This window comes from Mustela lutreola, chromosome 10 (assembly GCF_030435805.1).
Source record: "Mustela lutreola isolate mMusLut2 chromosome 10, mMusLut2.pri, whole genome shotgun sequence".
NCBI classification, from domain to species: domain Eukaryota; kingdom Metazoa; phylum Chordata; class Mammalia; order Carnivora; family Mustelidae; genus Mustela; species Mustela lutreola.
The window spans coordinates 80,145,833-80,290,011 of NC_081299.1; the positions used below are offsets into that span (position 1 = coordinate 80,145,833).

Sequence of the window (144,179 nt, forward strand, 5' to 3'; positions counted from 1 at the left end):
TTAAACCTCCTTGTTTCTTTACACATTAATGTGTTCTTATGTATTGTGGCTCATCATCATCTGGAGCTAAGGTAGCAAACTAAAAACAAACAAAATAGCCTTCAAAGCAGAATCACGGAAGCTGATTACTAATATCCTGGTATGCATTACAGATAACAAGCAATTCTGTCCAGAAGGGCCTTTCTGCCTTCTGTGATTACTAAAATTATTCTCTTAATTTCAATCTCACACACAACATCATTTCTTCCAAGAAGCCTTTTCATTCCCTTCAGAGAAAATAAATCATCCCTCTACTTTCCTATAGGACATTGAATATACTTTTCTTGGGTAACCCAATATATTATGCCTTGGCCCCCATCAATTTATAATTTCCTATGAAAGCTTCCACAGGACCCTGGTCTAATCTACAGTGGGATGAAACTGATGTATTTGGGTGACTGCTGAATGAATCACCAATGGCACTGGAATGCAAACCCTTCCAGCAGGACTTCTGGGTGTGAGCTTTGTTCAACATAGTGCTCACTCCTGGGACCAACAGTGGTTGTAGAAGCCCACATTCCTAGGTCAAGGGCTTCAACAGCTGGGAAGTGAAGGCACCGATAATATAGGTGGATGTTCTATTTTAGGCAGCTGGGAAGAGTGGGAAAGACCAGCCACCACAGATTTGCTGTACAGTGCTGTCTCCATCTCAGCCAAAGTTCTATTTCCTACAGATTTGGGGACTGAAACGTTTTCTACCCAGGCCTACTTTACTTTCCTCCAAGTTCACTCTCAAATACCTCTCAGAATCAGGAGACCAGAGCTATTCATACAATAAAGTTAATGAATTTTAGGCGTCAGGGCTCTTCACTTGCACTGTTCCTACAATCAGGGAGCATTTTTTAATTATGCATTTCTGGCAAACTGCTTAAAGAAATCTCTGAAGAAAGGAATCTAAATCTCCAAGATTCTCAGTCAGAGAAGTTGTTCTGACTTCTTTACTCATGAATTCTTTTTCCTGAAGAGAAAACCCCTTTCACAAACGGAATGAAGATACAAAGGTAATTCTCACTAAAAGAGGAAAGGAAAAGAGAAATGAGAAACAAAAGCTCGATGGCAATTTTGGCTCCATCACGGTCTTGGAAATTTCACCAAACACTTAACTATCCCCAAATATCCAACATTAGAAGACTGAGGACATCAAAAAATCCCCAAACCCCAATGTATAAAGGGGTAGTGGTAAAAATAATAATAATAATAATAAAAATAAATAAATAAACCAAAAAACGCCTCACCCTTATCTGTAAAGAGTGGTTGTGGTGAAAAAGCGAGATAGACCTTGTACGAAGGGGGTGGTGGTGAAGGGACAGTTATTATGGGGAAAAGAGGAGTAGGGAGAAGGGAGCGGTGTGGAGAGTGACAGAGAAGCAGGAGTAGGGGCACTCAGAAAGAGAAAGTGTTTTTCTACCTACAGTTCTTCCCCCACCTCTCCAAATAATAAACAGCCTGGGCCTAGGTGACATAAGTGTGATAAGAAAAGGTAGATATGGAATACGAGATGTCTGTTATTTTATCTCACCTTTGCGATTTGTCAGACTGAAATTTCAGAAACCGCCACCAAACTTCCAAAAAGATCCCCAAGCGAGGAAGACGAACGTGAAGTCCCAGTGAAGAAAACCAATAGGTTAAGAAGTAAAGGAACCCCGAACTTCGCACGGAGGCGATAAGGGCACAAAAGGAAGAAGGGCTGCAGGACGCTCCTGGGTGGGGGGCGCGAGGCGGGGGTGGGGGGGAGCCTGGGACGCGATTTAAGTCTGTCCCGCGAGCCTCTCTGCGGCGGCCGCGCAGCTTCGCGTAACTCAGAACACCCATCCGGGGTCCGAAGTGTCCGCGCAGCGACTGCTTGCGCCCTTCCCGGTTCCTCCACTCCTGCCGCACCCCAGGTGCCGTTCGCCCCGTCGGACCCCTCCCGGACGACCAGGAGCACCGAGGACAAGAGTCCGACCCCCAGCGCAGCCCGCCGCCCCCCAGGCTCGGGGTCGCCGCATGGGCCACCCACACCCTAGACGGTAACCCGCCCGCCGCACCGCGGACCACTCCTGCCCCGAGCCCCAAACCGCGAGCCCCGAGCCCCAGCCGCCGCGGCCGGACCTAGCGCCGCAGCCCCACACTCACCGCGGCGCTCCATCCTGCGTCCCGGACGCGGACGCCCGCCCAACACTCACGGCCGCCGCCGCCTCCGCCGAGGGCTGGAGCTCGCCGCCCCCATCCCCCACGACCCGCGGACGCCGGGCCAAGCTGCCACCGCCGCCGCCCCAGCAGCTTCGGCCACCACCGCGCCGCCGCGCTCGCCCCGCCCCGTTCGCTCCGCCCCCCGGGCCTCGCACCTCCCGCCCGGCCGCGGCCCGCCCCCTGGGGCCCAGCCCATTGGCGCGCTCGCCCGAGCGGGGCGGGGCTCCGGCGTCAGGAGGCGGGGTTACTGGGAGGCGGCTGCCGGCTCCCGCATGCGGAGCGCGGGTTAGAGGCACCCCAGCGGGCAGGCTGTCCCCAACATTGCAGGACGTGTTAGCCACAGTGTGGGGCTGGAGGCACGACAGGCGGAGCGAACCTCAGGCACGAGTCACCTTTTGTATCGTCCAGCAGGTAGCAGATACTCTGTCCTTGTTTAAGTAGACATTTCTTTGGTGGGCACTGAATTTCTCCCAGTGGATAATCTGATATTCAACTTGCTTTATCTGCCTTCTTCCCACACCTGCCTTCTCCTTTTCAGAACAAAAATAAATGTATGCTGAACTTTAAAACTCACCTACTTTCTTCTATCTTCTACTGTTTGTCATTTTCAGAAAACTAAACTACACATAACATTATATTTTATATAAAGTACCCGGCTCAGTAAATACTAGTTGAATGTATGTGCCCTGACTATGCTCCTTGCTTCTTAACCACCAAATGCTCCTTGAGTAATATGACTCATCCACGCTGTTGGGGGAAACGAACAACCAAAATTAAAGCCTTAACTAGATGTTGGATTACACATCATATATGAAAAAAAGGGAGGGCATTTCTATTGAATAGTTACAGTATAAATTAGTAACACTTAATAGCTCTGCCAGGAATCCTCTTTCTGTCCTCTAGGCTGACACAAAGCAGGTGGTTCATGAATACTTGCTGAATAAATGGGCAAAATTGTAGGAATGGAATTTGAAAAAAAAAAGTCTCAATCTCATCCTCCCTTTAAATCTTTCTCAAATATACACCTGTCATAGTCTCCACTTTTCATCATTATTCAGGAGAAACATGATACTTGAAAGCATTCTTAGAGAAAGATGGTAATTCATTTCTGCAATAAAATAAATACAATTATTAACTGAGAAAGAATGAACATCAAAAATCTGTCATCTGGGACAGATCTCTCATGTGTGCAGTAAAGAAAAGAAGGAAAAATACCTCCACCAAAGACTATGAAAGTGTCCCAGCTCATGGTCTTAGAAACTGACTTGTTCTTACCTGTGTTTCTTGGTTCAAGTAGCTCAGAGTCACAGTTTTGGGACACAAGGAATCACAGACAAAAATTCAGAGACATATTTGGATGCTGGATTAATAATGAAACTTTCTGACAGGTGGTATAATATTGCTATTATTCTATTACTGCTAATATTCTAGTATTTACTAATCACAAATAATCACTCTGCTGATTGAAATGTTCTTCATTCTTTCCATGATAAAGAGAATACCACCTCTTCTCTTGAAGCTTTCCTGTTTCTCTTCACTGAAAATCAATCCTCCCATTTGACATTATATGGTACATAGAATTCTATTTTTGTGCCACTTGTGATTTTTATGAAGTATTTTATTTGGTTGTATACAGGTCTACAGTGTTATGTTACTTTAGTCAATGTTCAATACGGTAGGGACACCTACTAAGTATTTTCTAGAGAAATGTTGAGGGAATGACCAGTGAGGCCAGAAATAAAAATCTTTCCAGGATATCTTTTCCTTCCTTCTTTCTTTCCTTTTTTCTTTCTTTTCTCCCTCCGTCCCTCCCTTCCTTTCTTCCCTCCTTCTATTCCTACCTCCCTCCCCCTTTCTTCCCTTCCTTCCTTCCCTTCTCCCCTTTCTTTCTTTTCTTTTCTTTCTTTCTCTCTCCATAAGCTCTTCTCAATCTCTTAAAACTAGGGAAACCAAGTGCAATGGCCACTTTTTAAAAGTAAAGCCTGCCCCAGGTTCCCTGTGTCTTGAGTTGAAGAGCCTGATAATGTAGGCAGATACTCCATGTGGCAGGAGAAGATGGGACTCCAGCTCCACAGGATAGTACAGTAGACAGGTGCTCTACCTCTCAGTCATGCTTCAGTGACAGTCTCTTTAGGAGAGTGCACCATGGTCCACTGGACCTATCATATGTTTAATTATTCCTCAAATACTTATTGAGCACCCCAATATGCCAGGCATTGTTCTAAGGACAGGAGTTTTATTAGTGAACTTTAAATCTACTTCCAGACTCTCCTCAACCATGATTAAATCCCTGGGAGAAGAGAAGAAATAATGGAAGCAGGTAGGGATGGCCCAAAGTCAGGCAGGTTCCCTGTCTTTGCTGTTGTCCTTGACCTTCACTGCAGGAGCATTTAGAAAGAACCACAGAGAGCCAGAAAGGCCACAATGAGTACAAAGTCTCCAGATTCCAAAGTGTACAAAACTCACCGAGCAGGTTATTAATCTTGATTCCATGATGGTTGTAATTGAGAAACAAGGAATCAATTCAGACCACATGCTGCAAATGAATGTGAAAGAGATTGCAAACATCCAAGTATTCTGTGTTGCCATCAAGAGAGTAAACTAAGATTGACTGAAAAAAATAAAGAAAAACTCCATTGAGTATATGCATATAACATATTCATTTTATGTCTAAATTAACATATTAAATTTCATACCCCAGTTCTTTTCAGTGTATTTTAAGTTCTCTGTAAGACATTTGATGACATGAACCTCTGCACTTGAGTCATCACATACCATGACCTTACCTAATGTTCTAAGAACATGTGTAAGGAAACTCACCCAATAATTAATGGTTGACACAAAATAATACTATTGGCTTAAAAAATTGATTTATTGATGTTGTGAATAAAGAGATGATGATAACAGTAATAAAAACTAGCCTTCCATGGTCTACTCAGTGGTAGATGCCATCTTAATTATTCTTTATATTTAGTAAGTCATTTAGTTCTCACAAGCCTATGAGGTACCATTATCATCCCCAGTTTACAAATGAAACACTGAGGCACAAAACAAAAGAAGTTCAATAAAGAGTTTCTGCTGGACTTGAGTGCCTGAGTGGCTCAGTCAGGTAAGTGTCCGACTCTTGGTTTTGAATCAGGTCGTGATCTTGGGGTCCTAGGATTGAGTCCTGCCTCAAGTCAGGCTATGTGTTCAGTAGGAAATCTGCTTGAGATTCTCTCCCTCTGCACCCCCCACCCGGGCTTGTGGATGCGCTCTCTCTTTCTCTCAAATAAATGAATGAATGAATGAATACATAAATAAATAAATAAATAAAGTCCTTTTTTTTTTTTTTTTCTGTACTTAAAGTTTTTGCTGGACTTAAAGTCAATGTTAAGGTGACGGTAAGTTACTCTTTCCTTGGATTTCCTTGGGAATCATTCCTTTTATTCTTACTCAACCACTGTGGTCTTCTTGCTGTTTCCAGATACCCCAAGGTCCCTCTTGCATAGAGCTTTCGCCTTTGCTGTTCCCTCTACCTGGACTGTATCCACATGACTTCCTCTTTGTTCCCTCCAGTCTCCTGTTGTTCCCTATCATTGACGTATTCTCTGGCCAGTCCAAAGAAAACAGTATTTCCCTTCTTTGATACTCCTCTATCTTTCTTACTTTGTTTTAAATATTACTATGTCACTTATCCCTCTACTGATTTGGTATAGTTATTAGTATGTATTTTTATTTTCCCTTACGAATGTCGGAAGTTAAGCTCCCTGGTGGCAGTGACTGCCTGTTTTGTTCACCATTGTATCCCCAGACCCTGGAAAAGTATTTGAAATTAATTAACAATGAACAAGTTTAAAGAAAGTAACATATACCTAAATACTAAATTAATCTTTTGAAAAGATTAGTTTGTTAATATTTTGAAAATTTTCATCAGATAAGAGAACCATATTGCTTTGTTTGTCAAAGATTTTACATTAGTTGTTCAGAACCAACATATTAACACATGACAAATTTAATTACTTCACCCAATCTCTATCTGAAAGAGCCACAAATAACTCTAGAATCTAAAATTATTTCCTTCCTTCTCTAAGTGGAGGGGCAAATATTTTATACTATTGTTTTTCTTTCATTTATTCTGCCAAATCCTGATTTAAGAAAGCAAATACAGTTACTCCTCACCTGTGAATTCTATTCCATGGTCAACATGGATGCTTTGGAGTACATCCTGGCATTTAATCTCACCAAAACATTTTGAGATAGGAAGATGAGATCTATTTTCACCAAGAGCATATCATAAATTTTTGGAATCCGAGTGATATTAGAGCTCATCTTCTCCATTCTCCTTTATTTTGTAAGGTAAGCCCAGCCCAGCTTTCCCAAATATCATATGGTTAATCGTTGCCTTAATTCAGTTGGAACCAAGACGAGAGCTCTTTCTACACTAACTGATAGATTAAGCCCTTAGACAGTCTGTAAGTCTATGAAATGAGATTAGAGCACGCACCCAACTCATTTTTACTTTCACGTGTAAATATTTAAGCTATACTGACATGTTTAAATAAGAAATTTGTTCTACAGATTTACTCCTATTATTTTGGAAGTCTGACTTATTAAGTTACTAAAATTAATGTCCTAAAAAAAATGAATAACTTAGCATGTACCCAATGAGGTGTTTGGTTTGTCCTTGAAGCAGAAAGTTGTCCTAAGACATTCTGGAACACACACACCCACACACACAGACACAGACACACACACACACACACACACACAAGACTGCCATGCTCCTAAGGAGAGGGCTGGCTGGCTTTAGGAAGGAGTAAAGCCCAATGGAAACATTGCTAATCTCTTTCTTTATCTACTTACTGAACAAATATTGCTGAACCCTGAGAAACAATGCTACCACTAGGGACTTTAATGAGTGTTTATCTTTCTAACTGCATATTTATATAGGGGTAGCTGCCTATGGCATGCTTGCCAGAGGATTGGGAAGTGGCTGCTTGTAAAAGTTGAAAAATATTTAGTTTTACAAACCTGTTTCAGCAAAGTCTCATTTTAAGTTTATTCAAGAGGAGGTTGCATTCTATAGCATCAGAAGAACTGTTATTATCTCATCATTTAGGTACCTGGACTTAATCTATTTTTTTTTTTTTTCCTGAAACACCTGTGTAGCTAGCTCAGTTGGCTAAGCATCTGCCTTTGGCTCAAGTCATGGGCCCAGGGTCCTGGGATCAAGCCCCGCATCAGGCTCCCTGCTTAGTGAGAAATCTGCTTCTCCCCCTGCCTGCTCTTCCCCCTGCTTGTGCTCTCTCTCTCTGACAAATAAAAATCTTTTTAAAAAATTTAAAAAACAAACTATTTTATTCTGAAATTATCTTAGTAGCTGGGGCTTAAATTAGAAGGAAGAAAATACAAGGGAAAAAACTAGTCCTGTGAGTTAATAATCCTATTAACTCTTATTGGTGTCTGGAAATGTCTATAAAGCCTTTTGTTTCAAAAACCTTGGAAAATATTAATTGATTATCACTGATGGACTGGTGTTTTTTGTCAATGATAGATTTGACATTGTTATTATGCTTGATGACATATTCATTTTAGGATGCTCGTCAGTGTAATTAAATTTTGTCTGGGAGCTACATGGTCCTGGAGTATCTGAGGTCACAAACATAGCCATATATGTCACTAGCCAGAAAGCTGATGAAATCCCTGTTATGTAACATCACTGAAACCATCAGCTTAGTATATTCAGGGTGGAGAACAAATGGAGTGGCAAACAAGCATCAAGACTGTAAGTTGGCTTACTTAGGAGTTAGCCTGAGTCGCGCTACAAGGTTTGAAACATGCATCTCTTGTGTGAATAGATGAAGACAAATATGCTTAGTTGGAAGAACAATATCAAGCCCACTTCTAATGACTTCCTTCTGGGTAATGACTAAGAATCAAGGGGGGGGGGAGGAATTCCATTCTGGAAGAATGACTAAAAGATAAAACAAGCTTATCAAGAAACCAGAATCTAAGGAAATGAGTAGACCAGTAGACAAGAAGTCTTGATATAGACCTTGGAATTACTTAGATACTAAAATAAGTAGAAGCATAGAATGTGGGTCAAGGAAGAGTGGCTTCTAGAAAGACTTTTTGAAGATGTTTCATGAAGAACTGGTATTTTAATCTACACAAGCTTTTTTTGAACACCATGTCAGTGAAATGGAGCTGCCAATGTCAGTAGTGATGTTATATTCATGAAATAGTGTTTGAAGTGCTATGAAACTGAAGGGTCTAGGTGGTTTTGGTAGTGGGGGTGGGACAAGACTAGAGGGAGAAGGAAAAGATAAAGGACATAGCACAGGGAAAATTTCTTGAGAACAAAGTTCACTGATTTATCTTATAAGGTATTATGGACAGAATTGCATTCCCTCAAAATTCATATGTTGAGGTTCTAACCCCTCATACCTCAAAAGGTGACTATATTTGGAGATAAGGTCTTTAAAAATGTACTAAGTTAAAAATGAGGCCATTAGTGTGGGCCCTAATACAATATGACTGATACTCCTAGAAGAAGAGAAGATTAGAGGATGTCTGGGTGGCTCAGTTGGTTAAGTGGCCAACTCTTGATTTCAGCTCAGGTCATGATCTCAGGGTCCTGGGCTCAAGCCCTGCATCAGGCTCCAACTCAGAGGGGAGTCTGCCTCAGGATTCTTTCTCTCCCTCTCCCCCTCACCCCATTCTCACATGCTCACTCTCTCTCTCTCTCAAATAAGTAAGTCTTAAAAAAAAAAAAAAAAAAAGGAAGAGAAGATCAGGACATAGAAACACACAGACCATGTAAATACACCCAGTGAGACCATGTGAAGACACAGGGAGAAGACAGCTATCTACAAGCTGAAAGAAGCCTCAGAAGAAACCAGCTACACTTGGTCTACACCAAGACCTCAATCTTAAACTTTTAACTTCCAGAATTGTGAAAAAATAAATTTCTGTTAAACCACCCAGTCTGTGGCACTTAGTTATGGCATCTGCAGCAAACCAACACACAATACTATGTAAGTTCTAGGAATCAAATAATAATACCATTAATAGGTTCTAGTTCGACCCAAGACCATTTCCTCCCCCTGACCCATAAAAATATGAAGTCCAAGTTTGGCTGAATGTTGCCATTATCTAACTCTTTAAGAAGGTATTTCTCCTTCATAATATTCGCAATGAGTCAATATCACTCCTACTCTGGGGTGTAGGCCAGGATGTGGCCTCATCTCCATTGTAATATTGTCATTAAAATCAGAAGGCAGGATGTTTACAAGCCTGCTGTTCAGTGAGTATTTTCAGTAGGAGGAGACTGGTTTCTGCTTAGAGTGGAAGAGATGATCTGGTCTTTTCATTTGTATCTAACAAGAGGAAGATTTAGAGGGGCAATTGCAATGATACCACTGCTGCCACTGTAATTAGTATTGGTAGCTAGTTAATTATTTCTTCATTCATAATAAGAGCTTAAAAGATGTTCATTCACTTTTCTATTTATTCTTTCACAGCATTTCACAGCGTACGAAGCTGTATCACATAGGTTACCTCAATTTATCTTCAAAACAAGTCTGTGAAATATAAATTATTTTTATCATTCTTATTCAGATTTCTGATAAGAAAGCTGTATCTCAGTGAGGGTAAGCTATTTTACCCAAAGTTGCACAATCAGTTAATAGCAGAGATTGAACTCAAAACAAGGTTGCCTATCTCTTCAAGCAGGATGCTTTCCAACTCACCCACCAGCTCTAAATAATTCTATCCCATACCGTAAGTTTCAAATAATCTACTTTGATCAAGGAATGACATTTTTTCTATATTTCTGTATTATGTTTATTTCTATACATCAAATATTCTAGGTAATAGAGAACTTTGACATTTATTATATGTATTATGCTTATTTTACAAATGCTACATGAATAAACATTTTGCACATATAAATGAGCAGAAGAGAAACCATCTCAATAAATTATTTCTCCCACCACTGGCCTTGATTCAGAATTTCTAAAGAGTGAGTACTTACAAATTAAAAAAAAAAAAGAATTATTAGAAGATACTTCCTCTTACATACAGAATTCAAACTACCAATACCCAGGGATAGATTAGTATCCAGTACTAATCTTTAGATACACTACAGTGTATTTATTTTATAATATATATAATTCATTTTACTTGGGGTGTAGAAAGGTGACAGCATTATTTTATAAGAATATGTCTTTTGATTCTTTTTTTTTTTTTAAAGATTTTATTTATTTTTTCGACAGAGAGAGATCACAAGTAGGCAGAGAGGAAGGCAGAGAGAGAGGAGGAAGCAGGCTCCCTGCTGAGCAGAGACCGATGCGGGACTCGATCCCAGGACCCTGAGATCATGACCTGAGCCGAAGGCAGCGGCTTAACCCACTGAGCCACCCAGGCGCCCTGTCTTTTGATTCTTTATGCTAAACTTACAAGCAAACTTTTGGAACATAATCCAGTCATTGGATGGGGACTTCTTAAAAATTCAGAATTTTCAAAGAATTAGTTTGTGTTCCTCTTAAACCAATCCTTTTATGATTCAGAGGGCACTTCAAGAATCTTATAATGTAAAAAAAAAAAAAAAAAAAGAATTTTACAATGTCTGTAAATTATTGTGACATATATGACATAACCCAATGATATATGACCTATAGATGCAGAGAAGGACTAATTAACAAGACATTGGATGTTGACAAAGTATTAATGACATTACATAGGTGTTACTATGCTGTTGGAAATTCTATAAGAATCCCTGATAGCTCGTGAATGAAGTCCAGCATATGCATTGATTGATGACTCATTCCATACTCCTTCCTTCTTAGAGAAGGAAGATGATAGAAGCCCAGATCAGGGATGTTTGATTGTGGTGACAAAGGGCCTATTACTGGGTATGATATACAAAGGTATTAAAATGGAGGTTGAAAATTCAAAACCTTAGAGGTGGGGGCTAACTGAGAGAGCCAGAAGGCAGGCATTCATTCCTACTTAGCTCCAGAACACTGGGGTAATGGGTAAGGGGACCAACCATTATCCCTATTTGCCTCAAGCAGTTTCACTTAAAGCCTGTTGTTCAGGCACAAGTATTATCAGAACCTCCTCTCACTCTCAAAAGTGCTCCAGTTTGTAAAATATGGTATATAGACGCTCTATTCGTGGGAAGATTAAGGCATAATATTGCCTGGTATTCTGATTTTTCAACTCAGAAATTTGGATTTTTAAAGAACATCTTTGGATTTTTAACACAACAAATTCTAAATTTTTAAAAATATTGTCAAGATCAATGAAAACTCATGAGGCACAGAATCCGGCATGGAATCCACCAGTTTGTAACTTCTAGGTTAATATGTCTGGCTGATATGAGACTGCTCTTTGGTTTGCCCTGTGGAGAATTTGTCCTTCATGTGGCTCGTGAGAAAAGGTCTTTGGATACTTCCTACGTGGGAGGGCATTCTTGCTCTTGGAAGTTCCAGTAGAAATCGGTGTGGGCTTTATGAGTTAAAAGGCCTAATATGAACAATTTGGGCCAGTTGTTGTAGCTTTTAGTAATGATTATAGCTAGCACTTCACATGTACTAAATGTATTACATAGATGATCTCATTTACTGTTCACCATAGTTCTGGGAAGATATTAATTATCTCCGTTGTCCTAATGAGGAAACTGAGACTTAAAAGATAACCTACCCTGAAAAATGTCCTCCAACAAGTAGGTGGCAAAATCAGAATCTGAACTCATGTCAAAGTTGACTCCAAAGCCCATATCTTTATCCTCAGTGTCTGTGGCTTCCTGAGGGAGAGAGATCAACTTTTTTCCCCTTGGGACACTTTTTCATTTGAATGAATCCTTTTTGATCTCTTGTCACTATGGAAAGCTATAATCTTGACTTTGGAATCTTTAAGAAGACATTTTGTTGCTTTTATTCGGGGCTTTAGACCAGAGGCCCAGTGGTTCAATGTTTCAAATCTTAGAATGGGGTAGGGGGGTTCCTTGGAAGTTTAGAGCCAAAATTTCAGTTAGTTATAAGCAGTGTCCATTTGCCAGATGTCCCTTCTGCTCAGATTGCTTGAGAATCTATGGTGATGATAGGCAGTTGGTTAAAGATTCAAGGTTTCATGATCTTAGTCATCTCTGCATCGTGTATCCATTTTAGAAATATAAATAAGAAATAGACCTCACCCAATGGAGACTAAGAAAAGCATAGGATTTTCTTTCCATTATTTACTTGACCAAAAATTGGGGAATATTTAACATATGTTATACTGGGTTGGATTGTGTGGCCCCAAAACTCATGTCTGCCTGGAACTTCAGAATATGACTTTCATTGGAAAAGGGGTCTTTGCAGATGTAATTTGTTAAAATGAGGTCACACTGGATTAGGGTGAGCCCTAATCTGATGACTAGAATTTGTATAAGAAGAGAGAAGATGGCCATATAAAGAGATGAGTAGATTAGAGAAATGCAACTGTAAACCAAGGAGCACCAAGGACTGCTGGCAACCATCAGGAGCTAAGAAGAAGCAAGAGTATTCTTTTCTAAAGCCTTCAGAGGAAGCATGGTCCTACCAATGTCTTGATTTGGGACTTCAAGCCTCTAGGACTGTAAGAGAATAAATTTCTATTATTGTTGTTGTTGTTGTTTTAAGATTTCATTTACTTATTTTAGAGAGAGAGAGCACAAGCGGGAGCAGAGGGAGAGAGAGAAGCAGACTCCCTCCTAGCAGGGATCTCGATGCATGGCTCAATCCCAGGACCCTGGGATCATGATCTGAGCCAAAGGCAGATGCTCAAGTGGCTGAGCCACCCAGCTGCCCCACAATTCTATTGTTTTTAACCATCCAAATTTGTGGTAATTTGTTACAGCAGCCACAGGAAACCAGTTCTCATGTTAAAGAAAAAAATTTAAATACTGTGATGCCCATTCAGAATAAAATGGAGGAATTTGTATTGACTATTTAAATTCAGGATCCCAAACTCAAAAGTTCAGAAAGTATTTCCTAACACCCTGTTAGATAAAGAATATACTCTTCAAGGAGGCAAAATTTCCTCCCTAGATATGGGGAAAGCATCTGTGGAATTTCAACAGAAGACCAGAGGCATCCAGTGTGTTCGTTCAAAATGGCTCAGTTCTAAACTAATCTTGACCAAGACTGGTTGAGATACAAAGCTCATTAACCAATCTACTGTTCCAAGTCTGAAATCCAATATGGCTGGGATGAGCCATAGACATTGAAGTGTGCATTATGTGATAGTCTTTTCCCATTTTCTGCCATGTGTGCCCTGTCTGGCATCTGACTCAATTTCTCTTATGGGACTATGATTCCCAGAACTTCGCCAGCTTTCATTTCTCTAAGGACAGATCCCTGTCTTACTCTAAGCTTTGGCTAGGGTCTGTCTCAAATTGGATGGACTCCATGTGATAAGGGAGGAATCTCTTATACTTTCAATTCTTAGAATGCCCGTTGTCCATTCTGAGAAAAACTAGCCACAGTTTCCACCTCCTGCACCCAGCTGATTCTACCACATTTGCCTGTCTCATCCAAGAGCAACCCATTTTGGGCCTATCAATGTTCTATGAAGTAATCAGGCAGGAGAGCCCTACCCAATGAGGAAAAAGGTAAGCAACAGCACAAATAAGACCTTCTATGTTAGAGAGTCTAAGTCTCTGGAGAGCCCCTGCTGTTGGTAGCAGGGACAGAAGTTGGAAAGACACAGGAAGTAGAAACGATGAAGGCAACAGATGGCATTAATGAGCAGAAGCCATGAAACAAAAAGAACACATGAAGTTGGCAGTAAACTGCAGGAACAGTGGAAACACAGGCTAAGTGTAAAAGAGACAGGGCATTACAGTCAGGTTGATGGGTGCTCAGGATCTCATTGGACCCCTCAAGCTGCATTGTATTCTAAAGCAGCTTCTAGTTTTTAAATGCTGTTCTGTCTTTGTGAGGCACAGTTGTACAGCCATTACATCTTTCATGCCTGTAACACCATCTTATCCATCTGACTCTTGCCATTAACTAAGGTAAATACCTCTCGATTCTCGAAATATTAAAAAACTGGTCTATGAAACCACCATGTGCCAATGCCAAGTTCCATCAGATTAGAGTTCTTGGATACCCTCACAGTGATCCCGAGTATCCAGTCCCCCGTTGGATAACACTTAGTCTGCTCATTACCATAGCTTGGCTAGTCCTTTTTACCCCAGTTCTGCTCTTTCCCCTTTCCCAATCAACTTGCTGTAGAAGTTCTGGCATGCCTTATAAATCAAGAGACATGGGTTATAATACTGGTTCCATTCAGCAATGTAGTAATAAATATTTGCATTGGTTTCAACAAAGTTCGATCTCACTTGTCTTTACTGTGTTCTACAAATGGGTCAAATGTAGCTACATCTTAACAGAATTAAAGATTTCAGTAATTTAGAAGTCAAAGATTTGGGGTCCTCTGTGTCCAGCTTATCTGCAATCAGAACCCACAGTGCTCTAAAGGTGTTAGAAGACTTGCAGACCGTGTGTTCATGCGTTACTTTGTGGTATGATTACGAAGTGTCAAACAAGGAAGCAGAACTCCTCAACATAATGAATTTCTCCCCATGCCCTAATTCTGCTCAGGTATTATATGGTAGGTTTCTGTTTTCTGTTTATAATAACACAGGTTAATTTTTAAAAATTGGTGAGAATTTTAACACAATCTATAACATCCCTACTCAAGACAATGATTATTAATGCCTTAGTATTCCTCATTTTAGTTTTGTGCATTTGAACATATATATAAATTTTTTCACAAGACTGAAATTTTCCTATGTATACCACTTTCTACTTCTGTTTGTTTTGTTTTATTTTGCTTTTGCTTTCCCACATAGCATTTTACAACATAAGCATTTCCCAATGCCACTTAGGGTTCTTTACAGGCGTGATTTAGTGTGGTCATATAGTGGTTCATTTTCCAGAAGTTCCTTACATTAGCCCACCATTGAATGTTTATATTACTTCTTTTTTTTTTAATTTTTTTATTTTAATTTTTTATTTTTTATAAACATATATTTTTATCCCCAGGGGTACATGTCTGTGAATCACCAGGTTTACACACTTCACAGCACTCACCAAAGCACATACCCTCCCCAATGTCCATAATCCCACCCCCTTCTCCCAAACCCCCTCCCCCCAGCAACCCTCAATTTGTTTTGTGAGATTAAGAGTCACTTATGGTTTGTCTCCCTCCCAATCCCATCTTGTTTCCTTTATTCTTCTCCTACCCACTTAAGCCCCCATGTTGCATCACCACTTCCTCATATCAGGGAGATCATATGATAGTTGTCTTTCTCTGCTTGACTTATTTCGCTAAGCATGATACGCTCTAGTTCCATCCATGTTGTCGCAAATGGCAAGATTTCATTTCTTTTGATGGCTGCATAGTATTCCATTGTGTATATATACCACATCTTCTTGATCCATTCATCTGTTGATGGACATCTAGGGTGTTTATATTACTTCTAATTTTCCTTAGCATGAATAACAAGATGGTGAGCTTTCTTGTACATAGAGCTGAGTTTGTATCAATCCTTATTTTCTTAGATTAGATCCCTAGAGGTGGAAGTTTTGTTCAAAGGCTAGGCATATTTTTATGGATCTTTTGACATATGGCCAAAGTGGTCCCTGGAAAGAATGTACCTCTTTACAGTCTTAGCAGTGGCATATGAGAATGGCATCTGAATACAGCATTTGATTTCTTGCCCCCAGGAGGTAGGTTAAGTCCCACTGAGCCTTGGAGTTTTTGCTGGCTCCTCCCCGAGTCCTTCTTTGTTAAGTTCCATACTGGCTCTCTTCTCAACCCCACTGTTCATAATTAGCATCCAGATGTTCAAAGCCTGCCTCTTCCATCCCAAGACTGAAAAGGCTTTTGTTAGCAAGAACATGAATAACATTGCCCTACTGGTCAGTGCAAGTCTGGAAATGGTCTTTGGTTCTCAGACTGAAAGAAGAGTCAGGTGCTTCGACATATTTAGGCAATCATTCTCCCTGTATGCCCCTAGGTGCCCCACTATAGCTCTCTTCTACTTGCTTCTCTTGCACCTTTGTTTTTTTTTTTTTAGATTTTATTATTTATTTGAGAGAGAGAGAGCGCACACACATGCGAGCACACAAGCTGGGGGATGGACAGAAGGAGAAAACAGACTCTCTGCTGATCAGGGAGCCTGACTTGGGGCTTGATTCCAGCACCCTGGGATCATGACTTGAGCCAAAGGCAGATGTATAACCAACTGAGCCACCCAGGTTCCCCTCTCTTGGGGTTTTGAGTTCACTCAGGGGAGTCCCACCTTATACCCCACAATCAAGCTGGTACCTGCTTTCCCTGCATCTCTTAGCCTGCCCCATTTCCTGGGGCTGAGCTATCTCTTGCTCTTCCCCACCCCCTATTGGATATATTTCCTTGAATAATTTAGCTTTATATTTCACAATCCCACATTGCAACAATCTTCCATCCCACCACTCCTGGTCTCTGCCAGAGTTCAATGAGACCATTTCCTTTAGCTCTTCCTCTATGTTAGTTGCCTCTTTGACCTTGACATCCATGAAATGGGCCAGTATTTCCTATACCATTGCTTGGTCTTGGTCTCTTACTGCCACCCTCTCCTCTAGGAAGCCAACTCTGTCCTAGCTTTGCCCTTGACTCTGGCTGGTTCAGAGTTGCTTCTCTGTTACCAGAATGCCCTGGCACATGTGCTACAAGTCCAGTGGGAAGCTGACAGCTCAAGGCCTTGCTTCAGGATATTAAGGGAGTGTACTAAATGAACACTGAAGGGCTGTGGCATCTTGCCAGTTTCATCTTAATAAATTCTGTTCTACTCCCCAGGCTTATCCCCTCCCTGCTCAATATCCATTTGGTCCTTCCTATCTCCCATTTATTTAGGCTCCATCTCTGGCATCAGCACCTTGGTTGACCTTCCCTCTGGCCTTTGGCCCCCCATGCGATACCTCTATTCCCCACTTGGCTCTTTCCTCCTACCTTGGCATTACTGGCCTGGTCTGGTTTCCCTCTGAGCTGTGTCCATAAGCTGTCCTAGCAGGGATGTCCTGGCATTCCTAAGGGCCCTGCCTCCTCTTGGGCTTGGCCCTGCTCCAGAAGCTGTAGAGCCAGGATATTTTAACCCCTCCAATCGCGGTTTTCTTTTGAGAAGATAAGGCATAATAGTTGAATATGGGTAGCTCAGGCTCAGACCATCCCTTCCCAGCAAATCTTTTCCAGGGACATACTTTGGGAAGAAGGAATGTGGAGAATAGGAGCAGCCACTTAGATCTGAAGGAGAAAACAGAAAGAAACAAACCATTAGTTATTGTCTAGAATGTCCTGATCCTCTCCCTATGAGATGTTCTTAGCCAATTCCAGAACGTCAATTGATTGGGAACTCCCACAGTGCTTTCATCACACAAATGGGATCTCCTCTCCTTGCTGTTGCTGCCTGCTCCTGGAAGCCCTGGTAACTTTTTCCTTAGAAAAAAATCCACCTGCTTCAAGGGTGGAGGTGGTTTGTTGCCCTAGTGAGTGCCACAGGGCCAGGGGCTATTCACTAATGGGGGGCAAGAAACCAAGAAAGTGAAGAGATGTCTCTTGGTTTGTGAAGACAAAATCCAAAAACCCAGAAGGGTCTGGTGCCTTTCCACCCTGGCAACTGTGACAGACCTGGCACGGCACCAGGAATGCAGATGTAGGGAGATTGGGAAGAAACACTCTTCTTGTTTCTGGTCTATTTCATGAGCCAGCAGGCAAGGCTCATGGTGGTATTCTTTCTGATCAAGCTGCTTTTGATTAAAAGAAACTGAAACCCCCTCAGAGTTCAGGCAAATGGAATGAGAGGAAAGGCTAGCCCTTCTAAGGGAAAGCTAGCAGGAAAGTAAAGGATTACAGGCTTAACTGACATGGCCAGAGCAGTGGGTCAGCCAAGGCTCAAATGCCAGGCACTAAATGGACACTGGTCACTGTCATTGGCCTCCTTCTGTAATGCTTATTCCCAGGTTCCCTCCTGCTTCAATGAAGACTAGGAACTCCCAAAGCTTGTGCTACTCCAGAAACAGCCCTCAACAGTCAATATTCCCTCAGCTCCAAACTATGCTGAGGAATCAGCTTTGAATGGGATTCTGAATCTCTCTCACTTAGACAGGGACTAACTTTTCCTGAATGTTGTGTTTATTGTATAGATCTAAGAGCTAATAATATCTTTGCTCTCCTACTCTCTTCTCCCTAGTTCAGGAACTGGGCCCTTAGTGCTATGGCTGTTGCTTCTCTTCATCTGCACTGTGGTGGTGTACAGAGCGTAGAACACAGAAGAATGTTGGGAGAACAAACTTATTCTGATAACTCTGGTTCTAAAAGAGGTCCATGGAGTTCCTGTTAGCCTGTCCTTACTAAATTTATGATAGCTTACTTCTCAGTATTCATTATCTCCCCAGCATTGGAGTTTCCTATTCTCAGCTTTCTGAATCAAATTTTCAGGTTCCAAAGACAGATATACAAATAAATTATTTATGACAACCTATCATTAGCTCCTAAAGGAAAGATACCCATTGTCATTCTTTAATCTTTACAGCACTGGGCCTCTTATGCATGAGGAAACCAAGGCTCATAGGGGTGAAGTGACTTGCCCAAGGTCACATGAGTTAATGGTAGAGGCAGGACAGAAACTCAGATCTTCTGTCTTCTGTCCAGGAATCTTCCCGTTATCCCATCATGCCATCCTTAGCATTTGGTTCACTTTGGCTTATGCAACCCTGTCTCTTGAGTTGAAATGACTTCTGTAGCTCAGAAATAGTCCAGTTGCCTCTATATATATTTCTAAAACCTTGGTTTCCAAAGGCAATAGTGTCACAAGATTTGAATGTGGCTATGACCATAAGGTCCTTATCTCACCATTTCTTATGTTCTGGGACCAAGTAACAGTGCAGTGTGATCATCACATCCTACTTACATTTCTCTTCTGTTCTTGTGAAGATTTAACTCACCTACATTTTATCTCCCATGATAGACACAAATATAATAATAAAATGTAGTAGGGGCCACCATCAAGAGTGAGATGGTGGGTTGTGACATCAAACAAATCTGAGATCATATCCTGACCATTTTATGATTATTGCAGTCCTTTGAACTACCTCCGTCTTCATTATATAACAGGAAACCTTGATACTCAAGCTACTAGATGATATAACTGCATTTCTTTGGCCTCCTGGCAATGTTAATATTTGTTCTGTTGACTTTTCTCTCTTTCTCTAGCTCTCTTAGTTGTTTTTACCCTGTATAAGTTTTAGGTAAACATAGGCTTCTTTTGACAAACAGAAGAGAATGATGAGTAAATTTCATTAATTATAGTTCTGTTTCATATTCTGATTTTTAAATGAATTATGTCTATCTTAATTCAGATAGTCATTTTAATTATAACCATTGAAATTCTGAGTTTAATTAAAATATCTGTGATATATTGCAAGACCTATAGACAATTTAGATATGTTATTTTCAAAGATACCCACTTTACTCATTCCCTCTCATTTAAGTTTTTGTTCAAATCTCACCTAGTTAATGAGGTTTAATCTGGTCATCCCATTTAATTCTCCACCTTCCCACGCTCCTGCCACCACCTCCACGACCTCCACTGGCACTCCTGAATCATTTTATCTTGCTTAATTTTTTTCCATAGCACTTATCACCACTTAACATACTATGTAATTTTGTTATGTTTAATGTGTGTTTACACATGGAGAGAATTTATTTTCTCTTCCCTCTCCCCTGCTCTTTCTCTCTCTCCCCCTCCCTGCCTCTCTCTCTTTCTCATTAATAGTTCTCAAGTGCCTACAATAGTGCCTAAGACATAGATATCCAATGAATATGGTAAATATTAATGTTTGTTAAATGAATACACTGGCATATATGTCCTTAAGCAGGTCTATTTAGAACTACCAAATGACTATCCTCCATAGTAAAAATATAGGCAAATCTCTGAGCCATTGTTTGTCTTTTCTTATTTTCCTGCTAAGCTAAGCTAGACTTCAGTAATAACTATTTATCTATATCTGCATGTGTATATATGTGTACACACCTGCACATATATAATATGCATATAAATGCACATACATACACGTATGTAAGAAGACCAGGTTTTTGCATAGTGCAATCAATAACTTTTAAGCCTGTCAACAGAGTGTAATCCTTTCTTATTTTGAGGCAATGAATGTTTACTTTTAAAGACATGGATGTTTTATCACATACCCCTGGGGTGAATGCCCGGGTGAAAGTCCAGAAAAGGTTCCTTTTCAAAACCCCCAGAGTTGAGTCCAGGTTTGGCCCTGATCCAGTTAGACATCTGGCTCATTCTCCACATTGGCGCTTGAATATGGAGTATCATTTCAGAGGGAAGCTCAGAAAGAATCTGTTTTTATCTAAAGTTAAGTTGTTATTTGCTGTTTAGCCCTGGCAGGCTGACTTAATACATGTTCACAAACATTCATTTAATCGATTTATTTATTTCCCATTCTTTGTCAGGCATTGGGCTAGGTCCTGGTTATATGCAGTGGAAGGACAAAGTTCCTCCCTGCAAGGAATTCAATCTAGAACAGTAATGGACAAGTGAAAAGACAATTATAATGCAATGTAAATGTCTCTTTACAGCTGACAACAGGATGTTAAAGGAACACAAGGGGTTAGTATATATTCCTGGTCTCTAAGTAATGCAAACCACTGCCAAGTTCACCCTTTGATAACCAGATTTTTGAGATTGGATCAGCCCTTTTGACTGCTCTGAAGTAGCAATTGCTCATGGCCAGGAAAAGAGGGAGCAAAATTCATTATTATTATTATTATTATTATTATTATACTTAATGATAATGATGACAGTGAGGGAAAGAATTTATAGAACAAGGAAAACAATCCTACTCATAACTAAAACAACTCAAATTAAAATAATAATGCAATCGATTTGTTAAATATTGAGCACCTAGTAGGTGCCAGAGCTGTGGAAAGTGCAGGAGGTACAGCAGAGACGAAAACCTACAGAGCTGTGGCTCTCAAGGAGCTTATATTCTAGTAGAGGAGACATAAAAAATGAGTAAATAATAGGTAGGTGCATGAGCTTATAATTAGAGTCCTGGATAGAGTCCAATTGCAGTGGGTCCATTGGGCCCATGGATCCACATGGGGGTCATTTCCCTGTTCTCAAGTGTATAATTGAGATTAACAGACTTGAAAGTTGGAGATGGAGAAAGCCAAGGGATAAAAAAAATTACAGTTTTGCTCCAGGGTTATGATAATTATCCCACTTATCACAATATAGTCTGAAAGAGAGAGCTGGACTTCTCTCAGAACATTATTACATCGATAACATCATGCTGATCAGGCAAAAGAAACAAGAGGTATTTAGCATACTGGAGACCTGGATGAGATGTATGCATGCCCCAGCAGATGGGAAAGAAGCCCTATAAAGATTCAGAGATCTGCCACTTCAATACAGTTTCCAGGGCCCAGTAGTAGGAGAGAGGGTGGGGTGCTGGGATATGCCTCCAAAGAGGTATAATACTGCATCTTATATCCTCTCCTACAAGGCAGGAAGCACTGTGATTGATAACACTTTGGGGTTCTGGAAGCAACAGATCCTACACCTAAATACTGTGCCAGTCCATATGCTGGCATCCTGGAAGACTACCAGCTTTGAGTGGGGCCCAGAATAGAAAAGAGCTTTATACCCAGTACAATCTAAGTGACTGCGCTGCTTGGGCCATAAGCTCCAGCAGATCTGTGATGGTCAAGTTGTCAGTGGTGGAAAGTGGAGTTTAGGGTCAGTCTCAATGGGAGAATCATAAGGGAGGCTTTTGGAGTTTTGGATCATGGTCATGCCATCTATAGCTAAACAGAGTTCTTGATATGCTACTGAGCCCTATAGACATGAATATTTGACCTGGGAAGACCAGGTACCTAAACCTACCTATGATTAGTTGGGTTATTTTGGTGCCATTAAGTTATAAAGTCAAATAGATCCAGAAGTGGTCCATTAAAAGATGGAACTAGTACATCCAGGATTGAACCCAAGCAACACCAGGAGGCACAAGATAGCTTTGTGAGCAGGTAGTCCAGGCCCCCATGTCACCCACAACAATTACAAAAGCATTTCTCATTCAATTTGTATCTCGTTATGCTATATGGAGGTCCCTGTATGACCGGCTTAAACAGAAGGACAAAATCTAAGTCTGAGTTCTGGGTGGGTTGACTTTGGAAATGGAAGCAAGCCAGAAATGGACAGCAGTTCCATGACAGCCATTTTCAGGGTGGAATTGAGAGAAAGTGAAGAAAGAAAATCCTTCCAATGCACAGAGCTGCAAGCAGCATGCCTTCTTTTTTGTGAAGAAGGAGAAATATTCCAAGATAGGAAAGTGTATTTCTTATCTATCACTACATTTCAAATTACCTTAGCAGCTTAAAATGACACATATCTCCCAGCCTTTGTGGGTTGGAAATCCGAGTGTGGTTTGGCTGGACCCTCTGGCTCAGGGTTTCCCACAAAGATTCAAGAAAGACATCAGTCAAAGTGCAGTAATCTCCAGGCTCCACTGAGGGAGGATCTGTGATCAAGCTCACTCACGTAGTTGTTTTCAGGATTCGATTTCTCACAGGATGCTACTCTGAGGGCCTTGGCTCCTTACTACCTTTTATTTTATTTTATTTTTTGTTAATTATTTTTATTAACATGTAATGCATTTGCCCCAGGGATGCAGGTCTGTGAATCGTCTGGCTTACACATTTCACAGCACTCACCATTTCACATACCCTCGCCAATGTCCATAACCCAACCACCCTCTCCATATCCACCCACCCCTCCAGCAACCCTCAGTTTGCTTCGTGAGATTAAGAGTCTCTTATGGTTTGTCTCCCTCCTGATCCCATCTTGTTTTATTTTTTCCTTCCCTACCCACTAAACCCTCCACTCTGCCTCTCAAATTCTTTGTATCAGGGAGATCATATGATAGTTGTTTTTCTCTGCTTGACTTATTTAGCTCAGCATAATACCCTCTAGTTCCATCCATGTCACCACAAATGGAAAGATTTTATTTCTTTTGATGGCTGCAAACTATTCCATTGTGTGTGTGTTTTATATATATATATATGTTTTAGGGTAGCTCTATCTTCAACTTTTTGAGGAACCTCCATGCTGTTTTCCAGAGTGGCTGCACCAGCTTGCATTCCCACCAACAGTGTAGGAGGGTTCCCCTTTCTCCGCATTTTATTCATTCTGACTGGTCTGAGGTGGTACATCATTGTGGTTTTGATTTGTATTTCCCTGATGCCGAGTGATGTGAGCATTTTTTCGTGTCTGTGGGCCATCTGGATGTCTTCCTAGCAGAAATGTCTGTTCATGTCCTCTGCCCATTTCTTGACTAGATTATTTGTTCTTTGGGTGTTGAGTTTGATAAGTTCTTTATAGATTTTGGATACTAGCCCTTTATCTAATATGTCATATGCAAATATCTTCTCCCATTCTGTCAGTTGTCTTTTGGTTTTGTTAACTGTTTCCTTTGCTGTGCAAAAACTTTTGATCTTGATGAAGTCCCAATAGTTCATTTTGCCCTTGCTTCCCTTGCCTTTGGCGATGATTCTAAGAAGAAGTTGCTGTGGCTGAGGCCGAAGAGATTTCTCAAGGATTTTGATGGAGTCCTGCCTCACAATGAGGTCTTTCATGAATTTTGAGTCTACTTTTGTGTGTGGTGTAGGAAATGGTCCAGTTTCATTATTCTGCATGTGGCTGTCCAATTTCCCCAACACCATTTGTTGAAGAGATTGTCCTTTTTCTTTCTTTCTTTTTTTTTTTTTTTTTTTTTTTAATTTTTTATTTTTTATTTTTTATAAACATATATTTTTTATATACATATATTTTTATCCCCAGGTCTGTGAATCACCAGGTTTACACACTTCACAGCACTCACCAAATCACATACCCTCCCCAATGTCCATAATCCCACCCTCTTCTCCCCAACCCCCTCACCCCGGCAACCCTCAGTTTGTTTTGTGAGATTAAGAGTCACTTATGGTTTGTCTCCCTCCCAATCCCATCTTGTTTCATTTATTCTTCTACCCACTTAAGCCTCCATGTTGCATCACCACTTCCTCATATCAGGGAGATCATATGATAGTTGTCTTTCTCTGCTTGACTTATTTCGCTAAGCATGATACGCTCTAGTTCCATCCATGTTGTTGCAAATGGCAAGATTTCATTTCTTTTGATGGCTGCATAGTATTCCATTGTGTATATATACCACATCTTCTTGATCCCTTCATCTGTTGATGGACATCTAGGTTCTTTCCATAGTTTGGCTATTGTGGACATTGCTGCTATAAACATTCGGGTGCATGTGTCCCTTTGGATCACTACATTTGTATCTTTAGGGTAAATACCCAATAGTGCAATTGCTGGGTCATAGGGCAGTTCTATTTTCAACATTTTGAGGAACCTCCATGCTGTTTTCCAGAGTGGCTGCACCAGCTTGCATTCCCACCAACAGTGTAGGAGGGTTCCCCTTTCTCCGCATCCTCGCCAGCATCTGTCATTTCCTGACTTGTTGATTTTAGCCATTCTGACTGGTGTGAGGTGATATCTCATTGTGGTTTTGATTTGTATTTCCCTGATGCCGAGTGATATGGAGCACTTTTTCATGTGTCTGTTCGCCATCTGGATGTCTTCTTTGCAGAAATGTCTGTTCATGTCTTCTGCCCATTTCTTGATTGGATTATTTGTTCTTTGGGTGTTGAGTTTGCTAAGTTCTTTATAGATTCTGGACACTAGTCCTTTATCTGATATGTCGTTTGCAAATATCTTCTCCCATTCTGTCAGTTGTCTTTTGATTTTGTTAACTGTTTCCTTTGCTGTGCAAAAGCTTTTGATCTTGATGAAATCCCAGTAGTTCATTTTTTCCCTTGCTTCCCTTGCCTTTTGCGTTGTTCCTAGGAAGATGTTGCTGCGGCAGAGGTCGAAGAGGTTGCTGCCCGTGTTCTCCTCAAGGATTTTGATGGATTCCTTTCGTACATTGAGGTCCTTCATCCATTTTGAGTCTATTTTTGTGTGTGGTGTAAGGAAATGGTCCAATTTCATTTTTCTGCATGTGGCTGTCCAATTTTCCCAGCACCATTTATTGAAAAGGCTGTCTTTTTTCCATTGGACATTCTTTCCTGCTTTGTCGAAGATTAGTTGACCATAGAGTTGAGGGTCTATTTCTGGGCTCTCTATTCTGTTCCATTGATCTATGTGTCTGTTTTTGTGCCAGTACCATGCTGTCTTGATGATGACAGCTTTGTAATAGAGCTTGAAGTCCGGAATTGTGATGCCACCAACGTTGGCTTTCTTTTTCAATATCCCTTTGGCTATTCGAGGTCTTTTCTGGTTCCATATAAATTTTAGAATTATTTGTTCCATTTCTTTGAAAAAGATGGATGGTACTTTGATAGGAATTGCATTAAATGTGTAGATTGCTTTAGGTAGCATAGACATTTTCACAATATTTATTCTTCCAATCCAGGAGCATGGAACATTTTTCCATTTCTTTGTGTCTTCCTCAATTTCTTTCATGAGTACTTTATAGTTTTCTGAGTATAGATTCTGTGTCTCTTTGGTTAGGTTTATTCCTAGGTATCTTATGGTTTTGGATGCAATTGTAAATGGGATTGACTCCTTAATATCTCTTTCTTCTGTCTTGCTGTTGGTGTAGAGAAATGCAACTGATTTCTGTGCATTGATTTTATATCCTGACACTTTACTGAATTCCTGTATAAGTTCTAGCAGTTTTGGAGTGGAGTCTTTTGGGTTTTCCACATATAGTATCATATCATCTGCGAAGAGTGATAATTTGACTTCTTCTTTGCCGATTTGGATGCCTTTAATTTCCTTTTGTTGTCTGATTGCTGAGGCTAGGACCTCTAGTACGATGTTGAATAGCAGTGGTGATAATGGACATCCCTGCCGTGTTCCTGACCTTAGCGGAAAAGCTTTCAGTTTTTCTCCATTGAGAATGATATTTGCGGTGGGTTTTTCATAGATGGCTTTGATGATATTGAGGTATGTGCCCTCTATCCCTACACTTTGAAGAGTTTTGATCAGGAAGGGATGTTGTACTTTGTCAAATGCTTTTTCAGCATCTATTGAGAGTATCATATGGTTCTTGTTCTTACTTTTATTGATGTGTTGTATCACATTGACTGATTTGCGGATGTTGAACCAACCTTGCAGCCCTGGAATAAATCCCACTTGGTCGTGGTGAATAATCTTTTTAATGTACTGTTGAATCCGATTGGCTAGTATTTTGTTGAGTATTTTCGCATCTGTGTTCATCAAGGATATCGGTCTATAGCTCTCTTTTTTGGTGGGATCCTTGTCTGGTTTTGGGATCAAGGTGATGCTGGCCTCATAAAATGAGTTTGGAAGTTTTCCTTCCATTTCTATTTTTTGGAACAGTTTCAGGAGAATAGGAATTAGTTCTTCTTTAAATGTTTGGTAGAATTCCCCCGGGAAGCCGTCTGGCCCTGGGCTTTTGTTTGTTTGGATATTTTTAATGACTGTTTCAATCTCCTTACTGGTTATGGGTCTGTTCAGGCTTTCTATTTCTTCATGGTTCAGTTGTGGTAGTTTATATGTTTCTAGGAATGCATCCATTTCTTCCAGATTGTCAAATTTGTTGGAGTAGAGTTGCTCATAGTATGTTCTTATAATAGTTTGTATTTCCTTGGTGTTAGTTGTGATCTCTCCTCTTTCATTCATGATTTTATTTATTTGGGTCCTTTCTCTTTTCTTTTTGATAAGTCGGGCCAGGGGTTTATCAATTTTATTAATTCTTTCAAAGAACCAGCTCCTAGTTTCGTTGATTTGTTCTATTGTTTTTTTGGTTTCTATTTCATTGATTTCTGCTCTGATCTTTATGATTTCTCTTCTCCTGCTGGGCTTAGGGTTTCTTTCTTGTTCTTTCTCCAGCTCCTTTAGGTGTAGGGTTAGGTTGTGTACCTGAGACCTTTCTTGTTTCTTGAGAAAGGCTTGTACCGCTATATATTTTCCTCTCAGGACTGCCTTTGTTGTGTCCCACAGAATTTGAACCGTTGTATTTTCATTATCATTTGTTTCCATGATTTTTTTCAATTCTTCTTTAATTTCCCGGTTGACCCATTCATTCTTTAGAAGGATACTGTTTAGTCTCCATGTATTTGGGTTCTTTCCAAACTTCCTTTTGTGGTTGAGTTCTAGCTTTAGAGCATTGTGGTCTGAAAATATGCAGGGAATGATCCCAATCTTTTGATACCGGTTGAGTCCTGATTTAGGACCGAGGATGTGATCTATTCTGGAGAATGTTCCATGTGCACCAGAGAAGAATGTGTATTCTGTTGCTTTGGGATGAAATATTCTGAATATATCTGTGATGTCCATCTGGTCCAGTGTGTCATTTAAGGCCTTTATTTCCTTGCTGATCTTTTGCTTGGATGACCTGTCCATTTCAGTGAGGGGAATGTTAAAGTCCCCTACTATTATTGTATTGTTGTTTATGTGTTTCTTTGATTTTGTTATTAATTGGTTTATATAGTTGGCTGCTCCCACGTTGGGGGCATAGATATTTAAAATTGTTAAATCTTCTTGTTGGACAGACCCTTTGAGTATGATATAGTGTCCTTCCTCATCTCTTATTACAGTCTTTGGCTTAAAATCTAATTGATCTGATATAAGGATTGCCACTCCTGCTTTCTTCTGATGTCCATTAGCATGGTAAATTCTTTTCCACCCCCTCACTTTAAATCTGGAGGTGTCTTCGGGCTTAAAATGTGTTTCTTGGAGGCAACATATAGATGGGTTTTGTTTTTTTATCCATTCTGATACCCTGTGTCTTTTGACAGGGGCATTTAGCCCATTCACATTCAGGGTAACTATTGAGAGATATGAATTTAGTGCCATTGTATTGCCTGTAAGGTGACTGTTACTGTATATGGTCTCTGTTCCTTTCTGATCTACCACTTGTAGGCTCTCTCTTTGCTTAGAGGACCCCTTTCAATATTTCCTGTAGAGCTGGTTTGGTATTTGCAAATTCTTTCAGTTGTTGTTTGTCCTGGAAGCTTTTAATCTCTCCTTCTATTTTCAATGATAGCCTAGCTGGATATAGTATTCTTGGCTGCATGTTTTTCTCGTTTAGTGCTCTGAAAATATCATGCCAGCTCTTTCTGGCCTGCCAGGTCTCTGTGGATAAGTCAGCTGCCAATCTAATATTTTTACCATTGTATGTTACAGACTTCTTTTCCCGGGCTGCTTTCAGGATTTTCTCTTTGTCATTGAGACTTGTAAATTTTACTATTATGTGACGGGGTGTGGGCCTATTCTTATTTATTTTGAGGGGCATTCTCTGAACCTCCTGAATTTTGATGCTTGTTCCCTTTGCCATATTGGGGAAATTCTCCCCAATAATTCTCTCCAGTATACCTTCTGCTCCCCTCTCACTTTCTTCTTCTTCTGGAATCCCAATTATTCTAATGTTGTTTCGTCTTATGGTGTCACTTATTTCTCGAATTCTCCCCTCGTGGTCCAGTAGCTGTTTGTCCCTCTTTTGATCAGCTTCTTTATTCTCTGTCATTTGGTCTTCTATATCACTAATTCTTTCTTCTGCCTCATTTATCCTAGCAGTGAGAGCCTCCATTTTTGATTGCACCTCATTAATAGCTTTTTTGATTTCAACTTGGTTAGATTTTAGTTCTTTTATTTCTCCAGAAAGGGCTTTTATATCTCTCGAGAGGGTTTCTCTAATATCTTCCATGCCTTTTTCGAGCCCGGCTAGAACCTTGAGAATTGTCATTCTGAACTCTAGATCTGACATATTACCGATGTCTGTATTGATTAGGTCCCTAGCCTTCGGTACTGCCTCTTGTTCTTTTTTTTGTGGTGAATTTTTACGTCTTGTCATTTTGTCCAGAGAAGAGTAAATGAAGGGGCAAGTAAAATACTAAAAGGGTGGCAACAACCCCAGGAAAATATGCTTTAGCCAAATTAGAAGAGATCCAAAATCGTGAGTGGGGAGAAAGGGGATAAAAAGAGGTTCAAAAAGGAAGAAAGAAAAAAGAAAAAAAAAAAAAAAAAAAGAAAAGAATTTTTTTTAAAAAAAGAAAACACCTAAGAAAAATGTAAAAAAATATATATATATATTAGATAAACTAGTAAAAAATCGTTAAAAAATAAAAAGGTAACAGTTAAAAAAAAAAAAAATTTTACCCGAAGGCGAGAAAAAAAAAAAAAATGAAAAAGAAAAAATTAAATTAACTGCAAGACTAAAAAAAATCACAGGAAAAAAGCCATGAGTTCCGTGCTTGGCTTTCTCCTCCTCTGGAATTCTGCTGCTCTCCTTGGTATTGAAACCGCACTCCTTGGTAGGTGAACTTGGTCTCGGCTGGATTTCTTGTTGATCTTCTGGGGGAGGGGCCTGTTGTAGTGATTCTCAAGTGTCTTTGCCCCAGGCGGAATTACACCGCCCTTACCCGGGGCCGGGGTGAGTAATCCGCTCGGGTTTGCTTTCAGGAGCTTTTGTTCCCTGAGCGCTTTCCGTAGAGTTCCAGAGGACGGGAATACAAATGGCGGCCTCCTGGTCTCCGGCCCGGAGGAGCCGAGAGCCCAGGGCCCCACTCCTCAGTGCGCCCTCAGAGAACAGCGCCCAGTTACTCCCGTCTGCCTGACCTCCGGCCGCGCTCCGAGCTCACCGAGCCTGCGACCGGTTCAAGGTAACACGGAGCTGCGAGCTTACTGTCGGCTCTGTCTCTGTAGCCGGCTTTCCCGTTCCAATACCCGCAAGCTCTGCGACACTCAGACACCCCCGATCCTTCTGTGACCCTGCGGGACCTGAGGCCACGCTGACCCCGCATGGGCTTCGCCCCGGTTTAGCCTCTGGAGCGATGTCCCTCAGCGGAACAGACTTTTAAAAGTCCTGATTTTGTGCGCGGTTGCTCCGCCGCTTGCCGGGAGCCGGCCCCTCCCCCCGGGGTCTATCTTCCCGTCGCTTTGGATTCACTTCTCCGCCAGTCCTACCTTTCAGAAAGTGGTTGTTTTTCTGTTTCCAGAATTGCTGTTCTTCTTCTCTTCGATCTGCCGATGGATTTTCAGGTGTTTGCAATCTTTAGATAAGCTATCTAGCTGATCTCCGGCTAGCTGAAGCAGTCTCAGCTTGCTACTTCTCCGCCATCTTGACTCCTCCCCCTCATCCCTTTCTTTCTTTTTTAAAAAAAGATTTTATTTATTTATTTATTTGACAGACAGAGATCACAACTAGGCAGAGAGGCAGGCAGAGGGTGAGGGGGAAGCGGGCTCCCCACTGAGCAGAGAGCCTGATGCAAGGCTCGATTTCAGTACCTTGAGATCCTAACCTGCGCCAAAGGCAGAGGTTTAGCCCACTGAGCCACCCAGGCACCCAGAGACTCTCTGGTTTCCACTGGACATTCTTTCCTGCTGTGTTGAGGATTAGTTGACCATAGAGTTGAGGGTCTCTTTCTGAGCTCTCTATTCTGTTCCATTGATCTATGTGTCTGTTTTTGTGCCAGGACCATACTGTCTTGATGATTACAGCTTTGTAATAGAGCTTGAAGTCTGGAATTATAATGCCACCAACTTTGGCTTTATTTTTCAACATTTGTCTGGCTATTCAGGGTCTTTTCTGGTTCCATATAAATTTTAGGATTATTTGCTCCATTTCCTTGAAAAATTGATGGTATTTTGATAAAGATTGCATTAAATGTGTAGATTGCCTTAGGTAGCATAGACATTTTCGCAATATTTGTTCTTCCAATTCATAAGAATGGGATGCTTTTCCACTTCTTTGTGTCTTCCTCAATCTCTTCCATGAGTACATTATAGTTTTCTGAGTATAGATTCTTTGCCTTTTTTGGTTAGGTTTATTCCTGGGTATCTAATGGTTTTGGGTGCAATTGTAAATGGGATTGACTCCTTAATTTCTCTTTCTTCTGTCTTGCTGTTTGTGTATAGAAATGCAACTGATTTCTGTGCATTGGTTTTATATCTTGACACTTTACTGAATTCATGTACAAGTTCTAGCAGTTTTGGAGTAGAATCTTTTGGGTTTTCCACATAAACTATCATATCATCTGCAAAGAGTAAGAGTTTGACTTCTTTGCTGATTTGGATGCCTTTAATTTCTTTTTGTTGTCTGATTGCTGAGGCTAGGACTTCTAGTACTACGTTGAATAGCAGTGGTGATAGTGAACAGCCTTACTGTGTTCCTGACCTTAGGGGAAATGCTCGCTGTGTGTTTTTCATAGATGGCTCTGATGATATTGAGGTATGTACCCTCTGTGCCCACACTGTGAAGAGTTTTGATTAAGAAAGGAGTCTGTACTTTGTCAAATGCTTTTTCAGCTTCTATATGGTTCTTGTTCTTTCTTTTATTTATGTATTGCATCACATTGATTGATTTGCAGATGTGAACCGACCTTGCAGTCCAGGAATAAATCCCACTTGGTCGTGGTGAATAATCCTTTTAATGTACTGTTGGATCCTACTGGCTAGTATTTTGGTAAGAGTTTTTGCATCTGTGTTCATCAGGCTATTGGCCTGTAATTCTCCTTTTTGATGGGGTCTTTTTCTTGTTTTGGGGTCAAGGTAATGCTGGCCTCCTAAAATGAGTTTAGAAGTTTTCTTTACATTTCAATTTTTTTTTTTTTTTTTGGCACAGTTTCAGGAGAATAGGAATTAATTCTTCTTTAAATGTTTGGTAGAATTCCCCTGGGAAGCCATCTGGCCCTGGGCTCTTGTTTGTTGGGAAACTTTGATGAGTGCTTCAATCTCCTTACTGGTTATGGGTCTGTTCAGGTTTTCTATTTCTTCCTGGTTCAATTGTGGTAGTTTATACGTCTCTAGGAATGCATCCATTTCTTCCAGATTGTCAGATTTGCTGGTGTATAGTTGCTCATAATATGTTCTTATAATTGTTTGTATTTCTTTGGTGTTGGTTGTGATCTCTCCTCTTTCATTCATGATTTCATTTATTTGAGTCCTTTTTCTTTTCTTTTTGATAAGTCTGGTCAGGAGTTTATCAATTTTATTAATTCTTTCAAAGAATCAGCTCCTAGTTTTGTTGATTTGTTCTATCGTTTTGTTTGTTTGTTTGTTTCTGTTTCATTGATTTCTGCTCTGATCTTTGTTATTTCTCTTCTCATGATGGGTTTAGGCCTTCTTTGCTGTTTCTTCTCTAGCTCCTTTAGGTGTAGGGTTAGGTTGTACATTTGAGTCCTTTCTTGTTTCTTGAAAAAGGTTTGTATTGCTATATATTTTCCTCTCAGGACTGCCTTTGCTGTGTCCCACAGATTTTGAACACTTGTGTTTTCATTATCATTTTTTTCCATGAATTTTCTCAATTTTTCTTTAATTTCCTGGTTGACCCATTCATTCTTTAGTAGGATGCTCTTTAGCCTCCCTGTATTTGAATTCTTTCCAAATTTCCTCTTGTGATTGAGTTCTAGCTTCACAGCATTGTGGTTTGAAAATGTGCGGGCAATGATCCCAACCTTTTGGTACCAGTTGAGACCTGATTTGTGACCCAGAATGTGATCTATTCTGGAAAATTTTCCATGTGCACTGAAGAAGAATGTGTATTCTGTTGCTTTGGGATGGAATGTTCTGAATATATCTGTGATGTCCATCTGTGTCATTTAAGGCCTTTATTTCCTTGTTAATCTTTTGCTTGGATAATCTGTCCACTTCAGTGAGGCAGGTGTTAAAGTCCCCTACCATTATTGTATTATTGTCAGTGTGTTTCTTTGACTTTGTTATTAATTGGTTTATATAGTTGGCTGCTCCCATGTTAGGGGCATAGATTTTTAAAATTGTTAGCTCTTCTTGTTGTACAGAGCCTTTGAGTGTGATATAGTGTCCTTCCTCATCTCTTATTATAGTCTTTGGCTTAAAATCTAATTGATCTGATGTAAGGATTGCCACCCCAGCTTTCTTTTGATGTCCATTAGATTGGTAAATTGTTTATCACCCCCTCACTTTAAATCTGAGGGTGTATTTTGGTCTAAAATGAGTTTATTGTAGACCGCATATTGATGGGTTTTGGTTTTTTATCCATTCTGATACCCTGTGTCTTTTGATTGGGGCATTTAGATCATTTACATTCAGGGTAACTATTGAAAGATATGAATTTAGTGCCATTGGATTGCCTCTAAGGTGACTATTATTGTATATTGAATCTGTTCCTTCCTGGTCTACTACTTTTAGGCTCTCTCTTTGCTTAGAGAACCCCTTTCAATATTTCCTGTAGGGCTGGTTTGGTATTTGCAAATTCTTTTAAATTTTGTTTGTACTAGAAGCTTTTTATCTCTTCTTCTATTTTCAATGATAGTCTAGCTGGATATAGTATTCCTGGCTGCATGTTTTTCTCATTTAGTGCTCTGAATATATCATGCCAGTTCTTTCTGGCATGCTAGTTCTCTGTGGATAAGTCTGATGCCAGTCTAATATTTCTACCATTGTATGTTACAAGACTTCTTGTCCCGAGCTGCTTTCAGGATTTTCTTTTTGTCACTAAGACTAGTAAGTCTTACTTTTAGATGATGGGGGGGGGTGTGGACCTATTTTTATTGATTTTGAGGGGGATTCTCTGTGTCTCCTGGATTTTGATGTTAGTTTCCTTTGCCATATTCGGGAAATTCCCTATTATAATTTGCTCCAATATACCTTCTGCCCCTCTCTTTCTTCTTCTTCTGGGATCCCAATTATTCTAATATTGTTTCATCTTGTGGTATCACTTATCTCTTGAATTCTCCCCTCATGGTCCAGTAGTTGTTTGTCTTTCTTGCTCAGCTTCTTTATTTCCTGTCATTTAGTCTTCTATATCATTAATTCTCTATTCTGCTTCATTTATCCTAACAGTAAGAACATCCACTCTTGATTGCACCTCATTAATAGGTTTTTAAAATTTCAACTTGGTTAGATTTTAGTTCTTTTATTTCTCCAGACAGGGTTTCTCTGATATCTTCCATGCCTTCTTCGAGTCCAGCTAGCACGTTGAGAATTGTCATTCTGAATTCTAGATCTGACATATTATCAATGTCTGTATTTATTAGGTCCCTAGTCATCAGTACTGCCGTACTGCCTCTTGTTCTTTTTTTTTTTTTTTTTTTTTTGTGGTGAGTTTTTCCACCTTGTCATTTTATCCAGGTAAGAATATATGAATGAAAGAATAATATACTAAAAGGGTGGCAAAGACCCCAGAAAAATGTATGCTAACCAAATCAGAAGAGACCCCAAGCCAGGAGGAGAAGAAAGGGGGTAAAAATTTAAAAAAATACACACACACACACATATATGTATGTATGTATATATATAGATATCTATCTATCTATTTATCTATCTATATGTATTAGATTGGTGAATAGACCAGAGCCACCCACTTGATTTTGGATGGATTTTGGTCTCTTAGAAGAAACTACCTCTCAAAATTTTAAAGAGAGAAAAACATATACATACACACACACACAAGGGTAAACATGATGAAGGGTAGGAATATGACTGTAAAGATGAAAATTTTAAAAAAATTCTAAAAATGGAATTAATAAGGTAAGTTGGTTGGAAAAAGAAAGAAGAAGGACAAAAAAAAAAAAAAAAAAAAGGAGACAGTAGAGAATGTGCTCAGGCTAGAGACTAGAACAAATCCCTGTGCTAGATTTAGGGTATATTTTGATCTATTAGAAGAAATTGTATCCCAAAATTTTTTGGAAAAAAAAAAAACCCATATGTATACAAAAAAGTAAGCTTAAATACAAGGAAGGATAAAATATAACTATAATAATGAAGGTTTAAAAAGATTTTTAAAAGAAAGGTATTGTTAAGATAAACTACTTAAAAAACATTAAAAGAGAAAAGAGGAAAAATTTTAAAAGTTAGAAAAAGAAAAAAAAATTAAAAATAATTTAATTTAACTTTGCAAGAGTAAAGGATCATGGGGAGAAAGCCATAAATTCCATGTTTTGCTTTCCCCTCCTCTGGAGTTAAACTGTTCTTGATCAGTGAGCTTGGTCTTGGCTGGATGTTCTTGCTGACCTTCTGGGGAAAGGGCCTGTTGTAGTGATTCTCAAAGGTCTTTGCCAAAGGCAGAATTGCACCCCTCTTGCCAAGGGCTGGGCTAAGAAATCTGTTTGAGTTTACTCTCGGGAGTTTTTGTTCCCTGAACGCTTTCCGTAGAGCTCTAGAGGACAGGAATGAAGATGAAAGCCTCCCAATCTCTGGCCTGGAAGATTTAAGAGCTCGGGGCCCCATTCCTCAGTGCAACCTTGGAGAAAAGCGCTCAATCACTCCCATCTCCCTGGTCTCTGCTCGCACTCTGGGCTCACCTGACCTGTGACCGAGTGTTTCTGTCTCTGGCGCACAGCCCTGTTTGGAGTCTCCAAACCCAGCAGATTCCTGCCTCCAGAGGAGGAAGCTGAGTCTCCCTGGACTTGCCACTTGTGGGATCCCTGTTCAAAGAACAGTGGTCTGACTGTGCTATGGATCACAGTTTAAGGTAACCCTGAGCTGAGCGCTCACTCCTCACCTCCATCTTTCCAGCTGGCTTTCTGTGGGAGCTCTGCCACACTCAGACACCCCCATCCTTCTGTGACCCCATGGGACCTGAGACCACACTGTCCCCATGAGGATTCCACCCTGGCTTAGCATCTGGAGTGATGCCCCTCAGTGGAGCAGACCTCTAAAAGTTCAGATTTTGTGCTCCACTGCTCTACCGCTTGTCAGGAGCCTGCCCCTCCCCCAACAGTCTATCTTTCCGTCGCTTCGGATTCACTTCTCTGCAGGTCCTACCTTTCAGAAAGTAGTCAGTTTTCTGTTCCTAGAATTGCTGCACTTCTTCTCTTCAATCTCCTGTTGAGTTTGTAGGTGTTCAGAATGGCTTGATAACTATCTAGCTGAACTCCTGCAGGCTGATGTCATTTCAGTCGGCTACTCCTCCACCATCTTGCCCAGCCTCCTCCGTTTTGTATTGTTTTGCCTTGCTTTTATTAGTTTCTCTGTTCATTGCCACATCAGCCTCTATAGGATAACTTCCAACATGGCAGCTGGCTTTCATGAGAGTGAGCAAGTAAGAGACTAAGAGAGGGTGAGCATGATGGAATCTAATCCTTTTTAAATTAATTTATGAAGGGATACCCCATTACTTTTGCTGTGTTTGATTTGTGGGAAGTAAGTCACTGGGTCCAGCCGCATTCCAGGGGAGAGAGTTGTACAACTAGGTGGGGATCATTGGGAGCCATTGTAGAAACTGCCTATCACAATACAGATTTCCAGGCAATGGCTATTAAAGCACTGGAATGGCCTAGTGGAGATATAGCTGAGGTGCCAATTTGGTGGCAATAACTACAGGATGGAGGGCCATCCTTCAGGACACAGTATCTTCTAGAGACCCCTTTATGAGACTATATCCCCTTGAAGAATAATATTAAGGATGGAAGCAGAAGTAGTCTTGCCATTATTTCCAGTGACATCCTGGTAATTATGAGATGTGCACAGTTAGAAGTCCTCATCCCCAAAGGAAGTGCCCACATGCCTGAAACAGAGCAGGATGTCCCACTGAATTACAAGGTACACCTGCCACCTGGTTACTTCAAAAGCTTTGTGTCCAGAGACCAGCTGACAAAGAGTAAAATCAGGAACAATTAACCTGATCCGTAAGAGAGATAGGGCTGCTTTTACACAATGGGGGCAGGAATGAATACAAGTACTTGCATACCTCCTGGTAATCTGTTACCCAGCTGTAACTGTGAGTGGGCACATACAGTGACCCCAGTGAAGGAAGAAGATGAAGATGCCTCAGGAATGAGGGTTTAGGTTCAACCACCCAGGAGAGCCACCAACACTTGTGGAAGTGAAGGTAGAGGATGAGGGAGATTTGGAATGGATAGTAGAGGAGGGAGAAGATGAATACCAGTTTTGACTCAAAAACTAACCAGAGGTGGGACAATAGCTTGTCTCACTAGCCTCCTTTTTCTAAATTTTTCTAAATTTCTCCTCAGAAAGAAGGGACTATGGGAACCATGGATGAGCTGCTCTTTGAACTCATCTGAAGTGGATGCCATTAGCTACCCCATTATCCAATAGGGTTGGATAATGGTGACCACAGAAGTATGTTGCTCAGTTCTCCCTTCAAGAGAACCAGATGTAAGGCCAGCTTTTGCACCTTTGGTTACATTCCAGTGCTCACCCTGAGACCAGTCATCCCAGGCTCGTTCCAGCCAACACCTGAGATGGGGGACTCTAGAGCCAAGCCAATTCTGCCAAACAAGAGATGTCTCCAGTAGACTGTCTCAGCTCAGAGTAGTGCTACTGTGCAGTTCTCCTTCCCCTTCTCTCTTCACATACATTAGACCTACATCACAACTGGAAGACTCTTCTGTCTCTTCCCCCTCTTTAGTCCCCTATATCCTCGCAGTAAACTGTGAGGTGACTGCCTTTTGGAGGACCTGAACTGGCACGAGAGCTGAGTGAGTTTATCCCTGGGAGTTCAGGGTAAAATTCCAAGAGAAATCTAAATCTATTCTAACCTAACACAGGAATCTCCTAACTATACAAATCCACACTACAGTCCCACTTACAAAGCATAGATTTGTACATTAACAAAAACTGTAAAGTCCAGTTGCTCTGGGCAGTTAGCCACCATGCCCATGCAGGAAATCCCACAGATGGATAGAAGAGTCTGAAAGAAGTCAAAGTAGAAGTTGCCTACTGCTGCAAATTCCTGTAGGGCAGAGTCTTGGTCAATGCCAAGACTTTGGCAATCTTGAATGCTAAAGGAAAAACTGAAATTCCACTTCAGCTCTACAATCAGAAAAAGAAATTAATAAATAAGATGTTAGGTGAGTCAGAGAACTGTCCTCCTTTGCATGAACTACAGTCCACTCAGTGGGACATCTGTCTGATGAAAGAACTTTAACAGGAGTGATCAGCTGGCTTTCCAGAAATGAGGGCTCCAAGTTAAGTAAAAGATGCCTTTAGAGATTCTTGGCTTGGTTTCCTGTCTATCACTCAGACCTTTTCGCTACAAAAACCATTCCATGTATTTAGTGCTCCATCCCCCACCTCTGCACTTTTTCAAGATATTTAATAGAAGAGCTATAGGTGTCTGATTTTAGAGGCAATGGAATAATATGTAAAGCAGATACCAAGCTGGGGGATAGATGGGTGTGAGGTCAAGCCCCTCTTCTGGCTCTTATGATTGAAGCTTGTGAGAAAGCAAGCATCTCATAGCAAAGCATGTTTATTAAATACCCAAAGATCTTGTCTTGGAATTTTTTAAAATATAAATAAAGACTTATTTAGAGTCTTTGTTCTAAGGATGGGGGCAGTTTATCATTAGAGTGGTTGAACCCAAAGTTCTTTCAAATGGCAATGCTTTTAAAGCTAAAGAATGCTCTGGTTTTATTTTTATTAACATTTTTTAAAGTTGATGAGGAATAGCTGAAAAAAGACAAGAGGGAACATAGGCAAGTTTTCAAAGTAATAAATATAATGGCTAATATTTGCTGAACACCTAGTATGTTCAGGTTTACAAGGATTATCCCATTTATTCCAAGCAAAACCCTGTAAAATAGACACCATTATTATCCCCATTATCCAGATGAGAAAACCAAAATTCAGAAAAGTTGAGCATTGTGTCCAATGTCACACAGGTCTTCCCACCTCTAGGGCAGGAGTTGGCAAACCCTTGTGTAAAAAGCCAGATCATAAATATCTGGGGCTTTTTGTGGACCATACAGCCTCTGTCTCTCTGCAGCAACTACTCAGTCCTGCAGTTGCTGCGTGAAAGCAGCTATAAATGATAAGGTAAATGAACGGGTGTAACCGTGTTCCAACAAGACTGTTATTTACAAAATCAGGCCACCTGGACTTGGCAGGTGGGCCTAACCTCTGTGAATGTTGTTTGTTTGCTGTTCTCAGGTGGGACGGTGTTTTAAATTGTGAAGCACGTGGGATGCTTTTCAAAATAATTGTGTTTGGAATCCCGCAGAGAAAATTCTAAAGAAGTTGGAGCCATCTAAAATACAAACTTGCTCATTCAGCAAACACTGGGTGAGTACTTAATGCTGGGGTACCGACAATGGAGTGATAGCAGACACCTTAGTTTGCAGTAGAGTTTACAGTGGAAAAAAGTCATGTAAATAGCTAGTTATTGTATGAGTATACTGTATAAGGGCTATATGATAGAAGCAGCGATTGGGTTTCAAGGGGAAAAAGAGGAAGGGCAACTATCTGACCTGAGGAATCAGGGGGCTTCTGGCAGAATGAGCCAGTGACCCAGTGTCAACCCTATGCTCCTACCACTTAGCTTACTGCTCCACTTAGGAGCAGAGATTATTTGTGTTTTTGTTGTGTTGCTTTTCTTTTGTTGTTAAAGATCATATTTCCAAGTAATCTCTGCACCCAAGGTAGGGCTTGAACTCACAACCCTGAGATCAAGCGTCCCATGCTCTCCCAGTCAGGTGCCCGCACAAAGGTTATTTGAATAATAGCAGCTGGAGAGTGGCTTGAACTTGCTGTTCAGTCCCCATTTGTGTGACACTCAGGCTCTTTACAGTGGAAATTTCTCATGGCCAGGGCTTGACGATGTCAACTGGAGGTCTGTTCCCCCCAAAATTACCAGTTTATTTTTAGGGATTTTAGTTTCTCCGACTTTGCTTTGAATCCTTACCCTAAGAAATATTGACCTTACTTTCTCTGTGGCTGCTGCTCCCCCAGAAAACAGCAAATAGAGTCCGTGGGGAACTGTGGACCCGTCTAGCAGTAGTTCTGAAACCTGGCTGGATATGAGATACTTGCTTGAAATAACATTCTAGGGCCCTGATCCTAAAGATTGTAATTTAGAAGGTCTTGGTTAAGCATCTGAGAATCCAAGGTTTTTAATAAGCACCACAAGTGATTTTGATGTGCATGAACTATGTTTAGAAACTGCTGGTAAGGAGGATTTCTGAAGTTGCTTTTAACCTTTCCAGCCAGCTATTCTGTTTATTGCCATGACTACATTTACAAATATCCTACCAAGAGGGAAGGAAAAATCTAACTGGTTTTAGGGATGTTTACCATGGTTACTACCTTCCCATCATTCCCATATAGGGCCAATGATTTGTTTGATAGGCTGTCGTGCGGAAGTCCACTTTGTTGCCCTAATATGCTGAAGAATGGTCAGGAGTTCCTCCTTGTTAGGCAACAGAATAAAAATGAGAATCTTGGAGGGGTCATGCCTGCATGCTTTCTTCAGGCATGCTTTACATAGCAGAAGAGAAGCACCTGTGTATAAATAAAGCCTAGTGAAGCACAGGCAAGACTCTTCCTGCCTCCAGGTTCTTGGCAGACGGGTTGGCGGTCTTCTCAGCCCCCGCTTTGGTTTGAACTAATGTCCAGTAGGGTCACTGAGTGCCAGCTGGCAAAACTTACAAGCTGGGAAAGCAAAAAGTTAAAGGAGTAGAAACATACAAGAGAGGGAGTTTTAGAAGGCAGTGAGAAAGAAAAGAAATATGGGAGTGGCAGAAGGTTTCCATTGTCCTGATTCTGCTTTAAAATTGGTTGGGGGGGGGGGGCGGTCCCTGGGTGGCTCAGTGGGTTAAAGCCTCTGCCTTTGGCTCAGGTCATGATCCCAGGGTCCTGGGATGGAGTCCTGCAGCAGGCTCTCTGCTTAGCAGGGGGCCTGCTTCCCTTCCTCTCTCTCTTTCTGCCTGCCTTTCTACCTACTTGTGATCTCTGTCAAATAAATAAAATCTTAAAAAAAAAAAAATTGGTCCAGGGGTGCCTGGGTACTTAGTTAAGCATATGACTGTTGATCTCAGCTCAGGTCCTGATCTCAGGGCCATGAGTTCAAGCCCCACATCAAACTTAAAAAACAAATAACAACAAAAACACACAAAAAACTCCGCAAACAACCAAAAAACTAGCCCAGTTATTGGGTTTTTCATTCTCTGGCAACCAAAACCCAGGATTTTCATCTTTTATTCCACCTTAGGGCATTTGAGTAGAAGCAGAGCCATGAGCACAGCAAGAGGATTTTCAACCTAAAAAATAGTTCTGGACACCACTCTGGATATTATTTCATGTGTCTCTTCAGAGCATGTAGGGAAAAGGGTGTCTTATTAGGCTATAGAAATATGAGTGAGATGATTTCATAGGGACAACCTGATAAAGACATCAAATGATCCCATTAAGCTATAACTGTTCATACATAGAATTGATCTTTAGAGTTTTTTTTTAAAGATATAAGTATTAGAAATTCCCAAGTCCCAATTTTCTTTTGTTATTGTAGTTCCTATTATTGATATATTGGGGGAAAATACTCTGTACATTTCTCATTTTCTTTTTTGTAGTATTTGTCACCTCGTTCCTGAGTAGTATAGATGGCCAACTAACTTTAATGATTATTATGAGTCTAGTCACTAACCAGCCAGTGGGTTTAACTCCCATAGCTATGACCCCCAAAATTGTTAGTAAGGCCTTTATGAATACTAAAAATGAAGACAGGCAATGCTTTCAACTGGTTTTGACGCAGCAGGAAATTTCCCAAACAGCCAACTCTTAATTTTCCACGCTTTAGAGCAGAGTGCACTTTTTCATCTTGCTTTGGAATGTGTTTTTATTCTAACTTTTGAATATGGGTGTTTCTAGAATTCTGGAAATTCAATGGACTTTAAATAAAATAATGTTGCTATTTAGGGAAGATCCAGCTCTGAAGAAATGGGAGAGCAAGCCAACTTCTCATTCTTAAAGATGAGTTAAATATGCAGGGGGAGGGAGTCATGTCACAAAGAAACTGAAAGGCAGATTTGTCATGGATTTGGATAATCAACGTTTGGCTATGCTGAATGAGACAGTTCAGACCTTGTTTTTCCTCAGATCCTGTTCCCCTAAATTACTGCTCAAGGTGAAAGCAAATGTTCATTTGACTAGGATTTTAAACAAATTATAAAATAGTTATTTTTTTTAAGTACAATTTATTTTTGTAGGTGCTGGGTAGATTGGCTTCTTATTTTATTCTACCTTGTGCGTGCGTGCATGTGTTTGTGTAAGACTGTACTCTCCAAATCTATGGGCGAAGAAGGACCATTCCACTGTAGCCATAAAATAATTAGTATTTTAGTTTTTCTCTTTCCCTTTCTTAGGAATTCTCTCCTCCTTCCCCCATCAAGGTGAGTATCCCACAGTGTGATCTGCTAGACAGCAGAGAGGAGAAGGAAGACAAAAGAGCAGGCTGGTGATTTGCTTTTCCCTAAAATCCCTACTGGAGAGTTGGTTAGAGCTATTCTTCTCCAACTCCAAGATGTAGCACATGAAGGGAGAACAACTCAAGCTCTTGGGAGCAGAAGGGTTAAGTCGTTTGGAGGAAAATAAACACATCTTGGTAACTCCAAATTGTCTCCAAATTTTATGTTTATTGGCCAATAAAATCCTTAAAGGAATTTTTCTGTACATGGATAATATCCCCATTCCTAATTCTGCTACTTGCACAAAGCCACAAGCTTATTTGAGATTCATACACACACACACACACACACACACACACACACACACACACACAGAGTATATTTTGTACAGTTTAGGATTCTCTGCTTCCCTTAAAGGGGAAGTACGGAGAACAGCCATTCTGCTGTGGAATTACTAAAGGTAAGAATTGGGAGGGAGCTTTTCCTTTATAGATAAATTACTCAGCTAATACCTGGTATATCAAAGCCTCAAATCCATCTTTGGGGTGCATGTGTGCATGTGTGTGTTTCTCACCACATCTGGGGAAGAAACGTCTTGAGAGGCATTCTGAAACTCATTAAAAAATTAATCTAATGGAGGTTGAAATTGAGGGTGTCTTAATTAGTTATTAAATTTATTAAACCCAACTTTGCTCTGGACCCTCAGGGAACAGTCACATTAAAATATTTTAAGTCATATAAAAACCTCACTGTAATTACTAAGTAGGCATGCCAGCCTGGAAAGATGGGTTTGGGACCAGCCTGACCGTCAATAAATGGGGGCAAATAACTCAAGCCTTCACAGCATTAGGCTGCTCACCTGGGAGAACTGCTGCCTTCCCTCGCCATGGGCCCTAGAGGAAGTGGAGCAATGAGACTCTATTCAGGCTTATGGGATAAAGGCACAAATGGGACCATTAGCAAAAATATTACCTTCTGATGTGCAGGAGATAAGATGGTAATAATATTTCAATTTGCATTTGTGAGGAACTAACGTAGTCTAATTACTATGTATATTTGTAATGCACCAAGTTGACTCACCACTTATTTTTAATCTGGCTGGCATTCATAGGAGTGTCGGACAGCAGTGTCCTACTTTCCAGCTTCCTTGACCATTTGGCCACACTCACTGTTTCTCATGGTTTCCTTTTGCCCATTAATACTGTGGTTCTCAAAGAGCAGCTGTGAGGGTCCTCCAGATGGTTAATCTCTAGCAGTCTGAATATCTCTGTGTAGATTAGTGAGCAGCTGCTTATGGTATGAAGCAATACTTCACACGCCGTGTGATTTCATGCCCCTCTTTGTCTCTGCTGGCCTCTCAGCCTGGAACGCTGGGCCTCTCCTCTACAACTGATGCGTTTCTACATTATGCTTCAAAGAGGAGGTTCGAACGTCACTTGTATGTGAGGTTTCTCCCTGACCCCACAGGGGTGGCCCCAGTCTCTCCTTTTACTGTATGCCATTTCACTTAGCACATAACCTCTGTTACCACACTTTCAGAGCCAATCCAAATCACAAATTTACCGGTCTTTCAAAGTAGGAGGGAGGCCATGATGGAAGTGACCATCAGAGCCAGCTCTGTGGCAGTAGGGACTGCCTGAGTAGGACTTTCATTCATGTTTGTCAAATGCATGCTGCTGCTTCATTGTTTTATGACTCACTGAATAAGTATCTTCATAGAATCTCCTCTCTGGTCTGAGGTTTCTCTTAATTCTTGAACTACATGCCCCCCCCCCCTTCCACCCACATTCCCACCCACGTCCTGAGGCCTTCTCTTAAGAGTGGGGTTGACTTGGACTTTCACTGTAGCTATAGTCTTTCCCTTAGGGCCTTTCTTTCCATTTATTCTGATGGGAAATTGGTGAAAATTTCTCTTTGGGGCCAAGGTTTTCCCTAATATAATCCTTCCTTTCTCTCCTATCATCTTTTTCTTTTAAGATTTTATTTTTTAAATTTTGTTTTAGAGATTTTATTTATTTGACAGAGAGAAAGACAGTGAGAGAGGGAACACAAGTAAGAGAAGAGTGAGAGGGAGAAGCAGGCTTCCTGCTGATCAGGGAGCCTGATGCAGGGCTCGATCCCAGGATCCTGGATCATGCCCTGAGCCGAAGGCAGACGCTTAACCGAATGAGCCACCCAGGTGTCCCTAAGATTTTATTTTAAAAATAATCTTTATACCTATCAACATGGGGCTCAAACTTACAACCCCAAGATCAATAGTCGCTCTACATACTGAGCCAGCCAAACTTCTGTCTCCTATCCTCTTGCTACTACTCCCCACCATACACACTGACCATATCCAGCTATCATTACACACCATTCATCCCAGTCTCCTTATGCTTTCAGTTCCCAGCCTGTGCTCAGATTTGGCTCTCATTCATTTATTTATTCCCATTTGCATTTCATTCATTTATTTGATAACTACTGAGCACCTACTCTATGTCAAACACTGTTCTTTCCTGTGTTCTGCTAGAACCACCCTTCTCTTCCCTGAGAAATTTTATTCGACTCCTATTCTCCCCCAGTTAGTCCTAATTCATCCTTCTTCTACTTGTTCTTCTGCCTTTTAGCACTTGGCTGTTTTGTTTTGTGTTTACATTATATTTTGTTTGATGATTAGTTTTTCGGTCTGGTTTTCTTCTCCAGCAGATGAGGTGTCCTTGGGGAACAGGAGGGGGTCTGCAATGTTGTATCTCCCATCCAACCTGGCATAGCCTTTTACAGGTAAACCTCCTGCAGTAGAAGTTCCTTGCATTGAAAAGTGAGCAAACTATTGAGAAACTTGTAGAGGAAGATGGAAAGGTTAGAGGCTTCTAAGGTTTTTACTTGTATACTCTTGCTTAATCTCCCCCCAGAAGCCACATAAACCAGCTACAATCAGCATGGTGAACTCACGGAATTCACCATTAAGTAGAGAAATCCAATGCAACTGGATTGTATATTTACAAATGTTAAAATGACAAATATTATGTTATTTATATGTTACCTTAGTTTAAAAAAAAAAAAAAGAAGAAGAAGGTTTTGCCCTGACTTAGGAAAATTAAAAAAAAATTTAAAAAAGACAACAATTTAGGTACACCATTAAGAAGGGAATTTGTTTCAGGAATGAAGAAAGAATGTCTATAGCTTATCCTGATTCCTTTCTGCAAACTGCAATCCGATCTTCTAGCTATTGCATTCCTCTTCCATAACGGGGAGGAGGGGGTGGATTTGTCAAATTATCTTACAGAGGGAACGGTGATGGGAGAAGCAGAGAAACTGGTGTTTCCACCCCATTCTCCAGTGCCACATCCACCACCAGTCTTGACTTTTTCTGGGTGTCACTTCCAAACCTTGAATAATGACTTCCAGTGACAGAGAAGGGTAACCAATTCAAGGATTATAGCTCCACATGGGGTACCTGGCTAGCTCAATGCATAAAGAATGAGACTCTTTATCTCTGGGTCATAAGTTTCAAGCCCCACGAGCCTCCTTAAAAATATTATATCTCCAAGATAACAACTGTGCTCTATTATGATTATTAGATATCAAAATGGTCCTAATATTGCTCTTTGAGATACAAGAAACACTAGCAAACGTGTCATATAGTACATTGGTATACACATGCACCCTAAGATCACACCTATGCATACACATAACTGCATCTCTGAACCTAGAAAATATTCACATAGATATATACATACCCACATTTTAACTCCCTTTCTAAAGTAAGTATCTGAACTTTTCTAAAATTACACTAAATCCTTAGGTTTGCCAAGCGGGACAGCATGATAAGGAAGGAATTGGAGCCCTTGTGCTATCATATCTCACTAGGCAAGCACCAGGTGGGAGGTGTGCTAGAAGCTGCTCTTTCTTGAAAACACCCCAGCACTTAAAGCTAACCCTGAGTTCAACACAATCAGTGAGACAAGTTACAGGACTTCATGGCAGTGCATCACAGAAACTCAGGAACGTATCAGAGCATCCGTCACTCTGGTGGCAGGAAATGAGCTGAAAGAATGTGGAGAATTACGATCACATGTAATAGTGTTATCATTGGAAACCGTAGAACTTGGATTATGCGCACATGGGCTTCTCCTTTTATTTTCTTAAAGACTTTGTTTATTTGAGAGAGAAGCACAAGAGGAAGGAGGGCTAGAGGGAGAAGGAGAAGGAGCGTGAGAAGCAGACTCCCTGCTGAGCAGAGCCTGACCCAGGACCTGGAGATCATAACCTGAGCTGAGTCAGACACTTAACCGACTGAGCCTCCCAGGAGCCCCTAGGCTTCCCCTTTCCTTCCTTCCTTTTTTCCTTCCTTCCTTCGTTCCTCCTCCCTCCCTCCCTCCATCTTTCTTTTAAGATTTTTTAAACTTATTTTTTAACTTATTTTAACTTATTTAAGTTTTTTTAAACTTATATGAGAGAGAGAGAGAGAGAGAGAGCACAGGAACTAGCAAGGGGAGTGGCAGAGGGAGAGCAAGAAACAGACTCTCTGCTGAGCAGGGAGCCTGAGGCAGGGCTTGATTCCAGGACCCCAAGATCATGACCTGAGCCAAAGGCAGACACTTAACCACTTAACTGGCTGAGCCGCTCAGCAGCCCCTAAGCTTCTCCTTTTAAATGAGTTCCTCTCGTAGGTTCTATTATAAACACTCAAGGGATAGGGGGTTCTGGATAAAATCAAGTAGGGACCAGCTACCCCCAGGTGGGCAGATGATATAACAGTGTGAATAGTAGGTGAGAAGCAGCTAACGTGGGTGAAAAATCAAATCTGAGTGATAAGCACAGCCTTGGCAATTCTGTTGGGGGATTTTTTCCCCTGGGGATGTAATGGCCTAAGACTGTTTGTTAGGTTGACAGACATGCAATCATGGAGGCCCCTGCATGGAATAGTCTCTGGTCCATAGCTTTGGGCTCCTCAGCATCTGCAACAGCATGGCGTATGTGTGAGAGAGCTTTGGCTCTAGCCAGATCTCTCTAATTGCCAAAATGATTCAAGCCCAGGTACAACCTCTTTTACCAAAGGTAGAGACCGAGGAGGGGTGGATTTGTCAAATCATCTTACAGAAGGAACGGTGGTGGGAGAAGCAGAGAAACAGCCTTGCAATCCTCTCAACACTTCCCAACGTTGGCAGATAATCAGAATCACAGAACTCTTAAAAAACACAATTCCTAGGCTTTACTACCCAAAGAACCTGATTCAGGAGATCTGTGCTGGAGTCCAGAAGTCTATCTTTTTAAAAATACTTCCATGGGTGGTCCTGTGATCCAACAGGCTAAGGAACCAGTGGTTTAAGTGGTAGTCTATTTTTGCTAATGGTTGGTTAAAAATAAATAAATAAATAAAGAGATGAGAACAAGAAAGATGACAGAATGGGGTTTGAGAGCTCCTTACCATCCCTCAGGATTTTCAATGCTCTTTTCTACAGTGGGAGTGTCCACACCCTGAAGGTTTTTACTGGAAGATGAGAGGGGAAGCCTTGTAACCTGGAGAGCTGTGAACTACCTCATGCTGATGGATAAGAAAGGGTCAGACTATGTGTAAGCTGATTAGGATGATTTCCCTCACTGTGTGTTTCGTCCCCAGGCAACAATTAAGACGGAACACCTGAGTGACTCTAAATTACTTGGGTCTAGTTCAAATCAGTATTTCTCCCTCTGTGGGTAAGAGAGGATATATTCACTCCCTTTTTGTGGACCTGGTTCTTCACTTCTCCCTTCCTTGGCAGTCTAGGCCATAGTATTTAGAACTCCAGAAATACCAAGTTAAAAACTTTGGCAAAGACACCGACCAGCTGTCAGCAACCTTTCTTTAAGCTTATGAAAAAAAAAAATGCATGAAAGTCTTATTCTAATCCCCAGTGCCAACCCTATGAAATTCCTATTGTTATTGAGCGTATTTTGGTGAGATTACAAACTTGCTGGTCTCTGTATTTGTTTTATTTTTATTTTTGTTTTTTTAATTATTTTATTAGCATATAATGTATTATTTGCCCCAGGGGTACAGGTCTGTGAATCATTATTCTTACACATTTCACATACACATTCACCATAGCACACACCCTCCCCAATGTCCATAACCCAACAATCCTTTCCCTACCCCTTCTCTCTCCAGCAACCCTCAGTTTGTTTTGTGAGATTAAAAGTCTCTTATGGTTTGTTTCCCACCCAATCCCATCTTGTTTCACTTTTTCCTTCCCTAACCCCCCTACAACCCCCACCCTGACTCTCAAATTCCTCATATCAGAGAGATCATATGATAATTGTCTTCGTTATACCAAATAGGTAGCCATTAGTTTGAATGGCAGCCTGGGTACCATTGCTCGTATCTTCAAAGCAATGGCTTGTCCCAAAGGTATTCCTCACAAGGTGACATGGATGAGGGATAGTCTGGTGGCCAAGCACACACAGTTCACAGGGCCATGCAGTTTAGAGAAGCCTCCAAAGGTGCCACCCATGTGACTTCCAAGCATCAAGCCTGTCCCTCACATCAAAAGAGATTTCTTAAGAGGTTAAATAAGGAGATACAGAATTTACTTCAAAGTCTCCTTTTGGAATGCCTCCAAGTACATATTACTTTTTAAATCACATTTGCTGGTTCACATGATTACCAAATTTCTAAAAGAACTAGAATCACTTACTTCATGGGAAGAAATTTCAACTCTGCCTATATAGAATTTCTTTCAGTCATGCTAGGAAGAGTAATGAAAAAGTGGTAACTTGTTGTTCTACTTGTTTTCAATGGGTGAATCCAGAAAGTGATTCTACCAGCATTTGTGTAACTCGACCTATATACGTCAAATTGGACCACCCTGCTCTTTGCACTGACATCATTCCATAGAAAATGCTGTGTAAATGTAATAAATAAGAGGCTTTAAAAAATAAATATCTCGATGGGGCACCTGGGTGGCTCAGTGGGTTAAGGCTCAGGTCATGATCCCAGGGTTCTGGGGTTGAGCCCCACATCCAGCTCTCTGCTCAGCAGGGAGCCTGATTCCCTTCCCCTCTCTCTCTGCCTGCCTCTCTGCCTACTTGTGATCTCTGTCAAATAAATAAATAAAAGCTTTAAAAAAAATAAATATCTCGGGTGGTTGGTTTATGGACATTGGGGAGGGTATGTGCTATGGTGAGTGCTATGAAGTATGTAAACCTGGTGATTCATGGACCTGTACCCCTGGGGCTAATAATATATTATATGTTAATAAAAAATAAAAAAATAAATATCTCAAAATGTAACTGTAAATTTAAATCAGTAGATACTGGAAATGATAATATAAAGTTCTAATTTCATTTGCAAACATTTTTATCAGCAGAAAGAAATGCCCTGGATGGGGAATTCTGCTAGTTTCTAGTGATATAAAAGGTATGAGACATGGCCCCATCTCAGTTGCTTATGATCCTGTTTGGAAAACAGACTTTGAACCTGAAAAAATGAATAATAAATCACAGAATTTTTATCCAATATATTTCTCCACAGATCATCTTGATTCTGGCAAGAATCATTTGATGGAAAAAACATCAAGCCAGGGCTGGAAACATAGTTCAGATACTTTAAGCAGAGTCTTTAAAAAAAAAAAATTAAAAGAAAAGCAAATTAATTTACTTTATTCTGAAGTACTTGAAGAGCTTCACTTACAGTAATTTCTTAAGCTGAATATCAGGGTTTGTAAACTTTTTTTTTTGAAGATTTTATTTATTTGACAGGGAGAGAACAAGAGGGAACAAGTAGGGGGAGCAGCAGAGGGAAAGGAGGAAGCAGGCTTCCCACTGAGGAGGAAGTCCAAGGAGGAGCTCAGTCCCAGGACCCTGAGGTCACGACCCAAGCTGAAGCCAGATCTTTAACTGACTGAGCCACCCAGGTGCCCCTGTAAACTTTTAAAGCAACATAGCTAGCATTTCCTTACAGACTTCAATGTATCAAACATTTTATACTCTCACCTCTATCTTCAATGCAGAGATGATAATGATGATGATGATGATTTTACAAATGACAAAACAGAGACTTGAACAGGTTAGGACAGATCCTATGGTAGATCATATTACTGTTCACCCCTCTTTGGTCTTCTGTGTATGAATCCACATGTGGTCATATGAAGCTTCGACCAATAAAATGTGAGCAGAAATGACTTATATCACTTCTGACAAAAGCTTTAAGAGCCAATGCCTGATTCACCATACTTCTCTTGTTCCATGGAGCCCCGAATGGAGGCCGGCAGGTCCTGGAGTGAAGACCATCTGGAGTAGAGCCATAGTCAGTCAGTGGGGGACATGCAGCATGAATGAAAAACAAACCTGGGATGTGATAAGCTACTGATATTTTGGGGTTGATTGTTTCTGCACCAAAACCTAGCCTATCCTGACCATTTTACATAATAAATGACAGAATTAGGATTCAAACCTAAGTCTGTTTAATTTCCAAGCCCAGGTGCTTGGCACAAAGTAGGCACTCTATAAACATGTGCTGAAGGAAGGAATACATAGCTGTTGCCCAGAATCAAATGCAAAATTTCAGATGTAACCTGATCCACATAAGAACCATTAGGAGTACAAACACTACTTTTCTGCGCTGAACATTTATGAGTAAGGCTTAGAGTGTGTTAGCTTTGTTTTTTGTCAAATATACTCACTTTTTAAACAAAAATGTATTGTCTGTCTAACATGTACAAGTACAGAATGAGATACTATGGGTTATAATAGCATAAAAGGTAAAAATAATTGTCTTCTAGCTTTTCATAATCTCATGAGAGTCACACATTCATAACCGCCTGTGTCACAAGATAATGCATAGAGGGTTGGAGAGAGTATGTTGTTGAGTGCAGACCGAGAATGGAACCAGGCAGCCATGAATTTCAGTCATTCATTCAATGAGTTGGGTGTTATGTTTGCTGCTGCAGATACAGATTAAAAAGAATACCAGCCACTGATCCCAAAGATCTCACAAAGCAGTAAGAGAGACTGATTCATTAACAGGGAATTATAATAACAGCTGTAATAAAGTCAAGTTCAAGAAACTGTGGTACAGAGGAAGAGTATGAAATTGGCCTGGAAGAACTAAAGAAGACTTTCTGGAGGAAGTGATCCTTGAGTTGATTCTTAACAGATGAGTGAGTTTTTGCAAGATGAAGAAGGGAAGGGGGTGTACTGGTGAAGAGAAGAAGTTAATTCAAATCCCAGTGAAAAGGCCAGGCAGTTCACAAAAACAAGATCGTCTGAAAGAGCATGACTTGTTTTGAGAAACAGCAAGTGGCACACTGTCTTAACTGCTTGGGCTACCATAACAAACTAGCATAGACTCAGTGACTTAAACAGTCATTTATTTTCTCATAGATTGACAGTGGAGATTACGGCTTCAACATATGAATTTTGAGGATACATAGTTGGATTGACCCAGGATTGGAATTACTCCAGGTTGGTATGTAGAAGAGCAAGAAGACATGCAATTGAGAGTATTAAGCAAGAAAGAGATTGAAAGAAAAATGTATCCTTGTTTTCAAACTGTCTGGAGAAGGGAACAAGGACAAGAGGAGACTGAGATTGGTGGTGGGGTGTAGGAGTCAAGGGCTTTAGTGCTTTTGATGCAATTATGAAATACACATTGGTAAGGTTAGGAGATGATGCTCAGATACTGGAGTTTAAGATTTCAGAGATGGAGCAATTCCAGTTGATGACGAGATCTGGGATGTGATCAAGAGTGTAAGATAGAAAAAGTAGATAAGAGGTAAAGATGAAAGATCTGTGAGGCTAGGCTGCTGGAGCATGTTTATATATTGATGAAAATTCATTAGAGAGGGAGAGTGTGAGATTTAGCTTGTGTCAGTCAGCAGGAAATAGATAAAATACTTTGGGATCATTTTAGGAAGAGACTATGTACAATGGTGTAGTTACAATATAGGGAACCTGCAAGGGATTGTAAGGTATCCTTGGGAAAGAAGCAGCAGAACAATGGCCTAAGATTTATTTAAAGGGATGAGGGAAGGGAGAAATTACCAGAACCCAGAAGGAGACAGCTAACTTGAGAGGACAATAACTTTGCTCAAAAGAAACAGCCAACCCAAGAAGACTTTGAGGTGAAGATGTCGGAAAAATACATGCTCCTATCTCAGGTTCCTCCCACCCTCAGATCTCCTGCTGGGACTTTCCATTGGCCAGCCCTCACTCCTCAAGAGGACAAAAGGCAAAATCACCTGCTGATAGAGTTCATACAGACTTCACCCCCCCAGCAAAGACAGGGTAGAGAAGGATAAGAAGGGGCTCTGGAGAGGCAAACAGAGATATCTTGCCTAGCAAGGTTAGAGATACAGGCTAGGGAAAGGCCAATTGATAGTGCAGATTTTTGGCAAGATGGGTGGGGATGAGATCCAAGTCTCAGATAGATGAGTGGGGCTTAAAATAGGAAAGATAACTCTTTTTATTATGTGAAGAGAATTAATAGAGGATGGGTTCCATTTTGCCTGTGACGCAAAGGCTGTCAATTGAAATTGAGTGGGGAAGAGATGATACCATTAGAGAACATAAGAGAAAACCAACCAGAGAATTGCTGACCATCCTGGAATCCATATGACATCTAGTCATGAAATTGGGGTGAAATCAACCTTTCCTTTGTGTGATTTTTTTCTCTACTGATATTTAATTGCTCATATTCAGGCATGGAGAAAACAGATAGTTAGACTCCATGGATTGAATTTTTGCCAGATGGAGGCCAGGGAGTTTTTGAAATAGTGAACCATAAATCTAAGTTACAAAGGAAGGAAAGCGAATGCAGGAGGGGACTAAGGCATATGGAGAGAGTGGAGGAGTTGGTAGAAGACTGGGTGCCCTGAAATGGCGTCCTTGAACGAACTTGCAGGAAAGGTGACAAGTTGTACAAAAGAGTGTGATGCTTGAACTTGGTGAAGTTTGTGTCAGTCTGCACCTCTTCGGTTATAAGTAGCAGAAACTAAACTCAATGTAGCTTAAAATAAAAAGGAATTTATCGATCATTTAACTGAGGGGTACAAAGGCAGAGAGGGCTCTAAACATACCTAATTCATGGGATTAGGGGATACTACTAGGACTCTCTTTTTTCAATTCTGAGTTTTCTTACAGGTTTCTATTCCTTATTCTCTCTTGCAACAGACATTCGACACAGGCTCCATATGGAAAGATGGCTACCAGCAGCTTTAAGCTTGCCTCCTGTCATCTCATGATCCTTTAGGAAACAGCCCTTCCAGTGTTTATACACCAATTTTTCTGAAAGGACTGAGAATTACCTTGCTTGCATCTCAGCCCATCCCGTGAGTGCCCTGGGCACTTTATAAACACTCTTGTACCCACAGTACTATTTAGACTTCATGACAAATTCCACGGAATACTGAACTTGACGGTCCCTGGTTGCCTCTTCAGTATCCATTCCCCCTTGCCTTTTCCTTTGTAGGACCCAGATTTTCTTTGGGGATATAGGAGCTCTCCCATTCTTTGCAAAATTGTTAAAGAATGACAGATACCATTCTCAGTCCAGTGATAGTCCCTGACTGGTTAAACCGAGTCAGAGTCACCCAGCTACCTGCGCTTTCATGGGGATTTATTAGTATTTATTAGAGGATTTATTAGGAGTTCTTTTAACTCATATACATATACTTTCTTCATACTGCCCAAGTATGAAGAAGTAAAATTACTTTTAAAATAACATGGATTTTCTTTCTAGTATAAAACTATGTCCACTGTAGAAAACATAAATGGTAAGTTATTTACAGTTGGGACTAAGAGTTTATGGTCATTTCTACAAAGATTGAGCATGGATCTTTGACCAGAAAAAAGAAAAAAGACTTCCTTATTTGTTACTCCTTAGACAAATCACCTTAACTTTGGTCATTTTCCACTTATAACGCCTGATTTGGGAACACCAGTCACGATGAAAATGAGGATGATGTGTACTAAAGCAGTCTCTCATTCTCTTTCTGTTTCTTTCTCACATTCTCTCCTCAACCTTGTGTTTATTTGCATTCATTGGCTTTACATAAAACAAGTTCAGCATAGCTCTTAAGGATTGTTTTTGGGTTTTGGCCTACAATGTGTTAATAAAAACATTTACTAAAGAGCAACAAAATAAGCGTTCTCAGAGTCAAGAACTTGTAATACTATTTGCCACAAAAGTAGATGGAGGCATAGAAGAGTAGATACGCATATAATGAATTCATTTGTAGGGTCTCACATCTTCAGTCTTGCAAACCCAACTCGTGACAATACGTTTATGAAAACAAAACATTAAAAAACCTTGGAAAGTCATAATAAACACTGCTGCTGAAACTCTGCTCTGCCACATCCCCGGTTCTGGTTTGGATGTAACACAAGTGTTTTAAATTGCACTGGGTGGAGGCCCTGGCAGGAAGGAAGCATCGGATATTGCTGGAACATATCTTTGTTTGAGCAACAGCTAATGAGAAAGGTCACCATTATGCTTTGCTTTCAAACACTGTGTCTGTTTTGAAATGAGTCCTGAACATTTCATCACAAATGCTGATTTATAATCATTGAAGTACACAATCCTGTAGTATTAACTTGTTTTCTCCTAAGTGGAGAATAGAAACCAAAGCCTATGCTCTCACCACTGTTTTGTTCGGAATATGTCAGTAAAAGAGAAAATGACTTCCTATTTATGGGCTCAGGGCTTTTAGCTTTTTACAAAATTCCAATAGTGGATTTAAAGACAAGGATAATTTTTTCCCCTCCCCTGGAGTTTTGTTTTGTGTTTTTTTTGTTTTTTGTTTTTTGTTTTTTTAATTCTTGTTAAACTCACTGCCAGTATTGGAGATGTAAGATTTTCTGGATTTCATTTCCTAACATTTTTTTACATTTATTTAGTGGATCAAGTCAGGGGCATTGAGGTCCTAAGAAAGATTAATTTTTTCTGTGAAAGTGTTTACTGACAAATGCAATAAACTTCAGAAGGTCTCCTTCCAGGATGGGCTGACTTAAATCAGAGACGGTAAAAGCAGTAATGTTAGCAATAACAGTAAAAGCAGATATTTTGGCTACAACTTTGGGAGGGGGGCAGAATCTCTTAAATCTCTCCGTTTATATTTTTGGTTTTCCCCGTTGGCCAGGCTGCTGTATTCCCATGTCCACAGCACGTTCCACTGTGGGAGCCTGGAGCTCTCAGAATAAACTTTGGGAAAGGCTGGTCCCACCCTCTGGGGATAAGGGAGCCAGAGGGAGGAAGGGGAGGAGGTAAAGGAAAAGGCAAGGGGACGGCTGTCTTCCTGTGTTTGGATGACCTTTCCTTATGTTTATCTGGCGGGCCTGGGCAGCTCTGCTGGGCTCTGTGTCAGGCTGCCATGTTGGCCCCATGTGATCTCTTTCTTAGCTTCGTGTAGGTAAGGCTCGGCTTCTGCTGGAAGGACTAGATTTAAATCTCTGAGAAAACAAAAGTATATGGGTCTGGGAAGGTTGAGTGCCTGGAGAAAGAAGGCTTAGCAAATATACACATATGCCTGTGTCTAATGGGTTCCCGAGGGAACACTCTGGGTGTCTCTTGGAGCCCTATGAGGCAGGACCCACCTGTGCTTCTGCCCTTCAGCTGGGCACGAGGCTAGAGATCTTCCTTCTCCTGAATGCTCAGCGTTTAGCACAATGCTCCCCACCTGCGGGTCCTCCATAAATATTTCATAGATGAGTAAATAAAGGAATGAATGAATGAGCAGGCATTGAGCAGTGACTGGGCAACAAGCAGTGGGTCATACAATACTTAATGTATTCTCCAGTCTTTGCACCTAGGGCCCTGGGAAGGAGCTCCACTTCAAAGCAACCATTTTCAAACCTCCCTGCCTCACATTCCTAATGCCTGAATCACTTGTTTCTTCCGGGTGGCTGAGACTAACTCCTCACTTGTTTCTTCCGGGTGGCTGAGACTAATTTTTTTTGGTGTTGACCTCTCCTCCTGGCCTGGCCTTAGCTTTAACGTTACTCCCCAGAGAAGCCATCCCTTAATGCCCTCACCCTTCTCTATCTAAATTAGGGGTCCCTAATAAACTTCTTATGAAACTCTGTTTTCTTCATAGTTTGTAAGACAACTCCAATTATATTCATTTGTGTGACAGGCCATGCTTGTCTGTCTTCTCCACTAGACTATAGATTCCTTAAAGACATGGAGCCAGATCTCTTTTCTCATCACTCTGTCCTCAGCACCTAGCACAGTAGTTGACATAGAGTAGGCACTCAGCAAGTATGTGTTCCGTGGATGAATGAGCCAATCACAGAATGGATTATATTTGAAAGGAGAATTCATACTAGATTACAAAGTGGAGGTGGAAGATAAAAGGCAGAGTCCAAAAGCTCTATCCTGGTCAGACCTTGGACATTTCATAAGTCTGAGATTCTAGAAGGAGGACAAAGTGGTTAACAGATATAAGTAATGTTGTGCATTTAGCTCTGGAAGCTAGCTAGCACTCGGGGTTCCTGGGAGTACCAGCAACTTTCTCTTTCATACCCGGCCTGGCAACTTCTTCCACTTTTTCAGTAACAGAAGGGTTTTCTTGGTTACCAGGTATCCAAACCTCAGAAGGACTCTTGACTTTTCCCTTTTCCTCATACCATGCAGCTTTATAATACTTCTTGTTAGTTTCAACCTTCCCGTTCTACTGAGGAACATTCAATCCAGTGTACTAGTCAAGTTTCTTTCTCTTGCAAGTTATAGAAATTCAACTCCAGTTAGCTTAAAACTAGGAATGTATTGGATCATGTATCTGGGAATTTGATTGGGGCAGTTGGCTTTAAATGTGTCTAATCTAGGGGTCAGATGATTACTCAGAACTCCACCTCTCTTGCCATCTTCCTGCTTAGGTTAAAATGGGCAGCTATGACCCCCGGCTCACGATCTCCTTAGAGCACCAGAGAGAACTCTGTCTCCACCCATAAGACTACTCCTGAATCAGTCCCTTTGGGGGAAGGGGCAAGACTCCAATTGTCCTGGCTTGGGTAACATGCTTACTCTTGTGGCTCTTTTAGGGGAGAAGTGCTGGAATCACAGAAAGAGTTCCTTAAGGAAAAGACGGATTATGTTACCAGGATGAGTTGAGGAAGTGGTGCTAAATAATCAAGAACAATAGAATGTCTTCCTGCACAAGCAACCCTGTACCAGTAGCAGGAGGACCTTAACATACATGAGGCAGAATGTACAGGGGAGATGGGGATGTACTATGGAACCAGATGGCTTCAGTCTAAACCCTACCTCTTCCTCTTATTAGGCATGTTATTTTGGGCAGATTAACTTAAGTCCAGTTTTCTCAGGATGAAATAGTGATAGAAGACATTCAAAAGAATATTATCCAGCCTTGAAAGTGAAGGGAATTCTGACCCATGCCACAACATTGATGAACTTTGAAGACATTATACCAGGAGAAATAAGCCTGCACAAAGGGAAAAATGCTATGTGAGTCTACTTTTACGAAGTACCTAAAATAGTTGAATACATAAAGACAGAGAGTGGAAAGCAAAGGCCTGGGGGCTGGGAATAGGGAGTTACTTTTTAATGGGTATGGACTTTCACCTTGGGAAGATGAAAACAGTTCTTGAGATGGATGGTGGCAGTGATTGCTCAATAGTATGAATGTTCTTAACACCACTGAATCTTAAAAAGAGCTAAAATGATCAATTTCTGTTATGTATATTTTACCAGAACAAAATAAAATGGTGATATAAAGAGTAAATGAGACAACAGACATACATGTGAAACATTAATTCCCATAATAACCCTTAGAATGAGGTATTATTATCTCTTTTTTTTAATCACTAAATGGAGACTTGGAGGTTAAGCAAGTTCAAGGTTACCCAGCTCAAAAGTGGCAGAGCCAGACTCAAAACCAGTATGTGACCCCTGAGTCCTGTTTTTTCCATTATACCACATTTCTCCCCCACACACTGTTTCCTAGCTACTATTGCCTGATTAATATTTAAAATGCTGCTTTGATTACATCAAGCCCCTGCCTAACAAAAACTTAAGGGATCTACCCCTGATCTAAAGCCCAAATGCTTCTTTGGGTGCACTCCTTGCAGTCTGACTACAGTTATTTTTCTAGCTTCACCTCAAGGTCAAGGCCGGGCTCTACCCTGCCCTGTGTTATCTATGTCCATAGCATATACTAGTTCTCTTGCTGGGACGATGGTGAAACTCTACCCGCCTTTCCATGCTCAGGTCAAGACCCAACACCTCCAGAAAGCCTTACCTAAATGAAAGAAAGACATTGTCACTCCTTCCCCTTACCTGCCTCAGCATTTATTATTTGACAGCGATACATAATGTAGTGATTTCAGTGAAATTCTTATTTCAGCTTTTCATGTCTTATTTCCACAGCAGGCTCTCTGCTCATGGAAAGCACGGACTGTGTTGGTTTTTCTTTACATTTCCTTCAATGCTAGCTTAGTGTTTTGTACTAGCACTTAGTAACATTTTCTTAATGATGCTGATGCAGGAAATATGATTAATGATGACTAATTCACACAACCATGATTTGTACTGAGGAAAAACATGTATTATACCCTTTCTTGGTAGAGAAGGTACTGGAACTTTTCCCTGTACTTTTAGGCTAGTTCAAAACATAATGATTACTACTCAGTTTGGAAATAAAAAGATTGAGTCTGGTCAAAAAGTTCATCTGCTGGTAGGCCTGTGTGAGAGGTAGATGTCTCTTGCTGATTAAATTCTAAGAAACAGGGGCACCTGGGTGGCTCAGTGGGTTAAGCCTCTGCCTTTGGCTCAGGTCATGATCCCAGGGTCCTGGGATCGAGCCCCACATCGGGCTTTCTGCTCTGCGGGTAGCCTGCTTCCTCCTCTCTCTCTGCCTGCCTCTCTGCCTACTTGTGATCTCTGTCAGATAAAGAAAAAAATCTAAAAATAAATAAATAAATAAATAAATAAATTCTAAGAAACATAAGCAAGCAAAACCATTTACAAAGCAACCAGCAACAAAGCAGTGTTGTTTTGTTTCATTTTTTTTTTTTTTTTAGCACATCTTAAAAAATTTAAAAGGTCATTGCAGGTTCTGCAAATAGTGTGTACTGTGCAAATACCACAGTCTCTCTATAGGTACTGGAAATGCTATCATAGTATCTTCAAGCCCATAAACGTTTCTAAATGACACTGTCCTTCCGCCCCTACTCAAATGCTAGTCCTTTGTGAACTATGTAAATGATCTGCATAAGCTCCCCAGGAAAAGAATCAAGGTCAAGGTTCTAGAAACAGTGCCAGGGCTGATATTCAGCAGAAAGCCCTAGCGCAGTAGTTTCGAGTGGTTATGAGGTTTGTTCTGATTGTCTGCTTCCCATTCTTTAACTTTTTTGAACCTCATCCCTGGGTAAAGGGACCAGCACTGGAAGAGCAGGTAGTTCTATTTGGTAGGAGCACAGAGCACCACAGGGAGAATGACAGATGAGGAAGGCAACATAGGTAAGAACCAGAACTTGAAGGAATTCAAATCAACCACATGGGCTGACAATTCATGGAAAACTGTTAAAGAGAAAATCAGTACTGAGTACATTTTCAAAAGGTGAGCAATACCAGTTGATAGGATTTTATAATGTATTGAGTGAGAGATGATAAAGTCTTGAACCAAGAACTTGGCAGTGATATGCAGATGTAAAATGTATAATGTATAATTTTTAGGCAAAATTGACTAGATTTATGATTGGATGGAAGTAATTGGGGGGAAAAGTGTCAAGTGGAGTCAGAATCTGAAATGTGGATTTTCTAATTGGGGGTATGTGCCAAGAATACATGGAAGTTTCATGTTTGTTTTCCCTTTCTTACCTTAAAGTTCAGGACATAAGTTGTGGTTGATCATACAAAATACACGAGCAGAACAGTTGAGTGTGAGGCTGCTGGCAACTCTTGAAGCCTGCGGTCACCTGATTTGACCACATTTTGGTGCAGTGAGTCTACACAGGAATAACTTCTTTAATATTGCATGAGTTCACGTTGGCATTGCTGAAGGAGATATGGAGAAGGTTCTGAAGGCTGATGTCAATTATGAAAACAGTAGCCAGATGCCTTTGGATGAGGCCATCTCCACACCATCCCACAGGGCATCATTTCTGTTTCACAGGAGTTGAGCCCTGGGTGTTGCTGGGATTGTTACAGCTACTTTGGGTCTTTCCCCACATACGAGACAGTCAGGATGGGAATGGGGTGCAACCCACAAGTCTGGGAAGCCCAAGAGGAGAGACTCTGAGTTATATCCCCAAGATGGAGCAGAAAATCACCTGGGTTTGCAGGGAGAGAAAATAGAAGAAAATTGATTTTATGAATATGCGTTGTCAGTGTTATCCATCGTCATATTCCTTATGACTGTCTTCTTAAATAAGCCTTTAATTTTGCTTGTCTAAGTAAAGGAAAATATAGTAAACCACAATCTGAAAAATGAGTAGACTTTTACATTTATTTCATCTTGATCTTGGATCTTCAACTTTATAACTCAAGATTTTATTTTGAGTGATATTTCTTCAAAATAGCAGCAATTTCTCCCCTCGATGAAGACCATGACTATAGTATCTTTACAGTTTTAAAAATAAACTGTTCTTTGGACCTGCAAAGAAATATTCAGATGTCATAACCTGAAAATGCCTCAGAATTTTCCCACACTCCAACAAATCCCTAAACAGCCACATGGATATGCACCAACATTTCTAGATCCCCCTGGGAGCACATTTGAGAATGCTTAGTACTGAAGAAAATGTTAGGGAAATATATACACACTCAAAAAACAGGGTTCACACTAAAAGTGCTCTCCAATCAATACATGAAATGAATCTCAAGTTTAACATGATCATATATGTGATAAATTATTTTTTATTAATTATATCTGTATTAATTGTATAAACTATTTGTACGATACAGAGAGCAGTATAATTTAGACTTCTTGCCCACAAGTCAACATTTTTGTTAACACATATTTCTATTCTATCTTTACTGGAAACAAGACAAAGGAATAAAAATATCTCAGTCTGGGGGTGCCTGGTGGCTCAGTTGGTTAAGCCTCTGCCTTCAGCTCAGGTCATGATCCCAAGAACCTGGGATCAAGCCGATCATGAGGCTTCCTGCTCAGTAGGGTGGGGGGGTTCTGCTTCTCCCTCTCTCTCTGCCCCTCCTCCCTCCTTATGTTTACTCTCTCTCTCTCTCTCTCTCTCTCTCAAATAAATAAATCTTTTAAATAAATTAAGAGATCTATATCTCTTAATTTATTTTGTCCCTCCCTCCATTAGGCTTATCTTGGCCACACCCAATCCTAGCATGAGCACAACTAGATCATTCTCCTGCCTGCTCCTAAGCTGCTGAGCACCAATGAAAAGCATCACCCATACTGGACATAGGTGCTATTATAAATTCTTGGCTTCTTCTTCACCTGCAGGACAATCTAGAAAGCTAGTTCCTTGCTATCCATAACAATTATTTCACACTTCACTCTCCTCACACATCTGATCTACTTCTCTATGCCTTAGTGAAAGAGGATGGCTTTGGATAAGATTTCATTACAGAAACCACAAGCAAAGCATGACCAAAACCATGAAAGGCTTTTGTTAGGAAATATGAAGTGGTTATAAAAGTTGTCCAAAAAGTAAATACAGAAGGATAGGCGAGAAAATGAGAAAAACAAAAATGACAGGAACAATCTGGCCCTCCCAGTTATCAAACAAACTAGAAATCTTTTGTAATTGAATCATGTGGACTTGCTGAAATAGATAATACACCAATGGCAGAAGCCAGAGACCTCATATAAGAATATAAGATAAGATAAAGGTAGCATTTCAAAACACAGGGAAAGGATAGAATAGTTAACAGATGTTGTTGGAAAAATTGGCTATCCATTTGGAAAAGATAAAGTTTTATCTCCACTTCTCACCAATTAAAAAAAAAATGGGTAGATTTTAAAAGCTATATGTTAAATACAAAGAAAAATTATAAAAGTAGTAAGCAGACATATGGAAGAGTGTTTATAATTTTTATAATGGGAAAGGCCTCACAAAGCAAGATTCAAAAGCAAGAAATAAGCAACAAAAAATTTTGACAAACTTGTCACTCAGTGTACTCACTGACCTAGCTTTAAGGTAGTCAATCTGGTAATACCTACCAAAATGTTCCTACCCATTTCAAGATTTTCTTCTTTAAAAGTATTCACATATGCACAAAGATGTTCATTGTAGTGTTCTTTGAAACAATAAAAAAATGGAGATGATCTCTTCTACTGTAAAGGAATACTTTAAATAAATCATAGTATGTTGATGCAATATGAAAACTACAAACCTTCCAAAAAACTGAGGTGTATTATAATGTATTGACTTAAAAATACCTTCCAACAGAGTCCAAAAAAATCAAATTTTAGGGCAATACAGAAGGTATGCTCACATTTATAAAAAATATCAAAACAGACAATTGTGTGTATGTGCGTGTGTGTGTACATATGTAAATGCACAGAAAACAATTTCAAAGGATACACATCAAATTGTTAATTCCCAGTACTCCTGTAAGTTGGGAAATTCAATTTGGAAAGATGGCAGGTATTTTAGCTTTTACTAGAACTACCTCTGCCTTGTTTGAATTTATTACATTCAACATATATTCTATTTTTTTAACACTTTATTTATTTGACAGAGAGAGAAAAAGCACAAGCAGGGGTAGTGGCAGGCAGAGAGAGAAGCAGGCTCCCCACTGAGCAGGGAGTCAGATGTGGGGTTTGATCCCAGGAACTTAGAATCATGACCTGAGCCAAAGGCAGATGCTTAACTGACTAAGCCACCCAGGTGCCCTAAACGTATATTCTAGTATACTTCCATAACTGAATTAAAAATAAAAGAGCATCTGGGTGCCCCAGTCAGTTAAAGGTGTGGCTCTTGATTTGGGCTCAGGTCATGATCTTAGGATCCTGGGATCAGGCTCCATGCTCAGCAGGGAGTCTGCTTGAGGATTCTCTCTCCTTCTCCCTATACAGCTTCCCCTGCTTGTGCTCTCTCTCTCTCTCTCTCTCTCATAAATAAAAAATCTTTTTAAAGAATTAAAAAGAAGAAAATAGAAATTATCAGAGCCCATTATACATAGCAAAGATAAACATTGTTGCCTTAAACTATTGCTTTCTGAAACCTTTGTTTCAATAGTATGTGTGTAGAGCACCAGATGTTCAGATCCATTAATTCTTATTGCCATGGAAACTTGTACATGTGTATTTAATTGTCTTAAAATCATTTTGAAAAGTACTCCTGAATTAGGAGTATTTTATTCTTTAATTTAAAAAAATTTTTTTAAGGTTTATTTATTTATTTTTGGGGGTGATGGATGGGTGGGGGGAGGTGCAGACAGAAAGGGAGAGGGAGAACAGACTCCCTGCTGAGTGGGGAGCCCCACCTGGGGCTCAATCCCAAGAGCCTTGAGACCATGACCTGAGCCAAAATCAAGTCCACCACTTAAATGATGAGCCACCTAGGCACCCCTAGGAGTGTAATTTTAAATAACCACCCCAGCCAAGGACATTGCCAGCCTTTGCCCCCTGTTAAAGAAATGCCAGGTTAGGGAAAATGGAGACAGGCACAATAAGCTGTCTATTTCAAGGGTTTTGACCGTTGGGGGGAAAAATAGATAACTAATGTCTAAGGTCTAGCTCTGCTGTTCTCGTTTCTGTCAGATGAGCCCATACCTCATGCACCATTTCAAGTCCTCCTGACCCCACCTCTTACTCCAGCCACTGCTCCAGGAACCCAATCTGAGTAAATTTCAAACTATGTGACATGGCCTTGCACATGGCAGTCATGTGTGTGTACAGCGCAGTCAGTGCCCAGCAGGGCACCTTTGATCAATAGAGATGGGAATCTAAAATTCTCCCCCTTTAAGTCCTCTGAGGGGACAGTTCTGAAATGTCTGTCATAAGGCTCCTCAGAAGGTTACATGGAATTGAGCCCCAGTCACCTGCAACCCCTATAGCCTTGACCAACTTAGTATCACACCCTTGAACGGCCCTTTCCTCCCTCCTTTTCTTTTTCTAGTCCTGCTCCCCAGGATCCCATTCCCAGATATACAACATGGGGGCTGTGCATGCAAACTTTGGCTCAGACTTGGATTTTGGAGGAGTCCAGACTGGGACTGGGGATGTACCCCTTCTTTTTAAACAGAGCGAAGGAATATTTCTGTACGGTAATGCCGACTAATAACTGTTTCACACTGTTTCTATCTCATTGCCACAGAAAACTTACGGGGGAGGTAACTCTACTTTCACTTGATTGATGAGGAACACTGAGACTCAAAGAAGGGGAGTAACTTGACCAGGGTCACATCAGCTAAAGAATGGTAGAACCAGGACTCAGCCAAAGTTCTCGGAGGAGAAATCAGGCCCCCCTCCGCGCCCCCACTTTGGTATGACACAGCTGCCTTCTATCAGAAAATTTGCAGAGGGCTTTGATCTCTGTGCTTACCCCTATGGGCAGTGCTCTTCCCAGCTTATCAGCTCTCTGCCACAACACTCACTGGGGTTCCAAACACACCCATACTTTCTCCAGCCTCAGATACACCATGCATGGAGGATTTTTTTTTTCCCAAGAAGTTGTGTTGTGAAGGAGTATAAAGGAACAGAGCAGTAGTTGTAGAGGGGAATACAGATCAAAAGAAAGGGTTCTTGAAGGTGAGCAGATGCACAAGCTGAAGGGGATCACCTGGAAAAGACGAGGCAGTGCAGGAGAGAGAAAAAGTAGGTGAGAGGAGATGAGTATCAAAGTCAGACTACAGAGACTGGCTTTCAAAGGGTTAAGAGTCGAGTCCTCTGTGATAACTGGAGGAGAAAAGAAGCAACTCCAGTAAATAAGTTTAGGTCTCTAGGTAAGTTAAGATCTTTCTTAAGTAAAAATACAGACCAAAAGGTTCTTCTTCGGATTCTACATTGCTCACCCTGGGAAAGCAGGAACCATGCCTGGTTTCTCTACTGCTGCTGTATTCTAGTACCAACCTTCTAGAAAGTTCTCAGTAAATATATGTGATTGCTGAATAGATAGATATATATAAATTATACCCTTCTCCTCACCACCAAAACCTTTGAGAATAATACTAAATGACCAAGAAACAGATAAAAATGTCATTAAGTGAGAATTTTAGTAAGACCTGGGGCACCTGGGGCATCAGTGGATTAAAGCCCCTGCTTTCAGCTCAGGTCATGATCCCAGAGTCCTGGGATCAAGGCCCACATCGGGCTCTCTGATCAGCAGGGAGTCTGCTTTCCTTCTTTCTCTCTGCCTGCCTCTCTGCCTACTTGTGATCTCTGTCTGTCAAATTTAAAAAAAAAAAAAAAAAAAGAATTTTAGTAAGACTTGAAATGACCTACAAAGAAATAATTACTCTAAACTTTACTATTTAATATGGTCAGATGTACACACGAAGTCCAACAAACCACACGGCTCATGTGCAGAGGGACAGAGCCCTTGCCCGGCAACAGTACTTGAGGAAAAAAGACATGGGTTGTGGTAGCCAGAGAGCTCCAGGTGAATTAGAAGCAGGAGGCAACCGCTGAAAGAGGAACGCCATCATCCATGGCTTCCAGTACTGGTTGAGGGAGGGTGTCTATGACCAGGGCAGAAGACATCCCTGCCTACTTCTGTCGGACAGAGTCTGCTGTGATTTGCTTCCAGGTGCCACCCTTTCAAAGGAACAGTAGAAAGCAACCAGGCTTTTTAATTATTTTAATTTTAATTTTTTAAAAGATTTTATTTATCTGAGCGAGAGCACACGTGCACACAAATGGGGGGCAGAGGCAGCAGAATAGGAAGAAGCAGACTCCCGTTGAGCAGAGAGCCTGATGCAGGGTTCGATCCCAGGACCATCAGGACCTAGGCCCAAGGCAGAAGCTTAATCGACTGAGCCCCAAGAGCCCCAGGGACCAGGCTTTTTAAAAAAATGCTTGCAGGGGCACCTGGGTGGCTCAGTTGTTAAGCATCTACCTTTGGCTGAGGTCATGATCCCAGGGTCCTGGGATCGAGCCCCACACTGGGCTTCCGGCTCGGCAGGAAGCCTGCTTCTCCCTCTCCCATTCCCCTTACTTGTGTTCCTTCTCCTGCTGTCTCTCTCTCTGTCAAATAAATTAAAAATCTTAAAATATATATATATATCTTAAATATATATATATGTGTGTGTGTATATGTGTATACACACACACACACACACACACACACATATATATATATATTTGCAACATTCTCATATGAGGACCCGTGAAGAAACCGGGTATATTGAATTCTAGCAAAAAGACTCAAAAGGACCCAAATTTGATTTTCAAATATGTGAAATGCTGTGTCATCTTTTCCAGCACATTTCCTCTGAAACTTCAGAGCCAACCATTCTTCCACCTCACCTGGGCCTCCAGTTGATTGGTCATACCTCCTTTTCACGACCTCACCTTACTGTTGGCTAGCTCAGATTACATAGGCCAACATGGAAAATTGGTTTCCTGTTTATACCCTCAAATTTCTCACTCCCTTTTACCTATCTTGTGCTTGCTTCGGGGCTGAAGTGGGGTTCAAGGGACTGAGTAGGGTCTTATGGTGCGATACCTTTCTTTCAGTTAATGACTATCTGGAGGAGAACTTCCTCCCCATACCTGCTGTTTTCTTCCATGCCGGGGACATAAATGAGTGTCATGTTCCTGGCCTCCATCTCTCCCACTTGCCTTCCCCACCCCCTCCAGATAAAATGATGTACCTGATTGGTGACTTTGGAAGGAGAAACTGGACCTACCTCAGATGGGAACACCTTTCTTGCCTTTTTCTTCTTGGCTATGAGCTGCTTCCAGCAGGTCACTTGTTTTTCTGCCTTTTCTCCATGTTTTAACTTTCTGATGAAGCTCTTTGGGGATGTTTGGGATGGTCCACTGAAGAAGCTTGGGCCCAAGTGAGTAGACCTAATTAGTCACGTCTAATTCTAGGGTTCAGTGTATCAAAGTTCACTTAGTTCTCAAATCAAAGCCATGTTCTCCAGTTGTTTCTTCCTTCTATCCTGAAGGGAGCTTATTGCCTGCAAAGAACATTGATTTCCCTCTGTTCATGGGGGATGGATGCTGAAGGCCCCAGTGGTGTCAACCTTTCTTCCCCACTCTCTCTCCTCCCTACCCAGGAAGGAGATGACCCAACAATGACATCAAATCTCAAGTGACCTCCAAACCTTTAGTGCTGCCTAGAGATCCTAGTGGGTCTCCTCAGGTAACTTAGTCTCCCCCCCTCCTAAAAAGAGGATTTCATGGATTTTCCTCTCTCCCTGAAACTACTCGCCTGATAAGAAAATAAAAGCACCATAAGAGAGCTTCCACAGAGGTATCACTAAGTCTGTCAAATGTCCGCTACCTCCTGTTGCAAGACTCCATCTGCAAGTGTCCATATTCCTCTCCAAAGCCACCCCTCACCTGGGCCCTGGATCTCTTCCCCTTGCCCCCTGCAAAGGCCTTGCTCTTGCTTTCTGAATGCCAGCCAAGGAGGGGTCATGGTCAATTATCATCCTTACAGATGAAGTTTCCTTTTTCCTCCCTGGTTTAGAAGGCAGCCTTGAGCTGGTTGTGTCCTTGGCCCCTTCTCTTCTTCCTGCAGCTCCTTTAAACGTGGGTGGTAACCCCTGTTTTTGACCTTCTTCTAACACTCTCTCTAAACTCCTGTTAATCATTATCTTCAGATGATATCAATAGTGTGATAAAGATTAGCAAAATGCTAGAAGGAATATTTTAATAAGTAAAAAGCACTTTGCTTTGTACTTTGATGAGAGTCCTGATTTTGATTAGGAAGACCCAGGATTGAGCCTTACTCCCACTTAAGAGTTTTGTGACCGCAGGCAGGTCTCCTACGTTTTCTGAATGTCCACTTCAGCATTTATAAAATGGGGATAACAATGCCTTACCTTACATATACTATCTGAGTGTACTAAGTTTGAATGATATATAAGTGGAAAGGTTTTGTCAAATAGAACTTGATCTATAGACATAGATTCTATCATGACAGATTCTGTCAGACATGACATAAAAGGGGTCACTAAACCATTGTCTATAAGGAATAATAATTGACACAGGGAGCTGTCTTTTCACTTTCTCTCTTTTTAAAAGATTTTTTAAAAATTTTATTTATTTATTGACAGAGAGAGAGGGAACAGAAGCAGCGGGAGTAGGAGAGGGAGAAGCAGGCTTTCCACCAAGCAGGGAGTTTGATGTGGAGCTCCATCCCAGGACTCTGGGATCATGACCCGAACTGAAGGCAGTTGCCTAACCGACTGAGCCACCCAGGTGCCCCAAGATTTTATTTTTTAAAATTATTTCTACACTCAACATGGGGCTCACACTGACAACCCCAAGATCAAAAGTTGTGTGCTCTACCTACTGAGGCAGTTAGGCACCCCTCTTTTCATTTCTAGGTACTCATGGGGAGAACGTTGTATGTGTAGGTCCAAGATTGCCTTGTAAGTTCTTTGTCAAGACCCGATCAAATCAGTAAGGTACCGTAACCATGGACGGTACATGGACACAGGATGGAATCCTCAAATAATCTAAAAATAAGCAACTGACAGATTGAACTGAAATGCCTCTTTTCACCAAATCAACCGGGACTCCGTTTCACTCCTAGAAGTTAACAATCCCAGAATCTTCACTGGCTTCACTCACACCAGCCCTGCCCATTTGCTGATGATAGTTGGAATCTGGCTGAATCATCCTCCCCAGTAAAGGGGGCTCATTTGGGGTTTCAGGCAGGCACATCAGCACATTCCTACATAAGAGAGGGGAAGTTTAAACATATTCCAGACTGAGCTTTCCTTTTGGCTGCAGATCAGACAGGGAGCCGACCTTAGCTTATTTCTGTTTGTTGTTTCTGGTTTTTGTTTTGCTTTCCCCCCATATCCCAGAAGTGCGCACTTTAAGGGGGGAAAAGTCCTACTGTTCTATGGTGATTCTATGAGAAGCCAAGCTATTTATTAAAAGTAGGAAACAGTTTGGGCTTTTTAGCTGAGATTTTAACAGCTCTTGTCTAATCGTTAACATACCAACCTCCCTAACCAGAACATTTGTAAGGGATGACTTCTTAACAGGATCTGAAATCAGCCTTTTCCCAAAAGGCCTGTTAAAAATTACACATTTGGAATTTTGTCCCGGCCTGAGTCAGCTGTTAAATTCCCTTTTGATATTTCCTGGGGAGTGGGGTAGAAGTAAACAGCCTTATTTCATTTAATGGAATAAAAACATTTAAAAACTCTGGTATCAGATTTGCGTACTTGCTGACGACAGGGTGAACAGCTGTACTGTCCCAGTTTGCCTAGGGTTGGGGGATTTCCTGAGGCACAGGCAAGTTGATCACCCTAGAAAGTAAACCCTAGTACAAATCATTCATGAGATAGGTGAGGACATTGAGACCCAGCAAGATTGAAGGATTTGCCCAATATCACGTAAGTGGCTAACAATCACCACACTGATGACACTAGGATCTAGATCTCCTACGGTCTAGATTAGGGCTCCATTGACACACTGTCCTTGTCCTTGGCAGTAAGATATGAGGTAAACCATGAAGAAGAATTTAAGTTTGGTGATGGGTGGGGAATGTAAATATGGGTGTGTGGGTGTTGCCTTTGGATTGATGGCTAACCTCTCTGAAAGGTGGAATTCAGTCGGCACACTTCCCAAGTGCCAGGCACAGTGCTAGGATCTTAACAGAAGCCAAGAGTATCCACGAGGTTTCTAAGCCAGAGTTTCTGAATCTAAACAGAGTGGTATTTTCAATAGGAAGATATTTTTAATCCTGTGATATTTTAGTTTTATTCTCCCATTGGTCTCAAGAAATCTTAGAGAAATAAAAAATTGTATTATTTGCTCCAAGAATCAGAATAAAGACAGGAAGCAGTGGTTGCTGGTTACCTTTTCCGGGAGTGGCCCCGAGGATGTTTACAGGAAGGATTCCTTTCTGCCTTCTGACTTACGGAGCTTTCAGACTAGAAATAGGGCCTCCAGAGTAGAAATCCTAGGGGGACAGAGTAGATACAAATGCTAGATAAAACCAAAATGAAACATCCTAAGAGGCAAAACACCCTTCCACATCCCCCGCAAGGAAAGAGATAGACCTGGGGAGCCAGTGTGGAGAATTTTTCTTAATGCATAGTTATATCTCTGTTCCTTTTATTCCCTTCTTCAGCCTCACTCTTTAAATTCCTTCCTCTTCCCTAAATTTCCTTCCATCTACTAAACAAGAATATTAAATGGAGGTGGGGGAGGGGCACAAAAAGCCTACGTAATAAACGTTCTCACCAAATCATAGGTTTTTAAAAAGGACCAGCCATCATTGTCTTTTTTTATAGTTACATCAAGTGAAATTATAGTATTTATCAAGTACACACGTAATTTAACATAGACGGGAGTCAGGTTTGGCCTCCCCTGCTGCTCAATGGAGTTACAGTGTTAGCCCCAAATGCCAGGGCACAAATCCTTGTGGATCACTGCCTTGTGGAGTAACTGTGGTCAAATTCTCCAGTTTCCTCATCTAAGAGATGGAGAGAACACAGGGTTGTCATGAGGGCTATCAGGTAACCATGCAAAAGAATTAGCAAGTCGTTACAAAGGCATTAAGTACAGCAGTCTATCCAGGTTTTGTGGAACCTGAATTTTTTACAACTCTGAGGGCTCTCTTCAATAAAAAGAATACAAATCTTACTTTTGCAAGTTTTATATGAATATATGATTATGTGAACATGTTGCTGAGGCCCCTCCCTAGGTCTGGGAAGGGCTTCTTAAAATGAGATCTTAAGGCTTAAGCTTCCTCAGCTTCAAGGTAAACATGCTTCTGGATAAATCTTCAAAATAGATGTCAGCCTTTGCTGTTAGTTAGTTAGTTAGTTAGTTAGTTAGTTATTTGAAAACTGTTTATGGTGTACTCACTGTGTGCCAGGCTGGGGGCTCCTGCTAGGTGTTGGGGGTGTTGCAAGTCTGGAAATTCTATGCCTTAGGTAAAGGGAAGGTCACTAAATATCAAAGCAAACCAAACTCCTTATCTAAAGAATGTTGAGTTTGATTCGACAGAACATCCCAAAGCTAATAAATGACTGCAAAGCACTTTACAGACCTCTTTAACAGTGTACCAGTGAACCAGATGAGCTATTTGTGGTCATTATTTTTATTCTCCTATTTTTAAAAATTGTGGTAAAATACAAATAATATAAAATTTACTATCTTAAGCATTTTTTAAGAGGGGTGCTATGGAGAGGTAGAGGGAGAAGGAGAGAGAGAGTCTCAAGCAGGCTCCCCACCCAATGCAGAGACCCGTGTGGGTCCCAGTCTCACCACTGAGATCAAGAGCTGCACCCCTGACTGACAGAACCACCCAGGCGTCCCTGTGTTAAGCAATTTAAAGCGTACATTTCAGTGGCATGAAATCCCTCCATATCGTTGTACGACCATCACCATCTCCATTCCCAGCACTATTTTTAACTTGTGAAACTGAAACTCTGTGCCCATTAAACACTAACTCTCCATTTTCCATTCCCCAGAGGTCCTGGCAACTGCCATTCTGTGTTCTATCTTTACAATTTTGGCTTCTTAGAGTAGTCAAATACTCTAGAAGTAGAATCATACAGTAGTCAAATACTCTAGAAGTAGAATCATACACTATTTCTCCATTTGTTTTGGGCTTATTTCACTTTCCATCCTGTCCTCGAGGTTCATCCACATTGTATTTAGGGCTGAATGATATTCCATGGTATGTATGTATTCCACTTGGCTTATGCACTCATCCATCAAAGGATAGTTGAGTCACTTTCATGCTTTAGCTACCATGAATAATGCTGCTGTAAATACAAGTGTACAAGTGCCCATGATTTGGGGGGTGCTTTAGAACATTTGCATCCCCATGATTGCTGCTATTATGTACGTGAATGATCACTTTCCTTTGTTCACATGCAAATCAAATAAAGCAATCAAATACCCAGGAGCCAGTAATCAAACTTGAATTCATCTTCCCCATATCTTACTGTCCTTTCCTTATTGTCTATTTTTGGCTCCTTTGTCATAATTTAATTAACCATATACACGTGGATTTATTTTCTGAGCCTTCTATTCTATTCTATTGGTCTGTTTGTATGCCAACACCATACTGTCTTAATGACTATAGCTTTGCAATATAGTTTGAAATCAGGGAGCATGATGCCTCCAGCTGTGTTCTTTTTTCCTAAAGATTGCTTTGTTATTTGGATATTTCTGGGGTTCCATACGGATTTTATAATTATGTGTTCTATTTTTTGGGAAAAACGTCATTGGAATCTCAATAGAGATTGCCTTGACTCTGTAGATTGTTTTGGGTGGTATGGAAATTTTAACAACGTTGAGTCTTCCAGTCCATGATCACAGATTATGTTTCCACTTATTTGTATTTTCTTAGATTCCCTTCATTAATGTCTTATAGTTGTTAATATATACATCTTTCACCTTCTTGGTTAAATTTATACCAAGTTATTTTATTCTTTTTGATGCTATTGTAAATTGATTTTTAAAATCTTTCTGATAATTATTATTGTATAGAAACAGACAAATTTTTGTGTATTGATTTTTTAAAATTTTATTAACATATAATGTACTATTTGCTTTAGGGGTACTGGTCTGTGAATCATCAGTTTCACACAGTTCACAGCACTGACCATAGCACATACCCTCCCCAATGTCCATAACCCAGCCACCCTATCCCTCCCCCCACCCTCCAGCAGCTCTCAGTTTTTTTCATGAGATTAAGAGTCTCTTATGGTTTGTTTCCCTCCTTGGTCCCATCTTGTTTCATTTTCTCTCTCCCTCCCCCCATGACCCCTTGCCCTGCCTCTCAAACTCCTCATATCAGAGAGATCCAATGATAATTGTCTTTCTCTGATTGACTTATTTCGCTTAGCATAATACTCTCTAGTTCCATCCACATCATTGCAAATGACAAGATTTTGGGATATTTGATGGCTGCAATATATATATATATATATATATATATATATATATATATATACACACACACACACACACATATGTATACACACACACACACACACACCCCACCTTCTTTATCCATTCATCTGTTGATGGACATCTAGGTCCTTCCCATAGTTTGGCTATTGTGGACATTGCTGCTATAAAGGGGCATGTGCCCCTTCGGATCACTACATTTGTATTTTTAGGGTAAATACCCAGTAGTGCGATTGTTGGGTAGTAGGGTAGCTCTATTTTCAACTTTTTGAAGAACCTCCATGCTGTTTTCCAGAGTGTTGCACCAGCTTGCATTCCCACCAACAGTGTAGGAGGGTTCCCCTTTCTCCCCATCCTCCCCAACATCTGTCCTTTCCTGAGTTGTTAATTTTAGTCATTCTGACTGGTGTGAGGTGGTATCTCACTGTGGTTTTGATTTGTATTTCCCTGATGCTGAGTGCTGTTGAGCACTTATTCATGTATCTGTTGGCCAGTTGGATGTCTTCTTTGCAGAAATGTCTGTTCACATCCTCTGCCCATTTCTTGATTGGATTATTTGTTCTTTGGATGTTGAACTTGATAAGTTCTTTATAGATTTTGGATACTACACCTTTATCTGATATGTCATTTGCAAATATCTACTCCCATTCTGTCTGTTTCTTTTGGTTTCGTTTCCTTTGTTGTGCAGAAACTTTTGATCTTGATTAAGTCCCAATAATTCAGTTTTGTCCATGCTTCCCTTGCCTTTGGTGCTATTTCTAGGAAGAAGTTGCTGAGGCTGAGGTTGAAGAGATTGTTGCCTGTGTTCTCCTCAAGGATTTTGATGGATTCCTGTCTTACACTGAGGTCCTTATTCATTTTGAGTCCATTTTGTTTTCTGTTGTAAGGAAATGGTCCATTTTCATTCTTCTTCATGTGGCTGTCCAATTTTCCCAACACCATTTGTTAAAGAGACTGTCTTTTTTCCATTGGACATTCTTTCCTGCTTTGTTGAGGATTAGTTGACCATAGAGTTGAGGGTCTCTTTCTGGGCTCTCTATTCTGTTCCATTGATCTATGTGTCTGTTTTTTTTTTTTTTTTTTTTTTTATAATTTTTTATTTTTTATAAACATTATGTGTCTGTTTTTGTGCCAGGACCATACTTTCTTGATGATTACACCTTTGTAATAAAGCTTGAAGTCTGGAATTATGATGACACCAACTTTGGCTTTATTTTTCAACATTCCTCTGGCTATTCAGGGTCTTTTCTGGTTCCATATAGATTTTAGGATTAATTGTTCCATTTCTTTGAAAAAAAATTTATGGTATTTTGGTAGGGATTGCATTAAATGTGTATATTGCTTTAGGTAGCATGGACATTTTCACAATATTTGTTCTTTCAATCCATGAGCATGGAATGCTTTCTACTTCTTTGTGTCTTCCTCAATTTCTTTCATGAGTACATTACAGTTTTCTGAATATAGATTCTTTGCCCATTTGGTTAGGTTTATTCCTAGGTATCCCATGGTTTTCAGTACAATTGTAAATGAGATCAACTCTTTAATTTCTCTTTCTTCTGTCTTGCTGTTGGTTTATAGAAATGCAACTGACTTCTATGTATTGATTTTATATCCTGATGCTTTACTGAATTCCTGTATGAGTTCTAGCATTTTTGGAGTGAAGTCTTTTGGTTTTCCACATAAACTATCATATCATCTGCAAAGAGTGAGAGTTTGACTTCTTTGCCGATTTGGATGCCTTTAATTTCTTTTTGTTGTCTGATTGCTGAGGATAGGACTTCTAGTTACTGTATTGAATAGCAGTGGTGATAATGGACATCCTTGCCATGTTCCTGACCTTAGGGGAAATGCTTTCAGTTTTTCCCCATTGAGAATGATATTTGTTGTGTGTTTTTCATAGATGGCTCTGATGATATTGAGGTATATACCCTCTATGCCTACACTGTGAAGAGTTTTGATCAAGAAAGGATGCTTTGTCAAATGCTTTTTCAGCTTCTATTGAGAGTATTATATGGTTCTTGTTCTTTCTTTTATTTATGTATTGTATCACATTGATTGATTTGTAGATGTTGAACCGACCTTGCAGCCCAGGAATAAATCCCACTTGGTCATGGTGAATAATCCTTTTAATACTGTTGGATCATATTGGCTAGTATTTTGATAAGAATTTTTGGATCCATGTTCATTGAGGATATTGGTCTGTAATTCTCCTTTTTCATAGGGTCTTTGTCTGGTTTTGAGATCAAGGTAATGCTGGCCTCCTAAACTGAGTCTGGAAGTTTTCCTTCCATTTTTTTTTTTTTTTGGAAGTTTCAGGAGAATAGGTATTAATTCTTTTTTAAATGTTTGGTAGAATTCCCCTGGGAAGCCATCTGGCCCTGGGCTCTTGTTTGTTGGGAAACTTTTTTTTTTTTTTTTTTTGATTTTTTATTTTTTATAAACATATATTTTTATCCCCAGGTCTGTGAATCACCAGGTTTACACACTTCACAGCACTCACCAAATCACATGTAGTGATCCAAAGGGACACGTGCACCCGAATGTTTATAGCAGCAATGTCCACAATAGCCAAACTATGGAAAGAACCTAGATGTCCATCAACAGATGAATGGATCAAGAAGATGTGGTATATATACACAATGGAATACTATGCAGCCATCAAAAGAAATGAAATCTTGCCATTTGCAACAACGTGGATGGAACTAGAGCGTATCATGCTTAGCGAAATAAGTCAAGCAGAGAAAGACAACTATCATATGATCTCCCTGATATGAGGAAGTGGTGATGCAACATGGAGGCTTAAATATGTAGAAGAATAAATGAAACAAGATGGGATTGGGAGGGAGACAAACCATAAGTGACTCTTAATCTCACAAAACAAACTGTTGGGAAACTTTTAATGAGTACTTCAATCTCCTTACTGGTTATGAGTCTGTTCAGGTTTTCTATTTCTTCCTGGTTCAGTTGTGGTAGTTTATACATCTCTAGGAATGCATCCATTTCTTCCAGATTGTCAGATTTGCTGGTGTAAAGTTGCTCATAATATGTTCTTATAATTGTTTGTATTTCTTTGGTGTTGGTTGTGATCTCTCCTCTTTCACTCGTGATTTTATTTATTTGGGTCCTTTCTCTTTTCTTTTTGATATGTCTGGCCAGGGGTTCATCAGCTTTATTAGTTTTTTCAAAGAACCAGCTCCTAGTTTCGTTGATTTGTTCTATTGGGTTTTTTTTGTTTCTATTTCATTGATTTCTGCTCTGATCTTTATGATTTCTCTTCTCCTACTGGGTTTAGGCTTTCTTCACTCTTCTTTCTCCAGCTTCTTTAGGTGTAGGATAGTGTACTTGAGACCTTTCTTGTTTCTTGAGAAAGGCTTGTATGACTATATGCTTTCCTTTCAGGACTGCCTTTGCTGTGTTACACAGATTTTGAACCTTTGTGTTTTCATGATTTGCTTCCATGATTTTTTAAAACTCTTCTTTAATTTTCTGGTTGACCCATTCATTCATTAATAGGATGTTCTTTAGCTTCCATGTTTGAGTTCTTTCCAGCTCTCCTTTTGTGGTTGTGTTCTAGTTTCAAAGCACTGTGGTCTGAAAATATGCAGGAAACGATCCCAATCTTTTGGTACTGGTTGAGACCTGATTGGTGACCAAGGATGTGATCTATTCTGGAAAATGTTCCATGTGCACTAGAGAAGAACGTCTATTCTGCTGCTTTGGGATGGAATGTTCTGAATATATCTGTGATGTCCATCTGGTCCAGTGTGTCATTTAAAGCCTTGATTTCCTTGTTGATCTTTTGCTTAGATGATCTGTCCATTTCAGTGTCGGGGGTGTTAAAGTCCCCTACTATTACTGTATTTTTGTTGATGTGTTTCTCTGATTTTGTTATTAATTGGTTTGCATAATTGGCTGCTCTCATGTTAGTGGCATAGATATTTAAAATTATTAGATCTTCTTGTTGGACAGACCCTTTGAGTATGATATAGTGTCCTTCCTCATCTCTTATTATAGTCTTTGGCTTAAAATCTAATTGATCTGATATAAGGATCGCCACTCCAGCTTTCTTTTGATGTTCATTAGCATGGTTTCATCATGCTAAATTGTTTTCCACCCCCCCCCCCACTTTAAAACTGGAGGAGTCTTTCTTGCAGACAGAAAATTGATGGTCTTTTTTTTAATGCATTTTATTACCTTGGATTTTTTGATTGGGACATTTAGCCCATTTACATTCAGGGTAACTATTGAAAGATATGAATTTAGTGCCATTGTATTGCCAGTAAGGTGACTGTTTCTGTATATTGTTTCTGTTCCTTTCTGGTCTGTTACTTTTAGGCTCTCTCTTTCCTCAATATTTTCTGTTGGGCTTGGTGTTTGCAAATTCTTTTAGTTTTTATTTGTCCTAAGGTTTTTATCTCTCCTTCTATTTTCAGTGATAGCCGAGCTGGATATAGTATTCTTAGTTGCATATTTTTCTCATTTAGTTCTCTGAATATATCATGCCAGTCCTTTCTGGCCTGCCAGGTCCCTGTGGATAAGTCTGCTGCCAGTCTAATATTTCTACTGTTGCAGTTTACAGACCTCTTACCCTGATCTGCTTTCAGGATTTTATCTTTGTCACTGAGATTTGTACATTTTATTATTAGATGATGGAGTGTGTACCTATTTTTAATGATTTTGAAGGGGGTTCTATGTGCCTCCTGGATTTTCATGCTTGTTCCCTTTGCCAAATTAGGGAACTTCTCTGCTACAATTTGCTCCAATATACCTTCTACCCTTCTCTCTCTTTCTTCTTCTTCTAGGATCCCAATTATTCTAATATTGTTTCATCTTATGGTGTAATATATCTCTCAAATTCTCCCCTCGTGGTCCACTAGTTGTTTATCTTTTTATTTTTCTTAGCTTCTTTATTCTCCATCATTTGATCTTCTATATCACTATTTCTCTCTTCTGCCTCATTTATCCTGGCAGTAAGAGCCTCCATTTTTTAATCACACCTCATTAATAGTTTTTTTTTTTTTTTTTCATTTCAACTTGGTTAGATTTTAGTTCTTTTATTTCTCCATAGAGGGATTTTATTTTTCCAGAAAGGAATTCTCTAGTATCTTCCATGCTTTTTTGGAGCCCAGCTAGCACCTTGGTAATCGTCATTCTGAACTCTAGTTCTGACATCTTACTAATGTCCATATTGATTAGGTCCCTAGCCATTGGTACTGCCTCTTTTTCTTTTTCCTTTTTTTTTTTTTTTGAGGTGAGTTTTCCTGCCTTGTCATTTTTCCAGATAAGAATAGATGAATCAGAGAACAAAATACTAAAAGGGTAACAACAACCCCAGGAAAATATACAGTAACCAAATTGGAAGAGACCCAAAACCAGGAGGAGAAGAGAGGAAGGGGGGGGGAATATATATATATATTCTCCCCCTCCTCTCTCATATATATATATGCACACATACAGACATATACATACATACATATATACAATATATATACATGTATATTGTGTGTATATATATATATTAGACTGGTGAATAGAACAGAGCCACACACTTGATTTTGGGTGTATTTTGGTCTGTTAGAAGGAACTGCCTCCCAAAATTTTAAAGAAAGAAAAGCTTATATATATATACAAAAATAAGGGTAAGCATGATGAAGAGATGGAATATGACTATAAAGATGAAAATTTTAAAAGATTCTAAAAAAAGGAATTGATAAGATAAGAAGTTGGTTGAAAAAGAAAAGAAAAAGAAAGAGGAAAGTATGTGATCAGGCTGGAGACTAAAACAAAGCCATGTGCTAAATTTAGCATATATTTTGATCTGTTAGAAGAAACTCTATCCCAAAATTATAAAGAAAAACCTATATGTATGCAAAAAAAAAATAAGGTTAAATACAATTAAGGGATAGAATATGACTATAACAATGAAAATTTTAAAAAATTATTTTAAAGGTATTGATAAGATAAATAGTTTAAAAAACATTAAAATGGGAAGAAGATAAATTTAACAAAATAGAATAAGAAAAATGAAATTTTAAGAATTTAACTTTGAAAGACTAATGAATCATGGGAAAAAAGTCACAAATTCTATGTGCTGTATTCCCATAACTCTGAAGTTCCAAAGTTCTCCTTGATCAGTACACTTGGTCTTGGCTGGATGTTCTTGCTGATCTTCTGGGGGTGGAGTCTGTTGCAGTGATTCTCAAATCTCTTTGCCTGAGGTGAAATTACACCGCCCTTGCTGGGGTCCAGGCTAAATAATATGCTCAGGTTCACTCTCATAGCTTTTTTTCCACCGAACATTTTCCATACAGCTTTGGAGTACGGGAATGAAGATGATGGCCTCCTAATCTCTGGCCTGGAGGAGCCCAGAGCTCAGGATCCCACTCCTCAGTGCACCTTCAGAGAAGAGACCCTCCCGTCTCCCTGGTCCGCACTTCACCCTCACTCAGCCTGTGACCAAGCATTTCTATCTCTGGTGTGCAGCCCCATTTGGAGTCTCCAAACCCAGCAGATTCCTGCAGTGTGCTCCCATGCCTCCTGAAGGAGGAAAGTGAGTCTCCCTGGATCTACCAATTGTGGCATTCCTGCTGGAAGAGCAGTGGTCTGACTGTGCCATGGTTCACGGTTTAAGGTAACCCTGGGCTGAGAGATTACTCCTCAGCTCTGCCTCTGTAGCCAGCTTTCCTGCTCTGATATTTGGGAGCTCTACCACCCTCAAATACCTCTGGTCTTTTTGTGACCCCACGGGTCTTGAGACCACACTGTCCCAGTGAGGGCTCCCCACCCACACACACCCCTCCCTTCACCCCTGTTTAACCTCTGGAGTGACATCTCTCAGTGGAGTAGACTTCTAAATGTTCTGATTTTGTGCTCTATAGCTCTAATGCTTGCCGGGAGCTGGCCCTTCCCCGCCAGTCTATCTTCCTGTATATCTCAGATCCACTTCTCTGCACGTCCTAACTTACAGAAAGTGGTCGCTTTTAAAAGATGTTATTTATTTATTTATTTATTTGAGAGAGAGGAAAGAGAACAGTGTTCATCATGAGGCTCGATGCTGGTCTTGATCCCAGGACCCTGAGATCATGACCTGAACTGAAACCAAAAGTCAGATGCTTTATTGATGGAGCCACCCAGACACCCCTATTATGTATTTTTGAATTCAACTTTCTAATACATTGTTGAGAATTCTCATATCTATGTTCATTAGGGGTATTGGTTTACAGTTTTCTTTTATTGTGGCATCCTTGTCTGATTTTGGTATCAAGATAATGCTAGCCTTATAAAACAAATTTAGAAAATTTCCCTTCTCTTCTATTTTTTGGAAGAGTTTGAGAATTGGAATTAATTCTTCTTTGAATGTTTGGTAGAATTTGCCATTGAAACTTCCTGGTCCTGGACTTCTGTTTGTTGGGTGGTTTTTGATTACTGATTCAATTTCCTTACTAGTACTCAGTTCACTTTTATTTTCTAGTTCATCATGATTTAGTCTTGGTAGGTGGTATATTTCTAGGAGTTTATCCATTTCTTCAAAGTTGTCCAATTTGTTGGCATGCAATTTTTCCAGTAGTCTCTTCCGATTCTTTGTATTTCTGTGGTATCAGCAGTAGCATCTTTCATTTCTGATTTTATGTATTTGAGTCCTCTTTTTTTCTTGGTGAGTCTAGCTAAAGTTTTGTCAATTTTGTTTACCTTTTCAAAGAATAAGCTCTTGGTGTTATTGATTTTTTCTATTGTCTTTTCAGGCTTTCATTTATTTCTGCTCCAATCAATATCTCTTCCTTCTACTAACTTTGGGTTTCATTTTTTCTTCTTTTGATACTTCCCTGAGATGTAAAGTTAGGTGGTTTACTTAAGATTTTTCTGGTTTCATGACAGAGGCATTTATGGCTATTAGCGTCTCTCTTAGAAGCTTTTGCTGTATCCCACAAATTTTGGTATGTTACATTCCCATTTTCATTTGTCTCAAGGAATTTTTTACTTCTCTTTTAATTTATTCTTTGACCCATTGTTGTTCAATAACGTGTTATTTAATTCATGTATTTGTGAATTTTCCAGTTTTCTGCATGTAATTAATTTCTAGTTTAATATCCTTGTGGTCTTGGGTCACCTGGGTGGCTTAGTCAGTTAAATGTCTGACTCTTGATTTCATTCAAGTCATAATCTCAGGGTCATGGGATTGAGCCCCAGGTTAGGTTTCCCACTGGCAGGGAGTCTGCTCAAGATTCTTTCTCTCTGTCCTTTCCCCTGCTGGTGGTCTCTCTCTGTCTCTCTGTCTCTCTGACTCTTAAATAAATAAATCTTTTGAAGAAATACTATTATGGAAAAGAGTCTTGATATGATTTCAATCTTATTAAATTTATTAAGACTTCTTTTATGACCTAATATATGATCTATTTTGGAAAAATGTTCCATGCACACTTGAAAAGAATCTGTGTTCCTTTGTTTTTAGATAGAATATTCTGTATAGATCTTATAAGTCCATCTGGTCTAATATGTAACTTAAGGCGTTTCCTTATTGATTTTTTATCTGGATGATCTATCCATTGATGTAAGTTGGGTATTAAAACCTTCTACTATTATTGTATTGCTATTTCTCTTTAGGTCTGTTAATATTTGCTTTATATATTTAGGTGCTCCTCTGTTGGCTGCATAAATATTTATAAGTGTTATATCCTCTTGTGGGATTGGCCCCTTTAATGTTTATCTTTGTCACTTATTATAGTCTTTGTTTTAAAATCTATTTTGACAGATATGAACGCAACTACCCCTGTTTTCTTTTGGTTTCCATTTGTGTGGAATATCTTTTTCCATCTCTTCACTTTCAGTCTAAATCCTTACATCTAAAGTGAGTCAGCATATAGATGGGACAGCATGTAGATGGGTCTTGCTGTTGCTGTTGTATTTAATCCATTCAGTTACTCTATGTCTCTCAGTTGGAGAATTTAGTCAATTTACATTTAAAATAACTATTGATAAGTTATGGACTTATTGCCATTTTGTTCATTTTTTCCTGGCTGTTTTTGTAGTTCTTCTCTGTTCCTTTTTTCTTCTCTTGTTCTCTTCCTTTGTGGTTTTATGACTTTCTTCGATCTTTTAAAAATAATACTCCTTCATGTTACTTTTCTGCTTTAAAACTACCCATTAAAATGCTGCCCAATTCTTCCAAGTCTAACTCCCTACCTGGACATTCAAGACTCTCCATAATCTGCCCCAGTTTTACTCTTAAAACTTACTTCCCAATAATCACCTATATGCACTCTTTACAAGGGAAGACCCTAAGCTGGTCATCCAAATTGTCAACTCATGGCTTTGTTCATATAACCTCCACACAAAGTATGGTTAAATTCCACTCAACAAAGACGTGCTGAGACTTAATATACAACATCCATCTGTATCCACTCTGACCATGAAAATCCTATACAGTTTATCCCACTTGGTCAAAGAACTCCTCCTATCCCTCCTGCTTGCTGACATTCTGTTTGTTCTAATAGCAGCAGTTCCTAGTTTGGGGGATTTAATGGGCCAGTACTTTATAATAATAAAGTCCAATATAGGCTTGTCAATTTTTTATTTTTCCAAAATAAAGACTTTTTAAAAAGACCACCATCACAATGATCTTATTAAAGAAAAGGCATTTTGCCACTCAAGAAGAACAAAAGGCACAATCTCAGAATAATGGTCAGTTCTTTCATTGTAGCACCCTCAGCTCTAGGAAAATTCACTATATTGTTTTCCTTATAAGACTGTCTAAGGTAATGAAAACTACACAGGCTGGCATTTCAGAGTGATTCTGCAAGACTTGGTCTTACCACCTGTTTAATACTTCCAAGCTGCCTTTGGGCACATTTTGCATTGCTAACTCTTTGTTTAACTTCTTGTGCCTGCATGTCATTTCCTCAACTAGAAGGTAAGCTCTATAAGGAACCTGTGTAAGAACTGTCTCTTAAACTCCCCAGCAGGGTTGTGCACATGTAAAATGTTCAATAAATATTTGTTGAATGAATGAATCAGCCTAGATTAAGCTGTCTAAGCCTGTGTAACCAATAAATCTCCTCTTAATGGAGTATGAGCACCCCATCCTAAGGCAATTTCTTTCAATATACTTCTTTACAAAGAGTTAACCAGTACAAATTGCTTTGCTTTTGAGTGAATTCTTAAAAAAATTTTTTTAACTCTGATATGAAAAGTAAACAGTTTCTTCCTCAAGGCAGTAGCAAGCCGCAGCAAAGAGAATGAAGACAAACATAACTCGTTGTTTAATTGATCCCAGTTCTTTTGGGCTTTGTTTGGTAGGCATGCACCCTGTGTGTGCTTTTGACCTGACCTGACTTGATAGGATGGTTGGCTTTTGTTCTGTGGCACTTGCCCATGTGCTTAAAACATCCATAATACCCATGTTATTTCTTTGTCTACCTGGGTGATTTAAAAAAGAAAGAAACTCAACATTTTCTTTGCCAAGTCTTGGTTTTAGATTCTAGAGTTGATGTAGAACAATGTAGAAAGGTATCTTTTGGACTTTAAACATTTTTTTCTAGTCAGCATCCAGAGTTCATGTTCCAAAAATATAAATAAGAGAGCATCACACCCATGCTTTGAAACATGTTCATTGTCTTTCAATTTAATTCCATGCAATTGCTATTGATTGAGTGCCTACCATATGCGAGGCCCTGTTCTAGATTTGGGGGATATTTCAATCAACAAAACAGATAAAAATTCCTGCCTTCCTGAAGCTAATTAAAGAGGATTGTGGAGAGATAAATAAGAAACAGAATATATATAAATACTGTATTATACTTTTAGAAAGTGATGTATGCAAAGCAAACTAATTGGAGGAAGGGTCTGTTACAGTTTAGGTGGGATGGTCAGGGTAGGCCTGATTGAGAGGGTGGCTGAGCAAAGTCTTAAGGCAGCTGAAGGCTGTGGGCCAGGAGGGCCTCTGGGAGAAGAAGTTAATGCTTTCCTCCAGCTTGACATTACAGGTACCTTGTCACTTTGTATCATGCACACTGGCCCTCCTTCACTGCTCTCCAGGGCATCCCCCTTCCCCCACTTCTGGGGCATCTCATTCCCACCTCAGGACTTTGCCCATGTTGTTCCATTAGCTCAGTATTTGCCCTTCCCATCCCTGGACTCTGAACCAGCTCTTTGCTTTCAGGTTTCAATCCACATACCAACTCCTCAGGTGGCTTTCTTTGTCCCCTAGCTCATTATAGCTTAGGTCCCTTCCCACCATTACTTTTATAGCCCTCCCTTTAGATACTCAATAACTAAATAAGATTCTCAATAAACAAATACATGGTATCCAATAAATAGTTGTTTGAATAAATGAATAGACAAATAGAGCTAAAAAGGGGTGAGCTCATTGAGAACAGGACTTCTGACTTGTTGGTTTATCCTCAGTGCCAGGCACATAGTTACATGTATTTGATACACTTTATCTTCATAAATAAATGTCATTATCAAGGATAGATATAGGGATCAAGTTATGATTCGCTTAAATCAAAGCATAACAATAAACAAACAAACAAGATTTTAAAAGAAGTGTGAAGCAAGGGCGCCTGGGTGGCTCAGTGGGTTAAAGCCTCTGCCTTTGGCTCAGGTCATGATCTCAGGGTCCTGGGATTGAGCCCCACATTGGGCTCTCTGCTCAGCCAGGGAGCCTGCTTCCTCCTCTCTCTCTCTCTGCCTGCCTCTCTGCCTACATGTGATCTCTATCTGTTATATAAATAAATAAAATCTTAAAAAAAAATAAAAGTGTGAAGCATTAAATTGTATTTGAGGAATGACTTCCTGTCCTGCTTCACTCTTTCAGCAGAGTAACCCTTCCCCCCCCAGATGAAGTTGTCTTTGGTTTCAGCCCTTAGCCCAGACGGGCCCTTTCAGGACAATTCCCCACCAACTGAAGGGTCAGTTGGTACCTTCCTCCCTTCCTGTGAGTCTCGGTTTGCTCAGCAGTAGAGTTACACACAACAAAGAGTTTTTGCTTCTTCCTCCTCCAGTCTGAATTCTACATGTCTTTCAGTTTCCACTGTGTCTCAGTCAAATTAACTATATATGGCTGTCATATCTCAAATTCTCAATTATCTGGATAATGAAAACATTTTAAAATTTTCCCCCATAATCTCTCATACTTTGGGAGGTATCTCTGGGTGGGGGTATTTTCTTATTGATGTTTGCTCAGGAAATGCCATAAGAATGATAAATGTATCCATGAAATCCCTGACTTATTTCAAAATGTACCTTGAGTGACTTATTAAAATCATGCAATAAAATTGAAACAAATGAGATAAATCAGAAGAAAAATATAAAGATAGTAAAATGAAGCCAGAAATAATCCCACTACAGAGAAATTCCAATCATAGGGATTCAAGCAGTTACTGTAAAGGGACCACAGATTTGGCTCTGAGCAACAAAGGAACCAGAGCAGTCATAAATATTTATGATGTTTTGTAATACCAGGGGCTCAGGAGACTAGACACCCAAAGGAAGGGTCTTCTGTGCATCTTTGGAAGGGACACTGGTATCTTGAATAATATGTAAAGCAAGTGATTTTCCAATAGTTGTTTCTGAAAGGTCCCCCAATAATGGGTCCATGATTAAAGGAGCGAGACTGATACAAAGCGAAGGTCAAGCAAAGCTTTATTTTGCACCAAGCATCAAGAATCAAATTGACCGGTCAGGGCCATCTCTTACAAAGAGGCGACCTCTGCCTTACAGACTAGCTTTTAAGGGCAAACGCCATGTGGTTGGGCCTGGCCACGCACAGGTGGCCAATGAGATTGTGACACACAGAGAAAGCTGCACAATCATGCTAGGTCACACATGAGTGACCAATTGAATCAATTGAATTACAATTTACCCTATAGTAGATATTTGAACTAGCCTATTACCTTGGTCAGAATTGGCGCCCAAAAGGTGCCCAAAGGGCAGGGCCCATACTCCTTGGTACCTAGGGAGACAGTATGTGCCCCCACTGATTGGATACCTCCACCTGGCCTGACCCACCCTTATATTTGGGCTTTGTTACCTTGGACTGGTTTCCGGGACTTATTTTTTTTTAAGTCAGTCCCCTGGATGTGGGGGCGGGGGGACAGGGACAGTTAAAGTTTTACTGTATAAACAACAAAGTCATTCAAAGTCATTGTTTAACCGGATGGAATCACTCTGGCTAAATAGACCCTTACAGTTTCCGACAATGTCAGTTAAGGAGATTTAACTTAGGGCATCATAGTAAAGTGAAGTCCTTAAGAATACAGTTTCTCTTGAGGGAATGAATTGTTGTAGTTCAAATACGAAGTTCTTTAATTATCTGACTTGATCCAGGGATAAAGTCTAATATATCTGAAAGAAATGACAGATTGCATCCTTCCATAGATGTTATTTTCTGCAACAAAGCTTTGATAAGAATCAAGTAGCAGAGAAGTCAAGGATAGATTGTGTGGCAGGGACCTAACGTGTCAAAACTTTGTATTTCTAATTTGATGCTGGTATACACCAAAGAATTTGGCATTCATGTGTGAATAACAAGGGTTCCTAACCAGGTCCAGTATCTGCATAGACTACCTCTATAAAGAGTCAGACCAAGACGTACCCATGGGCCAGGGCCAGTTTGTCTTCAGAAAACAGACTTCATTTGCTCTAACACAGCACATGGACAGCCAAAGCCCCATGGAGCATGACCACCGTGTGACATAAATAACAACCCTCCCACAAACATACATTCCACAGTTAAATATAAACTCAGTTTTCTGTTATCCTGTTTTGGTTTATTTATCCCATGCCTCCCCACCCATTAGTGCAGATAGTTGAGAACTGATCTTTAAAAACAAAATCAACCTGCAGAGAAAAAGTCATTTTGGATTCATGACTGGGGCCCTAGGCTGTGGGTTTCATGTTTGATTTGGCTGCTTCTCAATCCAGTCCTGTATAAGAGATAGCCTCCTCCACCCCCCCCCCCTGCATATAGCTTCCTCTATCAGCAGGATGATTTTGTTTTTCAGAAAATATGTCCACTTGGTAAGCTGTCAAAATGAGTTGTACTCGAAGTATGCGTTATTCAGAGGGAGAGCATATTTTCAGCACTACTTGAAGTCTTCATTCCTGACAACACATTAAGAATTCAACACAGTAATCTTATTGTTTTAGCTGTTGCTTTTACCATTACTCATGCAACATGACTGGAAAAAAAACTAATGATGATTTTTCCCTCCTGCTGTATTTTGTGTGTGTGTGTGTGTGTGTGTGTGTGAATTTTTTTAAACTTTTGGTTTGGGATGAATGCCCCTAACAATCCACCATCTGGTGTCCAAATATTTTTACAGACGTGAATCCAAATACCACAAAATCATTGCCATGGCTCAGGTTATGTGAGTCTTTTTCTGAGGCAGACTTTTTATTAAATGTGATTATTCTCGAACTCTGAGAATCTCAGCCAGGAACATTAAGATTTAGCCTTGATGACCAATATAAAAATAGATGGAAGGGAGAACTCCCCTGGAGCTAATCTCGAGACCAAAAAATGAACTTTTATTTTTGTTATCGTACACAGCAGTATACAGACTGAATCCAAGTGACAACGTCTGCTGTGGCATTCCTGCTCTAATCATCAGGAGCGGAGAAGATAAGGTGTGAGTAAGCTCTGTGGGAATCGAGTTTCAGCCCTGTCAGGTGTAATCAGAACCGTGGTCTTAAAACAAAGGCCTTCACTCCACCTCCTCGGTCAGAGGACAGTTCACTTCCCCATCCCCCCCAGACACTAAAAGGGAAAAGAAGGATCAAGTCTGCGCGTGAGAGCAAAATAAAACCAAACTGAACAACAATCACATGTCTGAGTGCTAGCTGTCTCCTCCCTCTTCCCACCCTGGGATTAATGCATCTACATTAAACATTGGATACCCCCCTTCTCTAATGTAATAATAATAATAATAGTTTTTAAAAATGAAGATTTCCTTCTTAGCCCTCTGTAAAGAAACTTGTTTTAGGGAGTCTGTGCATTATGAAGGAATTCTTAGGACCCCACCATGTCCTTTTTCAGAAAAAAAAAAAAAAAAAAAAAAGCGTATGTTTGCTCAAGATGTCGCCCAAATTTTTAGAGCACGGAGAAATTTGCTCTTCTCAGCAAACGTGCCACACAGAAAATTAGAATTTGTATGGCTACACTCCCTCGCAAAGTTAAAAATGAGGTCAAACAGAGCCCAAAGGATGATATATCCTCACGGCTTCGAGCTTTGCTAGTGAAGACAATCGGAATAGTCATGAAAATAATGCCAGAACTCAGCATGTCCATAGTTAGTGACGGGTAGAACTGTCCTAGAAAGACTAGATTTTGATGCAGCTGCTTTGGAAAGAAGGGGCGAGTTACCATTCCCATTTCAGAGACAGGCAAACTAAGGTATGGTGGCAATTAAGTAGCTGTGCTACGGTCCCTGCAGGTCAGTGGGGAGCTGGAGATAGGTCAGAAAGGGAGAGGAAGTGTAGACAGGGGTGATAAGGCTCTAACTAGAGGAAATTAAAACCCTGTAGTGTGGGAAAAGAACAATTAGCCGAGACAGAGGAGCAGGAAGGAATACCGAATGAACTACAATCAGAGGAAACGAGCCAGCAACAAAGGAGAAGGGATGGGAGGTGGGATGCGGCAGGCTGGGAGCTTGAGAGGAGTCCGGAGAAATGATTTAGGAAGGCTGGCTCTCTTTGCCTCTGTCAGGGCCTTATTGTTTGGTTGTCGAGGCTCATAATTTAACCCCTTTAAACCTCGAATGTCACACTCTCAGGCAGCTATCTTTATTCATGAAGCTCTTCGAGACTGTTATGTGAATGTTATGAATTCCAGATGAGAATGACTTCGTGATTAGTTTAGAAAAACCTGTCCTTCACCCCTAAAAAAGGGCAGAAGTCTAAGCTTGCATCAATAAGGAAAAATCTTTCCATCAGAAACCCAAGAAACACTTAGAGCATGGTAGTATTAACAAGAATAGATGGTTTAAGACCAAGAAGAAAACATTTGTGAAAATATTTTGTGAAAATGTGATTCTTTTTTTTTTCTTTTTAGTAAAAACACATAGAAGGGTTTAAAAGTAATTTCTATGACTATCCAAATTACCTAAGGAGAAGAAATTATTTATAATTAGTGGGAGGTCATGGGGAAAAGTACCGATGCTTTATGACAATAAGAATGTGCTTCTCTTTTAAGTCAATGTGTTTAGCATACATGATGATTGACACAACTGAAAAAGATGTACTGTGAGCCCAAAACAAAATTATGTTTGACTCACTCCTAAAAATCAATTGGCAGAATGCTACAAGGAAGCACCATTTTAATCAGCCAAGAGGTTAGTATCATGGGTGAAAGGCAAAGAGAAGGATGAGCTAACAGGTAGTCATTGAAGAGAAGGGAGAGTTGATTATAAGTAGATGAGGATGCTAAATGGATTAGAAGAGCCAGCTACTATGACAAAGGGTTGGTTGAAGGGGCAAAGTGGATAATGAGGCAAAGTAAGGATTCTTTAGAATCCTCTGTGTCCAGGAAATGAATTAACTGCTCAGAAAAACTACTAGATGAGGGAGGATCACATGAGAGTGACCAAAAGTGACCAAAACAGAAGGCTCTTGATTTATAAAATCAGCATACCTAAAAAGAAGAGTTTTGGTTCTTTCTAAGGGGGATGGGAGGACTGAAACAATACTTAGAGGGTATAAAAGAGAACTGAGAAAATTTGAAGTAGACAGTGATGGAAGAATGGCTTTCAAAAAAGCCACAGGATGAAAGATTCTTTAAATACCTTAAAAGAGACCGTGGGTGAGGGAGAACATTTGGGAACTTGAAGCATTGAACTCGTTTTTATTTTAACTTATTTTAGTTTAGTGTTTTGATCTTATCTTCAGGAAGCCAATAAAATGTATGGACAGAAGAACGATGAATTAAGGACAACTGAGAATTTCCGTCCAATAAACTAAGCTGACTCCAGAAGAGGCAGCTCCTGAACTGGAAGGAAACTCTAAAAAGATGAATTTTGCCTCAAAGCAGCGTTTCGAGAAGAATGATGAATTAAGGACGATTGAGAATTTCTGTCCAACAGACTAAGCTGACTCAAGAAAAGGCAGCTTCTGAACTGGAAGGAAACTCTAAAAAGATGAATTGTGCCTTAATGCAGCGTTTCGAGGGCTCCTTGGAAAGACAGAGATACTCGGGGAAACCAGAGTCAAGTAAATCTCATGCATTTCTGGAAACAGACCAGTGAAGAAGCAGAAAATTGCTAGCCTTTCCCTTTTAACTCAGAAGCAACTGAACAATTTAAAGGAAGATAAAGCGTGGGGATGAAATTATCAAATGCCTCGCTAGGTATCAGTTCAGAAAATAAGACAATCTAATTTCAGGAAAAGTTACCTCTTGATCAAAATCCTTACAGAGGTTTGGGCTATTTACATTTATAGAGAAAGCTGGTAAATAAGCATTTGTTAAGATCACCATCATATTCTGCAAATGTTATGTGTTACATAACATCACAGAGTGGAGACTGGTTAGGACATATGAAGAGCAGATTAAACAAGTCCTCGATGCTTTGAGACTGGATCACTCTCAAGGAGCCAACATCTGTGCAGACATGAAGGTTCCCGCAAGCTTGGCCATCCAGAGGTAGCAGCGCATATTTGAACAAGAGAACCTCAATCTCAAGATTCATCCACAAAGAGATGCCATCACAGAGAAGGTGTACATGAAGAAACCTTTGAAGAGAGGGGGTGGGGAAACAGTTTGCTTGGCAGGCAGATATGGAGGGATAAGGGTAGGTATTTCGATACAGGAGGAACCTCTGAGAAGACCCAGAGCCCAGGGTGGGAAATCAGATTGAGGACTCCCAGGCAGGGCTTGGTGAGAATGTAGGTTTGGTAAGGCATGATGGGAAAGGTAAGGTATTCTAGAAAAACAACAGTTTAGGGCCTGGGCTCTAAGGGCATGGGCTCTGAGACAAACCAGGTTGGAAGTCCAGCTCCATCACTGTCAACATTTTTTTTAAACCTCTCCATGGTTTATTTTCTCCTCTTATAAATGGGATTTTAACAGAACCTAGCTTAAGGGTTGTTCTAAGAGTTAAGTGACAGAACATGTGGAAAATAAGGACTTCAAAATAGCTATGGGTGTGAATAAATTGTAGTCAGCATGAGGCTGAGAATACACATCTTCCCAGCTTCCTCAAGGTCATCTCTGGCTGACCTCTATGCCTTTTTCAAAACTTTTATGCTCTCCAAAGACCACAGCCCCACCTGGCTCTCTCCCTCTAAGGCATTGTGGAAAGGCCCACTTCCCCCTCAATTTCTCTTTCTTCCACTCAGAAATAGTCCATTTCTTCTCTGCTGATCTCCTGCCTGAGCTAGAAGACCCAGTGCTCCCACTCCTTTCCAAAGCTAGCCTTTCCCTTGAACCAGCGATTCAGTGGTGGCCTTAAGGTTCTGGAAGGATGATGTTTCCTGCTCTCCTGGCCACAGTAACTCCTCCACAGACTCCTTCCCCTCATGCTCAGTGTTTCTCTGGCCTTTTGTCTTTTCTTCCAAAATTTGGTGTCTGAACGCCTGACTTCTCTCCTTCCCGCAAGAACTAAACTCCTCTCTGCATTTTTGTCCCTTCACTGTTGAGACGGCTGGTCTCAGGGTCACCAAAGATGAATCTAACCAGTTTTTTCTTCCTATTCTATCCTAGCTTCTTGCGATTCTGAGTTTACCTTCACTGACAGGTTGTTTCTCTCTATTCTGATTGTTCCTTCTCAGCTTTCTCTTTCCTCATTCTGTTCCAAATGCAACCGTGAGGATTCTAGACTCCACGTGTCCCATCTTATCTGCTGTCCTTCCTCTGGGCAGCCTTTTCAAACCTATGATTTAACCATTTCTCTGGGTCATTCCTTCACCCCCTCCTGTGGGTTGGAATTTCCAGTTGCCTTTGAAAATCTCATGTCATTGCCTTTTCATTTCATTTATTTGTCCACTCAAAAAATATTTGAGTGCCACTGAAACCTCATCCACCTCTAAAATCATCTATTTCTCCATTCCTACTCCCATCTGCATTTTCTCCTGTCCTTTCTCTGCATAAATGACATCTTAATCACTCTACCTGAATGAGGATCTTAGAAGCTTATGTTCAGCCTCCTCACCTAGACATCTGCTCAGCTACTAAGTTGGTATGAGGGTGACCATGGGCTTTTTTTTTTTTTTTAACATATGCTTACTTTTCTCTCAGGAAACTAGAACCTAGCTTTATTTCCTAGGGGCAGAAACTAATTTTATTTCTCTTCACAATTTCTTTTTTTTTTTTTTTTAAGATTTTATTAATTTATTTGAGAGAGTGAGGCGTCTGAGTGTCTTAGTCATTAAGCTTCTGCCTTTGGCTCATATCATGATCCCCGGGTCCTAGGATTGAGCCCTGCATTGGGCTCCCTGCTCAGTGGGGGAGCCTGCTTCTCCCTCTCCCACTCCCCCTGCTTGTGTTCCCTCTCTTGCTGTGTCTCTGTCAAATAAATAAATAAAATCTTTTAAAAATTTTATTTGAGAGAGAAAGTGAGAAAGAGAGATCATGAGCTGGGGGGAAAGGATAGAAGGAGAAGCAGGCTCCCACGTGGGACTTGATCCCAGCACCCTCGGATCATGACCTGAGCCAAAGGCAGATGTTTAACTGACTGAGTCTCCAAGGCGTCCCTCTCTTTGTAATTTCCCAAAATGACTTAGTAATATTTCTAGGACTGAGTAGAACTCCATAAGTATTCTTGAATTATATTGAGTTGAAATCTCTCATGAAGTGATTGTTAAGGATTTTTGAAGACATATCTGTTAATTCTCTGGCAAAAAAATGCAAATGTACTCAGTTATCAATTAACACCTACAGTTAAGATTCTAAAACTCTGTAGAAATAGTACAGAAAAATTATATTATGGCCTAAAAACGTTAATTGTAAAGAGGGAAATAGAATTGTTCAGAGAGAAGACAATCCTTTATTTCACAAGACCTTGCATGGGAAAGATGAAATCACCAAGGATAAATTGCCTTGTATGAAAAAAGTATCAAAAAGTGAAGGCTGAAAGCCAGAGGGAAACGAAAAGAGGAAGAGAAAGAGGAGCCAAGGGAAGTGAGGTGAGGGGGACCACCACAAAGACAGCCAGGAAGTAGTTCAGAACAGCCTAGTGAGTTTTGAGCACAGTGGAATCTAGTATTTGTTTTCCATTGTTGGCTGTGCTGTGCTGTAATTTCCCATAACTCCCATCACTCTCCCCTCTACCTCAAGAAAAGCCAGCTATGTGGTGCTCCAAGTCAGCAGTGGAGTGCCACTCAGATGCCACTCAGATTTCTCTCCAGGAGAAGCTGCTACAAGGAATGAAGTGACGCTCACCTCCCCCTGGTGCACCTTCAGGACCCCCTTAGTGTCCAAGCCAAGGCCACCATCTGCCTGAGCTTCCCCAGCCATTGACTGAACTCTGTGAGAGCTCTAACTGGGCTATTTCTGCCAGAGGCAGGACTCCTCCAGTGGGCTAGCTTTGCTCTGCATTTCCCATCTGCCTGCTCAAGACTTTCCCAGAGCTGTGCTGTGCTCTGAGGCTCTTTCATTTCTCTCTTCACAAGTGCCAGATCTGGGGTTCCGCTGACCCACTCTTGTGCATATGAGCACTTTCTCTTTCTCTCTCTCAATCTCTCTCCCCTTTATCTTTCACAAGCATTTTCTGAAGAAATCTCTTGTATTTCTCATTCTGTCCTGGTGACTGAATCTCAGAAGAAATGAACTGACACAGTGGGATGTTTTTCTCAGGAGTAGGGTGTGGGGGTGCTGGAATTGGAGCAGTTTCCATGGTGGGGTGACATGGTATGGAAAAGGAGCTCTGCATGCAGGAGGTAATGGCCCAGAGGGGTGGATGGGGAATTAATGGAAGCAGGAAGCTGAGCCCAGAAGTGACTAGGAAAGGAATAATCTAGAGATTTGGAGAGAGAGGCTGGGTTTTCTATTTCATTTTAATCTTAAAGGATAAGTTAAGCTTGCAACTGGAGAACTTTCCAGGATATCCAGGCATCTTGCTGTGTGTGAGAAGGTACAGAGCAAGACGCTTATAATGTGCTCTGAAGGGCGACCTGCAACCCAGGGGAGGTGGAGGCTGGTGAGAGAGCACTCCCAGAGCTCTCACAGAGAATTTACCTGCAGCACCTACCACGGGGCTCAGCAAAGAGGAAGCTGGAGAGGCTAGCCGAATGAATGAAATCTGCTGCTCTAAGTGAGAGCAAATTTCCTGATCTAGATAAATTACATTAGATACTCAATGAACTTGTGAATGATGTCCTCAAACTACAGTTAGTGACCATTAAGAAATTCCGAAGAAGGAAACAGCTGTGAGCTAGGTATTGAACAATGACACTGTGGTATTTCAAATGAAACCAGGATGACCTGCTTTGTTTACTCACAGTAGGAACAAAGTATTCTCAATTCTACATTACTTTTTTTTTCATGACTTTTAATATAATTGCTTGATTCTACAAGATGGTCCATATCTTTGGGCCTTATGGTCACATCTGGTTCACTTACTTCCCATTGTCCCAAAACTGTGAGACTCAGTTCAGGTAGGGAGGTGGTGATATGCTAACTGCTTCCCATGCACTTTCATGAAACGATGTTTACCCAATTAAGAGGGTCCAATAAAGAGATTTTTTTTTTCCTGGGGTGCCCAGGTGGCTCAGTCAGTTGAGCATCTGACTTTGGTTCAGGTCATGATCTCAGAGTCCCGGGATTGAGCGATGCATTGGGTTCCCTACTCAGCGGGGATCTTCTTCTCTCTCTCATAAATAAATAAAATCTTAAAAAAGAAAAAGAAAGACTTTTCCTGAACAAAGAGAGTCTGCTCCCTGTTCTGGTGTACATTTTAAACACCTCTAAGACACCTTATTACCTCAAACTGTCAGGTTATTCTACCAACTAATGACCAGTTATTTGAGGAGATGTTCAACCAGATTCTAGAATGTGTTGTAAAGGGCAGTTTTGAAAGCCTGTTGTATAATAAATAATTGAAGAACTACCAGGGTTTAACTGAGGGTATCTGGCCCTCGTGGCCACCGGACACCTATAAATGACTACATAAAAGGAGAGCTCCTACAAAAATTTACTATTAGAGGTCTTTGTTCTGAACTGCCTTTCTGAACCAATTCTTTCTACTGTTTCTCTTCACCTCCTGGCCCCCTTAGCTAACAAATTTACTGTCTGGTGTCCTTCTCCTGTTCCCTGTTCTACTTTGGCCTTCATGTTGCTCCTCCCAGCAGACTCTGGTCCTCCTCTGTTCAGGGCTGCATTTGGCAATTTCAGGTAAATGCCCTCCTAGGAAAACCTAGGAACCCTTCCACTGGACTCTACTCCTAGGGGTGGAACACCTAGAAAGTTTGGTGGGAGAACCGGATACCAGGAAGGCATGTGCTGACATGGTTTAGCTTTCAAATATTTGGTAGAGGCCTTGTTTTTTTCTTTTCTTTTGGTTTTTTTTTTTTTTTTTAATTCTCTAAGGCCCCAAGAGATAGAGGAAGGAATAGTGGGACATTAAAGGGACATAATATAGCTTAAAAGCAAAAGCAAAATGTATTTCACAGCAGTCAGAGCAGCCACACCTGTCATTTCTTGTCCCTGAAAGGTGCTCAAGCAAAGGCTGTCTAGCCATCACGTGGAAACGCTCGATCACAAAAGGAGTCATGGCATCGGATGGACCACGTTACTAGAGGTCTACAGCTTTCTTCAGGGCTGAGCTTCTCAGAGTCAAAACTTTCATGGCTCTTCAAGTTGAAAAGAAAAAAGTCAGATGCTTGCCTCTAAGGAATAATTTGGAGTGAGAATCATGGGAGGGTCCCTTGTATACGGCTACTGCCAAGAAGGAAGCTATAGGTGGAGATGAGAAGCAGGACAGTTTGAACCTTGGTTGGAGGATGGGACCTGGTAAACTGTGTTTTTCAGTTAACTGTGCTATTCTCAGAAGGACCCGGTAAGCTGTGTTTTTCTGTGTCAACTGGATCAGCTTAGACCTGAAGAATGCCAGCAATTTTCATCTTCCCACATGGCCAATCTATAATAATTAGTTTTACTACTTTTTTCACAAGCTATTACTTTAATTATTTTAATTAGATTGTTCATGCACTCAAGTTGTTTACAAGCACTTTCCTTTTCATAGCGCATCAATAAACAGAAGAAGGGAAACTACCAGCTTGGAGGAAGCCAAGTTTTTATCAGGTAGGCGGTGGCCGAGAACGTGGAGGTGCTTCTCCTACTCTAAACTGGGGACCACCCAGCAGGCGGACCTCCTTACAGGGGACGCGAGTCTGTTCCATTGGGCGGACTAGGTCACGTGGGCATCCTCTGTGGTCTCCGCCCCTTCAGTCAAAGCAACACAGAGCAAATAACCCGTTTTCTCAGTGTTCCTCCGACAACCACCACCGCAGAGTACATACTACAGGCTATGGATGGCTAACAGTAGGCTTTTATTAAAATTCCGCAGACTTGGCCTGTCTCAGTTATTTGGTTTGAGTTCTGGTTCCACCCCTTACCGGTGTGTGACCTTGAGAGAGTAACTTCTCAAATTCTCGATTTGCCTCTCTGTCAAAGGAAGGCAAAAGCACTAAACCGGTCGAATTCTTTTGATTGCTAAATGAGTTTGCTTTGGGCGGGTGCTCACACCGCGTCAGCATAGAGCAGTCATTGGCCCTCGTCTCTTCCCTCTTGCCTTCTTCTTTCCTTTCTCTTCTGCTCTTCCCATCTCAGCCTGGCAAAATTGGGACTTGGGGCTCCAGACTTCAGGATTATTTCTTACTTCATTACTGTTCTTAAGCCTGTACTTCCTGTAAATATAAAAGAGAGAAAGTGAAATAACGATTTCCAAGAAATTACCACAATTTGAATAGTCCTATTGGGACATCCGAAAGACCTCAAGTTCCTTTTCTTCGGGGTTGTTACCTCCTGCACTCAAAAGTTTTGCGCAGGCACCCTTTGGAACGTGTGTCCAGCAGCAGCCGGGTCTTCGCACCTCCTGGAATAGACCAGCGGCGGTGGGGGCAGGAAGAGGGTGTGCAATGCGGGTGCAAGAAGCTCCTTAGGCTCCACCCACAGCCTCAGAGTATTGGTCCTTCTGGGGGAGGACAGAGGGACTGAGGCAGAAGACCCTGAGTGCCATTAATTTTTGTGATCTAAAATCCTACTTTGAGCTTTTCTTTAGCAAAACCCAGCACTCCAGAAAGCCCTGTTGCTGTGCTCCCAGAGCTGTCTCTCCTTTGCTCATCTGTAAACTTGGAAGAGAAGTTACCAAGGCAGCTCCGCCTTCACCATAATCTGTCAAAGTAGGGAACTGGGACTCTTTACAGCAGATCCCAGGAACCCTATATTTTGCCCTATGCAATGAGGCTGCTAAATCCCCACCAGTGAAGCGTAACTTAAAACAAAACAAAACAAAACTGTCTTTAAATCTTTAATAGATTAACAGAAACACAATTTTTTCTCCAGGAGTTCTTCTATGGCTAGGATTTAGAACTAAGAAGGAAAAGATTTGGTGTATGTTGAATTGAGATGTTGTACTTGACCCCATGTGTTGTATTTTTGTTCCAATTAAATGCAATTGTGTACTATTTTTGGTTTAATTTAAACAACCAAAGGAGGAACTGACCGCTCAGGTTTTCAAAAGGAATCTTTGGGCACCATCTTGTGACTATTTATGGTACAATAAAACCAAAAGCAGCTCTCTGAAGTTTTTAAAAGCGTACTTCTGGAACTCTCTAGTGGCGAATCATGGAACTGAGAAAAACAACAGGTAATGAATAATGCTTCTCCTCCCAGATATTGTGAAGACTTTGGCTCCTTCTGCTGTTATAACTTAGTGATTTGCTGAAGAATCAGTGCAGTCACACTCATTAATCTCTTTGTGTAAATTTCAAACACATACAAGAAATAACAATAAAGTCTCATTTTAATCTCAAAGATGGAAAAAAAGGGGAATCTCTCCAACATTTTAACATTTGTTAAGAACCCCCAAATTTTAAAGCTGGTCAGTCAGGGGTGCCTAGGTGGCTTAGTGGGTTAAGTGGCTGCCTGGGATTGAGTCCCACGTAGGGGCTCCGTGCTCAGCAGAGAGTTTTCTTCTCCTTCTCCCTCTTCCCACCGTTCTTGTTCTCCCTCTCTCAAATAAATAAACAAAATCTTAAAAATAAAAGCTGATCAAAAAAAATATAAACTGTCCTCATGCCATAGTAATGCAACACCACATAAATGGAAATGCCCACCATCTTGGTAAGCGTATTGTACTTTCTAATCTCTTTATGTGTGCTAGTAGTTAATTCTCACAACAGCTCTAAGAGCTCTAAGCTCATCCCCCACTGAGAAAACTGAAGTACAGAAAGGCAACTAACTCGGAGGCCAATGACTGGTGAGTGCCAGAGCTGGGACACCGTCAGACCATTCCCTCAGAATCCACGTCCCTCACCCCTACCTCACTCACCCCTACCTCATGCTGTCTCTAGCTTGATGTTAGTGACTCTGGGCATGATGCCAATGACTTTTGTTGTTCTGTGTTAGCCTTCCCTGTTAAGATAGCCCTTGAGCAATGTCATCTGAGTGCTTCTTAAATGGTGGTGATAATGTTAGTCCTGAGACAAGTGTCTGAAAATCCTCCATTGATGTGGACTTACAATGTGCTAAAAGTTAAAGCACAATGTACGATATCAATAAAGTCTCATTTTAAAAAAATAAAGTCTCATTTTAACCTCAAAAATGGAAATAAAGGAACTCCCTCTATACTTCCCACATTTGTTAGGAGCCACAATATTTTAAAGCTGGCCAGCCAGTTAAGTGCCGTAACGTCTGTGCTGTCGATATAGGAGAGACTTCTTGGGGTTCCCCAGCCTTGGCACTGTGGGCATTTGGGGCCTGATAATTCTTTGTTGTTGAGGGCTCTCCTGTGCAATATAGGATATTTTGCAGCATCCCAGATCTCTACACAGTAGATGCCAGTTTCGTCGATAGTCCATGGAAGGAAAGCAAGAGCTCTGGCGGTGATGGTCTCTCATTGGCCAAGTTGTGGCATTTTCTTATGGGCTGAGCTTGTTGCCAGCCAAGAAGAAACTCTTCCTTCCTCCTGTTGGAGGAATAAAGTAGGCTTTTTTCTTGTTGGGAATGTAAGTGAATCTCTTCTTCTTGGGGTCTGCAGTTGACGATGAGTGATGGGGCATGAGAACTCCTTGTGGCCTTTGGTCTGTTTAAGTTTCCTTTATTCAGTTTCATTAGTTTTTTTAAAGATGATTTCTGTGTTTTTACATATAAAAACACATTATATATAGAAGGTTTTTATACCCTAGAAAATGTGGTCTTGACCTTGACAAATCCATTGCAACTCACTTCTCCACTTTGGGAATGAAATGTCTATATCCTAATCCATTTGTGCCCCAAATGTCATCTTCTTTGGAAGGTTTGGAAAGGTTTTTGGAAAGGTTTTGTCTGTATACCACCTGAGTTATCTACCAGGAGCTGTTCTTCAGTGTCTCACGCTTCTTACTCTGCTCATGGCTGCTCCCTGCCTGGAATTCCTTGGCATGGACCCCATCAGAAGTGCTCTTCCATCTACACCAGTGGAGGAGTGAGTGTGGACAGGCCACACTTTGTTTATTAGACACTCCCTTTATTTTTTAGGAATACAGATTTATAAATGCTATATCCTCTGGTTGGATTGACCCCTTTATCATTATATACTGCCTATCTTTGTTACTTATTATAGTCTTTGTTTTAAGGTCTATTTTGTGTTGGGACACCTGGGTGACTCAGTTGGTTAAGCATCCACCTCTTGATATTGGCCCTGGTTATGATCTCAGGGCTATGAGGAGGAGCCAGTGTAAGACCCCGCACTGGGTCTGAAGCCTGCTTAAGATTCTCTATCTTGGGGTGCCTGGGTGGTTCAGTGGGTTAAGACTCTACCTTTGGCTCAGGTCATGATCTCAGGGTCCTGGGGTCGAGCCCTGTATCAGGCTCCCTGCTCATTGGGGAGCCTGTTTCCCCCCTCTCTCTGCCTGCCTCTCTGCCTATTTGTGATCTCTGTCTGTCAAATAAATAAAGAACATTTTTTAAAAAAAGATTCTCTCTCTCCCTCTCCTTCTCCCACCACCCACTCCTTGCTCAGAAATTAATTAATTAATTAGTTAAAGAGGAAAGATAATGAGCATCTCATAGGCTATTGAGGGAAGTCCCTGGGAATTGCTAGTAAGCATGTTGACCAAATTTTATGACCAATGAGGTATTAAGTGGTTCTCCATGCTTTTGCCATTTATCAGAAGAAATTGAAGTACAGGTTAAGTACCAGGAAGTAGGTTCAAAGTCAGCTGTGCAAAACAGTGCTTGGAGAGTTGCTAACTCATATCTGTACAGGAAGACCCTCACCAGTCTGGCAGGCAGCTTCAGGTCTTCCCCACTATAACAACTAGTACTAAATATTAATCCTGGATGGGTGGGAATTTTTTATTTTTTTTCTTTTTTTGGAAGAATAGCAACAGCTGGATCTTTTTTTTCATTGTATTATTTTAGTCACCATACAATACATCATTAGTTTTTTGCTTTGTTTTGTTTTAAGGATTTTTTTTATTTATTTGACCGACAGAGATCACAAGTAGGCAGAGAGGCAGGCAGAGAGAGAGAGAGGAGGAAGCAGGCTCTCCGCTGAGCAGAGAGCCCGATGCCGGGCTCGATCCCAGGACCCTGGGATCATAACCTGAGCAGAAGGCAGAGGCTTTAACCCACTGAGCCAGGCACCCCACATCATTAGTTTTTGATGCAGTGTTCCAAGATTCATTATGTATAACACCCAGTGCTCCATGCAATCCATGCCCTCCTTAATACCCACCACCAGACTCACCCATCTCCCCACCCTCTCCCCTCTAAACCCTCAGTTTGTTTCTCAGAGTCTACAATTTTTCACGGTTCATTTCCCCCTCCAATTTGCCCCAATTCCCTTTCCTTCTCTTAATGTCCTCTATGTTATTCCTTTTGTTCCACAAGTAAGTGAAACCATATGCTAATTGACTTTCCCTGCTTGACTTTTCACTCAGCATAATCTTCTCCAGTCCCATTCACGTTAATGACATTGGCCACACCAACTTCTTTCAAGACATCTCTCCAAAAGCAAAGGAAACAAAAGCTAAAATGAACTTTTGGGACTTCAGCAAGATAAAAAAAACTTCTGCACAGCAAAGGAAATAGTCAACAAAGCAAAGAGGCAACGCACGGAATGGGAGAAGATATTCACAAATGATATTAAAGACAAAGGGCTGATATCCAAGATCTGTAAAGAACTTCTCAAACTCAACACCCAAAAAGTAGATAATCATGTCAAAAGATGGGCAGAAGACATGAACAGACACTTCTCCAATGAAGACATACAAATGGCTAGCAAACACATGAAAAATGTTCATCATCATTGGCCATCACGGACATTCAAATCAAAACCACATTGAGATACCCTTACACCAGTTAGAATGGCAAAGAATTACAAGGCAGGAAAAAACAAAGGCTGGAGAGGATGGGGAGAATGGGGAACCCTCTTATTACTGTTGGTGCAGCTACTTTGGAAAACAGTGTGGAGATTGCTCAAAAAATTTAAAATAGAGCTACCTTATGACCTGGCAATTGCACTAATGAGTATTTACCCAAAGACGCAGATATAGTGAAAAGAAGGGCAATATATGCCCTAATGTTCATAGCAGCAAGGCCCACAATAGCCAAACTGTGGAAGGAGCTGAGATACCGTTCAACAGAAGAATGGATAAAGAAGTTGTGGTCCATATATACAACAGAATATTACTCAGCCATCAGAAAGGATAACAGCTGGATCATTTTATGACTTAGTCACCCTCTGGTCCATCATCCCACCCTTGGGTCTATTCAGACAAGAACAAAATATCTCAGGAATTTTTGCAGTCATAACTATCATGGCTTTTTGGGAGATTTCCCTGAGATGAATGCCCATGGGAAACCATAGATGAAGCTTAACCAATATTTGAACACTTACTGCCTGGGATTGGATTGACAGTGCTGATGCAAGTGATCCATTGGAGAATGAGGAACTGACCTAAAGAATTCTACTTAAATTCTTATGGTCAGTTGTCAGCCCTGGAAAACTTACACTGGAACTAGATGAAGTTCTAAGAGATATTATTTTGATATGGACTAGCAAATGCCCCAGATTGAAGTAGACTCTTTAAAAAAAAAAGAGTTCTTGCTGTGTGAACCAAGCCCAAGTCAGCCAAAGGGTGAAAACCCAGTAAAACCAGCCAGAAAATAATGTGGTGTAGCTACTGAGTCAAGGGGTTCCCAAGGCTGAAATAGATGGTATCAACCATGAGGATCTTCACTCCAGGTAAATTGTTGAACTGGCCAAGAAAACATTCCAAGCTCATTTGGTTGAGCCATGAGCAGACACCACACTGTTTGAAAGTAAAAATAACTGTAAATCCTTATTGGCCTGGAGAGGCTCTTTCCTTCTTTGCCTCCTTGAGCCCTTCCTCCACCCTCTCTTCTTGCTTCAGCTGCTGATAGTACAGATACTGTATGGACCTTCCATGCTCCTTAGATAACTAGCATTGACTCAAAATCCACAGATCCACAGATATCTAGCACTGACTCAAAAAAATTCTGACTCTGCCTCCTTCACCTTCTGCTAGTCCACACACATGAGGAAGGCAGTTTGGCCACTGAATGCAGCTGTCCTTAGAAAGGGATCACTTCTTCATAGCTGCTTTCTAGGTAATGATGAGGACACAAGGGATGGGAGGTGATACGGGCTTATTTTGAATATCTGAGATTTCTCCCTGACCATTCTTGGGCATGGTATGTCTTTCTTTTCCCTAACAGCAACCCCAGGACAAACATGGTTAGCACACCCTCTAGATGGCAGCTCAATCAAAATGGGGCTGGGGAGATTCAGACTTAATTCTGGTTCAGTCACCTGATTCTCTGGTTGGATCAGTATGGTCCCAGATCATAAAGATAGTTGTCACTTGGTTGAGTAATCATCACCAAATTCCCCCATGTTGCCTACACAGGCCAAAGTGGGAGCTATTATGGGTCTGTATAACTTTTATTAAAATGTCCAAATTATCCTTGAATCTTTTTTTAAAGAAAGGCTCCAGGCCCGGTGTGGAGCCCAACATAGGGCTTGAACTCACCACCCTGAGATCAGATCAAGAATCTGACAACTGACTGAGCTACCCAGATGCCCCACTCTTGCACTTTTTTTTTTTTTTTTTTTTTTTTTAATAAAAGGTCTGGGTGTGATTAGGGGATATTGAAGAAAAGTTGAAGTTATCAACACTGAAAGTGGATATTGTGATTTTTAGGCAATTTTTAGGTATTTGACATCAATCCATCTTATTTACAAATGGGTTAAAGCGTTCCATCAAGTAAACTTAGGATAATCCTATTCCTCTCTACCCGTAAAATAAGAACTAATGAAGAACTAAGGTAATGTTTGGTGTCCTTCACAGCTTCCTCCCCACCTGCAAGCTTGCCCATGCTCTTTAAACAGCCCTCCCCCAGGGGTCAAATGACCTCAATGGATTCCTCCAGACTCTGCTTCCTACTCTCTCTTGTGACATCCTATCTTACACCTCAGTCTGTTTTTTCTCTTTGTCCACCTTAGTTGTAGTGGCCATTGTTGGTTGGTATCTGGTATCCATTCTTATCCATTTCTCCTACCTCCAGTATGAGTCCCTGTTGGGGACTCATGTGGGAAACCAACACCATTCAGACATTCACTTATTTCAAAGCAGTCAGGGGATGCTAACCCCATCCCCATCTTCAGAGGTGGCACTGATTGGTCTACGAGCAGCCCATTCTTTCTTTTTGCCAATAGATCAATTCCAGCCAATGAGATGCTAGAGGAAATGTGAGGAGGAGCTTCTCAGAAAAGTTAGCTTTCTCTCATAAAAGAAGGCCACAGAAAGAAACACATCCTATTTCTAGTTGTGATGTTTGGAGTTTCTGTAGCGATTTGATCCCAGCCTGAAAATGAAGCCACCATTCAAGATGGTAGAACAGAGAGAGGATAATAATGTTATAGTGCGTAGCCAACTGTGAAGCCCACCCTCCCTTTGGGAGATAATGTATTTCCTAAATATATAAGTCTGCTTGAGTATTTGATTCTGTTACTTGTTACCATACACTGAGTTAAGTAACTACATGAATTCTTCTAAGTACCTTAAATGAATTCATGTAATTAAGGTTTGTAACAAATCTATGGGTTTATTATCTCCTACCTTTGGAAGATAAGGAAACTAAGATACAGAGAGCTTAACTGCCCTGCGGAGGTGACACAGCTACTTAAGTGACACAGCTAGGATTGGAAACCAGATCAGGCTCAGAATCTACAGACAACCACTACTCTATCACCTCTCACTATTTCGTTACTCATAACCTAAAGCCTTTCAACCAATACTAACTATACCTTGCTTTTAAGACTGCTGATACTGACTACACCTTATTTTTTAAAGACTTTTAAGATACCTTGCTTGTTAAGACAACCAATACTAACTACACCTTCATTTTTAAGACTCAGCTGACTCTTGGGCTTTGGACCTCCAAGCCCTTCGGCTTCCAAGCCCACAGCAGCAAGCTAGCTTCACCTTCCCATGTCCACCTGCAGGGCCCACTGCTTGCCCCGAAGAGGAGATTGAACATTAACATCTAACTTCATTTCCTATTTGGCCACCTAGGAAGGCAGCCAAAAGTTAACATGTGAGCTCTGGTTTAACATTCTGTTTATTTTAAGCACCTTGATGTGAACAACTGGTTCAAAGGCCATCTACTGTATGGACCAAATAATGCCTTTTAGGAGAGACCCTTTGCGCTTATGATCTGGCTGGCAATAACTGGGAGATCTTATCTTTGCCCTGTCCCCGTTGAGGAAATAGATAAGCAGCTCCTCAAGCCTGTCTCAGGGGAACACACACACACACACACACACACACACACCACAGTTACTCCCCATATATGACATGGGGCAGGTGGGGATATAATTACCAGACAACAATTACCCCTTTTCGTCAGCTCTTTGTCCTGGGAAGTTCCTTCCCCTCTCCCCACTGACAGTTCTTGGCTGTGATCAAGGGGAAATATGGATTGTACTGGATAGTTCTGCAGCCCATTGCCCTTGCCAACCCCACCTCTTTCCACCAATACTATTGATAACCTATCAGAAAAATTACCAGATTTATTTTTTAAAATCATCAAAGAAACTAGGGCAGAGGTAAAAAACATTCTAAGTCTGGGGCATGGTTCTGTTTGGTTTAGTCAGGAGGGCACTATTGCTTAACATTTTTGTAGTAGAAATATCAAGTAACTCACTTTCAAGTTTTTCTCAATCACAAGGTGTGTAAACTTGAATAAAATGGACATATGAAGATGCCACATTTGAGGGGTCATAAAATATTATAGAATCTCCTTAGATCTATACTTGGAAGACTTGGTTTTTTTCTCCTAAAAGTTTTTGTATTATAAACATCTGAAGCCTCCTTTAAAAAAAGATCTTAAATGAAGCAGATGGTTCAAACTGATCTGAGTTTAGAGCTCAAAAAACTAGAACGTCTCTTTTCTAACTCACACTGGGCTTTGAAGATAAAGGTCAGAGAAGTCCCCTGTTCACATGGATAGTTAAAGAGAAGAATGCTCAGAGAGGGTTGGGATTTTTCTTTGTGTGCACCATGGAAGAAATTATTTATTTCACACTTAAGAAATTCAAATATTCTTGGGGTGGCTTAGCTGGTTAGGCATCTGCCTCTTGATTTCCACTCAGGTCGTGATCTCTGGGTCACAATCTCTGGGTGCGGGGAACGAGCCCTGCATGGACCTCCACGCTCAGCGGGGAGTTTGCGGGAGATCCTCTCTCCCTCTGCCCATCCCCCGCTCATACATGCATGCATGTGCTCTGTCTCTCAAATAAATAAATAAAATCTTTAAAAGAAATTTTTAAGAAATCCAAGTATTCTTTTCTCTAGACTGGAGAGAGAGAGAGAGAGACAGAGAGAGATATGATAATAGGTATCAAGAAAAAAGGTGGAGGGTAACAGCAATGAAAGACTCTGGATTCTATTAGAATGCTTTGCTATCTGGGAGGCTGCCTGGTTTCTTAAAAGAATAATTCACTACCCAGGAGATGGTCAGGATGATGTGTTTGTCTTTTGGAATATACTAATCCTTATTTTAGATAACAAGCACTTATTTAAGTATTCTTTTAATAATATTATTTTTAGTATGGTATACATGATACAATATTTTTTTCTGATTTTAAAAGCAACATATGTTTCATGTAAAGAATAAAAAGACACTTCTCCTAGTACATTCAAACATAAATATTTTTGAGATCCTACTATATGTGTATACTAGGAATGCAATACCAAACAAAAATGGACTTCATCTCTGCTCTTTTGGACTTCAGAACTGAATGGAAAGTGCACAGAAGAAAAGGCATTTATTTATTCTTTCAGAAAAATATTTATCGAGTCTTTCTTTTCATAGCCAAGTGAAAATTGCCTGTTATAGTGGTATTTATACTTTGCTCTTACACTTTGATAAGTAGTCAGACAAAAGGTGGGAAGATAATAGATACATACATACATACATACTTAGATATAGAATGTCATATTAAACACTTCCTGAATGAGTGCATTGCTGAGTTAATATAAATTGTGCCATAAACTCAAAATGAAAATACACTCATATTAGTATTATTTTTTCCAAGTAATTCCCTAACCACTGAATAAGCCAGAAGTCTAGGAGCTTCCCCTGGAGGATTCTCTCTTTTTCTGAGCAGCCCAACTGGCCAGGTGTTTCCAAGATCTTAAAGGGAGGGTCTGTATGATTTCCAGCTAAGACTCCAGACAGTCATCTCACACTACCCTCCAACACAGAAGTGAGGTCTTCATGATCTCCCAGTCAATGCTTATCTGCAGCTGACCTCATGCCTCAGTGACCCAGGTCATGATACACCATTTGCTCAGTTCCCTTAGGAAGTATGAAACGACCCTCAGAGCCAAGGATAGTCCATGTTACTGTCTCCTGCACTCCAAGCGTTGTAGAATGTACAGCACAACATTTTCAGCTTAGATAGCCTGTGGCATCAGCCAGCCCTAGAGGAATGGCATTAGACTGAGCCCTGAACCCCTGACCTTCCTCTTGGCCCGCCTAAGTGACTGTCTCAGCACATAGTAAGAAATACATTCACTCAACCCAATGGGTGCACACACATGCACACCCACACATGCTTATAGATGAATCTGAAACAAAAGCTTTACAGAACTTGCCCGTATTATGCGTGATTCATATGGCTATAATCTCTCTATCCTGTTATTCTATTAAAAAAAATACAGGTTGGCAGGGTGCCTGGGTGGCTCAGCTCAGTGGGTTAAAGCCTCTGCCTTTGGCTCAGGTCCTGGTCCCAGGGTCCTGGGATTGAGCCCTGCATCTGGCTCTCTGCACAGCGGGGAGCCTGCTTCCCAGCCCCACCTACTTGTGAACTCTGTTGGTAAAATAAATAAATAAAATCTTTAAAAATAAATAAATTAAAAACACTGGTTGGGAATCATTAATGATTCAAGACCCACTGTTTGAAAAACACTGCTCTAAACTTTGGTCAGCCTTTCTACTTAAACCTCAAAATCACAGAGGGTCTGATTGTGCCCTCATTTCCCTGGATGATAGAAATAAAGTTAAATCCTTTTTTTCTCCCCCGACATTTCTTTTTAAAGTAGGTTCGATGCCCATTGTGGAACCCAAAGTGACACTTGAACTCATGACTTGATCTGAGATCAAGACCAAGCTTAGATCAAGAGTCAGATGCCTGGGAGATCTGGGTGACTCAATCAGTTAAGTGTCTGCCTTTGGCTCAGGTCATGATCCCAGAGTTCTGGGATTGAGCCCCACATTGGGTTCCTTGCTCTGTAGGGGGCCTGCTTCTCCCCCTCTCCCTCTGCCTGCTGCTCCCCCTGCTTGTGCTTTCTCTCTCTGTCAAATAAATAAAATATTTTAAATTCATAGATATTACTTTAAAGAATTATATAATTCTTTAAATTTAAATTCTTTATTTTGAAATCAAAATAGCAGTTATTCTTGGAACATAGTGACAGGAAGGGAATGAAAGAAGTCTTTTGTTTCTGGACCTAAGTTTTGGTTACATAGCTGTGTTCAGTTTGTGAAAGTTCGTCATGTATCACTCAATCCCTAAAGCAACTCTACAAACCTAAATGTCCAACAAGAGCCAAATGGTAAATACATGATGGAACAGTCACACAATGGAATACAATGCATTAATGTGAGCAAGCAATTTACAATTACACATGATGGCTGAATCTCAAAAAGTTATAGTTGGAAGAGATGCCAGATACAAAATACTACATTTTGTATGATTTGTTGACAAGAAGTACAAAGCAGATAAAGCTAATCTATGCGATTTGATATGAGGATGGTGAGAACCTGGGGACATAATGAAAGATGTCTGAAGTCAGAGAAATGTTCTATTTTACAATCAAGGTGCTGGTTACACGGGTGTGTTGAGTTTGTGAAAACTCAGTATAGCTTAAAAATTGCAACAGCTCTATGAGAATATAGTTATTACTATTTCCATTTGCAGGTGAGGAGTCTGTGGTTTTGAGCAGCTGATGACCTGAACAAGGTTACATATTTCTTAAGTGGTAGAGCCATGCTGTCAGGGTCCAGGTGCATGATCATTCTGAGGAGTTCCTGTTGTTCCACATCTTGACAGCATTTGATGTCAGTTTTTTTATTTAGGCCACTCTAATAGGTGTGTAGAGGTATCTTGTTTGAATTTGCAGTTCCCTCATAACATGTTGAGCATATTTTCATATTATTTGGCAACAACATATCTTCTTTGGTGAGAGGTGTCTGTGCAGGTCTTTTGCTCATTTTTATTTTGTTAAAAAAATTGTTTTTATTTAAATTCACTTTAGTTAACATGCAGTGTATTATTACTTTCAGGGGTAGAATTTAGTGATTCATCCGTTGCATATAACAGCCGGTATTCATTCCATCAAGTACCCTCCTTAATGTCCATCAGCCAGTTACCCCATTGCCCCACCTCCTTCCCCTCCAGCAACCCTCAGTTTGTTCCCTATAGTTAAGCATTTCTTGTGGTTTGTCTTCCTCTCCATTTTTATCTTATTTATCTTTTCCTTCCCTTCCCCTATGGTTACCTCTTTTGTTTCTTAAATTCCACATATAAGTGAAATCATATGGTATTTATCTTTCTGTAACTGATTTATTTCGCTTAGCATAATGCAGTCTAGTTCTATACACATTGTTGCAAATGGCAAAACTTCATTCTTTTTGATGACTGAGTAATAATCCATTATATATATACTTCATCTTCTTTATCATCTGTTGATGGACATTTGGCCTCTTACTATAGTTTGGCTATTGTGGATATAGTTTCTATAAACTCTGGGGTGCAGGTGTCCCTTCAAATCACTATGTTTGTATCCTCTAGATAAATACCTAGTAGTATAATTGATGGGTCATAGGGTAGTTCTATTTTTAACTCTTTGAGGAATCTCCATACTGTTTTCCAGAGTGGCTGCTCCAGGTTTCATTCCCACCAACAGTGTAAGAAAGTTCCACTTTCTCTGCATTCTCACCAACTTCTGTTGTTTCCTGAGTTGTTAATTTTAACCATTCTGACCCCTGTGAGGTAGTATCTCATCACGGTTTTGATTTCTATTTTCCTGCCCTTGTGCCTATTTTTAAAATGGGTTTTTGATTCTCTTATTAATGAATTTTTTTCAAGATTTTATTTATTTATTTGACAGAGAGAGAGATCACAAGTAGGCAGAGAGACAGACAGAGAGAGATGAGGAGAAGCAGGCTCCCTGCTGAGCAGAGAGCCCGAATCGGGACTTGATCCCAGGCCCCTGGGATCATGACCCAAGCTGAAGGCAGAGGCTTAACCCACTGAGCCATCCAGGCGCCCTCTTATTATTGAATTTTAAGTGTTCTTTCAGTATTGTAGATAACAGTCTTTTGCCAGATATATCTTTTGTAAATATTTTCTCCCACTATAAGCCTTGTCTTCTCATTCTCTTTGCAGTGTCCATTGCAGAACAGAAGTTTTTAATCTTGGTGAAGTCTACCTTATCAATTATTTCTTTGATGGTTCAGGCCTTGTGTCTTAAAATAGTCATCGCCAAATCCACAGTAACCTAGATTCTTCTCCTGTGTTATCTTCTAAGTGTTTTATAGCTTTGCATTTTATATTCAAGACCGTGCTCCATTTTCAGTTAATTTTTTGATGGGTATAATTTTTTGATGTGTGTAGATACAGTTTTTTGCATGTGGATGTCCAGTGGTTCCAGCACTAACTTTCAAGCCTATTTTCTCTCCACTGTATCGCTATTGCTCCTTTTCCAAGGATTGGTTGACTATATTTATGTGGGTCTATTTCTGGGCTCTCAGTTTTGTTTTGTTAATCTATTTATCTTTTTTTTTTTTTCCTGGTACCACACTGTCTTGATTGTTGTAACTTTATAGTAAGTCTTGAAGTTGAGTAATTTTGTTCTTTTCCTTTAATTGGTATTGACTATTCTAGGTCTTTGCCCTTCAATATAAATTTCAGAATCAGTTTGTTGATATTCACAAAATAACTTGCTCAAGTTTCATTGGGATTTTGTTGAATCTATAGATGAAGTAGGGAAGAACTGACATCTTGACAATATTGAGTCTTCTTATCCATGAATATGGAATATTATTCTATTTAGTTTTTCTAAATTTCTTTTATTAGAGTCCTTTAGTTTACTTCATATAGATCATGTACATATTTTGTTATATTTATACCTACATATTAAAGACTTTGGTTCTAATGTAAATGACATTGTGCTTTTAATTTTAAATTTCATTTGTTTGTTGTTAGTATATAGGAAAGCAACTGGCTTTGGTAGATTAATTTTGCATCCTACAACCCTGTTATAATTCCTTTTACTTTCAGGTTTGTTTTTTTTTTATTCTTTCAGATTTTTCTGCATGGACAATCATTTTATAAATGAACAAAGGCATTTTATTTCTTCTTTTCAATCTGTATACCTTTCATTTTATCTTCTTATCTTATTGTATTAGCTAGGATTTTAAGTATGATATTGAAAAGGAGTGGTAAGAGGGGACACCTTTACCTTGTTTTTTATCTTAGCAAGAAAGGTTTTAGTTTCTGCTTACAAGTGTTTTGTAGATTCAAAAAAAAAAAAAATCAAGTTGAGGAAGTTCTCTATTCCTAGTGTGTGGGAGTTTTTATCATGAATAGATGTTGGATTTTGTCAAATGCTTTCTCCACAATTCTATTGACATGATCATGTGATACTTTTCTTTAGTCTTTGATGTGATGGATTACATTAACTGATTTTTGAATATTGGATCAGCCTTGCATCTCTGGAATAAACCCTACTTAGAGCAATTGGTCATGTTGTATAATTCTCTGCTCCATTCAATTTGCAAATACTTAAACTTCTTGTGTCCCTATTTAAGAGGGTTATTTTTAGTTCTCCTTTTTTGTACTCTTTTTTTTCTATTTTTTTATTAAATTAATTTATTTATTTTCAGAAAAACAGTATTCATTATTTTTTCACCACACCCAGTGCTCCATGCAAACCGTGCCCTCTATAATACCCACCACCTGGTACCCCAACCTCCCACCCCCCCAACTGCAAACCCCTCAGATTGTTTTTCAGAGTCCATAGTCTCTCATGATTCACCTCCCCTTCCAATTTACCCCAACTCCCTTCTCCTCTCTAACACCCCTTGTCCTCCATGGTATTTGTTATGCTCCACAAATAAGTGAAACCATATGATAATTGACTCTCTCTGCTTGACTTATTTCACTCAGCATAATCTCTTCCAGTTCTGTCCATGTTGCTGCAAAAGTTGGGTATTCACCCTTTCTGATGGAGGCATAATACTCCATAGTGTATATGGACCACATCTTCCTTATCCATTCGTCCATTGAAGGGCATCTTGGTTCTTTCCATAGTTTGGCGACTGTGGCCATTGCTGCTATAAACATTGGGGTATAGATGGCCCTTCTTTTCACGATATCTGTATCTTTAGGGTAAATACCCAGGAGTGCAATTGCAGGGTCATAGGGAAGTTCTATTTTTCATTTCTTGAGGAATCTCCACACTGTTCTCCAAAGAGGCTGCACCAACTTGTACTCTTTTTATTTGGTTTGGTACCAGGATAATACTGGCTTTCCAAAATGAATTAAAAAATATTTGCTCTTTTATTTATAGGTTCTTAAGGGGAAAATTTAGATTATTGATTTAACTAAACAGTGTTGTTTAGTTTTCAAGTATTTGGAAATTTTCTTGTTGCCTTTACTGATTTCTGTCTGACCCCATTGTTTTTGGAAACACACTTTGTGTAATCTCAGTTCTTTCAAATTTGTTTAGGTTTCTTTTATACCCCAGGATACAATCTATCTTAGTATATGTTTCACAGGTACTTCAAAAGAGTATGTTTTCAACTATTGTTGAGTGGAGTGTTCTATCAATGTCTCTCTCTTTTTTTTTAATTTGACACAGAGAGAGGGATCACAAGTAGGCAGAGGGACAGACAGAGAGAGAGAGGAGAAAGCAGGCTTCCCCCCGAGCAGAGAGCCCGATGTGTGGCTCGATCCCAGGACCCGGAGATCTTGACCTGAGCCAAAGGCAGAGGCTTAACCTACTGAGCCACCCAGGTGCCCCTCTATCAATGTCTCTTAGATCTTGTTGGTTGATGGTCTTATTAAGTCCTTCTGTATCCTTCTCAGTTTTCTAACTAGTTGTTCTATCAATTGCTGAGAGAAGAGCCTTGAAGTCTTCAACTATAAGTATAAAGTTGTCTATTTTTCCTTGTAGTTCTATCAATTTTTTCTCAGATATTTTGGAGCTCTGACATTTGTGCATGTGTTTTTTTCTTTTTAATACACAAACTGAAGAGAGACTTAGTTCAAAAAAGAACATGAACTTTGTCCCATGAAGTGACAAGCTAACATGACTGTGTCAGGCACCTGAGAAGGACAAGCATTGAAAGTACAAAGGGCAAGTTCTTACTTCACTGGACAAATCATCATTCATTAGACACCTCTCAAAATTGCTATTTTTGACTGAAATCTCTGAAATGAATGTATCTCTTAAAATAGAAGTCTCTAAATTCTCCACTGCTATTTATTATAATGATTATCTTGAAATGGAGTCAGTCCCAAGGTTCTTAATAATGGCTCCCAAAAATGAGTTTATAAATGTGAACTGATTTACTCAAATCAGGCTTGGCAATTTCCCTTTTCCAAATAAGGATACTGGTGCCCAGAACATTTAAATAATTGGCCAGAGGTCACCCCAGTGTGGTTGAGTCCAAACCAGAAGCCTGTTTCTTCTATCCAAGCAGTTCCTGCTTTTTGGTTCTGAGTTATGCTGAAGACCACACTTGGAAAGTTTGGGTGACTACTTTGCGCTAGGCTTCAAGGGGGATAGAGGACCAGAAGACAGGGGTTTTGATTTCCAGCAGCTCATGATCTTAAAGCCTCAAGTGCTACCATTTAAACACTCATTGAATTCTTGACTGCTCACAGTATCTTGTTGTCTTCACCTTCTCTCATTTCAGCAGAGAAGGTAACAGTGAAAAGATGGATTGTCTTTCGAAGGTGTTGATTAATGACTTGGTGAATGTCATGAAGTGAATAAACCACCCATATCTCACACTAGATTGATAAGAAATGACAGGTTGTTTTAAATAGCCAATCCTTCTAGGTCACTTAAAATATCATTTGATTTACAAAGCTAAATGTACCATAGGTTTGGGGGAAAAGGTACATTAGCTTTTCAAAAGCCTTTAACCCTCTGCCTCCAATGTCAGAGTTTAAGGAAGCACGGTCTTGCCAAGGATGTGAGACACCCCTTGGATCACTGCTTACCTTACTTTTTCAACAGGTGTTTTGCTTGGCATATGATCCTCCCTGCAGAAAACATCTGGTCCTACAGGTCCTTACATAACCTTTCCCTCAATGCAAATCCTGTCCCTGCCATTTTATGCCTTGGCTCTTGCAGTCCATTATTTATTTAAATCTTTCATTTCCTTTGAGGGTCACAGCCAAGCCACAGCTGCTATGAAGACCTCCTGTTCCAATCCAGCCTGGGGGGATTTCCTCACCTTCAGTACAGAATATAGCTATGTGTACCTCTTGCTCAAAACATAGGAAGAGCAGAGCATAATGGTTAATACTTCACACTCCTTACATAGGCATGTGGATTTAAGTTCCCCACTGTCTGGGGAAGTTCTTTCTTTCTTTTATTTTTTTTTAAGATTTTATTTATTTATTTGGCAGAGAGAGAGAGAGAGAGGGAGCACAAGTGGTGGTGGGGGGCAGCAGAGGGAGTGGGAGAAGCAGACTCCCCGTTGAGTAGGGAGCCCAATGAGGAACTCAATCCCAGGACCCTGGGATCATGACCTGAGCCGAAAGCAGAAGCTTAACCATCTGAGCCACCCAGGCGCCCCTCTGGGGAAGTTCTTTAGCTGAGCCTCAGTTTCTTCATCTGAAAATGGGGTTCAAACCTCATAGGTTAAGTCAATTCTTATTAAAGTGCTTGAACAACCCAAATGCCCATCAAAAGATGAATGGACAAAAAAAATGTCATAGATACATACAATGGAATATTATTCAGCCTTTAAGAATAACAAAATTGTCACATGCAACAATATGAATGAACTTTGAGACATTATGTTAAGTGAAAGAAATGAGACACAAAATGACAAATGTTGTGTGATTCCACTTACATGAAGTAGTTAGATAGTTCAATACATAAAGACAGAATATAGAATAGTAGTTACCAAGAGCTAGAGGAAGGAGAGAAAGGGGAGTTATTGTTTATTGGATACAGAATTTCAGTTTGGGATGAATGAGAAAGTTCCAGCAATGGATAGTGGTGATGGCTGCACAGCAAAGTAAAACATACTTTATACCACTGAACCATACACTTAAAAATGATTAAAATGGCAAGTTGTAACAAAAAAAAAAAAAAAAAGTCTAAAGGTGGGACGCTTGAGTGGCTTAGTTGGTTAAGCACCAGGCTTCAGCTCAGACCATGATCCTGGGTCCTGGGATTGAGCCCCCTGTTGGGCTCCCTGCTGAGAGGAGAGTCTGCTTCTCCTTCTCCCTCTGCTCCTCTCTACCTCCTCCCCCTGCTTGTGCTGTCTCACTCTCTCTCTCAAATAAATAAAATATATTTTTTTAAAAAGTGAAAAAGTACATTATGCCACAATTAAATTTTATTTATTTATTTATTTTTAAAGAAGTAAGGTCTGCTGGAGAGAGCCGGCTGGCTGACTTGAAAGGGCTCACCTTTTGTCACCTGCACGACAAAAGAGTGATTTAAAAATGGATTACGCCAAACAAAAAAAAGACAATTGTCATATAGTTTCACTTGTAGGTGGAATATAAGGAATAAGGCAGAGGATCATAGGGGAAGGGAGGGAAAACTGGTGGGAAGAAATCAATAGGGAGACAAACCATAAGTGACTCTTGACTCTGGGAAACAAATGGAAGGTTGCAGAAAGAGAGTTGGGCGGGGAGATGGGGTGATTGACATTAAGGAGGGCACATGGTGTGATGAACACTGTGTATTATACGTAGCAAATGAATCATTGAACACTATATCAAAAACTAATGATGTACTACTGTATGTTGGCTAATTGAATTTAAATTTTTAAAAATCTAAAAAAGTAAACATAAAAATAAAAATGGGTGATATTGAGAAGGGCAAGAAGAGTTTTGTTTAGAAGTATGCCCAGTGCCATACTGTGGAAAAGGAAGGCAGGCACAAGACTGGGCCAAATCTCCACGGTTTACTTGGGTGAAAGATAGGCCAGGTCCCCCTAAAAATTATTTTTTAAGTGAAAAAGTTCTTCAGAAAAATTTAGACAATATCCATGTGGCAGCTGGGTGGCTCAGTCGATTAAGTGTCCAACTCTTGGTTTTGGCTCAGGTCATGATATCAGGGTCCTGGGATCAAGCCCCATGTTAGGCTCCACTCTCAGCAGGGAGTCTGCTTGAGGATTCTCTCTTTCTCGCCCTCTGCCGCTCCCCCTGCCTCGCTCTCTCTCTCAAGTGAATAAATAAATCTTAAAAAGATTTTAAGAAGGAGAAGTATGAGAAGAAGGAGGAGGAAGTGGAGGAGGAGGTGGTGGAGGAGAATAAGAAGGGATCCTAAGGAGCTAGAGTGAAGGTCTGGAGAAATAAAACAAGGAGGAGAATAAAAAAGCCAAGAACAACAAAAGAAAACAACCAAATTCCATAGCGCGTTATTCCTTTGGCGACCAGTGTGGGTAACTGGTGCTCTATCCTGCCAGCATGTATTATTACTTTAACATGTTGACTTGGCCGAAGGAAGAAATGGTTTTAAGTTTCTTACCATAGTGCCTCTTACGTCACAGTTTGGGAAACCAATGTGAATGTACTGCCAGCTACTGCCTGTGTGTGTCCCAACTACATGCTCAGATACCAGAGAAATAACAACAGGGTAGATCTAGTATATGTGCTGCCGAAGCGAGCACAACAACAGGGTAGATCTAAAAGATCTAGTGAACCCATAGTAAGATACATTTGAACTAGAGCTCCTTTTATCACTTGGCCTCCCTACCACCCCATTTTAACTGGAGAATAAGGAAAAGTACTTCAGGTCCCTTGATACAGTATCAACACAGAGCCATGGCCCCTATATTCAACTGTTCTTGAAAAGTCTGACAATTCCCTTTTGCCAGTGCATGAGCACAGTGATAAGCAGCTTTAGATCCCTTTGGAGAAGGATCAAGGGAATGTTTACCATAAATACTTGTAGTAACATTGCATTGTCTTTCCTCAAAGGGATCTATCTCTTCTTCAGTGAGTGGGCTTTGGGTCTGTGAAGTGACATTTAGAAACTGGGTGCAAGAATCGTTCTCTCTGAAAGAAATGCTGGTGAAGGTTTCTGTTCACCAGTTCTCGATTCTTTCCATTTTATTATACAGGTCAAATAACATTCTGGTTGACTTTCCGTCTCCCCTCTAGGAACACCATGACTTATTAGCTGAGAGTCAAAGCATACCAAATACTACTATAGCCTTGCTGCCTAATATGGCGTATGCCCCCTTTATTCTAACAGTTAAGAGCTGCCATTGGTCTCTGCCATTCCAGAATCTTACTATTGCCTTGATATTAGGAATCTTAATCCCATGGTAAATCTTCTGTCAATCCCAGCCTGTACAAGATAGTTACCCCAGAGTTTGTCAAATTAACTGGTGCTCCTTAGCAATGCTTTCCTCCTTGCTTTAGTGAAAGAAGTGTTCTTTGGGTCCTCCTAGGGAATACTGTCCAGTGCCGGTTTCTCTGATCACAAATAATAAATTCATTCTAATATTTTTACCTCCCTGAATCTTCGGATGCCTTCCTCAATTCCATGCCAAGGCCATTCTAGCATCTCCACCTAGTTATCCTAGGCTATCATGGTATCAAAGCTTCAAAGAGCCTTCCCAGCAGCATGTTGGATGGGATCCTGGTGTCCTTTGTCAGAATTCTCAGCTCCAAGTCATGAAGGATGGCCCCAATAATAATAAGCTATAATCCACGCAGTTTCCTAACCCTGCTTCCGCATCACCATTCCCAATGCAGTATTCTCAAGATCCCTACACATGTGTGTCCTCCAGATTCTTGAAATATTCTTATTAACAAGGTCCTGCAATAATTTTGGTACCTAAGCCCCTTCCTCCCAGAACGAGTATGGTATTTCTGCTCTGGGGGCTATGTTGTATTCTTACTGTAGCTGACAGGTTTGTTTGTTTGTTTAAGATTTTATTTATTTATTTGACAGACAGAGATCTCAAGTAGGCAGAGAGGCAGGCAGAAAGAGCGGGGGAAGCAGGCTGCCGAGCAGTGAGCCCGATGCGGGGCTCGATCCCAGGATCCTGGGATCATGACCTGAGCCGAAGGCATATGCCTCGACCCACTGAGCCACCCAGGTGCTCCAGTAGTCGTCAGTTTGAGGAAGAAAAGTACAATCTTGAGAAAAACCCGCCTCACATAAGACCCTTCAAATGTCCCCAGACAGAGGGAAGTTACTCTCTTCTATAAAGGTCAAGAGCTAGTGGATAGAGAGCTGGTACCAGTTGCCAGTATGGAAAAAGGCAGTCCAGTTCATTTACTTTGGATCTGTGAGAAGCTGGTTCTATTCTAATGGACTGACATTGGCGGTGACACCCTATATTCTTTCTGGTAGGGTTTGCACCATTTAGAAAGTTAGTAAAAGTATGTAAAATCCTGGGCTGCCTGGCTGACTCTGTCAGTGAAATGTGTGACTATTGATCTTGGGGGGTTGTGAATTTGAGCCCCATGTTGGGTGTAGAGATTACCTAAAAAGTCAAGTCTTAGGGGAAAAGAAAGACTATAAAATCCTAACAGAAGAACGAAGTACAAATACGTAATCAAGCTTATTAAATACTCCACAAAGAGGAGGATACCAAACTGATAGGACTAAGTATACCTCCGAGCAGAGTTAACAACAGGTCACATTTTATTCAGATTTGGTGTAGCCTAGAGTCAGGACACAACAGAGGGAGACAAGGAAAAGGCCTTGGGCAAGTAGAGGAGCTTGGATGCATTTTTTAAAATTTTGGTTAAAGGAAAAATAACCTTGGAAATGGATGTTCAGTGCTCTTCATTGAAATTATAGTCAAAGCTTCCTTGTCTCCACTGTAGTACTTCTAAAAGTGATTCCTCTGAATAAGCCCTCCAACCTGTGGTCATTTCCAACCACAGGCAGACATTGTGATTGAAGGTGTCTATGTATGTAAACAGGTGAGCAGCTGTGAATAAAATTTAGTGAATTTAGAATTCTGTGTCTATGGTGATTTTTTGAAATCTTCTTATTTGAAATCTAGCTTAAGGAAGAAAAAAAAACCATTGGTAGTTTAATTGAAAACATTCAGGACTGAGGAATTTGTGGAATTTGCCCTAAAACATTCTTTTCAATAATTTAGTTGTACTGCAAGCAGTTTAAGCAAAACTATTTGGACTTAGTGTTTTAGGAAGTTATGCCCTCCACAGAGAAGAATCTGGTCATTGTGATGCCATCTTAGCCATTTTCCTGATGAGAGAGAATCAATTACTGCTTGACCCAGGGGGAGAACTTACCCAGGTAGTTAAATTCTTTGCTCGCAGTAGGAATGGGGTGAAATAACATTTAAGTTAAGAAATTTGGAACAAATAGGGGAGCTGATGCAATATCTGGGACAAAGGTGAGCCTAAGATTCAGAGAAAAGACCTAACTGTTTATACATAGTAAGGGAGCAATCTTGCCTATGGGAAAGGAGGGAACAGTCTGATGCAACAGAAGTATCAAAAATGCTTAATCTGGTCTCTGATACAAAGTAAACATTGTCTTTTCCAGAAATAAAGGCAGAGCTTGAGAACAGCTTTTCCTCCACACTTTCTGTCCTATTCTTAACTGGAATAGAATTTGATTACTGTCCACAACTTATTTGTTTTATATGTATGATTTTTTTAAAAGGGGCATGCCTGACTAACTCATTTTGAGGAGCATGTGACTCAATCTCAGGGTTGGGAATTCGAGCCCTATGTTGGGTGGAGAGATTACTTAAATAAACACACTTAAAAATAAATAAATATTAAAAAGCCACGGAGTTTTAAAATTCATCAAAATACAACCAGTCTTACACTTTATCTATTTCTTTCACCCCTGACCACAGATGTACATATCAATTTAGATACAGTTTTAAGTGTTAATCCTTTCACTAAAAAATCATAAGCATCTTCTCTAAGTTACTACAGTCTCGTAAATAATATGCTTACAAAATTAAGTTTACTGGTGGTTTCCCTTATAAAAGATGCTACTTTGTCATTCTAAGAAATTTACAATTCAGAAAAGTCAAAAATTAGAAGGAAAAAAGCACCTATAGTCTCACCACATATAAATTCACTCACTATCTGTGTTTTGGAATCATTATTACAATATTTAATCATTGAGTAATTTTTAATTTTTTTCAGTGTCTACAATTTTATTTTAACATAATCTAAACAGATATCATTTTCTTTACCAAGAAAATTTTATGTGTAAGGGCTGATGTTACTGGGGTGCGTGGGTGACTCAGTGGATTAAGCCTCTGCCTTCAGCTCAGGTCATGATCTCAGGATTCTGGGATCCAGCCCCACCAGGCTCTCTGCGCAGCATGGAGCCTACTCTCCCCCCCCCACCCCACCCCCCGCCTGCCTCTCTGACTATTTGTGATCTCTCTCTCTCTCTGTCAAATAAATAAAATCTTTTTTTAAAAAAGTTGATATTATTGCATTTGGGTAAAGCTGGCATGTTCTTGCTACTAGCATAGTTCAGGAAACATCTCGGAGGAAACCTAATATATTGGAATAGGTGTTGTGGCATTTAGCCCCAACAGTTTGGTAGCTCTGGCGGACAACTAAAATAGTCAATGTTTGGTACTAGATGTAAAGCTTCATCTGTTACTCTGCAACCTTTAAGACTTCTTATGCATCTTATATCTAAATTCTTTTTTTAAACGATTTTATTTATTTGACAGACAGAGATCACAAGTAGGCAGAGAGGCAGACAGAGAGAGAGGAGGAAGCAGGCTCCCCGCCAAGCAGAGAGCCGGATGCAGAACTCGAACCCAGGACCCTGTGATCATGACCTGAGCCAAAGGCAGAGGCCCAACCCACTGAGCCACGCAGGCGGCCTCTTATATCTAAATTCTTAAGCAGTCTGTCATCTCATAAATCCAAGTCTTCTGGAAGAGTCTGTAGTGCCAGACTTGCAAACAATATCAGTCTCTAGCTCATTAAAACGCAGTTTGATGCCTCTTCAACAGCCTTTGATATGTATCCCTAATCTGTAGGATCTAAATGTGAAAATTGTTCCTCCAACATTTGCGATTACAGATTGTGGAAGATTTTTGCTTTCACTGATTTCTCGGATCCACTCTTTTACCAGATTATTTAATTTTCCCCAAATTAAAATCCTGCGCTGCAGTTCGCCTTCCTCTTCAAAAACGCCAAAGGGTTGCAGAGTCTCAGTTGGTATCTGTGTTAGTAGGCAGTTTCCTTGGGGGCTGCTAAGCTGATCCGAGAGGGAAGGTCATAGTGCTTCTGCGGCTTCTGTGTTTGCTGTGATCACTGCTCTTTAACTGGAAGCAGCAAGGAGCCCTCAGCGGGCATCGCCCAGTCACTTCCCCGCCCCCTGCGCCAGGCCCTCCAGCGGCTGATCCATTGAGGCTGGTGGGTGGAGGCGGGGCGCCGAGGGCCACAACCCTGAGCCCAACCCCCTTCCCTCCCTCGCACCCCACCTCCCGCCCCACCACCGCTCCCGCCGCTTTCAGCCCTTCTCCTCCTTCCCCTTCGTCCTAACGTGGACCCGGGAGGTTTTTTGTTTTGTTTTGTATATATTTGTATATTTATATATAATTATGTATATATTTCATTATAATAGATGATTGTGTTGAGATTCCTGGAGGGAAGTAGGGGCTGAAGGGGGTGGTAGAATTGGTTTGTGATGGTGTTTAGTGCTGCTCTAAAATCTTTCTCCGTGGAAGCGAATGGTAGAATTCTATTTCTCCACCCTCTTGAAGTCAACCGTAACTTTACCTAATGGGATAGGAGCAGGAATGGCGTGTGTCTGTTGCAAGGAAGCCGGAACACTGAAAATTTGCTGGGCTTCTTTCCTCCTGCGTGATGTGGAAAGTACCAGGCGGTGGAAGTTGCATCAGCCTGAGTCTTTGCGTAAGGAGGAGCAGAACAGAAAGAGCAGGAACCTCGAAAAGGTGGTTAAAGAAAGTTTAATGAGATTACTAGGAACAACGGTGTGACAAGATATAGGGAAACTGTAAAAGCTAGAGGCACACCACAGGGCTGGCTACAGGAGGACAGTACTGTGCACTGGAGAGGGCAAGAAGAGGAGGGGATGGCTGAAACCAGTGAGAGTACAGTAGGAGGAGAGAGCTGTGGCCTTTGGTGTCGAATGCATGAGCTGTCACCTCGCCAGGAGGTGATCAAGGGAATCAACCCAACAGTGTTTCTCTGCCCTCCCATTTTCCAGTCTCCTGCCTGTCCTTCCCATTGGCCAAACCCAGCTGGAAACCTGGTTAATGCTGTGGATAAAAGTTGGGATCTGAGGGCACAGAGCAGAGTGTGAAAAGATGGTGAATGGGTCTGAAAGAGCAAAGGAAGGCTCTGTTCCCAGTCAACCCTCCCTCCTTTTTCCCCTCAGTGTCCACTAGGATTCCTTTTTTTATTCCTTCCAGGTGAAAAATTCTTTTCTCAGCAAACAGGTTACACACCCAAACTCCCATCAGCTGATATAGCCTCCCCAGGTGTTATCAATTAAGTCATTTCCACACCTGAAACCTAAGGCATTAACCACCACCAGTGCTCTCCACTGTGGATCTTTTATTTATTTATGTATTTAGTTAATTAATTAATTAATTTTTAAAAGATTTTATTTATTTATTTGACAGGCAGAGATCACAAGTAGGCAGAGAGGCAGGCAGAGAGAGAGGAAGAAGCAGGCTCCCTGCTGAGCAGAGAGCCCGATGCAGGGCTTGATCCCAGGACCCTTAGAACATGGCCTGAGCAGAAGGCAGAGGCTTAACCCACTGAGCCACCCAGGCGCCCCTCCACTGTGGATCTTTTAAAAAGAAGAGAGATAGTTAATTAGTGTAAAATACTGTTGCCACTGTCTAACATGGACAATACCCAGCACAGTATGGCCCTCTGGCCCCTTAACATCCATGTGTTTCATTAACTTGTGTGCTTTGATGATTAAACAATTGGAGCTCCCTGGAAGAAAATGGTTTGCAGGTGAAAATGGGGCCAAGAAAGAATTGGATACTAGGGTAGCAAGAACAGAATTACAAACCAGGAGCTTCTGAGCTGAGTTGTCTTTATCATCAGGATCTAATTATAAAGGCCACAGTCCTGATCAGCAAACTGTAGCCCATCTTTAGAGGGACATAGGATCCAGAGAAGGGACTTAAGTAAAAAGGAGGTGAGGTGGTGGTTAACAGGCTACCAAGCTGGTCTTCAGGGTGGGGGTAGGGAATACTAATTCTATCTGGTAACAGCCAAGAAGTTCGAGGAGACAAGCCTCTTCTAGGAGGGTTAGATAGACAGGAAGCAGCCCAATGCTCCTGCAACACATTGTCATTCCATAAATATTGAGCATTATTTTGGGTCGTGTATCATCTTGAAAACTGGAGGTATGTTTAAAAAATAGGGAAGAAAATCCTTGTCTTTATGGAGCTTAGGTAGAAATGAGGAAGGCAGAAGTCAGATATACTCATTCAAATGGTTCATTCATTAATAATACAGAAAACATGCCATGGAGAACTCTGTGACAATATCCAAGTGCACGCCGGGGCCCTACCTAGTCCGGAGAGTAGGGAAAGACCTTTCAGGGAGATGGTTGTATCTGAATGTGTCCCAAGATCATTATCAGCCAGTTGTGAGAGCACTGGACCATTTCCAGACACCACCCCATCTTGGTGAAAGGCCTCCCCATAACTAACCCACAAGCCTTGACTCTGCCAAGCTGCAGGCCTGCACAGCACAGAGCCAGGTAGAAGACTGACCCTGGAAGAATCCAGAAGAGACATAGCTGGGAATGGTTACATGCGGTGGCTCCAATTCCATTTCCTCCATGAGTCTAATATTTTACTCTGTGTGTGTGGCGGTGGGGGGCGGGGTGGTAGAGGGACACTTTTCTGTCTCTGTCTCCACTGCTATTTCCTTGTTTGCTCCAATGTTGGGTCTGTAAACCATTAAAAGTGAATCTCGGGTACTTGAGGTAAATGCTAAACTTTCCCACGTCATTCCTGCTTCTTTCTCTTTGTGGTTCCTGTGTCTGCTCAGATTTCATTCATTTTGTGTGGTGGCTCAGAACTCTGAAGCCCTATGAACCTAAGTCCCAGTTCTGGCTTCCCCGCTCACCAGCAGTGAGACCTGAGGCAAGTTCCTTTCTGTCCCTTAGCTTCAATTCCCCTGGCTATAAACAGAAGCTAATAACAAAATCTCCCTCACAAGGCTAGTGTGGGAACAGAATGGGATATGCCACTGTAAATGGAAGCTCTAGTTGTTATTCAGTGTTTCCACTCAGACCTGACAGCAAAATCTAGATCCCAAACTTTGCCACTCATCCTCCACCAGGACACTGACTGCAGTTACTCTCAGGGCTGCTTCCCATAAACACCTCATCCAGTGCTGGGCTGTAGGATCCCATGACAGGTTTGACCATGAAGTCCACGCCCCTGGAGATATCAGGCAGCTCCTCCTCATCATTCTTCTCCTCTCCATTCCTTCTTATGCCTTAAATGGTTCCTAATACAGATATAGGTTTTTGTGTGGTTCTCCCCATATGTATGGAACAATTTTATGTAAACTCTTCTTAATTTAAAAGTCACACAAACATAATATCACACATTTCTATATCTGGGGAAAAAAAAAAAAACCCTAACAACTGAAATGGCATTAAGTTGCTTTGTACTAATGCTAATGTTTTCTATGGGTGTATGGGCCTGGATGGGAATGAAACGGTTCCCCAGCCTGGGACTAGATGATCTCCTGAGGTTCTTTTAGAGATATGAAAAGCAAACTAATGACAAAATAATGAGTTCTAGGCTACATGATGTGCAAGGTATGTGCCCAGGCTTTGTTGGTAGGGTCAAGATGTTCTTGGCCAGTATTTCAAGAAAAGAGAATGTAATGGTCTATAATTCTTTAATTATTTTTTTTTAGGATTTATTTATTTATGCTAGTTTCTTTCTTGATCTCTGGATGTAACAGTAGAGCTCCTGCTTAGGCACACATATTTTTAATTGCAACACTGAATGCAATTTAACTTAAAATTTTTCTAAACTTTTTTGGGGGAAGCAATTTATATTTATGGATGTTTCAAAGATAGTACAAAGATAAATTACATAGATAGCACAGGGATAAGTTACAAAGATAGTACATAGAATTCTTGTAGAGATATTTCTTGGAGATCCTGCTGGTTTGGTTCCGGACCCACCGCAATAAAGCAGATACCACAGTAAAACAAGTCAAATGAATGTTTTGGTTTTCCAGTGCATATTCAAGTTAGGTTTATACTACACTGCAGTTTGTTAGGTGTGCAATGCCATTATGTCTATAAAAAGAATGTACATACCTTAATTTAAATATACTCTATTGCTGAAAAATCCCAATGAGTCATCTGAGCCACCAGCAAGTTGTAATCTTTTTGCGGGTGGAGGGTCTTCCCTCGATGTTGGTGGTTGCTGACTGATGAGGGTGGTGGCTGCTGAATGGTAGGTGGGCTCTGGCAATTTCTTAAAATAAGACAGCAATGAAGTTTACAGCACTATTTGACTCTTCCTTTCACAAACAATTTCTCTGTAGCATGTGATGCTGTTTGATAACGCTTTACCCAAAATAGAACTTCTTTTAAAATTGGAGTCCGTCCTCTCAAACCCTGCTGCTGCTAAGTGTGTGTCATACTCTAAATCCTCTGTTGTCATTTCAACCATCTTCACAGCATCTTCACTGGGAGTAGAGTCCAGCTCAGGAAACCACTCTCTTTGCTCATCCGTAAGAAGCAGCCCCTTGGCCGTGAAAGTGAAAGTTCGATCAGGAGATCGCAACCATCCACTCACATGTTCAGACTCCCTTGCTGCTTCTAGTCTTCTCGCTGTTTCCACCACATCTGCTGTTCCTGTCTCCACTGGAGTCCGGAGCCCACCAGGTCACCCATGAGGGCTGGGATCAACTTCTTCCAGACTCCTGTTCACGTTGATATTGTGACCTCTTCCCATGGATCATGAATGTTCTTAATGGCATGTAGAATGGTGAATCCTTTCCAGAAAGTATTCAATGGACTTTGCCCAGGTCCATCAGAGGAATCACTATCCATGGCAACTATTGTCTTTTGAAATGTATTTCTTACATAGTAAGACTTGAAAGTCGAAATTGCTCCTTGAACCACAGGCTATAGAATGAATGTTGTATTAGCAGACATTAATGACATTAATCTTGTTGTCCATCCCCATCAGACCTCTTGGGTGACAGGTGAGTTGTCAATGAGCAGCAATATTTTAAATGGATTTTTTTTTTTTTTTGAGCAGTAGTTCTCAACAGCAGACTTAAAATATTGGGTAAACCATGTTGTAAACAGAGGCTTTGTTGTTCCATTTATAAAGCACAGGCAGAGTTTAGCATAATTCTTTTTTTTTTTTTAAAGATTTTATTTATTTATTTGACAGAGAGAGATCACAAGTAGGCAGAGAGGTAGGCAGAGAGAGAGAGAGGAGGAAGCAGGCTCCCTGCTGAGCAGAGAGCCCGATGCAGGACTCGATCCCAGGACCCTGAGATCATGACCTGAGCAGAAGGCAGAGGCTTAACCCACTGAGCCACCCAGGCACCCTAGCATGATTCTTAAGGGTCCTGGGTTTTCAGAATGGTTAAGTGAGCAGTGGCTTCAACTTCAAGTCACCAGCTCCATCAGCCTGTCCTTTGCAGCTTTGAAACAAGTCCTTGGCATCTCCTCTAGCAATGAAAGTCGTACATGGCATCTTCTTCCAATAGTTTCATGTAGGTTGAAAATCTGTGGTTTAGTGTAGCCACCTTCATGACTTATCTAAGCTACATCTTCTGGATACCTTGCTGCAGCTTGTACTTTTATTTTATGAAGATGGCTTTTTTCCTTAAACTTCACGATCCAACCTCTCTTAGCTCCTGCAGCTTTCTCACCTCATTCAGCCTTCACAGAATTGAAGAGAGTTAGGGACTTGCTCTGGATTATGCTCTGGCTTAAGGGAATATTGCAGTTGGTTTGATCTTCTACACAGACTGCTGAAACTCTCTTCATATCAGTAATTAGCCTGTTTTGCTTTCTTATCATTCACTTGTTCACTGGAGTAGAACTTTCAACTTCCCTCAAGAACTTTCCCTTGGCATCCACAACTTGGCTGACTGGCTCAAGAGGTCTAGACTTTAGCCTGTCTCAGCTTTCGACATGGTTTCTACAATAAGCTTAGTCATTTCTAGCTTTTGGTTTAAAGAGAGAGGTGTGCGACTTTTCCCTTCCCTTGAACACTTAGAGACCATCGTAGGGTCTATGAACTGGCCTAATTTCAGTGTTATTGTGTCTCAGAGAATGGTGAGCCCCGAGGGGAGGGAGAGACCTGGGAGACTGGCGCATCAGTGGAGCCATCAGAACACACACAACATTCTCAATTACATTTGCTCTCTTAATCGGACACAGTTTGTGGTACCCCCAAAATGGAGCACCAGAGTAACATCAAAGATCACTGATCACAGATCACCATGACAAACAGAATAGTGATGAAAAGTTTGAAGTAGCGTGAGAATCACCAGAATGTGACACAGAGACCAGGAGTGAACAAAGGCTGCTGGGAAAATGCCGCCAGCAGATTTGCTCAACACAGTGTTGCCACAAGCCTTCAATCTGTAAAGAACACAGCCTCAGTGAAGTGCTATTAAGTGAGATACACCCTGACAGCTTCCCTTAATATTGTTACATTGCATGTGAGCAGGTCCCTTCATCAAACCTGAGAAATTAACATTGGCACAGCACTATTAACTAAACTTCAGCCTTCATGGGAATTGCAAGCATTTCCCATGCATGCTTTTTTCTGCTCCAGTAAGTAAGCTTCAGTAGGGCCCTATGTTGCATTTAGTCACCATATCTCTTTTGTCTCCTCCAACTGGGACAAACTTGCCTTGATTTTCATGCACTTGACACTTTCAAGGAGCACTAGCTGGATATTTTGTATAATGTCCCTCAATTTGGTTTTGTCTGATGTTTCTAATGATCAGACTGTGGTTGCCAATGTTTTAGAATATCACAGAGATGAATGCCTTTCTCATTGTATCATATCAGGGACACACAGTATCAACATGTCCTAATCGTCTTACTCATGCTGCTGTAAACTTTGATTACTTTACTTGATTACTTGGTTAAGGTGATATCTGTCTGCCAGGTTTCTCTACTGTGATATTAGTAGGCTGTTGGTTTTTTTTCTCCTCTTTCCATACTCTATCCATTAGAAGTCATTTACTAAATCTATTAGCTGGGAAAATAAACGACTCCTTCTAGAGGTAGGATTATCAAAACATTTGTGAACATATGCTAAAAACCACCAAAACATTTAACAAATATTTTGGGGGAGATAATTTGAGACTATGCAACTCTTTTGTTCCTCTTTAAAGTTTCATCCCCAAATCTTGCCCACAATAATTATTACTGTGATGGTCAAATGGTAATTTTTCTCTTGCCCTCATTCCTTCTGCATATATTATTTGGAATTTTGGAATTTTTCTTCAAGGAAGGGCTTCCATTCTCCCTCAGTAGTTAGCATGTGTGTAGATATAAGAGTTTGTCTGCTTCTGTGTTTTGTTTTGTTTTGTTTTTTAATCTCAGTTGGTATGTATTTGTCTGACACAAATCTGGAAGTCTCTCCTAGTAGTTAATAGTTCCAACCCCCATTCTCAGAAGTAACCAGTATGAAACCCTTTATTTCACATATGAGAAAGTGGAGAATCAGAGACTAAGATCATGCAGTTATTTAGACAAAACTTGAGGTGGAACTCAAGACTCAAGACTCCCAGCCCATTGTTCTTTCCACATTCGGTCATTTTTTCAAAGGTTCAGATCCACCTGCCACCCAAATACGGTGAGTGTGAACTGGATAACTTGTAAAACACCCAAGACGTAGTAAGTAAGTGGCTTTGTCCCTCACTGCTGCTGCTGTAGATAAAGGGGCACTTATGTGTTGGGAGAAGGTCTTAATCCAGACAATTTTTATTTTCTAGTTATGCTTTGGAAGACTATTAAAAAAACAACAACAAGCCTTTCTACCCTGGCCACCATAGGAATTTAATGGGGACTTGTACAGAAGCTCACGGACAGCAGGCATCTGCAAAGATTTTTCTTGTAGAAGTCCCTGTTTTGCAAAGATTTGAGCTGTAGCAATTCAAAGTACAGATTCTAGAACAATAAAAGAATAATTGATAAAAATCTGTGCCCTTGAAATTGGACTTTGAGGAGCTGAAGAGAATGAGAAACTCTGGAATATGTGTAGCTGTGAAAACAAGAAGCCCCCCCCCCCACACACACACACACATGCCTACATACACATACACAACAGACCAGTGTGGCGCTCTGCAGCAAAAGGGGGCCAGGAGCAGAACCGGCCTGACCAAAGATGGAGAGTGGCCACAGGACAAGCAAAGGATGTCACCCTAGTCCTACCTGGCTGATGATTTCACCAGCATCTAGAGAAGATAGCAGCTGCTCTAAAATTACCCTCTGACTCCAGGACCCGTACTTGGAATATGGCATCAATATTTAAACTTAGATTATTTCTGTCATGTCAGTTAGTTTTTCTGAATGAACCCTTTTATTGCTTGAAGAAAGTGAGCTCCGTAAGGTGCTGTTAAAGAGAGATGCTGGACTGGGAGGAACCCACTACCATAGAATTGCAGCCCTGGTTGTTGCCCAGTGGCCGCAGACCAGGACCATATGTCTGGTGCAGGATGGTGCCCAAACAGGCCCCAAGTCTACGGAGAGGTGCCACTCCTTACACATAGGAAACAAAAACCCCAAGCAGCAAAATCCAGAACTCCTTTTAAGTGTAGAAATATTGGTATTTTTATGGATTACAAACTGGTTAGTTATGTTTGAAATTAAGTGTACATCCTACAGAGCATTCTTAAATATTCTAAAGGTTATTTGAGGGAAGGTTAAGAAAAATGGTTTCTCTTGCACAGTTTCAAATGGGTCTTCTAGGTCTTCTTTAGAGCCTTTCATATTATTTATCATTATTTCCCTTTCATATTTTTAGATACTCCAGGTCTTTCTCAGGACACAATAGTCCTAACTCTGAAACAAACTCTGCTAATGTTGAAGTGGATACAACCTCTTGTTCAACCTGAATTTACCTTTAGGTATCTCCCTGAAAATAATTAGATTGTTTGTTTTTCATTCATTCGTTTAATTAGAGTTACAAATTATGCAACATAAAAGGCACAGGTCTAAAATATTCAGTTTGATGAGTTAGGACATTTGTAAATATCTGTGAGACTACCACCCAAGCAAAATATAGAACATTTTCATCATCTAGAAAGTTCCCACACACTATCTTCCCATCAATTTTACCCCATCTCCAAATGCAACCACCTTCTGACATCTATCATAAATTTATTTTCCCTGCTCTTGCACTTCATATTCATTGAATCAAGTAGAATGTTTTGTGCATGTGTGAATGTTCTTTCACTCAGTGTTTCTGAGGTTCATCCATGTTGCTGTGCTTTTCAGCAGTTCTTCCTTTTTGCTGTTGAACAGGGTCACATCATGTGGCTATGCCACAAGCTGTTTACTCAGTCTTCTGCTGATGACCCCTGAGTTTTCTAGTTTAAGGCTGTTATGGAAAAAGTGACAATTTTTAATACCTTTAAAAAGCAATGTTATTTCTAGATAAATAATAAATAGAGTGTGAATACAAAAGAATGAGTCAAACTTGGGACTTGTCTCCAAGTAAATCCCCTGGGGGGAAGGGGAGCAGGGACAGTTTCTAAATAGGTCCTTACATTCCCCCCTTTTCTTTGGAGACTAGTCAAATCTTTGACTTTTTAGCCAGTTCTATACCCTCCTTTTAACAGCTGCTGGACTGTTTTGATGACTCCAGTGTGATTTACCCAGAGACAGTATTTCTCTCCTAAGGTTATGCAGAGCCCCCCTCCTCCTCCTTTTATCAGAAACAGTAAGTTAAGCCCCTCCTTTTTTATTCACAATTGCTTATACCTCCCGTCTATATCTTAACAACAGGGCCAAAAATGAATTTAATGAACTCATTGTTTTTTGAGTCTTAGTTTTAGTCCACAATTGGTGGGGTCCATTGGTAGCGGCATCCACCTCTGGGAGGTGTTCTAGTCCTCGGCTCGTTTGATGTAACCTGCATGAATCCAGGCCCTGATGCCGTCTACTTTTATTGCTATGGAGGTGGTCAGGATGACAGTAAACAGTCCCTTCCAGCGAGGCTCCAAGCCTCCCATTTGGCAGCAGTGCATCCAGACTAAGTCCCTGGGTTGGCGAGGATGTGGCTCCACCTCCGATTTGGTCCCAGTGTGGGCAGTTCAGATCCCTGTATGGGCTCTTTTAAGATACACTGTAATGCCTGCAGTGACTGGAGCACAGACTGAGCAGTCACTTCTGCTATAGCAACCTCTTTCTCTTTTTCCCCTTCCCATTCTAGTTCTTTCTGCATTTACTGTCTGACATTGAACACATCTATTAACCACATCTTGAGCCTTATGCCCTAATTTAGAAACCTAAAATTGCTTGCCCATAAGCTCTTTAAACTTGCGTGTCCCCAAACGAGTGCCCTGATGTATTTGGCTTACTAATTTTCTTCTAGTCTTAGCCCAATCTCTTTTACAGTCTAATTTAGTCCACTTCTGTAAATATACTTGCATCCTTGACCAGGAAGGCCGTGGCAGCAATTATGCGGAGGCAAGGAGGAAGCCAGCTGCTGCTGGATCTAGTTTCTTGCTAAGATAGGCTATTGGTCTTTGCCAAGGCCCCAGAGTCCGAGTCAAAACTCCTCCCATCACCCCTGTCTTTCCATCCACATACAAGTGGAAGGGCTTGGTAATGTCTGGGATGACCAATGCTGGGGCACTCAGTAAGGCTGTTTGTAATTCCCAAAATGCTCCTTCTGCCTCAGCTGTCCACTTTACCATAGTGAGTCCTCCCTTAGTCAGTTCATAAAGAGGTCGCGCCATCTCCGTGAACCGCGGTATCCACAGCCTGCAGTAGCCCAACGTCCCAAGAAACTCCCTCATGGAGACCAAAGCCTAAGTAAGTGGCGTGGCTCTTATAAAGCTGTGTTTTCATTGCTGACACCTGATACCCTTTTCCTGCAGAGACTGTAAGAGAGCTCTCGTCCCCTGCAAGCAAGACCCATAGTCCTCAGCGGCTATTTCTACTATTCCCACTAACTCAGTCAGAGTCTTCCTTTCAAATCCTTCAATTTTCTGAAGTTTCCTCCTTATATCTGGGGCTGACTGACTGGCAACAGCAAGATCGTTTACACGATTTATTGTGCAACATCTCTGAAGTTTACCTTAAGTTGTCTAGCTTAGGTAAACAAACATTTAATAACAATCTAATCTAGAATTTAACACCCATAAAGCCATGTTATTAAAACATAATTTTTCTCCCTAAAATCACCCTCATTTCCAGAGATAGCCAAATCAGGACTAACTCGTTTGAAAAACAAGTCCAGTTTTAACAAACTTGGCCTAATTATTTACATAAGCTCAGCAAGAACAGTGAGTAATCATATAGATCTTTTAGAATATGCTTTGCTGGAACTTTTTATAAGGAATCTCTAGGTTGAACTTTTAGTAGCCTCTCTGGGCCAGAAGCCAAGCCACGTACTTGCCATCAGACATGCCTGCAATACCTGTCGACTTTGGCAAATTCCTCTCCCTGAGGTACCCAAAGTATCTTGAGGCTCCTGCTCCTACCAGGGAGTGACATTCTTTACTCACCTGGTGAGGCTGCTGGGAACTCTGTAAGCAAGGTATCAGGCCAACAGTTCCAAAGGGCTTTACGGCTCCAGGTTTTGTAAAGTCAACCTTAGTTCCTTTAAGCTGTCTGGTCATATCTGAGTCTTTTCAAATATGACATTCCTGTCAAAGCCTTGGTAAAATAACCAGTGTCCAATGGCATCCTGTTACAAGGAGAACAGATTCTTATTGAACTTATGCAAATGACTGACTGCCAAGGAAGAATACTTACTGAGCCCTTTTGGTTTCAGAGGGTTCAGATAGAAAAGTTGAATGCCTTGATTCGTTTACAAATGAACACCTTTACATCTCTATAAGTTACAGGTAACTTAAGAAAAGGTTTCCCTAGTCTAGAGCAAACATTACAGAATCAGTAATGTTTAAAACATTAAGAGACACAACATTACAACCTTTCAGTTCATCTAGTCCCATGTTACTAATTCTGGTTTAGTCTGAATGTAGCCCTTACTTCTGTAAATCTTTACCCATTTCAGTTCCCAGGATTGTAACATATCAAAGTCTTCCCATATGAATTTCCTTTAAGGTGGAATTCATCTTACAAGATAATTAAAACAATTACAAATGACAAAAACCCAGAATAGATATGGTTAAAAATCTAGTGATGACCCTTATCAAAACATTAAACTCTAGGAACTGTATAGAGCCTCTAGAATAGCTACGAAATGTAACCCAAGGTTTATCATTGGTTTAGCAGTACTCCGTGGGTAACTTAGCATATCAAGGAAGCCTTATGAGTCAAAGAGATTTCATTTACAACTCTGGGCAGACAAAGAGAAAACCATTTACATTTCAGTATTTCCTACTTTTCTACAGAGTTGTTTCCCTTATTTCCATCAGCCTTAATTACACTTAGCAGAATTTTGTACTCTTAGAAATACCTTAACCTCTACTGAAGATTAAATCTAAACCAATTGTGAACTGTTATAACAGAATTCTTTAGATGGCAAATTTTTCAATCAGTTAAGCACAAAACATGTTTACCAACAGATTTCAAAAAGCACAAACCTAGTTCCAGCAACCATGTCTCTAGCATTTTATCCCATTTGGTTGAAGTTTCAGGTTAGCAAAGACTTTGAAAGCTACTTTAACAATTACCCATTAAAACTCTGAGACAGACAATTAGCCATCAGTTCTAGTCATCTCTTTGCTAACAGATTTCAACACAGATTTTTTTGACCTTAAGTAAAAACTCTGAAGTTTCACATTTACTACCGTTAACTCAAAAGACATATTTATCCTAATTAATCCAACAAACTTAACTTAGTTCACATACTGATTTACGTTCCACCTGGGCCCACTCCACTTTGAATCTTCCCGGTGGGAAGATCCGGAGTGGGGGGGTGTTAGGTCCAGGGGGCACTCTTCTTGTTTCCCGACAGTGAAGAACAAACAGAACAAAGTGCCACCAGAACGCAGAGAAAGGGTTCCCAGTTCTAGGGCTCATTGGCTCCAAGAGAGGAGCACATGCTATGCTTTCCCTCCAGCAAGGGGGAGGGGCTAGTCAGTCTCCGTGGGGCCAGAGAGGGCAAGGAATGTCCCCGAAACAAAGTTCTTTTGGCAGCTGCTTGGGAATATTCCTTAAGGTTTCTGTCTCAAGTTAGACTAACCCCAGTTGGCTCCAGTTATAGCCATTAAGAGTCAGAGTTCCCTTACTTTGCTTGCCCCATTCCTTCAAACACAACAAACAGCACAGCAGACAACAAAAAGACAAGACCAAGACAGCCGCAGGCCCAGCAGTTCTTACCCAGATCCTGCCACCGGTGGGGACTTTTTGATGATCTGGCCGTCCGGGGGACTCAACCCCCCTGGCCGCCTAGGGGGACTCAAACCCCCGGTGACCACCTGGAGGGACTCGAACCTTCTGGCTGCCTAGGGGGGACTGGAACCCCCTGGCGATCTACCAGTGGAGGAAAGGGGTGTCCCCGCATCCTCTCCAGCCCTGGGGAGCATGGCTTCGTCCAGCTTCACCCTGGTGGGCTCTACCCAGACAGAACCTGGAGCTCCACCCAGACAGACCACCTGATCTCACAGAGCACCTGGAGATTGGTGGATCCCACAGAGTAAAATCTGCGAGATATTACCTTGAGGCTTTTCCCAGAAATTCTGATGCTGGCTCAGTTCTCGTCATTTAATCCCGGACAGAGCTCCCATATGTTATGCCCCAGTAATGGGTCTGTGACTAAAGGAGCGAGACTGATACAAAACGAAGGTCAAGCAAAGCTTTATTTCGTGCCAAGCATCAAGAATCTAACCGAACGTTCGGGGCCGCACCTCTTACAAGAGAGGGTGACCCTTCTGTTTCACAGACTAGCTTTCAAGGGCAAAGGCCATGCGGTCGGGCCTGGCCATGCACAGGTTACCAATGAGATTGTAACACACACAGGAAACTCCACAGTGATGCTAGGTGACCAACTGAGTTAGTTTACCCTAGTAGACATTTGAGCCAGCCTATTACACTTTGATTGGGACTGGTGCCCAAAAGGCTCCCAAAGGGCAGGGCCCATACTCCTTGGTAACCAGGGACACAGTATGCATCCCCCCACTGATCTGGATGTCTCCACCTGGCCTGAACCATCTTTGTATCTGGACTTTGTTACCTGAAGCTGGTTTCTGGGACTTGTCTCCAAGTAAATCCCCTGGGGGAAGGGGAGCAGGGACAGTTTCTAAATAGGTCCTTACACTTAGCACAGTAGGAAGCACGTCAGTCTCATACTGTTTTTTGACATATCAAAGCTTAAAGACTTCTATTACTTATATTTTTCTTTTTTTTTTTTTTCATTTATTGCATCTGGATATTTAGTCATAGTTAGAAAGCCTTTATTGATACCTAGGTTATAGAGGAATTCCCCCATATTTTCTTGTAGATTCCCAATACATGTATAGCAGGATAATTTCTTGAGATGTCAGTTTTTGTTTTCTTTCTCTAGTTTCTCCATTCCCTTCTTCTATTCAGGGAGCAAGTTCTATGCTTCAGTGACCCAGTTGGGCTTAGCAAGAGAGCTGCATGACTTTTGACTGTGAAAGTCTAAACTGAGACTGAAGTTTGAGGAGAATAAAAACATGCTGCCAGAGACCGGAGGAGACAGGGTTCTTTAGCTTCAGCATGTACCAGGTCCAGCTGGATGCTAGGTCAGAAGATCCTAGCCTCATCCAAGATCTCCTGGTGTGGACAGAACTGTGTAGGCTGACACAATGACACTTCAGTCACAGCTAGTGCAGACAGAGGACTGATAAATGGAGGCGCCTCTACAATGCCTTTGTGATTTATCAGACTCCAGAATTCTGACACCGCAAAGGAAAAAAGACTAAGTTGATCGTTTGTTTTGTATTTAAATTTCATTTTAAAAATATAATAGGTTCAAAATAGTTCTGAGATAACTGGAGATCTTACATGCAAATTAGATAAATGAAATGAGAATGAAATTAGGAAAATACTTCACAGCGTGTGCAAAAATTAATTCAAAATGGACCAATGATCCAAATGTAGGGGCTAAAACAAGACAACACTTAGGAGGAAACATAGGGGATAAATTTTCACAACCTTGGACTTATTTGACAGTGGATTCTTAGATATGTCACCAAAAGCACAAGAAACAAAGGGAACATAGATGAATTTGACTTGATCAAGATTAAAAACTTTGGTGCATTAAGGGACATTATTAAGAAAGTGAAAAGACAACCTAAAGAATGGAAAATTCTATTTGCAAACCATATACCTAATAAGGATCTAGAAACCAGAAAATATAAAGAACTCTTATGATTCAACAACAAAAGGACAACCTAATTTTTAAAGGGGTGAATGACCAAAGAAGATGCACAAATGGACAACAAGTGCATGAAAAGATAATAATTAGGAAAATGCAAACCATTAACACAATTCACACTCACAGGGATTGCTATAATAAAAGCAAACAAATAAATGTTGATGAGCATGCGCAGACATCAAAAACCTCTTTCACTGCTGGTGGGAATGTAAAATAATTCAGCTGATTTGAAAAGGAATTTGGTGGCTCCTCAAAATATTTAACATATATGGGGCAGCTGGCCTGCTCAGTCTATAGAGCATGCAAATATTAATCTCAGCGTCATGAGTTCAAACCCCTTGTTTGGTGAAGAGCTTATTTAAAAAAAAAAAAAAATTAACATAGAATTACCCCTTGTTTGGTCAAGAGCTTACTTTAAAAAATTTAACATAGAGTTACCATATGTCCACGTAATTCTATTTTAGGTGTATATCTCAAAGAATTTGAAAACAGGTATTCAGTATAGATATTTAGAAGTAATACTTCTGAAAACATCTACATACCTGTTCATAGCAGCACTATTCACAATGTCCAAATGTCTATTAGCTGATGAGTGGGTAAATAAATAAAATGTGATCTATTCATAATATAGACTTTTATTCAGCCATAAAAATATTGAAGTACTAATAAATGCTACAATGTAGATACATCTTGAAAACAGTGTGCTAGGTAAAAGAGTCCAGACACAAAATGTCACATAATGGATGATTCTATTTACGTGAAATATCTGGAATAGATAAATCCGTAGAGATAGAAAACAGATTAGTAGTTGCCAGAGGCTGGGAGGTGGGAACAGTGGGGAGCTACTGCTTAATGTGTATGGGGTCTTCTTTTGGGATGATAAAATTTTTTAGATCTAAGTAGAGGTTGTAGTTTCATAATCTTGTGATTGTTCTAAATGCCACAGAATTGTTGAGTTCAGTTAATTTTGTTATGTGAATTTCACCTCATTAGAATTGTTTCTTAAATATGATAGATGATGTATTATATGGTTAACAACTTAAAAGATACAAATTTATTCAGTGCAACTATTTTTTCCTGCCTCCCACCCCCACTCAATTGCCCTTCCTACAGTCAAGTCAATATCATCATCTTCATGAGTATCCTTCCAAAGACACTATATTCATCTATAAGCAAATAAGCTTATATTACTTCCTCTCTATTCCTTTAATGAATGGCAACATACTAACATACTGTTCTGCTCTTGGCTTTTTTTCCTGCTTAATGTTATATTTTGAGATCATTCCATATTAGCATATACAGAATTGCTTCATTCTTTTCATGGATGTATAATAAATATTCTGTTACATTATCTAATCAGTCCTCCACTGATGGGAATTAAAGCATGTTCCCAATTCTTTGCTTTTACAAAGATACCTTATATCTATGACATTTCAGTTATGTGAGAGTACATCTAAAGGATCAATTCCCTGAAGTAAATTACTGAGTCATAGGATATATGCATTTCTATTTTTAAGCTATTGATCAATTGTTCTATAATTTGTACTAATTTATATGTCTTTCTGAAATATTAATAAAAATTATGTAATGTATTATCAAACTTTGGGATCTTTGCCATTTGGTAAGTGAGAGTTGTATTTTAGGGTAGTTTTCTTTTGTATCTATAACTATGTGTGATAAAAGCATCTTTTCATATTATAATTTTTTATTCCATAGACTATACTTCATATTATTTACCAATTTTCCTATTCAGATTATGGCTTTTTTTTTTTTTTTTTTTTTTTTACTGATTTGAACGTATTCTTAGGAAAATAAACCACTAGTCTATGAAATAAGGTGCAAATTTTTCTTACAGTTTTCTTTCTGCCCTGTTTATAGTGTCTTGTTTCATTTTGGTTTGGTTTGCTTATGAGGAAATTATTTTTAAGTAGCCAAACATGTATTTTTTGTCTTCTATAGCTTTTGGATTTTCATACTTGTAAAGTGTTCCCCATGCTAAGATTATAAGATCATTATTTCATGAAGAATTCTTTCCTCTTTTTTAATCATAGTTTTATGGTTTCCTTACATATTTTTTTCTTCTTATTCTTTGAGCAATTTAGAAATTATTCCGTTTGCAGTATGAGGTGTGAATCCAAGGTTTTTTTTTTTTTTTCAGATGATACAGAATTTATGAAAAATAAGACTTGGTTTCATCTCTTGTAATGGTTCCTTCCATTTAAATAAATAAACACTGTAACAGCTGTGACAAATCTGAACAGGGTGCATTGGGAGAATATTGAGGGAAGGAAAGGAGAGTCCAGAAAAGTCTTCATAAAGAAATGGATCTCCAATACCTCCTCATAATTTCAATTACCATTCCTATACCCTTCTGGAAACTCTCTTGCATCTTGACTTCTGTGATCCTCATGCCTCCAGATTTCCATATTGCCTCTTTAATTATTCTCACTGTCCTGGATCCCTTTCTTTCCTCCATCCTTCAAATGTAGGTGTTTAATAGGGTTATATCTCACTTCCCAACAGCCCATTCTTCTTTTTAATTTTTTTTTTTTTTTGGTTCCAAGGATTCATCTATTTTGTATATGAAGACCTCTAAATCCATATTTTTTTCTGAATGTATATCTAAAATTCTTATTATATGTGGGATTACTTATGATCATTTGATTAGTATATGTTCCCCTACAAGACTGTTCTGGGTGAAGACTGTTCTGTTTTTCTCACCAGTGGCCCCAGATCCTGGCACATAGTAAGTCATTAATAAATATTTTCATATAAATAAATGTTTAGCACGGATCGTTTTCCCTAAAAACTTGCTCTTAATTCTTTGATTACCTGCTGGGAATGCCCATTTCCACCAGGCATTCCTTTTAGCTCCTCAAAATCAGTTTGTTCAGTTTAATGAACATTTAATGAGACCCTGCTCTGTGCCAACAATGTATAGGGCCCGAGGATGTACTTATTGTAAATAAACAGAAAGCACAATTGTCAGTGCATGTGGTTTTCATTACAATGACATGCATGAGCAGTCTGGGATAAAGTCACATATCATTTCCTATTATTTAGTTTTCTAAAGAGAGATACCAAGAAACAGACTCTTTTTTTAAGATTTTAGAGGCAGGCAGAGAGAGAAGGGAGATGCGGGGCTTGATCCCAGGACCCTGGGATCATGACCTGAAATGAAAGCAGAGGCTTTAGCCCTCTGAGCCACCCAGGCACCCCAAAAAACAGACTCTTAACTATAGAGAACAAACCAATGGTTATGAGAAGGGAAGTGGGTGGGGGAGGGATGGGTGAAATAGGGAATGGGGATTAAAGAGTACACCTATCATGATGAAATAAAATAAAAATAAAATAAAATAAAATGATTTTTTAAAAAGAATCATTGAGAAACCCTCTTACTGTTATGACTGGGAGAAGAGTTAGGTACTGATTGAAATCTCGACCACTTTCCTTTTGGGTTTCAACATTATTAGAGCCTTTACAACACACTGAGGTAGTCCTATCTCACTAGCTCACTGTCCTAAAGAGAAACTCTTCAGGAGGTGTAGGAAGATTGAGCTGGTGAACTAGTTCGACGACAGTGCCCTGTGCCTATAGGGAGAGGTGATTCCAACACAGTATGAGGCTAAGCCAGGAAGGCCATCCCAATTCAGTCATCTAGGAACTACCCAAGATCTTTGAGAATAATGTCCAAGCATAGAGAACCCTTGAGAGTCCATGCCTTGGTCACTCTACCACCTTTATTTGCTTTGTTCTTTGTTTTGTTTCTTAAATTCCTCATTATAAGTGAGATCATATAGTATTTGTCTTTCCTCTGACTAAATTATTTTGCTTAAGATTATGCTCTCTAGCTCTATACATATTGTTGCAAATGGCAAGATCTCATTCTTTTTTTAATAGCTGAAATATATATATATATATATATACATACATATATATATATATATATATATATGTATATACATACATACACACACATACCATCCCACCTCTTCTTTATCCATTCATCTATTAATGGACACTTGGGCAGCTTCCATGGTCTGGCTACTGTAAATAATGTTGCAGTGAACATAGGGATGCATGTATCCTGTTGAATTAGTGTTTTTGGTGGGGTTTTCTGGGTAAAAAGAAGTGCAATTACTGGATCATAGGGTAGTTCTATTTTTATCTTTTTGAGGTAACTCCATACTGTTTTTCATAGTGGCTGCACTGATCTGCACTCCTACCAACAATGCAACCCACCAAAAAGTGATTCTTTTTTTTTTAATTTTTTTTTTTAAAGATTTTTATTTATTTGTTTGACAGAGAGAGAGATCTCAAGTAGGCAGAGAGGCAGGCAGAGAGAGAGGAAGGGAAACAAGCTCTCCCTGCTGAGCAGAGAGCCTGATGTGGGACTTGATCCCAGGACCCTGAGATCATGACCTGAGCCAAAGGCAGCGGCTTAACCCACTGAGCCACCCCAGGCGCCCCAAAAGTGATTCTTTTTTAAGCAAAGATGAAAAAGGTGAATTATTCCTGGTGACTTGAGGTGTTTACCTTGTCAGAGAAGTGAATGCCAGTTTCTCTTAAGAAACACATTACTAGGGGCACCTGGGTGACTCAGTGTGTTAAAGCCTCTGCCTTCGGCTTGGGTCATGATCCCGGGGTCCTGGGATTGAGCCCCGCGTCGGGTTCTCTGCTTGGCGGGGAGCCTGCTTCCTCCTTTCTCTCTGCCTGCCTCTCTGCCTACTTGTGATCTCTGTCAAATAAATAAATAAAATCTTTAAAAAAACAAAAAAAGAAACACTTACTATAGGAATGCCTGGGTGGGTCATCGGTTAAGTGTCTGCCTTGAGCTCAGATCATGATCCCAGGGTCCTGGGATTGAGCCCTGCATGGGCTCTGTGCTTAGCAGGGAGCCTGCTTCCTCCACCCCACCCCACGTGCTTGTGCTCTTTCTCTGTCAAATAAATGAATAAATCTTAAAAAAATAAAAGTAAGATCCTGCTATACACTAGTAGAATTAGATATGAGACAGAAGCAGCAAAAGGGAGGAAGGGATTTACTTGGTAAGAGGTGGGGGCTTGGGGAACATGAGCAGAAAAGACAGTTTGGAGTAGAAGACCATCAGAGTTTCATTTTAAAAGATAGACTGAGTTGAGAGTGAGGATATTAGGGTAGGAAAGGATTGGTATTTCTGTCAGAAGGAATAGAATATTCTAGGGAAGACCACAGAGGGGAATAGCAGTATGCATTTGTCTTCTAGGCAGAGGTGGAATACATCTGTTCGAGGGGAGGAGTGTCGGGATAGGCATTCAGAGAGGTAGGTAGAGCTGATCTCATAACTAGCTTTGCGTAAGTTGCTAAGGATCTTGGAGTTTACCTTGGTGATAAGGATCTAGTGAAGAATTACTCATTTGCCTCTCATTATCTTCCCTGACAAAAATGTTTCACTTCTGTGCTCCTGCCCTCAGGTAAATAATATCCTCTTCTCTGGTGCTCAACCAGGAAATCTCAGAGTGAATTTAAAGTTTTCCTTCCTGTTAAATAACAAACTCAACATCCCCATCCAATTTGATTCCACAAAGTGCTTTCCTTCCTGTTTGCTCTGTGCTGCTTGAGTAGGTGTTTACAATCTTTCACCTAGATTATTTCATGAGTGTCCAGACTGGTTTCTCTGCTTGATATTTTTTCCTTCAATCCATCCTACACATTGCCACTGGCACAGTCTCTTTAAATAAAAGCTGACCACTCTTCCTCCAAACTTGGACTCCCTCCTTTTACTGCAGAATAAAATCTTACCTGGTTAACTGGATGTTTTAGATCTTCCCAAAATTAACCTCCATTAAACATTTCAAGCTTTTGTCTCATCTAGCACCACTTCATGAACCTCCATCCAACATCGTACTTAATCATCTTGCTTTGTACCTTCTAGTGTCTGTATCTTTGCTCCTATTATATCTTTTCCTAAATTACCTTTCTTCTATTTCGGGAGGCCTGACGCAAATCACATCAGGAGCATAACATTTAGTGGCTTAAGACAATGGTAAACATTTTTTGTCTTCCACAAAGTTTTTATGAGTCAGGAATTTAAGAGCTTCTTGGCGGAACGTTCTGGCTCAGAATCTTCGTAAGGCTGCATTCATCCATGGGGATGGAAGATCTGCTTCCAAGGCTGGTAAGCAGGCTTTGGCTCTTTTTGGAATCCTTGATTCTTCTTGAGGACTGTTTGAGTGCACTTTGTGACAGCTGGCTTCCCTAAAAGCAAGCAATCCAAGAGAGGGAGGTGGAAGCCACAGTGTCTTTTATAATCTGGTCTCAGAAGTTGCATACTGTCACCTTCACCATACCTGTTTGGTCACACAGACTCATCCTGATAGGAGGGAGATTATATCGGGCTTGAGTACCAGAAATAAGGATCATTGTAGACAATGCTGGAGGCTGACTAGCACAATATCTCTTCAGGAGGATTTCTGGATTCCCCAACTCTTCTGTCCTCTCTTACCAAATTGCCTAATTGTTGAATGAGATTAAAAAATCAGAGGTCTTGGATATCTTCCAATAAAATGACATTTTTCTTAATTATTAACTATTTTTGTGATCCTGAAAATTTGTTTTGGTTAATTATAAAAGGGCATAGTGCTGAGGAACTTTGTTCTCTAAAACCTTAAGTTGTCAGAAGCTCTGTTGTTTGAACTCATGTTCACGAGACAATATATCTTTACAGTGCAGAGGATCTGATAAGGGGTTTTGGGACACAATATTCTACATTAATGTTAAATTTATGTTTCCAAGGGAATAGAACTCAGAAGATGCTTCTCAACTCAGATTTGATATTAATTCCTTTGCATACAGATCTGATTTGCTATGAGCTTATTAAATACTATTTCATTTCAATTCTACCTAAACTCCTCCCTTCTTCTAATACTGTAATGACCTCCATTTCTTCCTTTTTTTTTTTTTTTTTTTTTTGGAGACATGTCCATAATTCCTCTGCTCTGCGGTATCCTTTCTGTAACAAGTTAATGAACTCAGCTTTGTTGGGTTACAGGTTTGTCCCTAGTGGTCTTTACCTGACGGACTTTATGAATAGCTAAAATTAATTTTTAATTTTTAATTTTTTAATTTACTTACATTTAATTAACATATAGTGCATTATTACTTCCAGAGGTAGAGTCCAGTGATTTGTTAGTCTTATATAACACCCAGTGTTCATTACATCACATGCCCCCCTTAATGTCCATCACTCAGTCACCCCATGTCCCCACCTCCCATCCATCCAGCAACCTTCCGTTTGTTTCCTGAGTCTTTATGGTTTGTCTCCCTCTCTGATTTCATCTTTCCCTCTCTTTCCCTACTACT

General features: G+C 40.5%; 2 long non-coding RNA genes and 2 pseudogenes across 9 annotated transcripts; 1 reads left to right on the plus strand and 3 right to left on the minus strand.

The window, feature by feature from the left end:
- Window positions 1-2,466: 2,466 nt before the first annotated feature.
- LOC131809314 (uncharacterized) lies at window positions 2,467-107,718 on the plus strand. Of its 5 annotated transcripts, XR_009345112.1 has the most exons (7): window positions 2,467-2,622; window positions 39,185-39,316; window positions 45,118-45,195; window positions 79,705-80,024; window positions 87,942-88,020; window positions 90,275-91,173; window positions 96,031-96,170. It is a non-coding gene; the product is annotated as an uncharacterized LOC131809314 (long non-coding RNA). The 5 variants fall into 5 exon arrangements; XR_009345115.1 differs by lacking the exons at window positions 87,942-88,020; window positions 90,275-91,173; window positions 96,031-96,170 and adding an exon at window positions 101,465-107,718; XR_009345114.1 differs by lacking the exons at window positions 79,705-80,024; window positions 96,031-96,170 and having other exon boundaries at window positions 90,275-95,652.
- On the minus strand, window positions 60,831-71,445 carry LOC131809315 (uncharacterized). Of its 4 annotated transcripts, none has more exons than XR_009345117.1 (4): window positions 71,336-71,445; window positions 70,798-70,940; window positions 70,322-70,424; window positions 60,831-61,003 (listed from the first exon to the last, which is right to left on the minus strand). It is a non-coding gene; the product is annotated as an uncharacterized LOC131809315 (long non-coding RNA). The 4 variants fall into 4 exon arrangements; XR_009345119.1 differs by lacking the exon at window positions 60,831-61,003 and adding an exon at window positions 67,192-67,321; XR_009345116.1 differs by lacking the exon at window positions 60,831-61,003 and adding an exon at window positions 67,192-67,455.
- A 13,038-nt stretch (window positions 107,719-120,756) lies between the features above and the next one.
- On the minus strand, window positions 120,757-124,128 carry LOC131810536 (poly(A) polymerase alpha-like; annotated as a pseudogene).
- A 490-nt stretch (window positions 124,129-124,618) lies between these two features.
- On the minus strand, window positions 124,619-127,566 carry LOC131810537 (tigger transposable element-derived protein 1-like; annotated as a pseudogene).
- Window positions 127,567-144,179: the final 16,613 nt, after the last annotated feature.